Source organism: Hemicordylus capensis, chromosome 2, assembly GCF_027244095.1.
Source record: "Hemicordylus capensis ecotype Gifberg chromosome 2, rHemCap1.1.pri, whole genome shotgun sequence".
Lineage (NCBI taxonomy): Eukaryota > Metazoa > Chordata > Lepidosauria > Squamata > Cordylidae > Hemicordylus > Hemicordylus capensis.
The window spans coordinates 155512563-155656741 of NC_069658.1; the positions used below are offsets into that span (position 1 = coordinate 155512563).

Sequence of the window (144179 nt, forward strand, 5' to 3'; positions counted from 1 at the left end):
AGCTTTCTGTGTTTTGGATTCTGTATGGGACATATCTAATGATCTACACTACAAATTTAAATTGGATAAACAATCATTTCCTCATTCCTGGGAAGTGTAGTATTGTAAGCGGGCGGTAGGTATCCCTACCAGATTTCTCAACACCTTTGACCAAACCACAATTCTCAGAATTCTTTGGAGGAAGTCATGGTCATTAAGCTGCTATAAAGCCTAAGTACTCCTGTAGAGTAAATGTGTTATTGAAACTGAGCAGCAGCTCTTCTTTGTTTTCCCTGGTGCTACATAGTTTCCACCACACCCATTTCTTCCCAGATTTCTTATATTAAGACAATTGTTATGCAAACATTTCCAAATGTGCTTAGAAAGCCATAAAAACAAGACAGTCTAAAGACCTAGGCAACATATATATTCAGCCTTACTCAAACTCCTGCCTCACCAATGATTGGGTGACCTTGGAAATCTCCATTCTGGTTTTACCATTTTGTCCATCGTTTTTTTTTAACAAACAGCACCACATTGATTCAGTTAGGGACATTATGTGTGCAAGAGCACGCTTTTTCATGAGTTTCCCTTGCTGGATGGGTCAACACACATGAAACGATACACTGTGTACACTGTCTCCTTCTATAGTGCAGGAAGAGGCCAGCCTGTTTGGTGGAATAGATTCATTCCTCCTTCCTGGCTCCTTTCCCCACGAAAGAGTTGATCAGCAGGAGTCCAGCATCTAGAAAGGGCTCTGGGCACACATTTTTGGTTGTTATGCACACTATACTGGATCATGGCACAGGAGCTTTCTCTTGGATCATTTTTCATTCCTCAAAAGTCCTAGAAAAATATACAGATCAAGTGATATGGATTGAGCAATTGCCACTGCATTATTTTTTCCCCAGTGGGTGGGGCAGTGATACCACCCTAATAAAAAATAAGCTGTGCTTCTAGTTTTTGTAACCACATCCCTTCCCTCTCATCCCTAACACCACGCACTAGTGAAAGTTTTCAAAATATAGCTGGAGATTGTTGGATTCTGGCACGTTAAGGGTAGACCTGGAAGGTGGCAGCAGGAGGAACATATTGCTTAAGGCTGGAACTTTGAGATGTGAGTTGTTCGTGAGCTGTATGAAGCAATGTGTGTGTGTGTGTCTGTGTGTGTGTGACAATTTCACACTTGGAACATGAAGGAACTATGCTGAAGGGAAGAGGAGGACACTGCAAACTTTCTATACGAAAGCAATTGTTTTCTCTTTCTGAACATGTTCACAAATTGGGCTGGATTATCTCTGCAACTGGACTGAGCCTGGATTAAATCCTTCATCTTCAGATTGGTTTTGCTTCAAAAAGGGTGAGAAAAATAGTGATGGTCATCATGATATGCTGCTGGAGCAGGAGACCGGCGGCGGGTTCTTCTGAAGGGAAATTATGACACAGTTTGCCATAAACATCTCCACACAGGTGACAAGGCCTAGGGAATACCACACACACACACACACACACACACACACACACACACACACACACACACACACACACACCACAATCCTCCTCAACTGAGAAGAGATCAGAGAATATAATCCAAAGTTCCTTTAGCCCATTTGCCTCCCATGCGCTCCACCATTTGTGGTGGTAGAAGAAAGAGCCAGGGCACTCAGCCAAGGCTCTCCAACTTGCATTACCATCTGTTCGTACCACAGAGGCAGGCCACAGACCTCTCCTTGAAGCACAAGTGTAGCAGAAGCAGTTTAATGAAGGGGTGGATGGGCCCCTTCTCTATACAGTTATAGTGGCACATCATCCTCATCCTCATCCTCATCCTGGTCTGTGGAGCGCAGGTTGAGGTCCTTGAGGATGTCTGAGATGTTCTCAGCAGCTGGGCCAGAAAGCTCCATTTCCTCAAGTTCCATATCGGCAACTGATGCAGATCGTATCCCTTTCCCTTCCTCAGGAGAGGAAGATGGATGTGGGCAGCCAGAGCTGGGGGCCACTGAGTTCTCTGTCCCCAAGTCCACCGTAGTTTCCTCAGGTGCCACAACACTGTTCCGTTTGCTCCACCCCTGTGAGGCCCATTTGGCATGCTCTTTGTTGCTTGAAATCTGAGTAGTGTCACGGAAACTTGCAAGGGGAGGACGGAGGTGGACACCAGAGCTTGTGGAGCCCTCAATTGCTTTCTGGAGCTAAAGGTTTGAGAGAGAGAGAGAGAGAGAGAGAGAGAGAGTTAATAGGGGCGTTGATTGGATGCACCCCCAAATAAACAATCACAAGTCTAGAAAGATCCCAGCTCGACATTCATTCTGCTTCTAGTTACCTAAATGTTGCCTCCTCTGAGGGAAAAATCTGGCTAGAAGGGTCCCTTTGGGGCCAAAGTATCATAAGTAGCCACACAAAGAATACAAGATATCAGTTTATGGTTTCTCTCTATAGAAAACTCACTCCACAGCAGGGGTGTAGCTATAATTGAGTGGATGAGTTCAAAGAGCCCGGGACCCTCCACTCCTGAGGGCCCCCCAGCTCCACCCCTCCCTATTTGCTTCATTATCTCCCTCACACTGAGGGGCTGCCAGGGAGAGGGGTGAAAACAGGCCCACTCTCCACTAGCTACGCCCCTGCTCCACAGACTACAGAAATACTAAAATGGTTTGTGATGTCTTCATCCCAGCCAGGGACCTGGGAACTCTATGCTGTGAGTGGGTGAGGAAATCACCCTCATTACACTACACATCCCAGAATTCTTTAGATGGAGCCATATACAAGTTTGTAGTGTGGTTATGCCCCTGGTCAACAACCTACCCTATAATTGCTCTAGTATGGAAGGGAAGGTTGGGGGAAACCACTCTAATCAGGCTTTATATCTGATTATGCTGGAGATAGATAGCGGATATCCCCCCGCCCCCCAGAGGGTGAAAGGAGGCACTGAAAGAAATATCATTGCTCATGGTATATACACTCATTCTGCTTTTGCCTTTCCTTGACCAGAAATGGCAGTGGAGCAAAAGACACATGTGCATACACAATGTGCAACAATACTTCAATCATACCTCTTTCGATTCTATTATCTCATTATTGTCCATCTCCAACCCCAGTGAGTGAAAATTGTAACTTGTACCCCTTTAGGCAAGATTCAGCAGGCCATAAAACTCACTGATAAAGAATAAAGTCTTGACTATCTGAATCTGATCAAGGAAATACAGTGGCACAATCATTCATTTACCTCTTCCAGTGCAATCACACCTCTTAGCTTCCCCATACTGGTTACATAGGCATGCGTGAGTCCCAGCAGGGAGAACAAGGTATGTGTCTGTGTGGGGAAAGAGAAGACATTTTCCACCAGTGCAACAAAAGAACAGACTGATAATTTCCGATTCATGGAGAATCTGAATCCATATGTTTGGTAGAATTTGCTGCATTTGAACAAGAGGAAACCCAGAACCCCAGTGGCCTGTATAGTTAGAGGCAGGGATCCCATCTACCCAATAAACAGAGAGTCATGTTTTTCTGGTACTGAGAAAAGGTTGCAGTAAATCAACTGATATTAAGTAACACAATAAAGCAGTGTTCTTCAATGAAAGGCCTGGGAGCCACTGATGGCTCTCATCCGTCCTAAGTGTGGGTCCCTGACTAATTGTTTATTAGCCCAATACTCTGCATAGACCTACCTGGCACCACATAGTGGCAGCTGTTCTCACCACACATTGCTGTGCTTTGCCCAGAGCTGATGGGGTTCCTTTAAAGGAAATGGAGCCCTCTCGTGACCTACTGCCATCTTGGACACAGAGTGCTTGGAAGTGTAGTCCATCCCAGCACTTTCCCCATAGAATGTTATGGGGAAAGCCCTAGGAAGAACTACACTTCCCAGCACTCTGTGCACACTCTCCAAGATGGTGCTGGGGCTCTACAGGGCTCCATTTCTCTTAAAGGGCCCCCTGGCACTAGGGAAAGCACAGCACTATGCAGAGGTCCGTGTGGTGGTGGGAAATGGCTCTCACACTGAAGGTCTTTTTTGTCAAATTACCCCTGCTTGAAAAATAGTGAAGATCACTGCAACAATGCATGGTAAATAATACTATTGTAGACAATGAGTCATAGGTTACCTTTTGTTAGTGGCATACATTTTGACCAGGCCTGCAGAACCTGTGGGACACCAAGTGGACACCAGCCCATCTGCCATGTGTTGGCCTGCCAAGAGGTTGACATCCTCCTGTTTTTGCAGTTACACTACAGCCTGACAGCAAAATCAGGAGGCTGGTTAGCTGCAAATGGCTTGGCAGGGTCATGAAAAGGATTGTCACCTGATAAAATAAATCTTCAATCCTATCCATGCTTACCTAGGTGTAAGTCCTCCTGTGTTTGAGAAAGCACACATAAGACTGCACTGTTGATTATTGATATGACTGATCATATTAGTTTGATTAGGTGACTGATTACAGTTCATAATTTTGCATAGGGAAACAATTGTTTGGAAGGAAAAGGCATTTTGACTGCTTTCCCAAAAACAAGTTCACAAAGCGGTCTGCACAGCAAAAGGAATGAGAACCCTCGAAGGGACACAGCCACAGGGCTGTCCCTAGGGGGTTGCGGGGCTGGGGGTTGAATCAGCATGTACGGGGCCTCCTTAACACTTCATATGATTACAAAATCATACTGACTGATGACAGACTGTGTAAATAGTATGTGAGTGAGGTTTTTGGACATGTCCAACCAGCTTGGACATAACAGTGCACTTGTAAGGGGGGAATGTTAAAAGCACAACACATGCCCCTTGCTTCACAGTTCTCACTCAGACATTCTGGATTGCAAACCAACTTGTGCATAGAACATGTACAAAAATAAATAAATAAGGTTTATTCAGCTGTTTACAGTTAGCCCTTCTTTCACTAGTTGCGAAGTACTCTATGGAGAGAGAGAACTCTTTTTGGCAGCTTTACTGCAGTAGGGAAAAATATTAAAAATCAATGGACTGACCAACCCATTTCAGTTTCAATATTCAGAGCCCTCCCACTCTGCCCTACATCTTTGCTCAATATCAAAGCCCTATGCCCAGTCATACCAGGTGATCTAAAGGGTGGGGCAAAAGCTGGGGTGCTTTTACCCTTTTTTATGAAGGCAAAGGGCAGATTCCTCCACATAGGGGTGGAATGAGGGTCTAGGCGGTGGCGGGGGGGGGGGGTTTCAGTTCCAGAAGTTTTTGTAATTTTCTGCCATGAAAAAAGCCACGTGTAGGACTTTTTAAAATATATTTTTAGAAAAAAATCAAAAAATTATTAAAAACAAGCCATTTGTCCAATCCATTTCAATTTCAATATTCAGAGCCCTCCCACCCTGCCCTATATCTGAGCCCAATACCAAAGCCCTATAGGAAGCCATTCCATAAATATACAAGGGGGTGGGGAATTATGAAAAAAGGGAAATCCCATACCTTCCCTTGCTGGCTCTGAGAAGGAGGCGGAAGGCACAAGCTCTCAGCACAGGGCAGGGCGGGCAGAGGGTGTGCACAGTGCTCAGGTGGGCAGCCAGTGCCAGCCACTCTGCCTCCTGGCTGGAGAGTTTCAGGGACTGGGGAGAGCTTCAGGAAACTGGGAGGCCTTCAGGGAGGCCTGCTCCAGCAGAGAAACCCTTAGCAGCCCCGCTGAACAGCTGAAAGTCGTCCAGGGAAAGGGAGCTGTAGCAGCCTCTCCTCTTGTGCAGGGAGCCTTTGGACAGCAGCAGGCTAGCCTGAGTACAGCTCCTGCAGGCTACAACTCTGCTGGTTGGCTGAGCTGGGAGAGGGGAGGAAGGTCAATTTTTGCAGGGCATGCTGCTCCCCTACAGGGCCTGTCCCAGCACAGCTGGCCCTAAGGATGGGCCTGCTTAGTCACAATCTAAAAAGCAACACAAGGGGGAGACTGCAACAGCTATTGGGAGGGCTGCAATACTGCATTGATCAGGAACTAATTATACTGGAAGACACACACACACCACACCCCATTCAATATAAAGAAACCACCACCTTAAAAGGTGCCTCTGCCCAATTAGTAGGAGAATGTTTCAACAGGCACCATCTTAGAAGAGGCCTTCCCCCCTCCCCCACCCCAGTGAGACAGAAGAGGGAACTACTACTAGTATTTTTTCCCCAAAGAAGCTATTATCCCTTTCACTGGATAAATCAAAAGATGTTGAATCAATGAACCAACTAAACATTTCCACTCTTGTCCCAAATTGTGCTGAATTTGATATATCAGTAAATAGAAAAAAGCATGTCAACTGTGACCTGTATCACCTAGAATTATACTTAGACTAGCAGTAAGAATAATAACCTACTCAGCATGACCCCCCACAACAATTTCTGCATCTGTCCTCCTACAGACGTGTTCTCTGTAACCCTTTTAACAGCAGCTGTCAGGCACAAGCGGGCTGCCTCCTTCCGTGGTTAACCTCTGCACAGAAATGAGCTTGTCACAGAGTCACAAGAGCTTTTCTGAAGAGACACCACTCTATGCTAAGAGAGATTTTGTGATAATCGTTTGATTATAGAAATTCTTCCTTATAAGCTTGGAAAACAGGATTTGCACAAGGAGCCCTAATCAGAAGATATTAAGTGAATCAGTTGCAAATGGTGGAACTTACTCTCTTTTTGCATTAAAAATTATTTTTCTCCTTCACAAGTGCTTGTACTCAGTAAGGCGATAAATACATGCTCTGTGGTCACCATGAATTTTGAAGCCCCAGCTGCCATGTCTTCTCTGCAAAGCTGTGAAATACAGAGAAGAAGTGGCAGGTGGAAGGAAGATCCATGCTGATGACAGAAGGAAGAACTGGTGCTGAGGGGAGATGGAGAGACAGCCAGGGACTGGAGAAAGACCTCACACAGGGCTTAGAGGAGGCTGCAGAGCTTGGGAACACAGCCTACCAGGAGTTCAGTAAACTGTCAAGCATCTGGCAGACCCAAAATATGAGGCTGAAGTGCTGCATTCATCTTGGTGGGTCAGGAGTTATGCAGGCATCGCTAATGGTCAGGAGAGGTTGTGCACTCTGGGGAAGCAGAGAGAACGTAGACTTGGAAAACAGGAGAAATGAGGTAGCAAGAGAGTCAAAATGAGAGGTGCACAATGGGATGGGGCGGGGTGGAAATCATAAGAATGGTGGGGTTGAGAAGTCAGTCTTTGGCTGTAGGTCTCTCACAAATGTGAAAAAGAAACAAGCCAAGATGTATCTCAGCGAATCTTGATTTGGTGACTATATACCTGCATTTACCCAAATAGAAGGGAGCTCTGAATTTAAGATGACCCTGTAAAAAATCCAGATTAAATCCAGATTATATCTGTACTGGCCCCAAAGCAAGAGTACTCTGAATTTTAGGCAACCCCCTCGTTTCTAACATCAAAGAATTTGGGAACAACCTAGTCTTGGATTCAGGTAAAGCAGTGGTCATTGTCAAAGGACCATGGAGAGAATTGGAAGGGGACAGTGCAGATACTCACCTTGTGCAAGGATGTCCCCTCCACCAGCTGAAAGGGAGAGGGGTCTATACGGCAGCTGTCAAAGCACACCTCTTCCTCCAGTTGCTCCTGTTCCCAAGCTTCTATCTGACACAGGAAAGAAGGGTTTATGCACAGTTTGCACTCCAACCTTCCCAGACTTCTGCTGCCACCTTTGACTCATGGAGCATGCATGCTTCTCCTTCCAAGCATACGCATTCTAGTATCCTGTCAGTGGTGCCCCACCTGGAGCACTATCCAACAGAGATTACATGCCCCTTACTCCCTTTTCTTCCAATACAAGCGCCCCAACTCTTTCCTTTTTCTCTTGCTGCCTCTTATGCCTGGTATATCTCCCCCAAACATTTATGTGATGCCACGCCTTTCCCTTCCAATCCTCTTCAAAGCCCACCTTTTCTGTGAAGTCTTTAGCTTAACTGCTTAGTTTCCCACACTGAAAGGCTTAGTTTCAAGAATGTGTAACTGAACTGCATGCATATTCCTCCCCTCTACCTTTTTCTCCATTGACCTCCTTTCTCTCTGCATTGATAACCCCATCTTTCAATCAAATCGTCTCCAGCAGGCTTACAATGAATTGCAACAATATATCCTAGAGGTCGGATGTTAAACTGGTCCTCGCCATCTATAGCCTCTGCCCCTTAGCCTCTGGCCCTTAGCATCTGTAGCCTCCCCCTTTGCTGAATGTTAAGATTGCAAGCTCATTGCTTTGTAAAGCACCATGAACACTGATGGTGCTATGTCAACAACAACATTCCAAAGGAAAATGTGGGGAGAGTTTTCCACAGCAGTATCATCATTTCTTGTGGCACAGAAGGGATAAAACCCTTCTTTGGGAAATGGCACAAGCCATAATAAGGAAGAAACTATCATATATTAGTCAAGAATATTTGTTGTCATGGTACTATCATGAGGTAAATAGGGGCAACCCCTATCATGAGGCAGAGCAAGGGATTTGGGGTGTCATAGACGGGCAGAACTTTAACAGTTCTTATATATATTTTTGTGTTCATTGTATGGTAATGGGCAGGGGGAGTTGGATCTTCTACTTCAGTTCAAAACTGTCATGGGCCATCCTATTGCAGAAGAGTTTCTGCAATATCTGAAATGCTTCTCTGGAAACATGGACAAGTTTCCACTTAAGAAACAAAAGGAAACGGTTTCAGACACTCATGGCAAACAGCCTGAACAGCAGAGCCTAATGTAGATTAAAATATTTACCATTAAAAGGGCCCCAATATTTTATTAGCTGATAACTGACAATCTTATGAGTTTTGTCGCAAAAACAAAAGATTGAATTCTCCAGAAATCTCATAATTGATTGGGGTCGACAACCTCACCAGCTCTCTCTCCCCCTCCTGTACCCCCCAACTTCCAAACCTACCTCCTCTGCTTTCATTGGGTCTTCAATCTCTGTTGACTCCTGAGGGGAACAGAAAATGGATCTCAAGATCACAACAAAGATCAAGCCTTAATTCCACATCAGATCCTCAGGGCAGAAGAAATACTGGCTGACATGATGAGAAATATTATTCAAATACTCCAGTCAAATTAAAAGGTCATGTTATGGTCAATCACATGACCTTAAAACCCAGGGCAGGGATGGACGGGTGGTGGGGGGAGGCAAGGTCACACCTACCTTCCCCACAGATGATCCTTGTGGTGTCTTCAGCTGTGCCACTCACGTGCCCACATGAGCCACGCTGCCAGAGAAATGAAGCCCGGCCACCGGAAATACCACAATGCACTGCACATTGTGGGAGTTTCCCTGCTGCTGGATGCTCTAGCCCAGGGATTCTCAATGTTGGGTCCCCAGATGTTATTGGACTTGAACTCCCATAACCCCCAGCCCCAGCGGCCTTTGGTTGGGGATTATGGGAGTTGAAGTCCAATAACATCTGGGGACCCAATGCTGAGAATCCTTGCTCTAGCCAATTGGTTCTATGGACGCTCGGGCTGCAGGAAGCCTGTGCATTCATATGACTGGGGAATGGGATAGAATGGTGCCCTTCTACCTCGGTATAAGCCCAGGTAGAAAACTTGGGCTACCAGCAGGGGCGGGGGGGGTAGTGAGCAACTCCTACCCGTGTAGCGTGTAGGGCTGCTTGTGTTGCAGAATTTTGATATGCATTTTTAAAGGACAGAAGACACACAGTTCCACTTACATACCTGACAGTCCAGAGGTTCTAGCCACATCAAATGCTACCCTATTTTTGTGGTGACAAGACTCTAATGAAGAATGGAATAACGTTTGTGGCCTATATAACCCAGGCTGCCATGCCCATGGATCCACCCCACATCCAAAGCCACAGCCCCTGCGTCTGGTGTTAGGCACAGGGAACATGGTCATATGTGGAAACGGAAGCAGAGCAGCCCTGTTCGCGAGGTTCTTCAGTTCACACTGGGTTTCCAGCCTGGCTGGGAGTGTGTGTCTCTGCCTATTTGTCACCCTATTTCAGTTTATGGGTTTCTGCACAGTGGCCATGAGGACATGCACTCCTGGAGCACTCCGTTTTCCATTCTGAAGACTGCTCCATTCCCTTATACTCTTTTCTAGTTTCAGTTCCATAAATACTATTACTGGCATCTTAAATTATCAGCCCACTTTTTTGAAAAATTGCTGGGCCTTCCTGGTTCCTCACCTGCTCAGCAGCCTCTGGCCGAGGCGAAGAGTGGTAAAGGCACAGGAGCTGCCGCATCAATCTCCTCAAACGCCAGAATCTCCGACCTAAGGGGAAGGAAGAACAGAGGAGAAAAGAGCTGCACAGCTACTGAATGCTAAGTAGAGAGAGTTCAGCCAATCGGCTTTGATTTCTGAGGGAGCAAAAGCAGGACAGGCCATAGCGGACAATACTGGCAGATATTCCTTACGACGTGACAATATAAAAGTTGGTCCACTTATGTGTGAACTTAGCCAGATTTTTTTTAAGCCACTTGATTACTCAACACTTCGTTGCCAGGAGCTGAATGTGTGTCTCCGTTGAAACTCATTAAGGTCGTTCATATGTCCACAAGGAGATTTTCTGGGGGGTGGGGGGGAGGCAGGAGCCTACCTCTCTTCCCCCAGATGACCAAAAGCCCGGCCAGGGCTTCACTGCTTCCATGCCTACATGAGCAGCACAGCAGGGAGATGGTCAGTGATCAGCTCCCCCCCAGGGTCGGGGGTGGGGGGAGCCAGGCCACCAGATATCTCACAATGCACCACATAGGAACATAGGAAGGTGCCATATACTGAGTCAGACCATTGGTCTATCTAATTCAGTATTGTCTTCACAGACTGGCAGCGGCTTCTCCAAGGTTGCAGGCAGGAATCTCTCTCAGCCCTATCTTGGAGAAGCCAGAGAGGGAACTTGGAACCTTCTGCTCTTCCCAGAGCAGCTTCATCCCCTGACAGGGAAGATCTTGCAGTGCTCAGACCTCTAGTCTCCCATTCATATGCAACCAGGGTGGATTCTGCTTAGCTAAGGAGACAAGTCATACTTGCTACCACAAGACCAGCTCTCCTCTTATAGAACATTGAGGTGCATTGGGAAGGTTCCATGATGCTTGGCCACTCCTTCCCCTGCCTCTATGATCAAAATCACTGCTGGCAGCGCAAGCACCCACTTGACTGGGAAGCAAGGTAGGAGGCATGTGCTTGTCCTCCTACTTCACTTTAAGCCCAGGTTAAAAAGCAGGCTACCCAGGGAAGGAGAAGTGGGATCTGGAGCAATCTTCACATATCTCACGACTGGCCTTACCCAGGGTTGCCCTGTCCTACCCCTGTAGGGCTGGTCATGTGAACAACCTTACTGGTTGTGTTAACAACCTTACTACCCCTGCTGGTGGTGTGAATAACCTTACTGTGTTTGCGTTGAGAAGTTCTGACTGTGATGCTTGCTCCTTCACACATGCAGTCACGACTTGATGCTGTACTCATCAGGTGAGAACTGTTCACATGTGAACCAGTCCTGAGTGTTGAGCTGCCAGGGGTTTACTGAATGAAATGGTTTACTGCATGGCAGCGGCATAGGAATGCATCTGATGTCAGGCACAGGGGACGTAGTCCGACACAGAAACAGGGCCACTTGGCCCTGTCTGCGAGCCACTGCAGCCAGTGCTGGGCTTCTAAACTGTTTGGGGGTGCCTCTCTCTGCCTGGAAAGGCAGAAAGTGGCACTCCCAGCCAGTCTGGGAACCCAGCTCTGGTTGAAGTGCCTTGTGGACGGGGCTGAGTGGCCCCATTAGAGAGGTGTTTCAGCCAGTGCTTTGTTTCCAGCCTTGCTGGAAAGGCAGAGAGACCCGCTCTCAGGCAGGATGGAAACCCAGTGCTAGCTGAGGTGCTTCATGAACGGAACACACCCCCTGCACCTGACCACACCTGACCACACCACCTGCGCCCGACACCGGATGCAAGCGGCGTAGCTTTGGCTGTGGGGGCAGCTCCATGGGTATGGCGGCCCGGGTTCTTTGAACCTGGGTGCACCATGGTGGCTCCACCCCTGCTACATGGAAAGCATGTGAAGTGAAAGGAGATTCAGGAGACCCAGGGATGCATTAAAGGTGGGCATGAGGTTCCTGGATGAAGCTTTCATAAGATCTCCGTTAGGAAAGGAGGTAGTTGGCAACATGACTGTTGAACATTTGTGTCTGAGTAACAGGGGAAATCATGTTGGTGAGCGACCATGCTGGTAAGCTGCCACTTTCAGGGCCTTTTCACACACTGACAGAATCAAAGCATGATTTGCCACTGAACATACACACAATCTGTTCACACTCTGTTGGCAACCTTTGATTCTGGCAGCCATGATCACGCCGAGTGATATCAGTGTATAATTTATATAAAAGGCTAGGTCCCAGACCTCCAGCCTGTCTGGATGCCACCCCTTCCAAGTGCTGGTTGGGACATCACACCCCAAGACACTTCAGTCATGGTACCTTGTGTTTCCTGAGGTGTTGGTGTCTCTGGCAGTGGCTTGTGAGTAGTCACTGGGCCGTTCGGTTCTTCTGGGTGACTAGCAACTGAAGCAGGCTGCTGGGGCAGCTTCAACAAAACAAAAGAGAATTTATTTCAACACTTAGTACTTACAAACTGCTTTTCCTAATCCATGCTAGGGGTGTGCACGAAACCGGCTGCCCGGTTAGGTTCGAGTCCGAAACGTACCCGGATCAGACCAGGCCAGTTCAGTCCAGCACCCCCTTGAACCCCCCCAACCCCAGGTTTGGTTCAGTCCGGGGGGGGGATTGTGAATTTTTTGTTAAAAAATTTTTTTAGAGCTTACGCCCTCCAGGGGACTTGATATAGGTGGGGGGTGGTGTCCACAGGGGTTCCTCTCCCCCTGCTGGCGTGTGGGGGTGTGGAGGCCTTGGACTTCATCCCGAAGTTCAGGGGTAAGAGCGCCTATGTCTCTATATAGTAATCTCATGTGGAGATTACTAAATCTGCGACATGTGTGAAGCATGGGTTAGTGATGTGCAAACAGGTTCGATGTCGAACATGTTTGACATCAAACCTGTTCAATTCGACTGTTCAGGGTCAAACCAAAACACCCCCTGTTCAGTCCGACCCTGGACTGAACTCCCCCTCCCCCCAGCCATTCAGGGGGTAAGCAGATTGATTGATTGATTGATTGATTGATTGATTGATTGATTGATTGATTGATAGAACCTACCTCCACCTGGGGACTTGATTTAGGTGGTGGTGGGGATCCACGTGGGTTCCCCCTCCCCCTGCCAGCCTCCTTGCCTCCCAAACAGGCCCGTTCGGCTGGCTCTTTGGCCTTTCTGGGCCTTCCCCCTCCGGTGCACTGGCCATTTTGGAGGCCACCGTGCCTGCATAATTGGCCTCTGCATGGCCTGGGTCATGCCAGGCCACGCAGAGGTCAATTGTGCAGATGCGGAGACCTCCAAAATGGCCACCATGCCGGAGAAGGAAGGCCCGAACAGGCCGAAGAACCAGCCGAACGGGCCTGTTTGAGAGGCAAGGAGGCCAGCAGGGGGAGGGGGAACCCCCATGGACACCCCCCCCCCCAGGGACCAAAGGCCTTTAGGTCCAGGCTACAAAATTACCTAAGTGCACATCTACACAGAGATCCAGTAATGTCTACATGAACTTGGTACACTACACCAGTATTATTATTATCCACACAATGCACATGATGGAGGGTACTAAGGCCGAGGCTTAGATTAGACCACTCAGTGCGTGTGCAGCTGAGGTGAGATTTGAAGCAAGGACTCCCAGGCCTACATCTCATCTTCTTAACCACTAGGCCATACTAGCTCCTCTTTCTTTCTTTCTTTCTTTCTTTCTTTCTTTCTTTCTTTCTTTCTTTCTTTCTTTCTTTCTTTCTTTCTTCTGTTACCCATCCCACTTCAACTCCTCTCCCTCCCTACCGGGGGCTTCTCCTCTTCATCTTCATCCTCATCTACGAAAGCAAAAGATTCGTGCTTCCATTTGCTGTGCCCATCGTAAGAGGACTCAGCCAGCTTCTGCTGCATCTCCTTGGTGAGGCGCAAACGTCGCTCTGGGCTGAGGTGTCTAAGCAGAAGGGCCTGGAGCTCTGACCGTTCCACTGAGCCCAGGAGGATCATGGACTCTACAGGAAGAGAGGAAGGAAGAAAAGTAAGGCCTGTTGGGCTTCACTAACACACGGGTAGCAGCTGAGTTGTCTAAATCAGGGTTTCGTAACCTTGGCCCCCCAGATGTTGATGGACTACAACTCCTATCATCCCCAGCCACAATGGACATGACTGGGGATGATGGGAGTTGTAGTCCATCAACGTTTGGGGGCCCAAGGTTACGAAACCCTGGTCTAAACCTAGGAAAACCTCACTGATCATCACGACTGCAGTTGTGCCAGTACTGGGCCCACATCTGAACCTGGTCTGAAAGTTTGTGAGTCTACCTCAGACGATGAAGGACAGCTGTGGACTTTCACATTCATAGGAGAAATAAAGACAACCCATGGGTTCTAACATCAATTTTCTCTACGAATAGCAAGACGCAGGTTCCAGTCCCACAGAAGACAAGATGCCCTCAAGATTACCCTCTAGCTCCTCAGAATGTGTTGTCAACTGGTCAGGTCTGTGGCGACTCAGAAGTCGGCTGCTTAGCAAGAATGCTTCTTGAAGGCTGATTTTCTCAGGAGGTTCGAGAGCAGTGATTTTCATGAGAGGAGCTCCAGGGTCTCTTGGAAACATATCAGGAGCTCTTCAATTAGAAGACCAGAAAGAAAGCTTAGCTAAAAGAGTTTCCCTGCTTTGATCAGCCTTCTCTTGCAAACTCAAGGAAGTGTTGGGTACGTTCTTGAGCACACTCTCCATCGATGCAGGGTTACAGTGATGCCCAGCAGGTATGGCTCGTGCCCTGCAGAAGGACTGAGTGTCTTCCCTACAACATGCCCTAGAACAACAGGTTGCTTACCTGTAACTGGAGACCTTCTAGTGGCCTGAACGGGGAGGGGTGCCCACCCAAATGCAGTGAAGAACCCTCTGTACACTTGGGGGGTTTCATAGCAGGTAAATTGATATGGGGACTAGAGAGTGTTCTCTGAAGGTAGCACATTAAAAAAAACAATAGCACGGAATTGCCAGACTCAAGGCCTTTACCCAGCCACAATCAGGATGGACATGAAAAGCTGGAGCCTAAGGACACTGAAACCTCTTTGGCCTTGTTATACTTGTGGGTTTTTGGGGTTTTTTTTAACCCTCTCCTAGAATCCATCTCTTAGCCAGGGCTTCTTGCAACAGCACAACCTGCTTTATTCTTGGCTCTCAGTAACTCCCTACTCAGGCCACAGCACAGTGTGTCCAGCCCTGCTGCATGCCCTCTCGATTCACACTCTCCCTTGTGCCTCCTCCCTTGGATTTTCAAAAACAGCAGGAAGTGCTCATTCAGAGCAGCGGCAGCTGCTGCTGCGCCCACTCTGTACCTGACACCAGTTCTGCTCTAGCCTCCTTTACTCCCACATGAAGCACCAGTCCCTAATGCCAAGTGGATGATGACCAGCTCCCACTGCCCACTTCTGTTGCCAATCCCCCTTCTCCTGCCAACTGCTCTGATCAGTCTCCCTCCAGCAGTCTTACTCACGGAACTGTAAAGGCTATCAGCATGCCCATGGTATTTGTGCTTCATCTGATCCATGAGGCAGGCACTCTGTCTTAGATTTTTAGTAGATCTCCCCAGCAAAATGTGTGTAGGTTTCTACTGCAGCGTTAGCATTTGTCCTTTCAACAAAGCCAGGCATTTTTAACCACACACATGTCCCCCACTCCAGTCTACATAAATGGAAGGGAGGGGGGTGTTCGTGGACTGTTAGTGGTGATTTAGGGAAATTTAGGACCAGCAAACGGAGGTACTTTTTCACACAACGCATAATCCACTTGTGGAATTCTCTGCCATGAGATGTGGTGACAGCCAACAACCTGGATGGCTTTAAGAGGGGCTTGGATAACTTCATGGAGGAGAGGTCTATCAGTGGCTACTAGTTGGAGGGCTATAGGCCACCTCCAGCCTCAATGGCAGGATGCCTCTGAGTACCAGTTGCAGGGGAGCCACAGCAGGAGGGAGGGCATGCACATACCTCTTGCCTGTGGGCTTCTCAGAGGCATCTGGTGGGCCACTGTGCGAAACAGGATGCTGGACTAGATGGGCCTCCTCGGGCCTGACCCAGCAGGGCGGTTCTTATGTGCTGGCAGGACTTGCTCCCTTCCAACCTCTCCCTTGGCAAAAGGAGAGGCAGCAGGATGTGGGGAGGGGACAGCAGCTTCCTCCTCCTAACCCACACAGGGGAGGGGGAGCCGCTGCGTCCCCCAGCAATCTGCTGAAAGGGAGGGGGAGAAGCCAGCGCTGCTGAGTCTCCGGGTGGCAGCTCCTCCCTCGGGGAATGGCACTTTCTCCTGGCGTGCCCTGCCTTGCCGCAGGAGACTCTGGGAGGGAGTGTGGCGAGAAGAGAGGGAGGAGGTTGGGCACCACAAGTCTCTTGCACGGCAGTGGCAGTGGCAGTCATGGAAGGCGTGTGTCTGTCTTTGTGACTCTGTGTGTGTGTGTGTGTGTGTGTGTGTGTGTGTGTGTGTGTGTGTGTGTGGATGCCTGCCTCTCTCCGCACTGTCTCCCCCTCCACTGGTGCTCAAGAACATTTCAATCTGCCACGGTGGGCCTGCTGTGTCACAGCTCCTGACCCATGTGCCAGTCCTCTTGCTCAACCCCCAGCAAAGGCAGGCAGGCAGGCAGGCAGGCAGGCACTCCCTCCGCCATTCAGAATCTGAATTGTGTGGAAGCAGCCAACCTTTTCTGTCTCCCAAGGCTTCAGCCTCCATCTAGGAACTGATCTCCGGGTCCAATACAAAGTCTTCTACAGGACAAGAAAGTCCTGTCCAGCCCACTGGATTCACAAAGACGTACTGCAAAGGAAGGCTTTCCCCCTACATGTTGGTTTATTTCCGTTCTTTTCAAGCCTCACTTAATGACAGGCTCACATGCAGGCTCCATCGTCCTGCACGGGATTCAGAAGAAACTCACCCTTCCTTGCAATCTCCAGCGCTCCAGCCAGATGCTGAGCACCTTCCTTCATGCTATGTTTGCAGTGTTGCCTGCTGGTCAGCACTTATTTCCCCATCGCTGTTCGTGACCCCCTTCAGTGCCTGAAGGATCTGGCTGGAGCGGCAAAACTCACAAGGAGAGACGACACGTTTCTTTAGAACCCAATTTTCTTTAGAACACGTTTCTTTAGAACCCTAGGATCTGCCTAAGAACCCATTGTTAGGGAAAGTGGAGATTTTAAAAGAAATGGAATAAACCAATGTGTGGGAAAGCTGCAAAAGTGAGTATGTTCAGGTACGAATATGACAAATATTTATATAATGCTTTTCAACAGAAGTTCCCAAAGCGGTTTACATATAAATAAATAAATAAATAAATAAAAGAGCCCCCTGTCCCCAAAGCGCTCAACATAAGATAGAAACACAACATAAGACAGACACTAGCAACAGCCACTAGAGGGATGCTGTGCTGGGGGTGGAGAGGGCCAGCTGCTCTCCCACTGCTAAATAAAGAGAATCACCACTTTTAAGAGGTGCCTCTTTGCTCAGTTAGTAAAGAGAGGACAGAAAAGGCATTTCTCTCTCTCTCTCTCTCTCTCTCTCTCTCTCTCTCTCTCTCACACACACACACACACGTTGTTGCTGTTGTTATTTAAATATTTATGCTCCACCCCTCCAGTACACTACTGCTCAGGGAGGCTCACAACATTTATAAACTATTTACAATGTAAAATCAGACTAATGCAATTGACCAGATTAAGCTAAACAGGTTAAAAATCCAAGCTAAAACCACAATCAGAATTACAGATTTTAAAGTTTTGAATTAAAATTTATTTTAAAAAACTAAGAATTGTACACGCACGCGCACACACACACACACACATTGTATATGTAAATTGTATATGTAAATCACTTTTTTTAGGGACAGGTACCTGGCCACATTAGCCACCTTAAGTGGCACAGCAGGGAAATGCTTGACTAACAAGCAGAAGGTTGCCGGTTCGAATCCCCGCTGGTATGTTTCCCAGACTATGGGAAACTCCTATATTGGGCAGCAGCGATACAGGAAGATGCTGAAAGGCATCATCTCATACTGCATGGGAGGAGGCCATGGTAAACCCCTCCTGTATTCTGCTAAAGAAAACCACAGTGCTCTGTGCTACCAGGAATTGAAATTGGCTTGACGGCACACTTTACCTTACCTGGCCACATTAGAAGTCTTTTGTATGACCCGCTATAATTGACCCAAGACCCCAGAGCCCCATGCGCTTTCAGAAGTGGGCCTGCTGGTAGACATTCTGCCTAACATTGTTTTAGAAGCCCCCAGCCAAGCACCTGCCTCTGTGCTTTCCCCCTGCACCCCAGAACTGGCTTGTGGCTCATGCCATGCACACACCTAGCTTTGTACCTGGGGCTCCCAAGCATGAGCTTGTTGGAAGATGCTCTGCCCAAGACTACTTCAGGACTCTGGGCAGAGCAGGGGCAGAGCCATCATTGAGTGAAAGGGTTCAAAGGACCCAGGCAGCCCACCAATCATGAGCCGCAAGCGTGGCCCCAGACACGCCCCCCCCATGTCTGACATCAGACGTGGGAGCGTTATTTTGGTCCCAAACAGGGCCACGCGCCTGCATTGGCAGTGTGGCCGGAACGGCTCTCCCTGCCTTTAAGGGCTGCGGCCGCTGCCGCACACAGGCTACCGCTAGCCTTGCTCCACTCCTGGGGCAGAGTGCTGTAGCCCTTGCCTCCTGCATCTGGCTTGTGGCACTTGGAACCCAATGCCAGTCCTACACCCAGTCACTTGTGAAGAAGTGCCAGCCTGGCAGCCTCAGATGTGCTGCATTCCCACTGTGACATGAAAGCCAGACCTCCAGCCTGAGAACCACTCCTCCCTCTTCTTCCTTTTTTCTTTTTTTAAAAAAAATTATTTTTTTTGACATTTTGTATTTTACAATGCCTTCCCCAGTTCCCCACCCCTCACCCCGCCCCCAAGCCCAGCCCACCCTTCCCCCAACTCCTCCCTTTTCATCGCTCTCAGCAGACCATGTGAGGTATAAATTACTTGTTCTCTCTCACTACCACCACTACCAGTCCAAGCGCTTGTGGGAGGAGAGCTGGTCTTGTGGTAGCAAGCATGAATCGTCCCCTTTGCTAAGCAGGGTCTGCCCTGGTTGCATTTGAATGGGAGACTATTTGTGAGCACTAGAAGATATGCCCTTTAGGGGATGGGGCCACCCTAGGAAGAGCACCTTCCTGCTTGCATGCAGCAGGTTCCAAGTTCCCTCCCTGGCATCTCCAAGATAGGTCTGAGAGAGAGAGAGACTCCTGCCTGCAACCTTGGAGAAGCCACTGCCAGTCTGTGTAGACAATACTAAGCTAGGTGGATTGGGCCAATGGTCTGCCTCGGTATATGGCAGCTTCCTATGTTCTTATGTTTGCTTCTCATTCTTGCCCTTTTCTAACTTTACATTCCGCTCTACGACATCTGTGGCTGCTTTAAAAATACAAACAAACTAAAGACCTTTCAGTTTGTTCAGGCTTTTACCCCGTAGGGACTGCTGTGTCTCTCAGCTGACCTGCTTCTGTTTGTCTTTTTAATGGGGTATGTGTTTGTGTTCTATGACTTTTATTGTTTAACTGATTTTAAGATTTTAAATCTAATTTTTATGGAGTTTTATTGTATTTTAAATTTTGTAAACCGCCTTTGGATGCCTTATGAAAGGCGATATAAAAATTGAACCAACAATCAAACAAAACAAACAAACAAGCAAGCAAACAAACAAATAAATAAATTCCTCCCAAGTGTTGTGACTTTGGTCATCCCCCACTACCCGTTCTCGTTCTCGTTCTCTCTCTCTCTCTCTCTGATAAGCCTTCAACTCTGCTCTCATAGCCAATACTCAATTATTGTGTTGTACTCTTTAAAAAATTGTTTTCTTTTGAAAAGGCTTGGCTTCTCAACTTCTCAACACACACACACACACACACACACACACACACACAGCCCTTTATGATGCGCTCCACTGAAGTCATGCACACTTGCTGATTGGGGGCTAGTTAATCTGGGCCAACTGTACTAGACAGCTGCTTGCTTTCCTGACTGGTCAGAGTTGGCTGCAGAAGTGAAAGGGTTCCCCCTAGAATCTGAGTAATTCCCTCAGCTTTAAGCACAATTCCTCCAGAATCTATTTGGTGTCTGTGCCCTGGACATGCTAACTAGGTGTGTACGTGTGTGTAAGAGACTCGGGTCTGAGCAAGCCTGGCAACACTGGTTCTCCACACACAGCTCACCTGGTGAATCAACCAGAGGAAGGGTCTTGACAGTGGTGCTTTGGAGCATGGTCTGCAGGTCACGGTATTTGCAACTTGAGGAGATAAATTGTACATCACACACCATAATATCTTCAACAAAGATATTGTATTTGCTTGAGTAAAGAGAAAATAAACATAAAAGAGTAAGTAAACGGCATGGAGGAGGTCTTTCATTCACTGCAATTTGTATTCTACTCCAAGAGCTTTCAGAGCAGCTAACAATACATGCAATCACAATTAAATTCAATCAGTGTGAATAATTAAAAACAAGACAACTCTAAAATACGGAGATAAACAACAGAAATATCCAAAGCAGCAGCAATTACACTTAAAGAGCTCCAAATATCCACCACCACAATAAAATAGTCTTTACAGATCTGCCGAATAATAATATCAAACCAGACAGCCAAGCCTGCCTAGGAAGGGAAGATGCCACGGCTGAAAAAGCCCACTCCTTGTGACAACCAGCCTGACCTCAGACTACAGCTGGCACTTGGAGCAGGACCTCACCTGATGGCCAAAGCACCTGAACTACTACTACGAATATTTATATGCCGCTCTTCAACCAAAGTTCTCAAAGCAGTTTGAGACATAGCAAAATAAATAATACATGTCCCCTGTCCCCAAAGGGCTCACACTCTAAAAAGAAGAAACAACAGGTTACTCACCTGTAACTCTGGTTCTTCTAGTGGTCATCTGTACTTTTACACCAACGGGCTATGTGCCTGCTCAGAGACCTCAGAGATCAGAGATCTAGCAAGCTCAATTCTCCTGCTTTGGTCAGGAACCCCGCCCCCAGCCGCTATATGTGGCTGCACACTCCTCATCCCCTCAGTCACAGAGTCCAGCTTCAGTGAACCCCGCGGGCAGGATGGGAGGGCATGTAAAAGTACACATGACCACTAGAAGAGCCAAAGTTACAGGGGAATAACCTGTTGTTCTTTGACGTGGTCTCTGACTTTTACACAGATGGGTGCATAACAAGCTAGCACCTATGGAGGCGGGAAGACAGAAACAATACGTAAACCAACAGAAACAAACAAGTACACTAACCAGAAATGGACTGCAGGACACTCCTGCCAAATACAGCATTATTCCGTGCCCTGGCATCAATAGCATAATGATGGATAAACGAATGGGGCAAAGCCCAGGTAGCTGCCTGACATATAGCGTCCAACAGGACTGCACGATCCAAAGGCCGCCACCGACCTAACAGAGTGCGCCTTAACTGTCGCAGGCAACTGCTTATGAGCCAATTGATAACAAAGATCAATTGTGGAAACTATCCACCTAGATATGGATTGGGCCAAGACTTGTAGACCTTTATGTGGCCCATTGTACAGAACAAACAAGGAAGGAGCTTTCCTCCATTGAGCAGACCTCTGAACATAGAAGAACAATGCCCTTCAGACATCCAAACGGTGCAACCGTCTTTCCGCATCCGATGGAGGATTTGGAAAAAACACAGGCAAAGTGAGTGGTGACGAACGGTGAAACATGGACACTATTTTGGGGGGAAACTGAACATCTGGTCTGAGTACGATCTCATCCTTATGGAACTGAAGGTACAGTTGGTCAACCCTCAGGGCCCGTAACTCACTTACCCTCCTGGCGGAGGTAATGGCCACCAAAAAAGTGAATTTCCAGGTCAGGAGCTGGGATCAATTGAAGCCAAAGGCTCAAATGGCAGCTGTAGTAGACCGGCCAATACTACTGACAAGTCTCAAGCCGATGACATGATCGGATCGTCTGGGAACATGTGTGTCAAACCTTTCAGAAAACCTTTTACCACCGGATCTTTAAACCATGAAGCCCGGTCAGAGGGGGAACGTGCCACAATGGCAGCCAAATACACCTTAAGGGATGAAAGCTTTAAACCGGATTCCTTAAGGGTCCATAGATAGGTACATATATCTTGTACAGATGGATTAAATACATCAAACCCATGTAGGGAAGTGAAGGAAGTGAAACGAGTCCACTTGTGATCATATGACCTCCATATGGACTGCTTTCTAGCAGCAACTAAAACTTCCTTAAGTCTCAACAGGAAGTCAGCAGGACCTTCCATGTCATCAGATGGAGGGACCGAACATCTGGGTGGAGCACCCGTCCCTGTTCTTGAGACAGCAAGTCCGGCAGGACAAGTAGGCATTTCCAGTCCATCACCAAGCACCTCAGGGTCAGAAATCAAGGCCTCCTTGGCCACCACGGGGCTATCAGGATTGCACCCTGTTTGTGCAGGACCCTCGGAATGAGGGGAAACACATACAGAAGAGGGCCCGTCCAAGACAGGACGAAGGCATCACCCAGAGAACCCTTGCCCTCCCTTCCCCTGGAACAGTAGAGGGCACATTGTGTAGTGTCCCGGGAAGCAAATAGGTCCAGAGTTGGGACCACCCAAGTTACAAATATGTCCCTCAAAACACCTTGATGCAATGTCCACTCATGGGAGACCACCATCATCCTATTCAGAGTGTCCACCTGAACTTTCAGGGAACCTTGTATGTGAACTGCCTGAGGCGTTATCGCATGTGCCACGCACCAATGTCAAAGGTCCAGAGCCAGAAACAGAAGGCTCCTCGATGGCGTGCTGCCTTGTTGATTGATGTAGGCTTTCACCGTTTTATTGTCTGTTTGTATGGTCACTGTGTGACCCCCGATCATGGACAAGAAACCTTTGAGAGCATTGAAAATGGCCAACAGCTCCAAATAATTGATGTGCCGAGTCTGTTCCTTGGGGGACCAGTGTCCACTCAGACAAAGCCCATCCAGGTGTGCCCCCCAACTGAGCTCCAAGGCATCCATCGTGACCACTCAATGGGATCGAGTGGCCTGAAATGGAGTACCGACACTCAGGTGCCAAAACTCTGTCCATCACTCCGCTGTCGCCCGTACCCATCAAGGGGCTGTACGTTCAAGATGGCCCGGATCCCGAAGGGGATCGAACACGTCCAGAAACCACCTCTGAATGATGCGCATCCGAAGACGTGCCTGAGGCAGCACATATGTGATAGCCGCCATGTGACCCAACAGGCGTTGCACTGAGCGCATAGTTTGTGGTCCTCCGGCCAAGAAAACGGCCACCAGCTCCCAGAGAGTATGTATATGGTCTATCGGAAAGAAGATCTTTTCCAAGGATGTGTCAAATATCAGCCCAATGAACTGAATCTGTCGGGTCTGTTCCAACTGAGATTTTTTGAAATTTATTTGGAACCCCAGATCCTGTAGACTAGAGTATCCACCACGATCTTGAGGGCGTCCAAGACCGCACTCCTGGTACTCGCCAAGATGAGTCAATCATCTAGTTACGGTAGCACCTGCAACCCTTGCTCCTGCAGGAAAGCCATCACTGCGGCCAGACATTTTGTAAAAACCCATGGTGCTGTTGTGAGGCCAAACGGCAAGGCTTTGAATTGGTAGGGGATCCCCCCCATCTGAAACAACAGGAAACGACAATGCTGAGGGCGTATTGAGATGTGGTTATACGCATCTTGTAAGTCCAGGGAAACCATCCACATGTTTCTTTCCAGGATGGTCATAATGGTAGGCACCGACAACACTCGGAACCTTTTGTAGATCAAATGTTTGTTCAGTGCTCTGAGGTCTAGTATAGGGTGTTGAGCACCGTCCAGCTTTGGAACAAGAAAGTACTGGGAATAAAACCCAGGGCTGTCGGGATCAGTGATTCTCTTGATCGCATCCTTTGCCAGGAGCACAGTGACCTCCTGGTCCAACTCCTGGGTGTACGGAGTCACTACAATCCCGGACACCGGTCATGTATCTAAAAACTCGAGGGCATAGCCCAAACGAACGATTGTAAGGACCCACTGGTCCGTAGTCACTTTGTCCCAGCTCTCCAAGAATGGGGCCAGGCGAGTCCTGAAGCACCCCAAGTCATTGCTTCTTTTGGAAGGTACCCAAGCGCTGCTTCTGAAAGGCCTGCTTGCTGGGCTGAGTGCCCAACTTGTATTCTGACTGTGGCTTGTTGCCCCCAAAGGACCATTCTGAAGGTGACTGCTGTTGGGAAGGGGCCTTTTACTGTTGATAAGGAGACCACTTGGTGGTTTTCTGTGGTTTAGCAGCCGATAAGGCATACGACATGGAACATGCCGTGCTTCTCAGTTTTTGAACTTTCTGAAGCATGTCATCAGTCTGCTCAGAGAAAAGGCTAGAGCCCTCAAAGGGCAAATTCTCAACCCTAGCACCGGCCTCATAATGCAGTCCAGAGGAACGCAGCCACGCATGTCTTCTGAGCGCCACAGATGTGGCCCTCACTTTAGCCACACATGCCACCGAATGTCGGGCTGAATAAAGTTCTTGTTTTGTCACCTGAATGGCCTCGCAGACAAACGATTTTGCCAGATCCCTCTTGTCCTGTAGTAGGAGATCCAGAAAAGGACCCACCTTCTCCCACAAAAAAGTGGTTATATCGGGCATTATAAGCCTGGTAATTGGCAACCCTCAAGTGGAGGGCTGAGGCAGAATAAAGCCTCCTCCTGAGAGAGTCCAACTTCCTGCCTTCTTTGTCAGTCAGTGTCGACTGGCTGTGACCTCTGGTCCTTTAGGAACATAGGAAACTGTCATATACTGAGTCAGACCATTGGTCTATCTAGCGTTCAGTATTGTCTTCACAGACTGGCAGTGGCTTCTCCAAGGTTTGCTCCATGACAATCAAATTTGGGGTGAGGTGATTTTTCAAAAGGGATGTATCGTCGTTTAATTGCACCCTGTAGAAGTTCTCTAAATGCCTGTTAGGCTGGGAGAGTGTTGTCAGTTTCTTCCAGTGACCCTGGATGACTTTTAACAATGCCAAGTTCAGGGGCAAAGCAGCCGGTACCTTGGCCTCCAAATCGATGAGGCTGAACAACGGGTCCAGCTCTCCCTTCTGCTGGCTCACTCCCAGGGCCAAAGCCATTCAGGTCACATAAGCAGAGTATAGCTTGAGGTCCTCTGACATGGAAACAGGCTTTGAGTCCAACTGAACGTTGAGCGGGGATGAACCCAGAGAAATGACTTCAGAGACCTGGGAGCTAACATTGCTCTCATATTCGGGCTCCAGGGGAGCCAAAGGGTCTTTTGTCATGGGCAACAATCCCGAAAGGGAGCTTGGTTTGCTATCCCGGTTGTCTGGTACCGAAACGGAAAGTTCTACCAGTCTTACTTGGGTAGGCACGGAAGCCTGTTGAAGCGATGGAACTGAAGAGGGCAGTTCGTGATGCTCGTTACGGTCTCTCAGGGAGTGTTGTGGTGAGCAGGAATTCCCTTCCAAGTGTGAGGGGGGTTCACACCAACCCCTCATCATTACTGGTTTCCCATACATGGGATCCTTCGAGTAACGGGACCCATAGCGGGGTCGAGCATAGTCCGAATAGTTCTGATAGTCCGCATAGTCTGCATAGTCCTGATAGTCCACCTGGTATCGGTCACACAATCCAGAGTCCCAGTGCCATGCGCCGTAAGAAGGCTCAACTGCCTCAAGAGGGATCGATATTCTGCCGCCTGGTATTGATCTGAGTATGACTGGTCACGATGGTCCCAGGACCGATCTTGCCAGTAAGTCGAGGCATGATCTTCTGGCTCCCAACAGGCACCATGGTCCCTAAGGAGGATGCGCTCCTGTTGCCTTCAAGGGGATGATTGGCGCCTAGGCAGCCATGATGCATTTTCTGCTGACTTGGTTGGAGAGTGGGCCTCTGAAGACGATGAAGCAAACCCCGGTTAGTCCGTTGTCACCAAACATTCTCTACTTGACCTAGTCTGATCGTGGGCCAAGACCAATGATTCTGCAGCCACAGGCGAGCTAGGCCGCACCAACACCGCCGACTTCTGCACGGGACAATCTGAGGCCACTTGTCTTCTTGGCCACAGGGGCCTCCGACGCAAAAATCTCTTCTGCCTTCTTCTTCTTGGGTATAGGAGGGAGATGTTGACCCGCTGGCAAATCATGATATAACTCCAGTTTCTTCTTTTTTTTTTTATCTTCAGTACCAATCCCGAGGGGTTTGGAGGGGACTTCAGTACCACAGGCACTGGATGCTGAGAGAGATCTTCAGAGTGCACCAGTTCATTTGAAGTTGTCGATGGCTGGGTGGTAGAGGATGCCAAAACCGGTACTGAGGTCAGGTTTTCAGCCTCCACAGGAGCAGTCACCGCACGCTCCAACTGTGTCAATGAAGCCATTTTTACAGACTGCTTCAATGACAAGGCTTCCAAGGACTGGAGAGCCAGATCCCACAGGGCTGCGCGCAGGCGAGAAGCCCTATTTTTGCGAGCCTGCTTTGTGAATTTCTGGCAATGAAGACAGGTCTCGACAATGTGGGACTCCCCCAGGCACAAGACACTCGGTATGAGAATCGGGAAAGGGGATCTTAGATCCACAGCAGATACATTTTTAAAAGTTTGTCGTGCCCGGCATAAACACCGAAGGCTGGCCAGCCACCATGCTCTGTCCCAACTGGGATCAGAGCTCCAAGGAAGGGGGAAACCCACAAAAAAACAAACGCCAAGGAAAAAACGCTACTACGCGAAGAAATAAAGAAAGAATAAAGAAGAAAGGAGAAATTTTTAAACAGAAGCAGGGAGAAAACAATAAGGGAATCGCTAGATCCTACTCATTGCCGAGCTGCAGACTCCATGATGTTCACTGAAGCACGGACAAAGAAAGACTGAGGGGATGAGGAGTGGCGCAGCTGCATATAGTGGGGTTCCCGCCCAAAGCAGGAGAATTGAGCTTGTTAGATTCTGACAAGGTCTCTGCGCAGGTGCATAGACCATTTGTGTAAAAGACACAGACCACATCGAAGAACCCATGTGAGAAGAGGAATTCCTTGAGATACCCTAAGGCAGGGATCCTCAACGTTAGGCCCCCAGATGTTCTTGGACTTCAACTCCCATAATCCCCAGCCAAAGGCCACTGGGCCTGGGGATTATGGGAGTTGAAGTCCAAGAACATCTGGGGGCCCAACGTTGAGGATCCCTGCCCTAGGGCACAGGCCATTGAAGGCTTTGATGGTCCAGACCAGCACTTTAAATCAGAGCCAGTAAAACACTCACAACCCAGAGGGGAGATGCTTCCTATGGCTCACTCTAACTAACAAGCACATTCTGAGCCAAATGAACATTTCTGGCCATTTTTCAAAATTGAGTCAACACAGGGTGTGTAATAGTTTCTCAGTCTGGTGATCACTAAGCTGTGGTTCTAGTAACCAGGTCAACTTCTTTTTGAACAGCCATAACTAATATACCAGGGCGCTTCCCAAATTAGACTCTGCAACGGGGTCACGTTGTATCTCGGAAGTGTGCTTCCACATTTTCTGTAGAGACCACAGTCTCTACGCGGACAGCAGGGTGCCACATTTCCAATGCCTTGTTTCACATTTCCAATGCCTTGTTTTGAATTTAATCGCTACGATATAGAGCTACGATTTCGTATCCAGTGTGGAAAAGTTGCTGTTTTGGGAGGTTGTTAGTTGCTGCAAGACTGCTCCCCTTGCTGTTTCAAATTTAATCGCTGCAATATAGAGCAAGGACATTGTATATCCGGCGTAAGAAAGTTGCTGTTTTTTCGGGTTGTTCGTTTCTGTGAGACTGCTCCCCCTGCTGTTTACATTTTGAACATGACTTGCCTGAATGGAGGAATTTTGCTGCTGTTGAGCAGCTAGGCTGGAAAACGCCCAGGTGAAGGTGATGAAATCACTCCTGGCCATGGATGCTATCAGGACCTCCAAGAGCAAGGCTGTTTCTAAAAGAACTCACCAACTGAGCACTTGATTCTTTTGGGAAAGTGAAATGCCACCCAGAACAAGGGAACTGCTATTTCCCAGATCGACTGGACTGCCAAGCATTAACATCTCCATCATGTTCAGACTGACTTTCAGTTCGTACATATGTAAGGTGACTGTGCTGACATTATAGTGCAAAGCATTCGAATTAGCACCAGAGAACACATTTGTTATAAATCAGAGATAGACTGCTTCGGAGACACTTATTTGATGTAAAAAAGCATGAGAATGGTGGTCATAGTCAATTTCCCACCCCTTCATATTTGGTTTCTGCTTGGTTTCTTGGTGGTTGGAATGATCCCCATTCCCTTCCCACCACCTCAGCCTCTTCTACTCTCTTATCCAGCCCCTCACTCAGAGCCCTGTACCTTATTTGATTCCAGCCCAAGTCAGGCAGGTAGGGCAGTTTCTTCACTTGGATGATGCTGTCATAAAGGCTTGGCTGCAAACTCTGGGCCACCATGTTCGCAAGGATGACGGCCACCATCATGGGCAGGATATGGGAGATCTGACCCGTCAGCTCAAAGCAAATGACTGCTGTGGACACCGTGTGGCTCACTGCACCTGTCAGGGCTGCAGCTCCTTTCCCAAATACAGGACATGGAGAAAGAGGAGAAAGCTAATATCATTTAGACTAGAGCTGGAGTCAGATATGGAAATGAAAGCTTCCAGCCACAGAAAAAAGGATGTGGACTTACCAATTACTGCATAACCTCCAGGGAGAATTTTGTAAACAATGCCATCGAAGATGATCCCATCAGGAAAAAACCAGGCCATTATTTCACCAACCAGCCGTCCAAAGGCAGCTCCTAAAAGCCACCATGAGACCCTTGGTTAATGCCCACAAGCCCAGAAAAATAGCCATTTTCTTTCTTTATAGTGTCAGCTTTGCTAACGGGATACAGAGAAATAGTCTGTCTCAGGAGTGGTTGGTAGGCACAGTCCTTGGTCAGCAAGGATGTAGTAGATACTGAGGAGATGCCAATACAGGGTCTGAGTGGCTATCACATTGGTATTTTGTCCAGAGAGAAAGAACAGTGAGCTTCCTACTATCCCGGAGAGCTCACCCGTAGTTCAAGAAGCCTATACCTCAATTTGATGGAAGTGTCAGGTTTTAAATCCTGGCTTCCTATTCTGACCACATGTGATTTAACGAGTCGAAAGGCGTTGACACAGGAGCCATATGAAGAGGAGCAGGACGGGTCAGCATTTCTGAGTTATGGGGAGTGGCTAGTGTGAGAAGGAGCAGGGGATGAGAAGCTGGCTACTAGAAGTGTTATGGGGAGGGGAGCTAGTAGGGCCCCAGTTTTCTCACAGAAGCACTGTTCACTTTGATCTGCATCTCTGTCAGCTCTTCCCTCTGTCATAATCCCAGCCTGTGGGGAATCCCTCTCTGAGAAGCCTCAGGCAAAGATTGAAACTCACCCAGCACAAACACAGGCATGAAGCCTCCACAGGGAATCGGCATGGTAGTGGCGACGACAGACATCCAGAACTAGGACAGAGGTGACAGGCAGCACTAGTTAGTGTGTGTGGCACTGGCCTCTCTCACAGCTCCACTGAACTGAGTCAGAAGTGGTCTGAGGGGAGCCTGACAGATGCAGGGAAGGGGCAAAGGAGCGGGGGATGCTGGGGAGTGAAAAGGCAATGAGGGCAATTCATGCAAGCTATGCACACACCATAGGGTGGCCAAATACCCAGGACGGGGGAAATCACCTTCTGAGATGGATACGGGACCAGTTTGCTTTTAACCCTCACAATATGTGCCCTAGCAATGCATTCCCTGGCTCTGCCCCCTTTCAGTTCCACAGTTCCTCTCTCCATTCTGTTAACTAAGCTGCAAAACGTTTGTAAATCTGTTCTTGGAGGTTTAAGAAACATATGTTTATCATGGGCTTCTGTGCAAAACAAAAAACAAAACAAACACACACATACCCCACAATACCTCATGCTTAAGCACACAAATAATTACTGCATAAATATTGGTCTCTTTAGCTATTGTTTTGCCTCAAGTCTTGCTTGATGAGATTCGGGACCTGAGCAAAGAACTGAACACTCTCAGTGACTGTGGATTTTCTTTGAATGGACAATTCACACAGGGGTGGAGTCCAGGTCCTGGTGTGTGTGTGTGTGTGTGTGTGAGAGAGAGAGAGAGAGAGAGAGAGAGAGAGAGAAATGGCTGTATAACAGTTACAATTGAGAGAATTAGTCAGAAAAGAAGGGGGGACTTTGAGTTTCTAGCTGTGGAGTTAGCTAAAATGGGGGTGCAGTCGGGGGGGCACAAGAATGGCTCTCTAGGAATCACAGGCATTGCTAGCAGATATGCTACCCACATATGAGTACCTGTTTGCTTCCACTGTTCTGTTTGTGTAAAAAAAAAAAGCAAATGCTACCAAAACACCACAAGACTTCTGTGCTTTCTCTCTCACCCAAAGGAAACAAAACCCTGTGGACCTGTCCCTGGAACCTCTCACCACCCAGAAGTCAGAAGGGTGTAACTATATTTTGCTTGTGTGGGTCTCAGTTAAGTTCTGGAGGAGGACTTCTCAAAGTTCACGCAGTGCATAAGACACACTTAGATTAATGCTGGCATAGTGGTTACTGGTTGGTAGTGGAATAACACCGAACATTTGGAGACTATTCGTCCTCAAAATTTTCAAAGGAATAATGGACAGCAGGGAGTGGGTGGCAGGGACTGTATTTCAGCTTTACATGACGCCAGTTCCATTCAGCAAGCCTCCCTAACATATGTTCAGGTAGGAAAACATGATTAATAATGTAGGCTGCGGGCCAGGTTGTTCAGGAAACCTCTTGGTTTTGAGCTGAAGAGTTCCAGTCGGCAACTGCAAATAGGAATTAGTCTTTGAAAACCTGGCAACTGAGAACTGAACAGGGACACAAACATCTTGCTAGAAGGCTGAGCCAGCAAAAGCCTGGCTAAATTTTCCAGGCTTCCCTTAGTAACAGAAATCAAATCTGGAGCTCTCTCTCTATGAATGCTATGCATCCATATTTACTTTTAAGTTTGCACTAAGCTGTATCAGCCATACAGAGCAGGAGCCCCTGACAGTACTGTTTGTGATCTCGAGTAATACAGAAGAGGGATGTGCACGGAACCAGCTAGCCCAGTTCAGTTTGAGTGTGAGTTGCACTCAAACATGACCAGGCCAATTCGGTCCGGCCCCTTCAAACCCGCCCCCACCGGTCGGTCCAGTCTGGGGGTTCACAATTTTTTAAAAAGAAAATTAAAAATAATTTTTTTTAGTACCTGTAGCCCCTTCGGGGGGCTTCCTAAAGGCTGCAGGTGTGTGTGTGTGTGCATGCAAAGGTGTCCCCCCCCCCGCCGGCCATGTTTATCACCACCGTGGCCTGTAAAACCTCCCTTTTTTGCACAGAAATTGAAAGACAATAAAATGCCCTCAAAAGAAGACTGGCTGATAAAAATTTTGGAATATGCTGAGATGGCAAAACTTACAGCACTTATAAGAGACGAAAATTTGGAATGTTTCAAGGAAGATTGGGAACCATTTTTTACTTTACTTAAAGAACTATTTTTCTAACATGGACCTTTCAGCAGGGTTTGAAATATAGTAATAACAGCAGGTTGGGTAGGGTAAAATTGAGTAGCAATGTGGAGTATATATGTTTTGAATTATTATAGCAATGGTTTATATGTATAGTTAACATGAACCGCGCAGACTGGTAAGTGGGAAGTCAATATTTACTTAATTAAATGTAATTGGATTGTTAAGATATTGTAAAAACCAATACAATTTTAAAATGTAAAACCTTCCTTTTTGGCCCATTTGAGCCTCTGTAGATTGGCGCGGTGGCCATTTTGCCTGCCGACATGCATGCTCAAATGGCCTCTGAGAGCCCTGGTTGGCTGATACGTCAGCAACGTCCATTTCTAGAGGTGAATGACCTTAAAACAGTGGTACATATGCTGGTAACCTCCAGGCTTGTCTACTGTAATACGCTCTATGTGGGGCTGCCTTTGTATGTAGTCCAGAAACTACAATTGGTACAGAATGCGGCAGCCAGATTGGTCTCTGGGACAAAACAAAGGGACCACATAACACCGGTTCTAAAAGAACTGCACTGGCTGCCAATATGTTTCCGGGTGAAATACAAAGTGCTGGTTATTTCCTATAAAGCCCTTAATGGCTTGGGTCCAGGCTATTTAAGAGAGCACTTCCTTTGTCACGAATCCTGCTGCCTGTTACGATCTTCTGGAGAGGTACGGTTACAGTTGCCACTGGCTCATTTGCTGGTGACCCAGGGCTGGGCTTTCTCTGTGGCTGCCCCAGGGCTCTGGAATATGCTCCCTGGTGAAATAAGAGCATCTCCTTCTCTGTTTGTTTTCAGGAAGAACCTCAAGACCCTCCTGTTCTCTCAGGCTTTTAATTAGAATTCATTTTAATAATTTTAAAAAACTTGTTTTAATATTTTTATTTTATTGTTTTTATTGTTATGTATTTTAATTTGTGACTTTTAAATATTTTAAATTTTGTACACCGCCTAGAGATATACATATCAGGAGGTATGAAAATAGGATGAAATAAATAAATAAATAAATAAATAAATATATGAGTGGTGTCATCACCGTACCGTAGTGCAAGCTATTGATGTTTCTTCCTCGAACTTTAAAACCACACTCATCTTCTTCCAATCCAGGTTCTCTCAGTATATGTTCAGCATATAAGTTGAATAAATACAGAGAAAGTACCCAAAACAAACAGAGAAGGAGATACTCTTATTTCACCAGGGAGCATATTCCAGAGCCCTGGGGCAGCCACAGAGAAAGCCCGGTCCTGGGTCACCATCAAACGAGCTGGTGGCAACCGTAACCGGACCTCTCCAGAAGATCATAACGGGCGGCAGGGAATACGACAAAGATCATTCCAGATGCCTTTAGCTGGGCAGCTGGGATGACGCTACCGGGAGTATACCTCCTGGCATACTTCGCTCATCCCTCCCAGGAACACACACACACACCCCGCCACGATGAGGCAGCATAGCAGGACTAGAGCGGGGGGGGAGCATTTTGTGTATCAAGAAGAAGAAGAAGAAGAAGAAGAAGAAGAAGAAGAAGAAGAAGAAGAAGAAGAGCTGGGCTTGGGGAGGAACTGGGCTATTTGCTCTTGGGCTGGGCCTGGACTACACAACTGACAAGACATGGATATCACTAGATGACCAGGTTTGCTCGGAATGTAAAAAAATACATCATTTCCCTATCAGCTAGGGCTTAACTTTGACACTTGGAGATGTTGTAATGCAACAAAACCCTAGAAATGTTTGAAGATTTCAGATAATATCAAACAGGAAAGTCTTAATCTCTCAGACATACCAGACAGTTTACGGCAGAGCTCTGCATTTTAGTCATCCTGAAATGAGGCAACATTGCCTAAGTAAAGGTTTTCTGATGCACAACCTTTTCCTCCCTTTCCCACTTTCTGGCCTCTGAAAAGGCAGAAGGTGAGTAAATGAGAGTAGATGGAAGCAGGGGTGGAGCTACCGGTGTTTGCCCATGTCCAAGGAACACAGCCACAGGGGAGGGGGGCATCGAGGGGGGAAAGAAAATGGCTCTATATCGGTCAGAGGTTAAATGGGGGAGCGGCACTTTGCTGCACCCCAAGGCACAAATGAGGCTTGGGCAGGGCCTGCCGCTTCCTCATGTGCATGCATGTCTGAAAATGAAAGCCTCTCTCCCTCTCTCTCTCTCAGCATGCCTGGTCCACTCGGCTGTGTTGGGTGCATTAGTGAAGGAAGGAAGGAAGGAAGGAAGGAAGGAAGGAATTCATATGGCTGTAAGCTATGTAGGCAACAGGGAGATTAGGAAGACACCAAGCACATAGACTGTGCCACTAGTACTGAAACCACCATTCTGCAGCTTGCTATGTGACATACTGAGGAAACAGCATGGGCTCTGATTATATGCTGTGTGCCAAGATATAACAACCTCTCTGCTTTTCCCCAGTCGTGGGTCACATCCCACCAACTGAGGACCAACTGGCTAGCCCACCTTCTTTCCCTGCTCCTGTCACAGAGAGAAGGGAAGGGAGGCATCCGATGCAGACTGCTGCCATACCAGGACCCGTTAGCTCTACTGCGTTATTGCAGCTGGAATCATGACTAAAAGAGTGCTTCTACAAGGCACTGGATGACACGATGTGCAGTGCAACATGGGCATTAGAAATGGGCCAGCGCTGCTGCACATGTAAAAGTAAGCTCTGGCGGTGTTGTGCAACAGCATAGTCAAGCAACTATTTAAAACAAAGTGTGTGCTCTGGAAACAATAGAAGTGCCATTGCAGAAGTGCTCATGTGCTGTCTTAAGTAGTTTTGTAACTGCACTCTTGCACAAAAACCCCAGGACTGACTTTTCCATGTGCAGCACTGCTGGCCAGTCAGCTACACTGGTGTTGCACTGCGCATCATGCCAGCCATTTAAGGTAGGGTTATATTCCACACAAAACTACAGCAAGACCTACGAATTCTGGCATGTTCCCACTGTGTTTACTCAGAAGCAGGTTCCATTCAGCAAAGGTCCCATTTCTCCCTGCAATGGTCCCTTTAATTAGTAGCCTTCTGCTTGGCTGCCCTCCTTTGGTAATTGTGATAGTAAAGAATAAAATAATTAATAGAAGTTCTGGCTGCTAAGAAGAAAGCAGTTATTAAAGCACACACACCCTCCCCGAAGGGTACAGGAATTGATCAGAGTAATCTATCCTGGATACTTGTATACTGTTTTATTGTGTGTAATTATCAGCCACTATTTGTGTATATTTGTTCTGGTTTTTTATCTTTTGGCTGGCCAATGGTTGTAATAAAAACTGACTGACTGATCAAATCAATGGCAATTCAGGTAAGTCATGGATGTGAGTGTGCAGGAAGCAATAAATTAGCCACTTTAAATGAAACAGGCAAGGAGGAAGCTACTTATTAAAGGACAGTAGCCCTAAAAAGCCTCAATTGCATTTTGCCAGTCCACACTGGACAGCCTATGGATGCAATTGCATTTTAAAACAAACAAAAAATGCACAACTAAGACTAAATAAAGACAGGTGGAAAATACAGAAAATACAGGAATATAATGGCTTGGCAATGATGTTGCTTGGAATCTCAGAAAAAAATCTTGAGTGAACTTTATGTCTGTTCCAGACTAAATGGCTAGCATGGAAGTCACCATGATATCACTGCCTGCTCTCCTCCATGTCCTGGGGTGAGTAGCAGGCTCATCTGCTACTTTAAACTACCCTCCCATAAAACCAATTCAGTTGGCCTGGATCAAAAGAACGCACCTGGTCCAAGGAATGAAAATCTACCATTCATTTGCTCTAGAAAGTGATGGACCACTTCTCTAGGAACTGGAGAGTTCAGAGCTCTCTGCTCCTGTTACGGGAAAATGGCCACCAACTGTGATGGAAGTGAGGAAGGGGCAGGCATATATCCAATACAGTCAGGTAGACTGCCTACCTTCATGAGAAAGAAGAGGAGAATGATGACAAACACACTGACATTGGGATGGATCCAAACTGCAGACCTCCCCAAGATCTGGGGGTCCTCTGTGTGCTTTACCCAAGTAAAGTTATCAAACAGAGTGCTGATGGCTTCCCTGGGCATCAACTGTAAGGAGAAAAAGCATTAAGGGACTAGTCTTTCACCACAAAGAAAAGGGTACTCTGTTTTGAACTCTGTATACTCTGTGCTAAAAATAAAAGAAAATCCCACTGCATGGAGGCAATCCAAATTCAATAACAAACGAAATTCTGTGATCTGTATAAATGATGCAAATTGACCCAATTTGCTTGCTTTTTTAAATTTTGCATTCTCTGGCTTCTGAGATTTGAGGCATTGCCAACATACGTTCAAATATATCAGTGCAACCACAGAAAAAAATGTTTGTTTTTGGGCTGATCATTATCACATTCGGCAGCTTTTCTGCACTCTTGCAGAGTTGTAGCACATACAGTACTTTATGTGGTGCCTTGATTATGTTTGGCTGAGAATTACCAAGGTTCTGCCTACCCTTACAAAAACAATTACATGTTCGGTAGTCTATTCAATTCCCCCCATAATGCAAGGTGTCAAGGCTTCCTTCCTTAGGCCCTTCCTCCCTGAGAAAAGGCTTCTCCAGGAAACAGGGAGCAGTCATTCTGAAACCAAAGGGGCTGTAATGAGGAAAAACAGATTCTGCAAGCTCACTGTAAACAGAATAAAGGGCAGTTTGAAGCAAGCATTGTGTGTGCTAGGTAAGTGGAGGTGCATTTATCTGAGCAGTTTGCCACTGATTGAAAGCAGGAATTATTGCTGGATATGCTTCTACAGCTGTAGAATTCTCACTTAATCAGCAGCAATATTTTGGCATTACTGTACTGTTGTTCCTCTTATTATTTATTTATTAACTATTTTACATTTTTATATCCCGCTCTTCCTCCAAGGAGCCCACAGCGGTGTACTACACACTTGAGTTTCTCTTTCACAACAACCCTGTGAAGTAGGTTAGACTGAGAGAGAAGTGACTGGCCCAGAGTCACCCAGCTCATTTTATGGCTGAATGGGGATTTGAACTCGGGTCTCCCCAGTCCTAGTCCAGCACTCTAACCACTACACCACGCTGGCTCTCCTAGGATGCTTGAAAGAAACAATGAAAATGGTTTTGGGGACAGAGTAGCTAATTTGTCTTCCTGTGCAGTAAAAGATGGATAGGGCACCCTTTTGAAAGACAGATGGAATAGCCACTGTTTTTTCCTTACCAGAGAGCAACAGTTTAGTTTATTTTGCAAGGGATAGCACAAGCAGTAGAGAAGTGTGGAAGTAAGCTACTGCTATTTGAAGGGTTGCAAACAACCTCATGCTGAAAACATTGTACCCTTCATTCTAGGAAATAGGTCACATTTATAGACACAACAGTGTTCTCACCTCTCCAGCCATAAACTGTCCAAAGCCTGGGGGGAATGTCACTGATGCTATGAGGAAGGTAATGACCCCTGGATATACAAGGCGGCTAAAATAGAAAAAGAACAGACGTTAGGTAGACTGCAAAGCATGCTGGTCTCTGAAAGGGAACTGTGATGGTGGGGTTGAGTCAGGAAGGGACTTTCTAAAAGGTGAACAAACACAGACTGTAATGAGTGAGATGGATGTACCTTCTCCTGAGAGTCATTATGGGCTCTCTAGGCAACTCCCGCAAGGTACCCGGCGGCAGAGTATTCTGTTTTAAGTAACACTGAGTCCTTTGAGGCATCAATATGTTTTAAATGTAAGATAACTGGTCAGGCAGCACTTTATCTGTGCCAAGGTGGTTTTTTTTTTTTTTTAGTTTTTTAAAAGCTGTGCATGCAAACAGAAATGTGCTGCTTGCTCGCACACTGTTCTGTTACATTAAAGAGTACATTTTACATCAGTAAAGAGAAAAAAATAGGAAGAAAGAGAAGTGTGTGCAGCTTCTTGCAATTGTTACATCTTGTTCTTTTGCTTTAAAGACAAGCATTGTTTATGGGTTCCCTTCGACTCAGAGGACCCCATTGCTCAACCATGCAAAATGCTGGGAAGAGAAGTGGCAGGGAATTGGCATCGGGTGTAATTAAAGTCTCTCATTTCCCCCTTATGCTTGTACAAACCCTGTGCAAAACACTGAATCCCTTTGGAGTGGTTTCTAAATGTGCAATTACAGTCACCCCCTGCCAACCACGGGTTTCCCAGTCATGGTTCTGAGTATCCGCGACTGGGAAATTGTGGCAGGTCTTGCCAACAGTGACTCAAATATCCGCGGTTTGGTGAGGATTTTTGGCAATTGGTTGGTGGTTTTTTTGCAATTTCCGGGGGTCAGGGGTGATTTTCAAGGGTTGGTGATTTTCAGGGGTTCTCCTTCACTCCTTGTGCTGATTTGGGGAGATTTGGAGGGATTTTTTTCTATTCTTTACTGCATTTTGCTGTCCTTTCGTGACCGCAGTTCCCCTAACCTACTGTTTGCCATTGATTTTAATGGCTTATCAACCGCAAATTTGCCAACCGTGAGGTTTTCCTGGAACGGAACCCTCGCGTTTGGCTAGGGATGACTGTACTACTGTTTACATACTGGGGCTGAGTTAGGAGAGTGGGGAGAATGCTAAGGGCAGTGTCTCTTTCTCATAGGGACAGAAAGGAGCCCAGGGAACCACTTCAGTGTTTCCTTGCAACCAGAGATGGGTAAGCTGAGGGCAGTGGTCACAAGCCTTGTCTTGCTAGTGTAGACCAAGGGCCAGCCTTTTGTTCCCAACTGTAGCCAGACAGATTCGTTCAAAAGCAGAGCATAAAGCAGATGCCCATCCTCTGTTATTTGTCCCCAGCATCTGTTACTCAAAGGTTACTTCTAAACATGGATCCTCTATGCACTTCTCCAAGCCTCCGTTTTAAAAAAGAACCTAAGCTAGCGGGTCATGGTGGATGACTATATTTTGAATATATGAAGCTTCCTTAATACTGAACAAGAGCACTGGACCATCTGGCCCACTGTCCACTTTGACTGGCAAGGGCTCAGATTAATGGTCTTTCCCGAGCCTGTTGCATGAGAGCTATTTTAATTGGAGATGCCAGGGACTGAACTGGAGACTTTTTGCATGCAAAGTACATGCTTACCACTGAGCTATGCCCCCACAATCCCATTATGATCCTCACATCCATGTTCATCATTTGGCGATTACAATAGCAAGTGGTGACTTGCATGTGTGAATGAATCATCAGAGATGAAATGACACAGGCAAATTTTTATAATACTTCATACCAACAGTGCTTTCCAATGAATTAAATTCATACATTCTCCTACGAATTGATTGAATTCAATCATTTAGTACTGATACACAGTTAAATGTAGCAATCGACTATTGTTCATGCATAGGAGGCTAGAACCAAAGTCTGTTTCAAATCTGTCAGATATTTCACAGAAAAACTTCTCTTTCTCTGTGTCTGAGGGCCAAAGTAGGTGTGATGTGGGAGATCTGTAAAAAGGATCTCCCACAATTTAAAACAAGTTTATAGCAGCTGTTCTCAGCGGGAGAACAATTGGGATTGGGACAAGAGTGAAGGAGAGAATGGCTTAAACATTTCCAAGGTGTCATTTTCATAATTAAAATTTACACACCCACCCATCCCAAACACCTGCTATTTATTCTGCAGGGCAAAATACACAGCTATCATATGGGTATTCTGCATGTTTTGTCCTGTGGGCAAACAGCAATTTCGGAGGGGCTGATTGTAGTCAAGAGAATGGTGGGTGGGGGGAGAAGAAATAAATCCACCTTCCCTAGAACCTGTCTCCCACCCTCCATGGCTGTTATTAACACTTTTAAAATTGTAGGAGACAATGGCCAGCAATCAGACTAACAATGTGCTGGTGGAAGGGCAAGGGGAAAGAGGTGATGTTTGGTGATCCTCTCCACTTCCCCCAGTTCACCCTTTGCTTCCTAAATATATGTTCCGGAGGGTCCCATAACTCTCAAAAATATATTTTCAGGAGGCACAGGCAGCTACAAGGGGAAGGGGGGATAATAAACAATTGCCCCTCCCTTTGCATGATGAAAAATGCTCTTCCACCAGCACATTATTAGTCTGGATGTTGGCCACTATTCACAAATCACCTGCCACACATCTGGTTTGTCAGATGCCGTTTACTGGGACTCTAAACATCAGGCAGCAAAAGAGAGCTCCCCTTTCATTTACAGTCAGTGACTGACATCTTTACTAACGAAGCACACGTTAGGAGCGTCTGCTCTGCCATGACGCACTGGGAAACCACACTCAACTCCCTAGTCCTCCTTCATGGGCTAATGCTACCGAGCATTCCAGAAGCGTTTTGTGAGAGTGGAAACTTGTTGCTGGCCCTCAGTGACATGTTTCTGCTCTTACTGGGTGCTTCTGGAGCACAAGCAGCGCTGGAAACTATTAGCGGCTTGCACAACAGCACAAGTGCAGGAGTAGCGGGGCGGGGGCTGCTGTATTTGAATAATGGTCAGAGTATGTTCACCAAAACTTATTTGTTTGAGATTTTAAAACATAGACGGCAAGTATGATCTGGTCAAATCTGAGAACTGAAAATTAAGAACTGCAAAAATGTAAACAGGAAATGAACTCAATGAAATAAATGGGTCTTAAGTACATGCATTTATATTTGGCAGGATCTTGCGCAATCCAACTGGATTTAATTTAATGATATCTGTTTTCTACAAATCAAAAAAGCACCATGATATTTTAGACAGCCATCTCCCTAAAATTTATTCTAAAATAAACTGGATGTCATAAAAACCTTATGATTGACTTCCCTGTCCTCAAAATTCCCTGTCCTAAAATGAACATCTATCTGGTAAATACACCTCACACTTGTGGCTTATGAAAAAGAAATCCTACCTCCAAACTGTCCATATAAAAATCTAGAGCGATGCAATATACATTCTCTGTAGTAGTTGCTGATGCTTCTTTACTTCACATTTAATCCTATTGGCCTAAAATCAAGGTAGGGGCACTGATACAATGTGAGTGCTGCCAGCCTTGGGTTCAAAGAGAGAATAATTGTGCAAATGTATACTCACTATTTGGTTAGGAATTGACTTAGGGCTGTATGTCGTCGGACAGACAAAACCACCTGCCGATTGAAGTAAACAAAAAATGCTCCCAGGAACCCAGAGCAGATTCTAGGGTGGAAGACATTAAAAAATAATAATAATTAACCTGGGTATTGTCAACCTTTAAATTACCTTTTAAATTGATTTTACATAAGAGGAGCCTTTCTTTATCCAACCAAGGTGGGTTCACCTAGTCCAACATCCTTTTTCTTACAAAACAGGACAACTACAGTGCTGAGAAAATGTTTGTGAACCACCTAGGTTGGTCTGCATTTTAGCACAATTCTTATTCAAAGCATGGTTAGATCCCAAGCGAAACACTGATAAGAGAGAAAGGCAACCCCAATGAATAAGTAATTCAGGCAAAAAGGATATATTTTAAATATTCACTAAACAGAAAGAGACAACAACAAACAACCTTGTATGAAAAAGTATGTGAACCTTTCATTCAGTAACTGGTGGCACCTACTTGAGCAGCAATAACTGCAACTAAACATTTCCAGTAAAACCGGTGATCAGTCTCTCACATTGTCTTGGAGGAATCTTGGCCCATTCTTCCATACAAAACTGTTTCCATTCTGTGACATTTGAGGGTTTCCTTGCAGATACAGCTTGCTTCAGATCTTGCCACAACATTTCAATAGGGTTTAGGTTGGGACTTTGAATTCCTCACTCCAAAACATAAAATCTCTTCTTCTTCAGCCATTCTGTGACTTACTTGAATTGACAACGTTTAGGGGCATTGTCTTGCTGCATTACCCACTTTCGGCTCTGCTTCAGCTCATGGACAGATAGCCTGACATGGTCCTCTAGGATATTCTTGATTCCATCAGTAGGGTAAGCTGTTCAGGTCCTGACGCAGCAAGGCAGCCCTAAACCATGATGCCTCCACCACCGTGCCTGACAGTCAGAATAAGGTTCTTAATGTGGAAGGCAGTGTTTGGTTTTCGCCAAACAAAATTGTGTCCAAAAAGCTCAATTTTTGATTCTAGATGACCCATTCCAGATTATTCTGGACATCTGGATGACCCACAGGGCTTCTGGAATAATGTTCTTTGAACAGATGAAACAAGAACTGAACTTTTGTACCACTTCTGTCAGAAGATCAGGGATGTCATTTTTCAATGCTCTCCATAAAAAATAAAAATAAAAAAATACTCGCCACACGAAAAAATCCAACACATTATGGAGAAAGGTATGTTTAATTAGAACTAGCCTTTCTAATTGCTAGTATACCTCTAAGGTACTAGAAAGCACCTAGCATGTGGATTTTCTGTTTGTGGAAAAGTGAGAAGGCTTTTGTTGGTTTTACATAGGAAAGCATTCATAAGAACCTAAGAACAGCCCTGCTGGATCAGGCCCAAGGAGGCCCATCTAGTCCAGCATCCTGTTTCACACAGTGGCCCACCAGATGCCACTGGAAGCCTACAGCAGGAGTTGAGGGCATGCCCCCTCTCCTGCTGTTACTCCCCTGCATCTGGTACTCAGAGGCCTCCTGCCTTTGAGGCTGGAGGTGGCCTTTAGCCCTCCAACTAGTAGCAGATGATAGACCTCTCCTCCATGAAGTTGTCCAAACCCCTCTTAAAGCCATCCAGGTTGTTGGCTGTCACCACATCTCGTGGCAGAAAATCCCACAAGTTGATTCAAAAATGTGATCCACCTGCAATCTGTACTGTCCATTCTGCCACTTCAAGACTCATTCCCACTGTATACTACATGTATAAACTAGGCCTAATCTGTCTTTTGTTTGCTTATTCATCCTACTACCCCCACACTTCTTTTGCTCCTTCAGTGGATAAACAGTATTCAGGTTATACAGAGAGTTATACAGGTATACAAACAGGTTATACAGAGAGGTGTGCACAGAACCAGCACTTGCCAGTTCGAAGGTGGGAGGAATATCTTTAAAGACAGGGGAGGGTGCTTTTATGCCTCCCGCCGCACTCCCCCCACAAAGAGTGCCTCCTTGCCACCCTGGTCAGAAGTGCCTGATGCTCATGCGTAAGTGGTGTGCGCACACACACATCACACACACACACACACACACAAAACATCACACACACACACACACACACACAAAATGCACAGCAAACGAGAAAGCAAGGATGACTCTGGAGTACCTGAGCCACAGCCAATACCATACTAACTTGGCTGTCGCTCCATTCAACATCACACTTGTAAGCCATCTAGAGTGGATACTGGATTAGGAAGGTCATACATTTAATAAATCTAAACCTAAGCTGGTATCATTTGGTCCTGTAACACCGGAAGGGGCTTGCTACTGGCAATAATCCTGTATGTGATCGTGATCTGCATCAGGAGTCAGCATTGGTGGGCAGCTACCCAGGACCCCCAAAAGGGCCCACTGCTGATCCTTGAGACCACCTCTGTGCCCATAAAGTTTGTGTGACTCTCTGGGCCCAAGTAGGTAGAAGAGGGCCCATGGAGAGCAATTTGCCTGAAATATAGAGCCAGCCCTCTGTGCAATAAAACCATAGTAGGGAAGGGTAAGGCTATGTGGCATCCCTCCCAGCTGGGAGGGAGAAAGGCAAGAAGGAGGAAATCAGAGACTGGGTCAGGCAACAGAAAGGGCGTGGTTGGAGGGTCTTCCAGCTCAACAAGTTGCTTCTGACAATGTTTTACATGGCTTCAGAAATGATTACATTTGCCCACTTGACTGAATGGCTGCTTCCAAGGCTGATTATGGAGAAAAACAAATCTAGAGAGTGCACTTTCTGGAGCAGATGAGGTTGAACAAATGCAAAGGAGGACAACAACAGGGCATCTATCCCTCAAAAGGTTGTGCACAAGAGGGAGTTTTAGAAAGCTCCACTTTTCTTACCCCATCATCATTATACCACCTTTCAGCGAAAAACCTTTCAAAGAGGGTTACACAGAAAAAAAGAATAAGAATAACAAGATGGTTCCTCAACCAGGCTAAAAAGCAACAGCATGTAGGCACCAGCAATAGCCTCTCGAGGGATGCTGGGCTGGGGGCGGATAGGACTGGTTGCTCTCTCCCTGCTAAATAGAATAGAAGCACCACCTTGAAAGGTGCCTCTGCCCGGTGAGCAGGGGGACTTTATGACAACTTGCACTAGCTCAAAGCCCCTCTTGTATATAACATCTAAAGGCACTGGAGCCCTGCCGTCTCCTTTGCATCTGGGCACCCTGGAGCAGTCTGCAGGCACAATTTTTCCGTGACAAAAGCAGCACTGTGTTTTTGTTCTTCAGTGAATCATTATAGGACAGCTCAAAGCGCTGGGATGGGGGATGAATTGTATTTTATCTAACCTGGAACCTCCAGAGAACTCTAAGCAGGCAGTAACTCTGTTCAATAGGGAGATTTTTCAAAGGGGCCTTGCCTTTTATTGTTTCTGCGCTGCAATTAGCAACATCCCTTCAGGCTTACCCTATTACAGCAAAAGCTGGCAGTTCCTGTAGGTCAAAGGGAAAATCCATCCGAAAGTTGGTTCTGAACAGGGCTGTGATGGTGACTGTGATGGGGGGAAAAGACAGGAAGAATTACTCAGAGGAAGAAAGAGGACGTGAGAGAATTTGAAATGTGCATTGTGGAAACAGCAGCTCTGAGGGGAGGACGGAGAGGGGAAGGGGAAGCACATAAAAAAGATGAGCCGTCTATAAACAACCTCAAAGGATAGTCTGAAAGGAGTTCCAGAAGTCTTCTCTCTGGCACGGCCTGAATTCTGAGCACCTTGCTTTAAATGCTGGTGGTGCTCATTGTTTTCATTCATTTTTGAACAGGACTGACACACTTCTAGCTTCAACAACACCTCATTAAGAAAGATTCTGCTATTCTTATTAGGAAATAGTTTGTCTCATAGAGAGCCGATTTGCACATCTTGCCAGCTGCACATGTGAGACAAAGAGGCCTACCCTGGTGTCACTGGAGGATGTCCCAATGCTCTCTCAGGGTGCACCCTTTATAATATCAGGGGTTGTTCATCAGAACTGCCCTTCTACATGCACTCCAAAGACCTGTTTAAACAAGGCATAAATGAGTGGGCGGGAGTATCAGTCTAACTGTACATGCAACACAGGTGTTATAACATTTGGATTTCATATGTTAAGTCATTTTTTTCACTCTTAATTTTATAAAGGATTTTTAACTCTTTCAGAAATGCCTCATCATGCTGTTCCTTCTGTTTGAATTCTTGTGTTATCTGATAGACAGACAGACAGATAGATAGATAGATATTCCATGCTCTCTTAGAACTTCAGGGACTCAGAAAACTGGAAGCAGGTGTAATAAAGTAGATGCAACATTTTAAGAATGGAGGAGTACTATCGATACTGATAGTACTGTGGCTGCTATACAAATAAGCATACGTTTTTCTTCCCTTTCGTAAGCTCTAAAACAAATGCTTCTGCATGGTAGACAGGATAAGTCTGAGGGCATGGGCAACAATTTGCAAGCCCAGTGTTAAACTTGCTGATATGTGTAATTAACACAGATTGAAAAGCCCGGTTAGCACCCGAGGTGAAGCACTTTCTGTTTAAAGTGCTAATTCTGTCTTTGTAGGTGAGCATCCGGAGGAAAGGAGGATCATTATCACTAAGTACAGGAGAAGATACTACAAGACAAAGGCACAACCTGGGACAGGAGAACCCTGAACTAAGCATAGCAGCTGGGCCGTTTTACAAGGCAGTTCTTGAGGCTAGGGATGTGCAAATTGATTTGGGTACAAATCAATTTGTACCTGAATCTAGCTGATTCGGGTGATTTAGAGACAAAACAAATCACCCCTGTGGTTCATTGGCTAGATTTGGGTACGAATAGAATCGTGCCTGATTCAATTCGAATAGATTTGAGATTCAGATCCCTCTTATTAATTCCCCCAGATTCCCACCTTTCATTTTTTAAAAAAAAGCTAAGCTCTAGCCCTTGTAGAAGTGGAGTTATGGAGCAAAATGTGTGATCACTATTATTCAAATGTTTGGATTCTTTGGTGTATAATAACTTTCCCTCAATGAATCCCTATGAGGATTCATTACACACCTTCATTTATTCTATTCATTGTCTTTTCAACAGTGCCAATTGTCAACTGCCATGTGCCAACTACACCCCACTCCCATCCGCAAGGCAGTGGGGTACTACTCAGTTTATGTTCTAGGATTATTTTTCAAGTGTTTAGGCTCTTTGGTGTCTAATAACCTTTCGTCATAATGAATCCCTATGAGGATTCATTACACACCAAAGAGTCTAAACACCTCAAAATTCCTAAAATATAAACTAAGTACCCAGTGGCTTGTGGGTTGCAGGGTACTTGGAACATGGGATGCCACTAATTCCCCACCCTGAACTGTAAAGCCGTGGGGTCAAAATGAACAGAAGAAATGAAGGTGTGTAATGAAGACACCAAAGAATCTAAACAGTGAGGCTATTCACATGATGGGAGAAAATCGGTCTAGCGGAGGCTAGCCTAATTTTCTCCCATCATGAGAACCACCGGGTTTGGCTGCGAGCCTGGTGGTTCTTAAGCGGGTCACCTGCTTAAGTAGACCAGTGCTTAAACTGGGTTTGTGGAGCGAGCGGTTTTTGCAATCGTGAGTTGCTGCGGTGTGGCTCTGCGAGTAGATCGCCGCGGTGCAGCTCACAAGTAGATCCCCGACTGGGAGACTGAAAACCAGCCTCCCGGCTCGGGGGTCTCTCCAGCATGCCCTGCGCACTCATACAGGGCATGCTGGAGCTGTCAGGGGTTGTGCTGCCCCTGATCCTCCCAGCTCCTGCCGGCCCCGTAATGGAGCCAGCAGCCTGCTCATGTGCGGGGAGAGCAGGTTAGGCTGGTCTCCCCACTAACCCTCCTCAGGCAGCTCCCACTGATAATGGGTACCGCCTCAGTGTGTGGGGGTGGGGTGGGGGGGGCTGTAGTTGACACGTGGCAGTTGACAGTTGGCACTGTCCAACGATAGTCAAAACGAACAGAAGAAATGAAGGCATATAATGAATCTTCATAGGGATTCATTATGAGGAAAAGTTATTACATGCCAAAGAATCCAAACACTTGAAAAATAATGACCAGACATTTTGCTCCATAACTCCATTTCTACAAGGGCTAGAGCTTAGCTTTTTTAAAAAAAAGAAAGCAAGCAAGCTGGGGATCCGTTTTAGGTTTAGGACATGGCGACGTTGAATACCCATTGTTACCTATGGTGGAAATGTTCAAAATCAGTAAAAACTAAAATAAAATCATTAAAAATCAACCAAGTGTCCCACCACCTTAAAATTTGGGTGGTAGGTGGCACCCATGGGGACCTACCCACCACCTAAATTTGGTGTCCCTAGGAACTTGTTAAGTGGTCTGAATCAGTCCAAATCTGAATCGAATTCAAGAAAATACAAATCAAATCTGGGGTGATTTGGAGGGGGTAATTTTGGATACAAAACAAATCAGGGGTGATTTGTTTTGGGCACAAATTGAATCAAAAAATCAATTTGTGCACATCCCTACTTGTGGCACTCGCTTTTGTCCCAGACTTCCATGGTCTGGCCTTGCCCTGTAGCAATGTGAAGCATTTGTTTCAGGCAAGAGAGTTCAGAGCAGACACCACTTTTTTCCTGTCTCCAATATCTACCTTTGTGTGTCTAAAACAAAAGACAAACCAGCTCCAGAGAGAGGAGGAGTCATTTTAACTTTTCCTTTCAGGCAATGAAAGGTCTAGTAGTGGTTTCACATAAGGCTTAACCACTACTAGCCCTAGCAGTGGTTTCACATAAGGCCACCTTTGAATATCTCTTTCACTATTTGTATGAATTCAGGCAGGTAAAGCAGAAGGGAGGCATCTGTAATGTGAATTAACATCCTGACCAATGTCATTTTCATCATTGTAGTACAAAACAAGGTGTACTACAAGGTGTACTTGTTCAGGTGTTAATAAAATCCTGGATACTGTACCCAAGTACAGTGGCCGACATCCAGAGCAGCAGTCTGGGGGTACTGCACTGTCACAAGAGGTAGTTCTTAACTCAGCCAGTATTCCCAAGCAGCAAGGTGAGTGTGTGGGGGAGGAGGGGTGATTTTTTCTGCTCTCTCCTGCCTCCATAAGTACTCTTTGTCTTCCAAAAATATGCACCTGAGGGCTGCACAACCCTCAGGAACATATTTTAGGAAAGCAAATAGCACTTATGGAGGCAGGGGAGAGCAGTGAAATTAAACCCCTCCCCCCTGCACACACTCTGCTGCTTGGGAAGACTGGCTGAATTAAGAGCAGTCTCTATGAGCAAGGATACAGCTTCGCTGCAGCTTCAAATTGCTGCTCTGGATATCCTACAGGAGTGTGCTGGCAAGCCCTGCCACCTATGCTGATGCACTTTTTAGATGCCCTCATGTTGACTGTGAGTACTGAAATTAGGAATGCTAGGCATGGTGCTCCCTGTGATCAGGAAACTAGGCAACCAGCATGCCCAATCATGAAGAGGACCACTCCCTGAGCCAGTATATATCTTCTGACAAATGCCATACTCGTGCCTGGTGTGGGGTCTGGTTTACAAAGCAAATGGGGCGGGGCTTCCTTGGCTGTTCCTTCCCCCCCTTTGTACAGGTACCTGATGCCTGAAAAGGGTTATGGTTGAAGCAAAAATCACACGTGTGCGGAGGCACCCTGAGGCTGGCACCTATCTCCCATGCAGATGGATGAGGGAACGGAACATGGCTTAGGATAGAAAAGCTGTTTCCCAGTGACAGAATATGCTTAAAGAGTTCATTTGACTCCTTCCTCCTCTTTCATCCGCATAACCCAGCAGAACTGCTGTGCATAGGCATCCTCGGAGGCAGGGACAGCAGAGACTGGGAAGCGACTCTTCTCTTCTCATCCTACCTGCATCTTTATTCCAGACAGCAAAGACTCGGAAAACAAAGGCACTGAATGTGGCTGCAAAGAAGCCGCGCCAGTAATTGCGGACTGCGAAGTAGGTGGAAGTAACTTCAATGCTGAAAAGAACACCTAGATGGGAGAGAGAGGTTCTCATTATATGACAGCTCCCTCCTCCAACACATAATATAATAAAACATCTCGCATTCTACCCAGCCCTCATCCCACACACGTGAGTTAAAAGGGATCTGAAGAGGGGGAGAAGCCAGATAATAGTGGGGGTGCAAGGGTAGTCTGAGTTTCCCTTTCACCCCACCATAATGGTTCAATTCAGGGCAGGACTGAAGTCCCAGTGGGAATGAACTTAAACAAAGAGGCCAATTCCCACTTTACCTGAACACAGTGGTTTCCAAACTTGTTGACTTGAGGAAACCCTTTCCACACTGACCTGTCTTGCACCTCTGTCATTAAACCCCATACACTGCAGAGGTTTCGGGATTCCATTGTACAGCAATACACCGGTGTGAAGGAGCTGCCGGGGCTGCTGTGCAACATGAAAGGTAGCCCTGGCCATGTTGCACAACAGAGCAGTCGTGCAACAACTCAAAACAGTGTCCGTGCAGTTGCATAGTGCAATTTCCATTTGAAACAATGGAAGTAGCACTGTACAACGGCATAGACAGTTTTCAGTAATTGAGCTACTGTCCTGTTGTGCAATATGGTCATGGTTACCTTTAACATTGTGCAGCAGCCCCAATGGGTCCCTAACGCCACAGTACTGTTGCATGGAATGTTGGCCCCGAAGTTCTGGGCAGGCCTAGTGAACCTTGCTGTGGCATGAACTGAGAATGCACCACAGAACTAGGGGTGTGCATTTTGGAATTTTCTTGTTTCGATTTGTATCCGAATTGAAAAATCCCCGTTTTGTTTTGTACCCAAATTTTCTGAATCCAAATCAGCCCTTTTTTGTTTTGTAGCCAAATTTTTCGAATCCGAATCCGAATCGATTTGGATTTTTAAAAAGGGTCCCAGGGCAAAAAGAGTGGGGGGTGGTGGTAGTGTCCAATGGGTGGAAGCTACCACCCAGATTTCAAAGGAATTAGGCAAAGGGCTGGTTTTTTTGGTGATTTTTTTTTAAGTTTACACATCTTTAAGAATTTTCCCATAGGGAATAATGGGGATTCCAGCAAATGTATCGCTTCAAATCAAGGGGAAAGGGATGACCCAGAGCAGAGTGTGGTGGGTGGTAGTGCCCAATGGGGGCAAGGAAACTTCCAGAATTATTTCAAAGGAATTGGGCAAAGGGCTGCTCTTTTGTGATTTGTTGAAGTTTACGTGTCTTTAAGATTTCTCCCATGGGGAATAATGGAGGTTTCAGCAGCCCCATAATTCCACTTGGGGGGCACTGGGGTTGCCCAGAGCGAGGGGTTGTGTAGTGCACATAGGGTGCCAACCACCCCCACCCCCACAAGCCTGTGCGGTACTGGGTTTTGTTGTTTCTGAGGTGTTCATCGTAGATTCTCTGCTAGCATATGAGATTTTCAGTGAAAAACAAGAATCCACTCTCATATGCTACCAGAGAATCTACACTCAGAACACCACAGAAACAGCAGAACCCAGCACCCCATGGGTTAGCAACCCTTCCCCTGGCCAATGTGGGGTCAGTAAAGAGTGGGAAGAAGCAAAAGAGCCAATGGGGAACAGGGAAGGAATTGTCAGCAGGTCAGCCCATGATTTAGGTCACTGATCAGAAGGCTGGAAGGGTGGGAAATTCAAAGAGATGTCAAACACAAAATGGAGACTGACTCAGAGATCACCACAAAATGGAGGTCCGAAACAACAATACGTTTTGTAGCCGAAACAGGGACGTTTTGTTTTGTATACAAAACTTTTGGATCTGGAAGATGCGTGTTTTGTTTTGTCTACAAAACACCTGAAACAGGCTGTTTCGGGTACAAAATGTTTTGTATCTGAAACGTTTCGCACATCCCTACACAGAACACACCCAACACTCCCTGAAGCAGCATGTTGCAGAGGAAGATCCAGAATGGTGGTCCAGCAGTTTTCCAGACAAGCTTGCCCACGCTTACTGATCTTCTTATTGAGAAACATCTGATAAACCCTGATAAACCCGCAGGGTTGCCCAGAACAGTTGGAAAGCCACCGTCTTAGTGGCGTGGGAGCTGCATCCCTCTGGTTTCCTTCCACGGGACTTTAGTAACCGGTGAGGCTATTCTCACAGCCCCTCAAAAGCGGGCTACAGGAGCACAGCCCGCTTTCAAGTGGCCATGAAAACCACCAGGCTCGGTGGCAAGCCCAGTGGTTCAGTGGCAGTTAGCTCACCTAAATACCCCTCCCCTAAAACAAGGTTAGTGGAGCGAGCGCTCCGCTAGCCCCGTTTCTGTGATCGTGAGTCACCATGGCGCAGCCCCGCACTGTGGCAACTCATGAGGAGACCCCTGACCGGGAGGCTAAAACAAGCCTCCCAGCATCGGGGGTCTCCCCAGAATGCCCCACGCACTTGCACGGGGCATTCTGGGACTTCCGGGGGCCAGGCGACCCTCGATCCCCACAGCCCCAACCGGCTCCGTGATGGAGCTGGTAATCATGTGGTCCCCTGATCATCTGCGGGGAGAGCGGGCTTGACCTGTTCTCCCCGCAGAACCCTGTTGGGCGCTACATACCGATTGTGTGTAGCGCCTCAATGTGTCTCAGACACATGCTGCTCACCCTCAGACAGAGGGAAGCAACTGGGGCTGTGATTTGAATAGGAGATTTGAATAGGAGGGAGAGCAATTGGGTGCTCTGTTTCAGGCAGCAAAATATTGCGGGCTGATACTGCTGGCCCTGCTCACAGGGTTCCAAGAGAAATATGTCACCGGAGTGGCATGAGAAAAGCCACAGGGAAAGAGCTCCCATGCTGCTAAGGAGGCAGACTGAGTTTGGACACTGGCCAGTAATCTGTAAACCAATATTTAGAAAACAAAAAACCCCACGCCATGGCATTCAGAGAAGAAGAACAGACCAGGGGAAGAGGGAGGAGGATGTGATGTTTCTGGGGAAAGATAAGCCAAAGTCAGCAGCCACTTGCCTCCAAGTGGTGTCCCGAAACAGCAGCCAACCCCCACTGCACATCCCACAGTCAGGACATCTGTGTAATAATATGGCTGCTACTGGTGGAAGAGACATGAGAGAGAGAAAGAGAGAGAGAAAGACACAGACACACACAATGAGACACAGAAACAGAGGACAGGAAAGGAGGAGTGAGTGACAGAATTGGAAGCTCCTGTCACAGGGTGACTGATAGATGTTCTCAAACCACACAAGTTACATCCATTAGAAGACGTTGTAGATGCCAGAGGTTTCTCTTTCCTTTCTCCCTGAGACACCAGCTCCAGTGCACTTCGCAGAAGGTGATGCAGTAATACTGCAGCAGAGTCCTAATCTCTTACGGATGCAGGATTCTTTCATCTTTCCAATGTCAATGGTTTTCAAATGTGAAAAAAAACTATTCAGGTATTAATAGCTGGCGGTTAGGAGATGCAATGTAAGATATTTTGCAAACAACTTCTCACATTACAAAATTTCTACACAGAAGCACAGGAAATTGTATTACTCTTCCCTGTACATTAACCTGGGGTCCGTGGGGTAGATCTACGTGGCCAATGGAAACTTCTTTCTTTCTTTCTTTCTTTCTTTCTTTCTTTCTTTCTTTCTTTCTTTCTTATACAATTAAGGTTCTCTAATTTTCACTGCAATCTTATGAAAATATATGAATGGGGTGGAGGTCCAAAGTCACAGTTGAGGATTGGGGGAGAAGAGCTGATCTTATAGTAGCAAGCATGAATTTTCCTCTTTGCTAAGCAGAGTCTGCCCTGGTTTGCATTTGGATAGAGGCCTACATGTGAGCACTGTCTGCTGTAAGAGATTCCCTTTAGGGCAGGGCTGCTCAACTTTGGCTCTCCAGCTGTTTTTGGACTACAGTTCCCATAATCCCCAACCACAGCGGCCAATAGTAAGGGACTATGGGAGTTGTAGGCCAACATTTGCAGGAGGGCCAAAGTTGAGCAGCCCTGCTTTAGGGGGATGGCGCTGTAGCTCAGCAGTAGGGCATCTGCTCGCATGCAGAAGCTTCCAGGTTCAATCCCTGGCATTTCTGGGTGAGGCTGGGAGAGACTCCTGCCTGGAACCTTGGAGAGCCATTGCCAGATAGTGGAGATGCTACTAAACAAGATGAACCAATGATCTGACTCAATATAAGGCAGATTCCTTTGTTCCTATGATCTGAGGAGTCTGCAGATGAAAAAAGTAAAGAACCTCTGCTGTAGGGAGCTATGTGTGATAACCCAACATACATGTAACCTGCTGCATGTATGTGTCCTAAGAAGCCACAACTGGCAGCAGCTTGCCAGGACAGCACTTTGCACAAGTGAAAAAATGGTCACATGTGATTAACTTATATACAGGATTTCCACAATGTCCTGCAGGGAAATTATATTTGAGCAGAAATGTTGTAATGTATGAAGCAGCCCTGATACATTCAATGTCACCAAGTGACAGAGAAGATTTACAGTAGTTGTCTTGTTTTTTTGGACAAGGAAAGATCCCAACTATGTATTCAGAAATATCTCACAATTCCAGGAGCACTAATGGTATCTAATATATTATATATAATCTAAAGGTAAAGTGTGCCGTCAAGTCGATTTTGGCTCCTGGCGCCCACATTGCCCTGTGCTATTCTTTGGCAGAATACAGGAGGGGTTTACCATTGCCTCCTCCTGCACAGTATGAGATGATGCCTTTCAGCATCTTCCTATATTGCTGCTGCCTGATATACTACCAGTGGGGATTCGAACCAGCAACCTTCTGCTTGTTAGTCAAGCATTTCCCCGCTGCACCCCTTATACATAATCTACTACACGTATTTATATAGATTCTGTGATTTCAGCTCAAACTTACAAATTCTGTGCAGAACTGGTATGTCCATGCAATGGGTTTCAACAAGGGTAAACTGACTTTATTGCCCATGCATGCACCTAGGTAATTACTACATGGTGCTCACCAAGCAAGAGGGAAAGAAGCTGAGGCATGATAAGGCACTTGTCACACATTTCTCCCTTTCTGTTGTGATCTGACCTTTGGCAGCCCCTTGGAGTAAAGACTCCTGGAGTCTTGTGTCTTGTAAGTTACTAAGTGCACTTGAGGTTTGATAACTGTCCTAATGAGCTGCCAGAAAAAAAGCATGGCATCAGCCTTGAGTCAAGTGCAAAGCTTCCTCTTTCTAAAAGAAGTAGGCAGCACACCATTTACCAGAAAGCCCCCTTTTCAGCTAGATCTGAAATGAATCTGGCATATAATTCTCATGCATATCGTCCTCTTTCAAATTTATTTGAAACCTTCAATTTAAAACCTACATGTTTTCAACATTACCAGTTATGGGTACCAGTTATTATTATTACCAATTATGGGTATTATTGGATTTTGTGATGGGGTTTTTTGTGGGGGGGGCATAAACATGAATTTATTAGAAAGATGAACCTGTACAGTACATTAGTGTCTGACAAGCAAATGAAGGCAGGACCTTCTCTTCACAAACTGCTTCTCAGGAAATGCTGTTGCTGGAGTGTGTCCTGCAGAGTAGTACAGCTCTGCTGTTCACATCTGCGGAGGATTTTCACCCATCTCCCTTGCCCCTAGAAGAGATCCCTGCAACCCATATGAAGGTCCTTGAGCACGGCACAATCCCCAGAAACCTACTTCCATGTCGCAGGGAGTGCTCCCCAGAGCAAAGGAGATTGGAAACAATGCCACCCCTACTGGTGCACGCACTGCATTAGTGCACAGCACAGCACCAGCACCCAGGCAGCACCAGTGCTTCATTGGAAGCACTGGCGGTGCTTCCTTATTCTTCATGTCAGCCATTGTCTTTACATTCATCAACATGGTTTAAAAGGATGACTTTTTCAGGCTGTACCCTGCAAAAGTCAAATATGAAAAGGAAAGTTTGAAAAGGATCGATATTCTAAGTCAAATTCTGAAATGTTGCTAAATTTCAAATCTGTACAAAATTTTGCTTCCGATTTTAAGTGACACATAATCTATGTACGAAATGAGAGGAAGTTGGCAGCAAGAGTCTGTCTCATCTAGGACACTGAACCCTTGTCAGCTCTGGTTCAGGGAAAAAGAAAAGAGAAAAAGTCACAGCCACATTCTCTGCCCTTGACTGTATTACAAAGAATATGTCCATAGTTATTACTACTAAACTACTATTACTACTGCTACTGCTACTACTATATTCCTACTGTTTATTGATTCAGCTGTATTCTTTCATCACCAGTATTATAATGTTTCTGGTATCATTTTCCATGCCAACAGATACAGTAGTCCACTTACCCTCCAACACTTCACGGTTGAAAATAGGGGAACTCTTGTGTACATTTAACACCCCTATTCTCACCCCAAGGATCACTGCTTGAGTACCCCATGCCACACACACAACTAATAAACATCTTCTCTACTTGTCATACAGAGTCTTCATTTAATCTCCAATAGCTTATCCTGCACTGGCTTCTGAAGCAGGTGTTAGTAAATGGATGGTAAGAGTTTCCCTTTTAAGAAAAACTTAAGGATGTTTAACAGAAAGTTTAATCTCACAATGGAAGGGGTCTGAATTTGTTCTAGGAGAGCTGCAACGCAAATGCATTCAGCAGCACTGACTACCTGGATAGGGAGTACTGGGGCTAGGGGTAGAATGGAGGAGAATGAGAGGAGAGCTGGTCTTGTGGAGGCAAGCATGACTTGTCCCCATAGCTAAGCAGGGTCTGCCCTGGTTGCATATGAATGGGAGACTTGATGTGTGAGCACTGCAAGATATTCCCCTCAGGGGATGGAGCCGCTCTGGGAAGAGCAGAAGGTTTCAAGTTCCCTCCCTGACTTCTCCAAGATAGGGCTGAGAGAGATTCCTGCCTGCAACCTTGCAGAAGCCACTGCCAGTCTGTGAAGACAATACTGAGCTAGATAGACCCATAGTCTGACTCAGTATATGGCAGCTCCCTATGTTCCTATGTAATGCACTTTACTGTGCATATATCCATACTAAGAACAATTTTTAAAAGCTTTCCCCAGTTCTCCCCAAGCGGCAAAAACAGGGAGGAAATGATTTACCAGGAACAGATATCCGAACACAGGGACTGTCCCGGGAAAATAAGAACAGTGAGAGCACACACGCTTGTGATTAAAGTCACTTTCTGCCTATCCGTTTTGAATGTCACTTCTTTGAACCCCAGCCACTTCCTGTTTTCCACAGGATGTCCTTTGACTTGTTTTCTGCTCTCTGTCAGACTATGTGAGATAGAACAACTAGACTGCAGTGCTGTGAAGGAGGTCAGTTGTGTGGGAAACACAGCTTTCATGCTAGAAATGCCCTAAGCCAGGAGGGGTGAACATGTTATATAAATACGGGAACAAAGCACTTGCCTCCAAGAGGAGCCCCGAAGCAACATCCAACTCCAACTGCGCAAGCCGCCACCAGGAGGTCGAGCTGCCTGTGCACATTCTGGAACAGAGAGCCCAGCCAGAGAGAGGCATGCTGGGGTTAGAGGGAGCACACAGCCACAAAGTTAGTCCCCTCCTCCTCCTCCTCCTCCTCCTCTTCCTCCAGAAAAAAGCAACAGCCAGCAGCAAAATCGGCCTCATCTTACAGCACACTGGGCCAGCCTTTAGTACAGTGAACTGGACTAGTAAGGAGAGAGCTGGCCACTACACAGAGCCAGCATCCACGATGGCTCAGTTTCTATGTACCACTAAAGCTCTGTGCAAGTCTCCGTTGGAACAATATTGCACAGGCAGTCATTAAGCCAGCCGCTGCCACAGAGCACCCGTCTCTTTAGTATTACAGCCAGCATCGCTCATGTGCAATTAGCTTCTAGAGACACAACCAGCCTCAAGACACAGCTGCTTACAACAACCACATTTTCCTTGTGAGCAACATTTGTTTGTTCTTTTGGTTTTTTTAAGCCCCCCTTTGCCTGACATCTGTTGTCAGTGCAGTAGCCGTGATGAAACTATTCATGCTTAGCTATTGCTGCTCAGCCAGACATTATATGGCGCGGGGGAGGGGACTCCAGTGAGGACTATGGGAGAGGGATAGGAAGCAATTGTGCAGAATATTAGACCCATCCCTGGTTGCCAAAAGCCCCACCCAAACCTTTTTCTATATTCTGATCCTGTACCAAAATTCCTTTGAAATTTTCCAACATTTTCTTATAACCATAAGGTCAAGAAACCCAACTTTTGTTTATATGGAAGTTGAGACTCTCAGTGTCATGACCCACCCCTCACCCCTGCCACTGAGCGATAGCTCAAAACCCACCCACGACCCACACATTGGGGTACTCAGTTTATTTTTAAGGATTTTGTGAAGTGTTTAGATTCTTTCATGTCTTCATTACACACCTTCATTTCTTCTGTACATTTTGATCCCACTGCTTTGCAGGTGGAGGTGGGGAATTAGTGGCATCCCATGTGCCAAGTACCCTGCAACCCACAAGCCACTGGGCACTCAGTTTATATTTTAGGAATTTTTGAGGTGTTTAGACTCTTTGGTGTGTAATGAATCCTCATAGGGATTCATTATGACAAAAGGTTATTAGACACCAAAGAGCCTAAACACTTGAAAAAATTCCTAGAACATAAACTGAGTAGTACCCCACTGCCTTACGGGTGGGAGTGGTGTGTAGCTGGAACATGGCAGTTGACAGTTGGCACTGTCAAAAGGACAGTCAAAATGAATAGAAGAAATGAAGGTGTGTAACCTCATAGGCATTCATTGAGGGAAAGTTATTATACACCAAAGAATCCAAACACTTGCTCCATAACTCCACTTCTACAAGGGCTAGAGCTTAGCTTTTTAAAAAAATGAAAGTTGGGAATCTGAGGAAATTAATAGGAGGGATCGAATCCCGGACTGATTCAAACTAAATCACGTGTGATTTGATTTGGATCCGAAACTAGCCAATGGACCACAGGGGTGATTTGTTTTGTCTCCAAATCACCCGAATCTATTTGCACATCCCTAACAGCTCAGTATCCAACCCTGAGGAGGGAGGAGCAATCAGGCTAGAAGATCCAGCTCTAGCCCCAGTCCCTACCTTAGATACCGTAGGGATGATCACCTAATGGACAGGTGACCCCAGAGCCAGAAACCGCAGAACTGGGGTCCCTGGAGACAGTGCTCACTGAGCCCAAGCTTCCTCATGAACTGACTCCTTTCACCCCAGGGACCCTGAGCTCCTCCCAGCCTACAACCAGCACTGACAATGGGCCCAGAAGGATGTGATAGAGCAGAGGAGTGCAGGGCTGCAGGCCAGAGGGCTGCCCCTTTCAAGCTCTCCGCTCTCCAGAGAGGTGGAGCCCTGAAAAGATCCCGACTGCCTCGCCATGCCTCCTGTTGGACCTTGTAGGTTCCTCCATGCAGGATGAGATACAACATTCAGCATGCCGAATTTTGCATCCAATATTTTAAATTGGCCTTTTATAAAAATGGTATCCCTGACTCTACTTACAATAAGGACCTAACTAGATATGGTGATTAAGAAGCATGAATATATCTCCATCTGCTTAGAATGTTTGCAAATAGCAAAGGCACTGGAGGGAGGGGGAACTGCATTGGGACTGCAGTTGTGGGGAGAGGGTTTAGCTCTCACCTCTGCACGGTTTTCCCACTGAAAATTTCCTCCTGTGTAGACTTTTGTTCATATATGGCTGAATTGTTCCAAAACAAAAACAAAAAAAAGGCAGGGGGAGTTAAAAAATATTAATGGAGAGGATATTAGGATACCGAATTGGTCCAAACCCATTATTGAACTTTCTGATATATAAGAATACTTCAGTAGTGGAAAGAGAAACGGAGCTGGTTTGTAGCAGCTAGGATTCTGTATGCAAAATATTGAGATAAATGTCATGTCACCTAATACGAAGCAATAGATGCACAAAGTATGGAAACTTCCCAGAATGCAAAATTAATAAAAATTTACAGTTGGAAGAAAAAAGACAAAATAAATTTATTAATAAATGAAACTACTTTATTGAGTTTTACCATGTACCCACTGGAATATCAATATATTAACATATAATGTGGGCGTGTGTCTGTGTGTAAAATAGCAACTCCTGTGGCTGCTATTTGCAAACTTTTAAAGAGACAGAGAGGCATTCACACACATCACCGTTCATCTAATTTGGCCCTAAGGTGTGTAGTGGTTTTAGCTTCCTTTAGATTCCAAAGTTTCTTGGTTCATAATTATTGCAAGTTTCTTCTGCATCCCACTGGCTACTTCTTTTACTTTACCAGAAAGCTAACCTGCCCACTTGCTGTCACTTCCCATACTGTCTACCTGCCTGCACTGTAATTTACTGATTTATTCTAATTTGAGGAGTGTTGGTCATGCCATCGCTACCCTAGACCGCTGGTGTCTCTCCCACCCGACAATCCCTCTCACAAGCCAGATGGAGCATGCAGAACACTTACCTCATATACACCACAAAAGATGGACATGAACTTGCTGAGCACAGCAGCACAGATGCTGGCAATGTGCACAAAGGGACCCTGCAAAAACAAGAGGTCGGAGTGAGATGAGGAGTGTGTGGAATCAGTCTCATGCCACAGTACAAGCCAAGAAAGGACCCTGCCTCTAACCACATCGCCTTCTCTCCTTTTGTCTCCATATTGTCTTGGAAGGATCTCACCATTCTCTCAAAGAAAGAATAAGTGTCCTACCCAGCTTCAGGAGCTGTGTACACTCCTGAGATTCTATTGTGTGCTAGCAAACAACTAGGTGAGTGGAGTGGGGAGTGATCACCTGTGAGATAGGAGCTGGGTAGGACAGCTTTTCCTCCTACCTCTGGGTGGTGGGTATGAGTGCTTTCAGGTGCTGGGTACAAGAGCTGGGTAGGACAGCACATCCTCCCCAACTCCAATTGTACAATCCCGATCACATCCTATAGCAGGGGCGTAGCTAGCCCGCCGGTGGCCCGTGTGCGGCCGCGGCGGGCGCCCCGATAGCCCCGCCCCCTGCGTCTGACATCAGACGCAGGGGGTAGCCATGCCCCCGCGTCTGACATCAGACGCGGTAGGGTGTGGTCTGGCTCCCGAACGGAGCCTTGAGGTTCCGTTCGGAAGAAGCAGCTTAACTGCTGAAGGGGCCACGCGGCCCCTTTGGCAGTTAGACAAAGGCTGGTGCTGCGTTCGCAGAGCAGCCCAGGAGCAGCTCTTCCCTTTGCAGGGAAGAGCCGCTCCTGGCTGGCGCTGCGAACACAGCACCAGCCTTTGTTTAGCTCCCGAAGGAGGAGCTCGGGAGCTAAACTACCGCCCCCGCGTCAGACGTCAGATGCGGGTGTGTGTGTGTCAGGGCCGCGAATGGCGGCTCCTGATTGGGCACGGCACGGGTTCTTTTAACCCATTCGCCCAATTATAGCTCCGCCCCTGTCCTATGGTTAACAGGGTAGGAAGCTTGTCTTACCCTCTTAATGGTAATGTGAACTGCCTTTTTGTCTTCCAACCTTCCTCTCCTAGGCGCTTTCCAGTCTAGACCCTACAACGGCGTCAGGACGAATCTCGGAAGTGTGCTTCCACACTTCCTGTGTCGTGACACCACAGTCCCTACGCATCCAGCAGGGTGCCGTTCACATTTCCAATGCCTTGCTGCGAATTTAATCACTGCAATATAGAGCAAGGACGTTGCATATCCGGTGTGAAAAAGTTGCTTTTTTTCCAGGTTGTTAGTTGCTGCGAGACTACTCCCCCTGCTGTTTACGGCCCAAATGTGACTTGCCCAAACGGAGGCATTTTGCCGCTAATGAGTAGCTAGTCTGGACAGAGCCCTAGACCCTGCTTCCCTTGGCTTGCTGCAATCATAGTGGAGTCAATGAGTCAGAAGCGTCATCACCACCACCAAATCCCAAAGACATTTATAGTATCAATGGACCATGTCACATTTTAGCCTTTTAGATGGTGAGACCCTTTGGAACAGCAAACCATTTTCTTGTTTTTTGCTATGTGAACCACTTTGTGAACTATGTGGTTCACTATGTGAACCACTTTGATGTAAAATAAAATAAAATAAGACAAGATAAAATCTGCTTCCTAAGCGCCAACCATAGTTTTGTCTTCCGTCACTTGCCTCCACACTTCTTACACACTTCTTACACACAGTCATGCTCGCTCACCTCTTTCCCAACAGGAATCCCACTTCCTAAACCAGCTGTCAGGCTTACAACTTTGGCCACAAAAGCTTTTGGCGTGAGGTATTCCTTGAGGACGACTCCCCGCATAATAGTTTTCAGCTCAGGGATTCCAGAGCCTGAACAAACAAGAAAGGAGCAATGAAGAAGGGAGCCACAGAATCAGAACACAACCCATGCAGAAAGACTTGTGCTTTAAACACACACACACACACACACACACACACACACACACACCACCCTTAAGAGGTTGTTTTTTCAGGCTTTCAGGCTTTTCTCAAACTGTTTTTCTCAAACTGTTTTGCTCCTTTATCGTGCCATTGTTATTTTTGCTTTATTTTTTAAACAATGAACACTGCCTAGATATATAGATATTAGGTGGTCTACAAATATGGTAAACAAACAAGCGAAAAAGGATGGTGGCAGGCCTACTTATTTAAAACTTAGGTCAGCCCCAATCACATATAAAGCAAGGATGATCCACCTGCCTCCCCTCTTTTTTCACACAAAAAGGGAATGTGGGTGAGCTCCCACCTGCCTCCCCTCTGCCTGTAGCTTGGCAAAGACACCATGCAGACTTCCTTAGGTCCAAGGAAGGAAGGAAGGAAGGAAGGAAGGAAGACCATCATCATGTGCACAGACAGACAAAAGAAGCAGATATCCCCATCCCTTGCTCTCTCACCCACGGCCTGTGGAGAGACGAGTTGGCAGAAGAGGGCAGCAAAGAGGATAAGGACAAGGGGGTAGGTGACCCAAGCCAGGTACTGCATAGGGATACTTGGGTGCATCTCTTTGTACATCCACTTGTAAGCTGTGAATAGAGTGACAGTATGTCAGTGACAGCAGAACCTGCTCACAACACAATACATAAACCATAGCAAGGAGCAGTTATCGGCCAAACCCAGATTAACACACACAGAGTCACCAAACCCAGTAATTTAACTAAACCTAAGTAGATGCAGTCAACAAACCTAAACTAGAAAATAAGTGTGTGTGTTAGAGGTGTACAAATCGATTCAGATCTGAATCGATTTGACTCTAATCTGGCCAATTCAAGCGATTCAGATTTGAATCGAGTCACCCCTTAAATTCTAACTACAGTGACGTTTTTAATTTTTAATTTAAAATATTTCTATACTGCCCAAAACTTGCATCTCTGGGCAGTTTACAATTAAAATCATTTAAAACATTAAATCAATTAACAATTAAAATCATTTAAAACATTTAAAACATTAAAAACCCAATATTAAAAATATTAAAACTATAAATCTAATTAAAAACCTGGGTGAATAAATGTGTCTTCAATGCCTTTTAAAAAGTTGCCAGAGATGGGGGAGACAAGTTGGGGGCAACTGGAGACAAACCTCTCCAGATGATCTTAACAGGTGGGGGAGGGGGGCTCATGGAGAAGAAGTTCTCTTAAATACCCAGGACCTAAGCTGTTTAGGGCTTTATAGGTAATAACCAGCACCTTGTATTTTGCCCAGAAACATATCAACAGCCAGTGTAGTTCCTTCAACACAGGAGTAATATGGTCCCTCCGACATGACCCGGAGACCAACCTGGCTGCTGCATTCTGAACCAACTGCAGTTTCCGGACTACATACAAAGGCAACCCCACATAGAGCACATTGCAGTAATCCAGCCTAGAGGTTACCAGCATATGTACCACCGTTTTGAGGACTCAAGAAAAGGACGCAGCTGGCACATCAGCTGAAGTTGATAAAAAGCACCTCTGGCCACCACCTCAAACTTGGACACCAGGGATACATTTGGATCCAGAAGCACCCCCAGACTGCATACCTGTACCTTCCAGGGGAGTGTGACCCCATCCAGAACTGGCAGATCAAAATCATCTCCCGAGTTCCAATCCTGCACAATAAGTACCTCCGTCTTATCTGGATTCAGCTTCAGTTTGTTATGCCTCATCCAGCCCATTACTGCCTCCAGGCAGACATTTAGGGAGGTTATGCCTTCTCCCCATGATGTTGACATGGAGAAATAGATTTGGGTGTCATCAGCATATTGATAACACCCTGCACCAAATCTCCTGATGATCTCTCCCAGCGGTTTCATGTAGATGTTAAGCAACACTGGAGACAATATGGAGCCCTGGGGGACAGCATAGGAAAGTTCAGATTTTGAAGAACAGTCTCCAAGAGACACCATCTGGAATCTGCCCGTGAGGTAGGAGTGGAACCACTGCAAAGCAGTGCCTCCCACCCCCAAACCCCTCAGATGCTCCAGAAGGGATACTATGGTCAATAGTATTGAAAGCTGCCGAGAGATCCAAAAGGATGAACAGAGTCACACCCCTTCTGTCAATTCCCAGTTAGAGATCATCCATGACACCGACCAAGGCAGTCTCCACTCCATAGACTGCCCGAAAGCCAGTTTGAAATGGAACTAGATTATCGGTTTCCTCCAAGACTGTCTGGAGCTGGGAAGCCACCACTTTCTCAATCACCTTGCCCAGCCATGGAAGGTTGGAGACAGGCCTGTAATTGCTCAACTCTGAGGGATCCAAGGCAGGCTTCTTCAGAAGCGGTCTAATGATTGCCTCCTTTAGACATCCTGCCCTCCCTCAGAGAAACTTTTATAATCTTTATCAGGCCCTCTACAAGAGCCTCCCTACCAGATATTATAAGCCATGTCGGGCAAGGATCAAGAGGACAGGTGGTAGGCCGCACCATTCCAAGCAACATGTCCACATCCTCAGGAGTCACAAACTGAAACTGATCCAGGATCATCACATAAGAGGAGCTGCTGGACACCTTGGCATCAGACTCTGTAACTATCGTAGAGTTTGAATCTAAGTTGGCCCAAATACGAGAGATTTTGTCCACAAAAAACTCATTAAAAATGTCACCGCGAGTAATTGTTGGTTCCAAGTACTGATTCAAGGGGGAAGTGGCACACATTAGCCCCTTCATGGCCCTGAACAACTCCGCCGGACGTGAACATGTGGACACAATACGGGAGGAAAAGAATAGCTTCAGGCAGGTAGCAGCAGAACGAGCCAACAGCACCCACCTGGTCTCTCACCCCAGGCAGCACTGGATGGGAAGCAGATGGACTCTTCTTCTCCTCTGCTGGGCTTCTTCTTATTCTATATAATAAGGTCATTCTCATGACTGGCTCTGCCCAGGGTAGGGCAGCCCTATCTGTGTAGAGCCACTTGTGGGAAGTGCCAGGATCGGTCATGATCCTGATGCTCTGCGACAGGGTAGTCCAGGTTTTTTACCCAGGCTAATTGTGGGGTAGAAGGGTTGTGAGTGCGCCCTTCTACCCCACTCCCCATCGTGTGAATGCTCGTGCTGCCTGCAGCCTGAGAGTTCACAAAGCCAGGCAGCAAGAGTGCCCTGGAGCAGGGGACTCCGACTCCCCCAATGTACCACGCTGCTGGTATGATGCATTGTGGGATGCCAGAAAGGACTCTCTCCTCCAGCTCCTGGCTCTGCCACTCAGCATGGCTTAACTTGTGTGCCACGTCGAGTGGCAGAGCTCTCAGAGAAGGGCAATCATGTGCAGGGAGGCAGGGAGGAGCCGGACTCCCCGCCCACCATCTCCAGGGAGGTCGTGTAAATGAGCTTATTGTGTGCACAATATGGGGGAAGTTGTTTATCCTTAAAAAAATGTGTACACCTGGTGTGAACTGTTCAGAAATGTTAGCAAAAATATGGTGGATTAACATTGTCCTGGTAGATAATGTTCTACCAAGTCTTTATCAAAAACCTTTTTCTCTGATGGAATTAAAAACTTGTCAGTTGCTGGAATAAATGTGTTGAGACAGAAGGTCATATAAGTTCATGTTTCTGGAATAAATAGTTTTGATACTATACTTAAAGTCACCTTATTTATTGACTCCCCCTGACATAAACTGTCCCTCCCCGCTCATTCCTCCACTGAAACTGACAGTCTGTAAAAAAAAAAAAAAGACAACTCAGAGCCGCTCTGGGAAGAGCATCTAGGTTCCAAGTTCCCTCCCTGGCTTCTCCAAGATAGGGCTGAGAAAGATTCCTGCCTGCAACCTTGGAGAAGCTGCTGCCAGTCTGTGAAGACAATACTGAGCTAGATAGACCAATGGTCTGACTCAGTATATGGCAGCTTCCTATGTTCCTATATTCATGCATCTCCTGAGTAAAAAAAATTTCATCTGACTCTGTTGTTCGCTAATGTATTTTAATTGTAAGCTGTTTTGGATTTGTGACAAAGAAGAAGAATTTTTTCAAGCAGAAATAAACATGTACATTTGGTTTCATCTGTTCTCATTAGAATATAAGCCTACCTACCTTGTAGGCTCTTGGCGCTGGCATAATCCACCCCCCAGCTCACCAGCGCCATGACAAGACCCAAGAGAACCAAGAATATCCAGTCTTCTCCCAACTTCTTGGTAAAATATTTCTGGATGCTTTTGGCACAGGCTGCAGAGCAGAAAGATCTTTGAGACAACAAAATGAACTACGATAAACTGGGCATGATCCAGCTAAAATTCAGCACTTTTATAGTCCTATTTATTTCACTGGGAGAGTTAACGTGTTTAAATCAAGCGCTTGAGAAGAAAAGGCTCAGACCAGGGGAGGCAGCAAACCTTTGTTTTCCTTCCTACAGAAGAAAGCAAGCAAGAAAACAAACAAATCAATCAACAAGAAAACAAGGGGGAAAGGACAAGAAGAAAGCAAGCAAGCAAGCAAGCACAAAAATCAATCAATCAATCAACACGGAAACAAGAGGGAAAGGACAAGGCTAGTTTGTTAGCGCTAGTCTTTTCTGGGGTTTGATTTCTAGCTGGCAAGGGGTTTGTTTTTGACAGGGCAGTTTCAGTTTCAGTTGTGCCTAGAGCAGGGCTGCTCAACTTTGGCCATCTTACAGATGTTGGCCTACAACTCCCATAATCCCTGACTATTGGCTATTGTGGCTGAGGGTTATAGGAGTTGTGGTCCAAAAACAGCTGGGGGGCCTAAGTTGAGAATGCCTGGCCTAGAGAGACAGTGGGTAAATATTAGTTGCAGGTGAGTCACACAGTTTGTTGGAGGGGCTACATCCCTGAGGTGGCTCTGTTTGGAAGCAGCTCTTGAGAAGACAAGGCTCACACCAGCGGAATCTTGCTAACTGGAGCTTTGTGAACAGGAGCTTGCTAGCAGATAGTGATATACCCATGCAAACCATCCACATTGGGAGGGCAGTCTAACCTAAAACTAAGGCCTAGGGAACCACAGCACAGCCATCTTAATATGAAGTCCCATAACTCTCTATGCCTCTTCCACACTGGAAACTAAGGGGTTAATTCCCCCAGCCCTCTTTGCCCAGGGAGGTAGCCTTTACCTCTTAAGGAGTAAATCTGCTGCAGCTGTTGAGAGAAACATAGACAAGGGGCCCATATAACTCGCTGACACCTCTAGGAAGATAAGGGAAGGGGCAACAAACAGGGAAATGGAATAGGCTATAAAGGGCGGATGTTGGGAAACTGATACAAGTTAAGGGATGGTCAATTTTTTCATTCTGATGTAAACAAAGGTGGATCTGCACTGATGATAGGCTTTGCATTCCTTCTAAGATTTTTGTTACACCATGATAGATGACTAAGCTACCCTCTGTATATAAATACTTACCTGTAACTTGGGGTCTTCGCTCTCGATTTGGGTGCGCCCCGAAAGCCTTACTTGCTAGCAGAAAACATCCCATAAGCTTTTCCCTGTGTGTGTGTATTATTTGGCGTCGTACACCACCCAGACAACAACCGGCTTTCATGGATATATCAATACCAAAGAGGTTTTGCATGGAGTTTATCAGGGAAGGTGTGCAGGGAGGCACACAAGCGGTCTCCCTTTATCACAAAGGAGAGACCCAGCACAAGGAGAAGGTGTATACTACCCCACTTTTGTAATTCTCTTGGAGGACAGAGCTTAAAGTCTTTAATTAACTGACAACTGCAGCTAGCTTTCAAGTAAACAAGCTCTATATATTCTGGCCAGCTCTGGTCAGCTTGGCCCAGCCTCCCTCCCTCCCAGGCAGTCCTGATCCCAGGAGGAGGATGTGGGGCTGGGGGGAAGCGATGGTGCTGCTGCAGGAGTGGTGTGGCGGCAGCAGAGGAGTGGGGCTGAGGCAGAATGCTTTTCATCCCCAGCCCCACACCCTCATAGGGACAGCCCTGAATGCTCCCTTAGAATGGACCCCTTCCTTGAATGATACACCCATATCCTCTCACACAGATGATGCTCATCTGGGAGCTGGGGGCCTCCTAGTAATAGGTGATTTGATAATTAGGGGCATTAAGAAATGGGTTTGTGACCCGCATGTTGACCGAACGGTGACTTGCCTGTCTGGTACAAAGGTTGCAGATGTCACACAGTGTCTATATAGGCTGTTAGGCAGTGCTGGGGAGGAGTCAGCTGTCATGGTGAACGTCGGAACCAACGATTTGGGAAATGCAGTCAGGAGGTCCAGGAAGCCAAATGTAGGCTGCTGGGTAGCATACTGAAGTCCAGGAACCCCAGAGTCGCGCAAGTGCTACCTGTTCCACGCGCAGGGCCAGCGAGACAGGCAGAACTGAGGGGTCTCAATGTGTGGATGAGACGTTGGTGCCGGGAGGAGGGGCTTAGATTTGTTAGGCACTGGAATACATTTTGGAATACATTTTGGGGCAAGCAAAGCCTGTACAAAAGGGATGGACTGAACTGAACCAAGATAGAACCAGACCGCTGGCGCTTAAAATCAAAAAGGTCACAGAGCAGCTTTTAAAATGACTCCTGGGGGGTTGCTGACAAGAACTGGGTGGTATCTCATTCAGCAAGCCAAATCCCCTAAGGTGTGAGGGTGCAAACATTTCAGATAAACCAGAAGGGAACAGAGTAGAATCAGGAGTAGAGCAGATGGAAGCACATGACAGCTGATCAAAAAGGTCAAATGGCAGTAAAGGAGACAGCACATGCCAACACCAGGTAAGAGGCTTGATGTATAGGTGTTTATAAACCATGCTAGAAACCTGCAAGCCAAGATGGGCAATTTGGAGTGCTTGGTTGCTAATGAAAACATAGATAAAGTGGGCATACTGGAAACCTGGTGGAACAGTGAGAACCAGTGAGATACTGTTATTCCTGGATCAAAACACTGAGCGTGACCTGGAGATGCAGAAGCAAATCAGAGATCTGTCAAACAGAGACAGAGCTGTAATAATGGTTGGCTTCAATTAGCCTCACATAGACTGGGCAAATTCCTGTGCAATGATTGACAGAGAGGCCAGATTTCTAGACATGCTAAATGTGGTGCCTTAGAACAGTTGGTTGTGGAACCAACCAGAGAGAAGGCAGCCTTGGACTTAATCCTGAGTGGTGTCCAGGACCTGGAGCATGATGTTAGTGTCATTGACCCTTTAGGGAACAGTGACCATAGTGTGATCCAATTCAGTTTATATGCGAGTAAAGCACTGCCAAGGAAGTCCAACACAGATGTGTTGGACTTCAGAAGAGGAAACTTCTCAAAAATGAGGAGACTAGTAATAAAGAAGCTGAAAGAGAAAGTCAGGAAAGCAAAATCACTCCAGAAAGCATGGAACTTATTTAAAACCAGAATAATAGAAGCTCAGTTGGAATGTATACCAAGAGGGAAGAAAGGTACCAGCAAGTTCAGGAGGATGCCAGCATGGCGAACAAGTAGAGTCAGGGAAGATATAAAAGGGAAGGAAACTTCCTTCAGATAATGGAAGTCCTGCCCAAATGAAGAGATCAGGAAGGAACATACTTTGGCAAAAGAAATGCAAGAAGGGATGCAAAAAAAGAGTTTGAGGAGCAAATAGCTAGAAGTGTCAAGTGGAATAACAAAAACTTCTTTAAATATATCGAAAGCAGAAAACCTGTCAGGGAGGCAGTTGGACCCTTAGATGATGAGGGTGTGAAAGGGATTATTAAGGAGGATAAGGAGATTTCAGAGAAGCGGAATGAGTTCTTTGCATCTCTCTTCATGGCAGAGGATACTGACCATATACCCACTCTGGAAATGAGCTTCTCAAGCTTGGAGGCTGAAAAACTGGGCCAATAGCTAGTGACAAGAGGGGATATTCTAAATTGTCTTGAAAAACTTAAAATCAACAAATCACCAGGGCCAGAGGGCACCCACCCAAGAGTTCTGAAGAAACTTTAATGTTAAATTGCTGATCTCCTAGCAAAAATATGTATCTTGTCCCTACAATCAGGCTCTGTACCAGAGGACCAGAAAGTAACTAAAGTAACTCCAGTTTTCAAAAAGGGATCCAGGGGTGTCCGGGAAACTATAAGCTGGTCAGCTTAACTTCTGTGCCAGGTAAATTGATGGGAAGCATATTTAAGGACAAAATTGTTAAATATATAGAACAGGCCTTGCCGAAGGAGAACCAGCAAGTCTTGCCTCACTAACCTTTTGGAGTTCTTTGAGAGTGTCAACAAGCATGTAGATAAAGGTGATCTGGTTGACACAGTATACTTGGACTTCCAAAAAACATTTGATAAAGTTCCCCAATCCCCCACCAAAGGCTTGAGTAAACTTAGCAGTCTTTTGACTGCTAAGTAAACTTAGCAGTAAACTTATAAGGGGACAGGTTCATGTGTGGATTGGTAACTGCTTGAAGGACAGGAAACAGAGGGTAGGAAAATGGACAGTTTTCACAATGGGGGGAAGTAAGAAGTGGGGTCCCCCACGGATCTGTACTGGGACCAGTGCTCTTTAACTTGTTCATAAATGTTCTAGAGGTTGAGGTAAGCAGCAAAGTGGCCAGATTTGCAGATGACACTAAACCGTAGTGAAACCCACAACAGATTGTGAGGAGCTCCAAAAGGACAAATATACACTAATGAGATCTGAGTTGTCAGTGACTGGCCAAGAGAGAGATCTTGGGGTTGTGGTGGACAGCACGGTGAAAATGTTAACTCAGTGCACGGCAGCTGGGAAAAAGTTAAATTCAATGCTAGGGGTCATTAAGAAGGGGATTGAAAATAAAAATGCTAATATTATAATGCCCTTATACAAATCTATGGTGTGGCCACATTTGGAGTACTGCATGCAGTTCTGGTCACCGTATCCTAAGAAGGCCATTGTAGAACTGGAAAAGGTGCAGAAGAGGGCAACCAAGATGATCAGGGGCTTGGAGCACCTTCCTTATGAGGCAAGGCTACAGCATCTGGGGCTTTTTAGTTTGAAAAGAGGCGACTATGGGGAGACATTACAGAGGTGTATAAAATTATGCATGGAGTAGAGAGAGCGGACAGAGAGAAACCTTTCTCCCTCTCTCACAACACTAGAACCAAGGGTCATCCCATGAAACTCATGGCCAGGAAATTGAGGACCAACAAATTGAAGTACTTTTTCACACAGCACATAATTAATCTATGGAATTCTCTGCCATGGGATGTGGCGATGGCCCCTAGCTTGAATGGCTTTAAAAGGGACTTAGACAAATTCATGGAGGACAGGTCTATCAATGGCTACTAGTCTGGTGGCTATGGGCCACCTCCAGCCTCAGAGGCACAATGACTCTCAATACCAGTTGCAGGGGAGCAACAGCAGCATAGAGGGCCCTCAGCTGCTCTTACCTGTGTGTTTCCCAGAGGCACCTGATGGGCTACTGTTTGAAACAGGATGCTGGACTAGATAGGCCTTGGACCTGATCCAGCAGGGCTGTTATTATGTTATGTTCTTATGTTACGTTACTGAAATCAAATCTCTCACTGAAATCAATGGAATTTTAAAATACTTATCTTCAACTGAATTACATATTTTCCTTCTCATGCATGTGAGATTTATATCTAGAACTGGTAGACAATTCACATAGAGAAGCCAAAGTATAAAGTCTTGTGGGTCTTTTCCAAAAGACCCACAATTAACTTGTGAATGTTTTAATAACGACTAACCTGAATTTTAAAAACAACCCATGGAGTCCATTGTGTTTTGTGCATTCAGGAACATTTGAGGGATCTTCCAGACTGCAACCAATGTCATGCTTGACAGACAAGTACAGTGGTCCCTCTACTTACGAAATTAATCCGTTCTGAATGCACATTTGTAAGTCGAAAAATTCGTAAGTCGAAAAGCGGTTTCCCATAGGAATGCATTGGGAACGGATTAATGCGTTCCGGAGCCTAGAAAAAAGACCCAGACCCCCAGTAAGGCTTGCAAACTGCACAGGAACATTTCTTTTCAAGAATAAACAGGCAGTAAACAGGCAGGCAAGTCAAGGAAACCGCATGTAAAATTCGTAAGTCGAGGAAACCCCATCTAAAAATTTGTAAGTCGAGGAAACCCCATCTAAAAATTTGTAAGTCGAAAAAACCGCATCTAAAACCAGATCTAAAACTGCCGTTTGTAACTCGAAAAATACTTATGTTGAGTAGTTTGTAAGTCGAGGGACCACTGTAATTGTTTTACTATAAGTTACTGCTTTACTATGTGTTATTATCAGTTACCATTTGTGTTTATTAGCTATATTTGTTATTCTGATTTTTATCTCTTTGCTGGCCAACGGCTGTAATAAAACTGACTGACTGACAAGTAATTGCGCCCCCCCCCCCCATTTCTGTTTCAGAAATTTAATATGTGGGACACACCTTGCCCACCTATAAATTCACTTTGCCCCTTCTGTGCCCTCTTCAGTTTGTTTTGGTGCCATGACTGGTCCAGTGGCAGTGATTCACCCCCCTCTAAAAATCCCCCAAAGAGCCCCACAACTTTTGTAGCCTGAAAAACAGGAAGCAAAAGTGGCAGGCGGGAAGAGACGTTTTGGGGCAGCTCTAGTTAATATGATGGTTTCCAGACTGTTCTGGGGGACCCTAGGGCTCCTCAGAAGCTTATCAGAGGTTCCTCAATGAGAAAGTCACTAAAATCAAACACGCTTCCTTCTAAGACAGCTTGCCTATGCCTATTGATCTTTCCCTACACAACATGCAGCCTCAGGGGAATGCTGAGTGTTTGTTGGGGGAAATCTTCGTTTGTAGGGGGCAATAGAGAGGCACAAGCTGTATGATCACCCCATGGGAACTTAGTGCGAGACTACATGTTACATGCAAACATGTGGAATGGTAGCCTGATGATCCTGATTTTCTATGGAAATCCACTTCAGGAGGTGGACAGAGTGAAGGGGAAGGGGCACTTAACCCTTTCCCACCCACTGTTTCTTCACTCCAAGTCACACAACCTCAGCAACCTTTTCCCAGCAAGAATCCAAACATGAGAAAGCAACAAAGCCTCCATGCTGCGATCTTTCCATTTGTCTCTGTGATTCCTTTCAAACACACTCCACCTTTGTCCAAAATCAAGGCTCAAACACGCACAAATGCATGCATGCATGCACGTGCACACACACCCCTACCACAATGAACCACATCTCTCTGCTCTCACACTGAACAGTGAGCGTACCCCTACCAATAAGAGGAGCTTGTCAGAAATGCCGACTTCACTGTGGCTTACCATGGCACTTGGAGTAGCGTTCCTCTTTGAGTTCAGCCTGACTGACTCGCTTCAGGGGGCTCTGGCCGCTTTCTTGGGGCTTCTTCTCACTCAGGAGTTCAGCAGCTTCCTTTGGGGAAAGACTGGGGAGCTGGTCTGTGTACTGGCCATAGAGCTGGAAATAGAGCAAAGCAGTGAAAGAGCAACAGATCCAGATACAGAAGGATGTTTGCACTGGAAGCCTTCCAAAACCGGAGCCAGTTCCAGTCATCTGTCATTCACGTTTCCATTAATAATATGCAGGTGGAGTGCAGATATGGGTCCAAGATATGGGTCCAAGTCCCGTACAAAAAATGTATTCACAGAATCCTAGTCGGATCAACTTTGGCCACCCACAATCCTCATGGCACTCAGGACCAGTTCATACATGCATGCACCCAGCTTGATTTTAGCATACTTGACAATATTGCACTCAATGGCTGGCAAACAAATTTGTAAACTATGTCTACTGAAAGGCATGTATGTGAAATTATATTTTGCCTGGGAACGTGATATAAGATCTATGATGGCCTATACACACATGCAAGTCATTTTATTATTTTTGGTTACAATAATGAATTGTTGAACCTGCCATTAACCAACAAACCCTGGAGAGGTTTTAGGGACAAATTAGATATTACATGGCAGGTGTATACAATTGCAATATATAGAACAGCTCTTATCTGGCGGGGCGGGGGGTCGAATGAGAGCAGTGGACCTGACCTGGAAATAACCCAAATTCATGAAATTAGTTCTGGGCATCTAACTGATGTTGAAACCACAGCAGTCCCAAAGGCTCCAAAGGTGGAGTAACGCTTTTATGGGAAGCAACTATTCTGTGCTGACAAGTCACACTGTGGTCATTTATACACCTTGCCATGGGATTCCAACCACATGGAAGCCCCCACCCGCCACCCCCAGGGGCTGTCACATCCCATTAAGATTCCAATTATCTTTGATGTCTTCATAATTTGCACTTTGAGGTTCACAAACAGCAGATCCGACAGACACAATGAACAGATTAAACAAGCTCCTCAAAAAGCAATGTGAAGGAAATAAAATCTATTGGTTCACAAGCAAAGCACCAGTGCTCACAACCAAGTGCCGGTGCTGCACGGGCACTGCCACTGTTTTCCACACAAACGCAGCACCTGTGGAAGACCATTCCCACCCATCTCCTCTGCTACCAGAAGTGTGACCATCAGAGATCTTGTTCCAGGTTACATGGAGCACTTCTGGGGGCAGGGGAGATTGGCAAATTTCACCCTTGTCCTGCATGAACAGCATGTGAGCCAATATCTTCAAATGTAAATGATCAACTTTAAATTAAAGATACAACTATAAACTAAAGAATAAAGATATTTTGCTCTACATCAGGGAAAAAGGCAAAAAGCTACCTCTTAAGAACATCACAAAAACGTCCCTTCTCCTAACCATAAATATCAACCTATATCGGCAGAATTCCCCGATCAGTAGATCTTAGGCTTCAGGGTTTGACCGGAAGAATCTGTACTGAAACAGTAACCTTGTCTCAGTACAAGGTCTTCAGGGGAAGGAGCAAAATCTCTAGGTGAGGAACCAGGAGCAAGGGGGCAAGCTATTTTCTGCTTGGCTTGAGAGCTTTCCCCGCTCATGAAGCACTCCCGCCCTCCAACGTCCATCAGGCTCCATGGTGTGAGGCATCAGGCACAGCCTAACTCTTCTCCAGTCAGCAGGTGCCAGGCCGTGCCTTCTCTGAGGGAAGTCCCCAAGACAGAAACGAAAGAAAAGAGGGAGGGCATCAAATGCAGAAACTAAAGGACAGGAAAGTGCAAAGGTGCACTATAAATGTTTGTCATGATTAGGGCCAACATGTTTCAAGTGGATATTCTTCTCTATCTATTCAGTGCATTTCTCTGAGTGGTTCACAATCTACATTCTGCATTGGTAATCATACTTTGCTAATATCAGTGCTCCAAGTGAAAAGCATCCACTTAAAACACTCGGGCCTAACAGAAACACTTCTATGCCCTTCTCCTGTTTCCTCTCCTGTTCTTTCTGTCCTATCCCACCACGTTTGATCCCCTGATCTGCTAGGCACCAGACTTTGCCTCTGAGTACCACTTGCAGGAGAGTAACAGCAGGAGAGAGGGCATGCCCTCAACTCCTGCCTGTAGGCTTCCAGCGGCATCTGGTGTGAAACAGGATGCTGGGCTAGATGGGCCTTGGGCCTGATCCAGCAGGGCTGTTCTCAGCTCTCCAGCTGTTGTTGGATTGTAACTCCCATTGCCCCCTGCACCTTTTAAAAGTGGTGGTTCTCTTTATTTAGCAAGTGGGGAGCAACTGGCCCTATCCATCCCCAGGCACAGCATCCCTCCAGTGGCTGTGGATGGTGTCTATCTTATTTTTCTTTTTTAGATTGTGGGTCCTTTGGAAATGGGGCCATTTTATTTATTTATTTATACCTATTTAAACCACTTTGGGAATTTCTGTTGAAAAGTGGTATATAAATATTTGTCGTATTTCTATGGTTTTGACCTTTAAAGCCCTTAACGGTTTGGGCCCTGGATACCTGAGCGACCGCCTGCTTCCCGGGGTTACTGCCTGCTTGACAAGGTCATCAGAGGGGGCTCTGCTTCGGGTGCCGACAATGAGGGAGGCATGGCTGTCATGCATGCAGGACAGGGCCTTCTCTGTTGCTGCCCCCAGACTCTGGAATGCTCTCCCAGTGGCTATTCGCTGCTCCGTCTCCATCACAGCTTTTAGAAAGCATGTGAAAACTTGGCTTTTTACCCAGTCTTTTAAGTGATTGTCTCTACTGCTGCTTCTTTGTAGTTTGTATGGTTATTTTATGTGTGTGTTGTTTTTTTTAAAAAAATTAGTTAGATCTCTGTTTTTATATTTTATCTTAATAATTTAATTGTGTAATTTTTATAGTCTTGTTTTAATGAAAGGCGGTATACAAATGTAATCAATCAATCAATCCCCCCGCCATAGTGGCCAATAGTAACTGATTATGGGAGTTGTAGTCCAATTTATGCAGGAGGGCCAAAGTTGTGCAACACAGCTTTAGATGCACCCTGTTGCATCTCTCAGGGTCTGAATCAGAAGACCTGGCCACTCTAACATCTGACATCCTAGCATCCTTCCTCTTTCCATTCTAGGGTTTAAGTCCGCCTAAACATGTCAAAATGTGTGCCAAGGCCCATAGGCTACTATCTAGGCAATCTACTTAACTTAAATTGAAGTCTCACAGAGATTCTAAGCACTTAGTCCAACCAAAGCTTTATCAGATGTCAAATCTAGCAAAGTGTAAGTGGTTAAAGTGGGTTCTGCATGCATCCTACACACGCTTTTCCAGTAGCCACTTTTACTCCCTTCAGCAGGAGTTCTTTTCCTCTGAAGCAACAGCAGCATCCTCATGTGAACTCACAGTCAAACTAGACATTATTTTAAGCATGCACCATGCAGTATGCTCTTGGTTTTTTGCATTCAGAGCAGGACTGTGATGAGGACTCTAACCTTTTGCCCTTCCCACCGAACAGATTCAGAGAGCACTCCCCAGGCCTACTATCTGGCCAGGAATTAAAAAACACTTTGGCACCAATGGGATCTCTTCTCCCTGATCCAATAGCTGCCATTGGTGTGTGTCTGTGGTGGTGGTGGTGGGGGGGCGCTGATCTGGGTCAAAGCAAAGCATTAAAGCACACCTCCTTCTGCCACAGCCCCAAACTGTATTGGCTTGGCCCCCTTGCACATGCTATTTAACAAAGGGGGGGAAAGTACACAGAGCACAGTGACATGTTTAACTTTAGTTTAAGCACACTAACATGTGCTTAAACTAAAGTACAGACTTGTACCGTGCTTCCAGCACAGCTGGTGCCTCATATGGAGTTGTGTCTCAGATTCTAGGATTGCCTCCCAGGGGCATGTCAAGAAAGGCTTCTCTTTAGGCCTAGGCCGGAATCTCTGTTTTGTCTGACAGGTTTAGAACTCAATTTCACTACTAGAGTGTGCACCTCACAGTACGCTGGTTTCTTGTGATTGTCACAGCCAGGGGCGCTCTTCCCTCTGCACTTCAGGGCCAAAGTCCAAGACCTCCACACCCCCTGGGGGCCCCCAGATCCTCTTTAATCCGTCCTGGGTGGTGTGGTCACTGTGCCACACCACCAGCCTGCGCTGCACCGGGCAGCCAAGTGTGATTGTGACCTGCGCAGGGTGCTTTAGAGAGAGAGGGGGGAGTGGGGAAAGAAATGTGTGGGATGGGAATACATTAAGCTGTGTGTTGAAATGTTTCTGATAATGCATATTTGCGTAAATATACCTATTTTATAGTCTTACATTCTTGTGAATTCAGTTGCTGTTTGTGCCCTCAAGAACCCACGCGTTAAAAATACTGCATGTGTCACGATGTGCATGTAGGGGCATGATGCTTAACTTGCATGGTGGGATGGGGACTCCAAATGCCTTTAGGTCCGGGCTCCAAAATTACCTAGGTGCACCTTATGGAAAACACCTATATCAGGCCGCAGCGATATAGGAAGATGCTGAAAGGCATCATCTCATACTGTGAGGGAGGAGGCAATGGTAAACCCATCCTGTATTCCACCAAAGAAAACCACAGGGCTCTGTGGGTGCCAGTGGCCACAACACCAGGAGTCGACATCAACTGGAGGCACACTTTACTTTACTTTTCCCTCTGGTCACAGCTAGGCTTTTGGTAATAATTGTGGTCATTCTGAGAGACTTAATGTAAATGAAAAAGATATCTCCTGCCTTTGTTCTATTAATTGTTGTAAGGTTAAGAAGAATGGCAGAGCCATTGCCCTTAAGCACCCAGTACTTCACATCAAATAAAGGTAACCTTTCTAGGGTTACCTTTGAGGACGATTGGGAAGCTGCAGTGGGTCCAGTATGCAGCGGCTCACCTACTCATGGGTGCCAGAAAATATGACAAGGCAACACCTCTCCTGCAGTCATTGCACTGGTTGCCTATTCGCTTCCGAGCTCAATTTAAGGTCCTGGTTCTGACCTTCAAAGCCTTGCGGGGCCTAGCGCCTGTCTACCTTTAGACCCTCCTCTCCCATCCAGTTACATTCTGTCCGGTTAGATCATCTCAGATGGCCCTTCTGACGGTCCCTGATTTCCGAGTTGTTCGGGGCTCTAGGACCCGTGAAAGGGCCTTTTTGGGTTGCAGCCCCGCTCCTTTGGAACTCTCTCCCCCTACAGATCAGGCTAGCCCCTTCCTTACCGATCTTCAAATCGCTATTGAAGTCTTTTCTTTTTCGCCAGGCTTTTGCCCTGTAGTTCATTTTTCTGTTCTTTGGTAGTTACTTTAGTTTTTTTTAAACAAACAAACAAACAAACAATTTTTAATTATTAATGTAATATAATTTTAAATGTTGCCTGTTTGCATGTTGTTGTGCACCGTTTCAGAGTGGGCAATATATTAAATGTCTCTAATAAATAAACAAACAAACAAACAAATAAAATCATGACATAATCTTGTTAGCCAGCAGATTTCCCTTTATACCTTTGTATTTGAGGTGCCAGACAAGGCACTGTTTGAAGGTGACCTTTTGAGAGTGCTCCTAACTCTTTGTGCGGAGTTCCATGTTCAGCCCAGGGCTGGAAAGGAAAGAGAACTCCTGAGACTCAGCAGAGTTTCTTTGCTCCAGCTGGGACAAAGGACTGCTACAAGACTTAGAGGCTTGAGAGTTAAAATCCATATTTTTTGCAACTAAGATTTTTAATCTCCTGGTTTACTACCATCTAAGCTAGGACATAAGTAAAATGCTTATGCTTTTGGTATTATTTTTTTTGCCTGTAAACTCTGTCCCTTGATCTAAATAAACTAAAACCTTTTACATTTTTACTTTAATCCTGGGCTGTGCTGAGTTTTTACCACATTCATCCAACCTGCAGCTGCTTTGTCCATTTTGCTACACAAAGACTCCAGGAATTTGGGGGGTTTCCCTTAGGCTTTAGGGAATATCTATAAAGGCAAACCTGAATATTCCCCTAAGTGTTTTAAAATTCAGGGTTTCTCAGGCATCCAGCAACCTGCCTATAAACAGTTCGCGGTGGCAGCAAAAATCCTTTTGGAGTAATAATAATAAAGGCTTGAAAACTAAGGCCCTGCACGTGGAGATTTCCATCACAGTCCACACTAGATGGCATCACAGGTGGTGAGGGTGGGGGGTTAATCCTTTGTCCCCATTCCAAGCCCCTGATGCAAATCTCCCTCGGCTGTTAATGCAGGCTGCTGAAAACAGACAGGCAGACACAGCAGGGTGTCTATCTGTTTTACCTTCCAGGGCAAAGAGCCCCTTGGAAGGCGGGGTATAATTTGCTTCAGGGAATCAGTGAAAGGGTAAGGGAAAGAGTTAAATTTTCTCCTGCCTGATTCTCCTGTTCCAAATCAGAGAAGCTCATGGCTGCTTTCATTCACAGAATTCACTCACACATGATGTCTAACTGTCTGGTCCCTATGTTCTTGAAATGAACACCAGAGACTGGATGTGTGCACTATTTCAGGTATGGTGGGCGGTCCTCTTGAATTGTGTTGCCTGCCTAGTGCCAGTGGTGACTGCTCAGTAAGGGCAGGAGGGGCTATGCCGCCTCCCCCACCCCAACAAAAACAAACAAGTTAGTAAAAGATCAGATTTACTGGCAGCCAGGAAGTCCTCCAGAAAAGAGACCTTCCTCCAGCCCTTACACCCCGCTGCCTGTAACTTCCTTTTTTGGTCTCACGGGCTGCTATTCAAGCTGCTCCAGCCAGTCTGACACCTAGGGGGCTCCTCCTAGCACTACCCCCAGGAAGAAGTAAAATAATGGGTTAAAATTAAAATACACTTCCGGGTTGCTTCAGGGATAGAGGTACAGCTAGGTAATTTTGTAGCCTGAACCTAATGAGCTTATGGGCACCTCCTTGCAAAATAAGCATCCTCCACATAAACAGGCACATGCACCAAGCCACTGGAATATATTAGTGCATCTTTGCATGTGGGATAGAGAGATTCCCATTGGTGTGGGCAGGTGAGAACAGGAAGGTAGGCACAGACTCAGGTAGCAGCGCACGGTGCTCTGCCTCTACCAGGCCCTCCCATCCACTCACACACCTTGATAATTCACCAATGATCTGAGAGTGCATTTGGGAAAGAAAGGAAAATACTACACAACCTCCAAAGAATCCACATACCTTGATGATCATTCACCCAAACACACAGGTCAGGGACAGAGTGCATTTGCAAAAAAATGACAACACAACCCCCAATGAATTTACGCACCTTCTTGGTGATTCACAAACCAACTGGGACACAACAAGTATCCCTTGCTCCACAGTTCAAACACACACCTGGATCACAAACCAGCTCAGACATATAGTGCATCTGCAAGAACAAATCTATATATTTAATTCTCTAAGGCATACCCGTGGCTAATCCCATGCATGGCAACTCTCGTGAGAGTTCGGACAGCTGCCAGATAGGCTAGCCACGGAAAGAGTGGGAGGGAAGAAAATGGCGGTTGCAGCAGTGGCCAGCTAATGAAGAAAATGGCGGCTGGATGGCCAGAAAGCAGCGGGGGGCAGGTGATGGGGGGGAGAAGAAGCGGGCCAGCCTGCCAGCCAGCCAAAAAGCGGCAGGGGGGGATAAGTGGGCGGGGGGAGAAGAAGCGGGCCGGCTGGCCAGAAAGCAGTAGCGGGGGGAGAAGAAGCAGGCTGGCCAGCTGGCCGGACAGAAAACCGTGGGTGGGGGAGGGAAGAGAGAAAGGCGGCGGGTGGGTGGGTCGGCCAGAGGCGCAGACGCTCTGCGCCTGGCCCAGCTAGTTGATTATTATTATTTGCAACTGCATTACAATTATACTAGTTATCTGGGCTTGCATGCTGTGCAGCATAACACAGGTGGTTCAGAACCACTTGTATTACTACGAGTGTCAAACACAATTGTAGTGCTGAACAACAGGGCTCTTCAATGGCTACTTACCCCTGCACAATAACATGTCACAACACTACCTGCATTATTCCCAGTGCAAAAAGCATCATGACATGAGATTGCACAAGGGTAAGTAGTAGTTCTTTTAATTTAAAAAAGTGAAAATAAATTATTAAAAATCAGTTAATTGATTGACTTCTGCCTGACTTCTGTGCCTGACATCAAAGGCCTATGCCCAGGGTCGTATCTAGGGTAGGGCAGGCAGGGCACGTGCCCTGGGTGCCACTTGAAGGGGGGCGCAAATTCCTGAAATTAATTTTTTTTAAAATGGCCACCAAAAACAAAATGGCCACTGCACATGCTCAAATGGCCTCTGTGAGGCCCTAGGCCATGCCAGGCCTCACAGAGGCCATTTGAGCATGCACGGTGGCCATTTTGTTTTCAGTGGCCATTTAAAAAATATTTTTAAAAATGGCCACTGCACATGCTCAAATGGTCTCTGTGAGGCCCTAGAGGCCAGCGGTGGGAGGGGTAACCTTTGCAGACGCCCCCTCCAACGGCCTATAGGAAGCACCCTGAAGGGGCTACAGGTTTAAAAAAATTTAATTTAATATAATATAAGTCACTGTACACATATTCAGTTTAGCACTATGTACAGAGAATCAGGACTTGTGAATACTGAGCTGAAGCTTATGAGCTAGGATTGTATTCATTTGCTCTTACTTTGCTTCTTATGATAAGTAGGTTAAATGTGGTATCTTAATAATATGGCTATTAATGGTGAGTTTGTCTTTGAATCAGTGTGAAATCCTTATTATTAAGGCCCACTGGGAGTTTCTTGCTCTCTTTCTCTCATTCTAACTATCTTTCTGAAATACTAGAATATATTCCAAGCAGTGACACAGTTTACTCTGCATATCCTTTAATTATTTTCAGAGTATCTGGGGAAAGCCAAATTCTCCATTTATTTTTAAAACTTATATAATAGTGATGCTACAATACATAGTAAAGAATTAGACAGGCACTTCTGTTTAGTTTTCCAAGTACACCTCCACATAGTATTTGGGTATTTCATAAGCCCCAGCATCCTGAAATTTGTAGTTTTCCAGCATTTTTTGGTCTGGCTACATCCACTGCTAACTAACTAGTTAAAAAAACTAGTAACTAGTTTTTGAAATTTTAAAAGATTAACGAGCTTGACTTATATTTTTCAGCTGATAGTATAGTAAAGTTATCTGAAAGATGGGTGTCAGATGTTTGGACAGGGGGCGCAATTTCAGTGCTTGCCCTAGGCGCTATTTTCCCTAGATACGCCTCTGCCTATGCCAAGCCATTCCCAGAGATCTAAAAGGTGGGCCAATCTGTTATGCACCAAGAGGCTCTGCTTTCTGCTCTCAGACCAACAGCTGGCCACTCCCTGTGGGGTTGCCCTAATTGGACTGTAGTCCGAGTCCTCCCTCAATGGTTCACGGGGTTATAGCTGCGGACCTCACCAATTAACCTATTTGACTATAGCTGAGCCTCTCCAATTATCCCTATTGCATTATAGGCGTGGTCATCACCAAGATGCCATTGGACTTTAGCTGGGCTTCACCAGTCAGGCACTGAGTTACAGTCTGGAGCTTCACTAGTTCCAATTGGACTGTAGCCATGGACCTCACCAGTGCACCATTGAACTATAGCTGAACTCCACCAATTACTCCTATTGGATGGTAGCTACGGACCTCACCAATGCACCAGCAGTCTATAGCCAGGCTTCACCAACTGGGTGTTGGACTGTAGCCTAGATTTCACGAATTGCCTCTATTGGATTGTAGTCTGAGGCCTCACCAAAACCTGCAGGGACTAAGCAGCCTATCCGGGAGCCCAAGCCTAGCAGATGGACTATGTGGGCCTCAATTAATGAACCAATGCTCTAGGTACCAGTTTGTACCAATGGGCTAACTTAACACCCCTGCACACCAGTCTATACCTGTGAACTAAATCTGGCCAGCGCTCCAGATACCATTTTATACCAGCGAGCCGACTTAACAACCCTGAGTGCTAGTCTACATCTGCAATCTTCCAATGCTACCCTAATTTTACCTTCTTTATGAAGGCAAAAGTGGAGATTCCTCCAAATGGGGGTGGAATGATGGTCTGAGGTGGGGCTTCAGTTCCAGATGTTTTTGTCATTTTCTGCCATGAAACAATCCACTTTTAGGACTTTTTTAATTTTTAAAAAACAAAAACAAAACCATTAAAAATCATTACATTGACCTATCCACTTCAAATTAAGTATGCAGAGCCCTCCCACCCTACCTTACACATGTGTGTTTGATATCAAAGCCCTGGGCCAAACCATCTCAGAGATATATAAGCGGGGCGGGGGGGAGGGAATAACCCATACAAGTCCCATATAGTCCCATCCACGTACCTTCTGGATGGCTCCAAGGGTGAGTCAGGTACAGCACACAAGGAGACAGTGGTGGGGGGGAGGCAAGGTAGAGGGCTCGCACAGGTCTAGGGCAGCTACTTCTGGCCTATTACTAGCTGAGCTTATTCTACCCAGCTCCCAGAAGCCTCCCTGTTTACAGCTGCTTCCCCAGGCTTGGAGACTGCACTTTGTCTATGCTCAAGAGCTGCGCCGCAATGTGAGCTCCCAGTTCATGTTATACATGGGGACAATGTGTAGCTTAGGCTTTGCTTAAGCCCAGCTTCTGCTGCTGGGCAGACTGCCAGTACATGCTGCTGGAGAGCCAGGGAGGCAGGCAGAGGCCTCCATGCAAGCCCCGCCCACCTGCCAAACATCTGATTGTTGGGCGGGGTAGCAGAAGCAGGAGCAGCTTGTCTGCCAGCAAGCAGAGAGAGTGTCTCCCAATAGTCAGTCAGGCTGCGAGGGGGCAGAAGAGGCACTGCGGAGCCCATGCTAGCCGCTGTTGGAACCCTCCAGGAGAGTGGGGTGGCCGGGGCCTTGGACTTGCACCCTGACGTCTGGGCCTAACAGATATCCTCCACTGTTCAGGGAGTATATTTTGTACATGTCCCCCACTTCTTCCTGAGGGCAGAAAGCTGGGCGGGGAGGCTCCTGCCTTGGTGACTGGGCTCTCTCCTGCCCCGCTTGCCTCAGTGCCCACCAGCTGCTGCTGCCTAGTGCTGAGCTGAGAGTTCTTACTGAAGAATCTGCAACACGACTGTAGGGGTGTGCAAGGAATGTTGGGAGGGGGCAGACCAAATTGGTACAATTTCATGGGAGCCTGAGCAGCTTACTGCTGGTTCATGGCAGCTGTCCTTTCGTTCTCCCCTGTTAACCTTATCCCCAGCCCCCACTGCCTCTTTGGTGGCGATAGCAATAGCAGTAGCCGTTGCGGTAGTAGCGAAGTGCTATTCACTATGATATTTATTTCCAGAATGCTCTGAAAACATGGCATAGTGCCAAGGGGCTTCTAGAAAAAACATGGCCCCCACACTGGCCATAACTTTCAAATAATTTCTCAACCCCCCTCAGTTTGCTAAAATTCCTCCCCATTATTGCCACTTGTCAACAAGGCAGACAACATGGGAGCCCAGTTTGGATCTTCACTAGTCCCATTCCAGGTGGCTGCTTGGGCTTACAATATGCCAGTGAAGGAATGAGACACACGCCTCTTCAGTATTGTAAATAATATGTGTTAGAATGCGGGCTGGACTCTCTGTTGCTAGCAGGGACAAAGGTTCATGCCTGATTTGTTTTGTTTTTGGTTTCACATTTAGAATATCAGTTGCCAGTTTGGTGTTGGAGGGAGGTGTTTGGAAAAACGGAGGGAACTTTGAGTTGTTCTAATTGGATTGCTTGAAAAAACTGTGGGGGCAAGAATATCGATTTATAGAGAGAGAGAGTTTAGGAGAGTCTGGAAGTCAGTCTGCAAGAGAGTCCTGCAAGCAGTTAGAGTCCTGGAGATAGCCAGTGTGCAGTTTGGAAAAGAGGGAGGAGAGTCTCTCTGAAGACACAGTTGGAGAACCAGAGCTGAGGGATTGCTAGCACAGGCTGAGAGAGACTGCACAACACAAGGCAGTTGCTGAGAAGGTAACTGCATAGGACTCTGTGTAGGGACCAGTTGACGTAGCTTAGTTTATGCATTTTTCCAACCATTTCTTTTCTCCTGTCTGCTCTTTTGGTACTTGTTTTCTGTTCTAACTCTCAACAAAAAGGCCCGTTATTACACAAAGAGAAAAATGAAAAGTTGGTATAAAACGTTTTGGTGTAACACACCATCCTCAGTTAAACAAGCAACAGAGGGCAGATAAAAACCTCCATCCTTCCCCAGCTGTTAAATTCCTTAGACTCTGTTCCATGACTGGCAGTGAGATAATAAGCAGGAGTGGGGCAGGGGAGAAGGGGAATCTCCTGATTCTTCTCACTCAGAGGCTAATACACTTTATGGCATCAGCCAGTGCTTCTTGAGCATTAATGTCAGATCTCTGTTTCTATATAAATAATGCTTCTTTTATTTTCCTGCTTTGTAGGTTCCTTTCAAGCCCCAAAATAGGTATTTTTGTAGGCACTATTTTTGCCTTCATGCTTTTTTCTTATATGTAATGACCAGGGTTTCATTCTCTGTGCACAATGCCTCATATCTGCTAGATGTTCTTTATATCAGTCTTTCAATGGTATACTGGATTCCCCAATATAGAATGAAGTACAACCTAAACATTGAATTTTATATATTGCACTTTTCTTTCCACAATTTCCTTCCCCGTTCATAAATTTCACAATCTTGTACATCACATCTCCTATCATACAGTCTAGAGTTGACTAACAGTTCTGCCAGTCATCTGTGCTCATGTGTTTGCTTAACTGAGGATGGTGTGTTACACCGAAAAGTTTTATACCAACTTTTAGTTTAGGTGGGGTTTTTTTGCACAATGAAGAGTCTTTTTGTTGAGAGTTAGGAGTTATTATGCTCCTTACATCACCGACATAAGCTATATTTGTGTTCTAAAATTTGCTGTGTAAATAAATTAAAAAGTTAAGGTTTTAATTGAACAATGTTTTTCCAGAGTAAACTTACTTATTATATAAAGATTAGAAGCTTGTTTAAATTATCTCCACCTGACACCTATAAGCCTTTCCACTCTTCTAAGTTTTTGGTAATTTTTGCAAAGATGTAAGGGCTGTTGTACTAGACCCAGCCATACAAGTCTAATTAGTATCACTTCCTCAGAGATAGGGCTGAGCCGCCTAGTCTTAGCGGACTCATACCAGTCGACTTGGAAGCGTTCACTGAACCAAAAGATGACTTCTTTGGGCCTTGATCAGTCCGCCCTGCTCACGCAAAGTTTGGAGACAGCTAGGAAGTCCATCAAACAGAGAATTGAGGATATTGAGAGACAGACAGACATGGCAAGGGTACCTGATTTTCAGTGCCAGGAATCAGTTAGGTATTGCTTGGCCCCAGCTCCCTATCTTACTGCCCTGGAGGTGCCCCCTCTTAGAAAAGCTTTCACCTTGGCAAGATGTAATGCCTTGCCTTCAGCCCTTTTAGAGGGACGATATAGAGGGATCCCCTATGGAGAGAGGCTTTGCCCATGCGGCGAGGGTCAAGTTGAAACAGTTACCCATGTACTATTGGAATGCCTGCTCTACAGAGACCTGCGCCGGGATTTCATTCACCCTCTGACAGTCAAATTCCCAGGTCTCGATCTACCTCAGATGACTGCCAGGCTCCTGGAAGGAAGTAATTCCTCTTCCACTAGACAGGTAGCCAAATTTTGCAGTGCAGCCCTTCACTTTCGGAAGAGCCTGAAAATGGACAAATAAACGACACAATGCCAAAGCAATTTGTACTCATATCTCGGCTAGTTGTATCTGGGCATGTGGGGATAGGTATTGCCAGCTTAAAAGTAGCTAATTCAATGCTAACACTTTATAGAGCCCCTGAATTGTATATCTCCTCCCAGATTGGGAGCTGAGCTGTGTTTGGAGTTGTAATTGTTCAATAAGCAGGAATAAGCTGCCCTTTTATTTTAATCTATTTCACTAGTATTTTACTAGCATTTTCAGTGACTCTGTGCTGAGCAGGACCCCATAGAATGCTGATTATCCCCTCTTTTAAATTTGTTCTGATTTTATACTGCTTTTTGACTGAAACAAAGTGTTTGGCTGAGTCCTTTTTAACTTACATGCATTTTATCTATTCTGTTTGTGTTTTATGTCATGTTTTAAAATTTTGTATTTTTAGATTCCCTCCCCCTCAGTCTTAATGCTACATCAATTTTAATCTCCGTAATACTGCAACATTCTCTTTATATTGCATTTACTGTATAGTATTACTGTTTTACAACTTGTGCTGGTCAACGACCGTAATAAAGATTATTATTATTAATTAGTATCAGCAGTACAAATATGGGTGGGATAGGCAGCTATCCCTCCACAATGGCTGAGCCCTTTCTGGGCACAGTCCTGAAAAGCCTCTGTCATACTTAAGGATATCATGATGTCAAGGTAAGTTGGAAAGGAATTTGTTGGTAGGAAACAACAACTGGAAGTTTTATTATTCCTCCACTGACTCAGTCTGAAGCTCATTTGTTTTGCTGTTAACTTGCAAAAAGACTCCTTTGCAGGGCAATAGCATCTGACCAATTAATACTGGGGTGTCCTTTCTTGCTAACATTTCACAGACAAAAACAGGAAAATTTGTGTCCTCTTAACATCTTTGTTTTCACTTCAAGGACCACTGATTGAGATGCCCACCCTACTACACTGCTAACACACAACAATGAAGGCTCTTCTCTACCTGATTTATTTTGCATTCATTCATTCCACAATAGCTGTTTAAAAAACAAACAAAAACACCTGATTCCCACCAGTCATAAATATAAATTTTATACGTCTATTTTATGTTTGTAGGCAACAATGTGAAACTGAGGTGAAGGAGCACTTCAGAATAGTGTTGTGTTCCTGAAGAAGCAGTGTCCTGTGTCAAGAGAACTTCAGATGCCTTTGCTCTCCTTCCGTCTCTGACCAAGTGACTCTCTGCACCCAGTTCCTTTCCCTTTCCATGTCCTGGGAGGAGGCATTTGTTTGAGAACGCACAGCTCTTTGTCACATGCCCTTCAATAACCCGCCTTTGGCCTGAACACACACTAGGAGCTCATGTTCCCCCACTAGTTCATGTCCTGAGATCTTGGCAATTCACACCTCACAGAACATCACCCCTCCTCCCCATCTTCTACACACACGTGCTCCTTTAAGACACTCTCTGAGCACTGGGAGGAGGATGGGCACTGCTTGGATCAGCAGAACAAGACACGACTGCAGGGGAATCACAAGCAACACTGGCTGCCTTGAGCCAAATAAAACTCAGCTCCTCTGCTCTGTGTCTGCTGTGAAAGATCTGGAGACAGAGGCATAGCTATAATTGAGTGAAAGGGTTCAAAGAACACGGGCCCCCAGCTCCTGAGGGCCCTCCAGCTCCACCAATCTCTATTTTCTTCATTATCTCCCTCACTCTGGGGGGCCGCCAGAGAGAGGGATGAACATGGGCCTCCTCTCCCCTAGCTACGCCCCTGTCTGGAGAAAGATCTTTCCTACGCAGTTTTTGTTCATTGGAACCTGCCTACTATGTCACACTCTGCAACATTTTACTGGCAAAAAACCAGACACTCCTATGCTAGAGAACACTCTAGGAGAACAGATTGGAGTGCCTTCCAATCTAGATAACCCTCAATGTTCATTATCATTAGGAGAGGTACACCTACAGCTGCCACCAGCTTGGTTGACAGCGACTCAGAGTAGGGCCTTCTTAACAGACACTCCTAAGCTCTGGAACACACTCCCCCTGAGATGTGAGGTCTGACCTTTTCAATAGCCTTAAAGGTAAAGTTGTGCCATCGAGTCGGTGTTGACTCCTGGAAGTTATTCACACATGCCTTCATGCCCCGGGGCAGCTGAAGAGCGAATCTGCTTCACAGAAGATTCGCAAGATAATTTGGGGATTTAAATGGACAGTTCACATAGGCTCAGCTCCTCTCTGCAATCCCTGGCAGATCTTTTTCCTGTGCGTTCCCACTGGCTTAGTCCGGGTTTTCCCTCCAACCCATCACAAATCACATCAGAGACAAGGAGAGCAGGAGAGCTTTTTTGTTGCTGTTTGACAGCTATGGAGGAGGAGGAGCAGCAGCGGAAGACCTGCGTTGGAGGCTTCCCTGCTGCTGCCGCTGCCGCTGGACCATGGTCCACAGAAGACCACCCGTCCCAACAACACAATCAGTCCCTCCCTCCCTACACAGGCACGGTCGGGGGCATGGGGAGCTCCGGCCATTTTAGGGCTGCTTGCTTTTCCATTTTGTGCTGGCCGCCCTGGGCGGGGTGGGGGGAGAGGGAGAACCCTTGAGGGAGCTGAGATATGGCAGCACATGGTGGGGGTGGGGGTGGGGGCAGAAGACAGGGATCCAAGCCTGGCACCCAGTGTGTTGTTGTTGACTTTGTGTTTGCAAGATGCAGTTATATGATGGGCTGCAGTGTGTATTTGCTTCTATTGCATGTTTGTGAAGACTATTGCCACATATTTAGTAGGGGGGTCTTTTTTGAGAGCTGCTGCTGTATAGGGCTACACCCCCACCCCCCAGAAGATTTAAGAGGCAGGGAAGATTAAAGCAGAATCAGCGCTTTCTCTGCGTCCTGAAGAAAACTGCAGGCTAATGAAATCAGCTCCGTCAAAAAGGCTGAGGTTACATCCATTCTGCATATCTAAAGCCTATATAAACAATGAAGGGGAGTCAACATTGTAAACTACCCTGAGCCATTTTGGAAGGGCGGTATAAAAATCAAATAAATAAATAAATAATGAAACATTCTAAAAACACTGAATTACTGGCATGGCCACTACACACATCAAAGGAGAAGCAGCGGTGGTGGTGGTGGTGGGGGACACAAGATAGACCTCAGGGGGTTTTTTCCCAAAAGCTGCTGCAAACGAGATGATTTTTTAAAACTGGACATACTTCGAGCTAAGCCAGAATGCGCAGGCTTGATTGAGGGGAGTGGGGGAGGGAGAGGGTCATGTCTGTATTAGTCCCTGAGAGCTCACAGAGACATTGGGGTAAATGCAGCTAATATGTGGACTGGCACATTCCAATCAGGTGTGGATTCAAAATAAAAGTCCTGTGTGTACAGCCTCCTGGTGATCACAGAGCCATGTGATTTAATTTGGTAGAATACAGGAGGGGTTTATCATTGCAGTCTCCTGCACAGTATGAGATGGCCTTAAGAGGACCTTAAAAATACATCTCTTTACTCATTTGTTGGCTGCATATAATTGTATTAACTGTTTTTAATTTGTTGTTATTACTAATTCTATTGTTGTTTTAACCATTTGTAAACCACCCACAGTTTGGGGCAGTACAGACACACACACTTTCACATATTTCTGAAGGCTCCTTACTGCCTGCCATACATTGTAATTTACTCTGTAATAGCCTGTCTTGCATTGGCTTTTGAGGCGGGCTTATTAGTAAATTGGCCATTACAGTTTCCTTTTTTAACTACCTAAGAATGCCTAATCATACAATGGATCTTATTATAGAATACATGGAAATCAACTTATGTATTAGGTTCAGAATAGCTGCAACTCAGAAATAAACAGCAACATCTGCTATCTGGATAGTCACACTAAGAAACATTTTGAAAAGTATCCTTAAATCTTCCTAAAAGATTTAGGAAGAACAGTGGTTTATCAGGAACAGGTACCAGGAAAAAGCAAACAAACAAACAAGTACAGTTGTAGCATATGTCATGTGTTAAAACTTCCTGAGACTATAACACTTCAGAATGTAGGAACTGGGAATAGCATGTTTGAATTCTCCTCCATTGAAGAACTTCCATTCAGCTCCTGTTGAAATAAACGGCAAATCTCCCAATGATTTTAACCATTTTGCATTCTACATTTAATGTGGTTTTGAACGTTGTTATAAAACCTCCTTTTGATCCTCTGTGTCTGCTGATGAAGTTAGGTTTCTAAAAGGCAATTCAAATGTTGAGAAGAACTAAGGCTGTACCACTTCAAAATGCAGAGGAGGAATCACATGCTAGAACATAGTCCTCTAGCAAAATCTTCCTGTGCATGGAAAGTTCATATGTCTAAGGGTTCTGGGCTACCATTCTCCATGTACTAGTTTCCATTGTGTAGGAAGTTTTTTCTTCTTCTTTAGTTGAGGAAGTATTCAATCTTGCCTCCTCCACCAGCATTCTGAATCTGAAGTGGTACAGTCAGTCGCAAGAGGGCTCTACAGTATCCGTTTACATCCAAGAAGGCTTTTTGAATTCTTTCTGGATGTATTTATTTTATCTATTGTTAAATTTGTATACCGCCTTTCATGAAAACAATCTCAAGGTGGTTCACACAGAACAATTAAAACAAGACTATAAAAATTACACAATTAAAATATTAAGCTGGAATATAAAAACTTAGATCTGACTAAAAAGATTTAAAATACAAGCACAATATAACCATACAATGGTTACATGTGTATATTGACCCTTAGAACAGTCTTCCAAGTATCGAACTTAAAACTCATGTATGCTGAATGGTGCATTGATTCAATCAATTTCTCACACACCCTCTTTTAAAAATGCTGCACAGACCTTATAGTCAGCACACAGGCCATCTTGCCACTTCTACTGGATAAAAATGCTTCTCATTTTATCCATTAACCTGTGTAAACTGCCTTGAGATGCTCGTTTTGGCGGGATATAAATGCATTATAAAATAAACAAATAAATATCACCTCTCCAGATCCTCCTAGATAAGCATACTTATTATAAACCTTTCATCTAGTACAGAATAATGAGGGGTAAGGGCAAGAAGGGGAACAACAAGCATAGAACAAGATGATCATAGATTGAGACACGTACAGCTGTGAACTACTTGAGAAGGGGGAAGTTTTAGCAGGAAGTTCTCCTGTACAAAACTGAGTAGAATTAGGGCTGAAATTAATTTGCTTAAAGAAATTCTCCTTTAAAAATAGTTGACAAATATTCTCTAGATTGTCGTTGTTGTTGTTGTCTAGATAGGGGAATATTTTCTATTTGACATCCAGCTACTTTTGAGATGTGTATAACCCCACTTTCTCCTCCACCATGCTGCAGGATGAGGGTAGATGGAAAGAATGTCAGTGATCCTAAATGTAGAGAGCATCTCAAAGTTGTAAATAGACATGTTTGGGGTGGTATATAAATATGTTAAACAAACAAATAAATAAACCCACACAACACTTTGGAGTAGATTTCATTATATGAAAACAGTGGCTCATAGAGACTTACCCAAGGATATCCAAAACAAGCCTGAGGTGGACTTTGCATCCAGATAATTCCTCAGTGGATACAGTGAACAATTGTTCTCTCTCTTCTTTCTTCTATCCATTTGAATACTTAAAATTCTCAGCCTGTCCCCCTTAATCTACATCCTCCAGGCAAAACCAGGAGTGGCAACACTTTTACCAAAAAAAGTGTCACATATGTGTGCCAAGTTTCTTATTTGGCCTCTTAGAGGACTTATATATTTTTAATTATGAGTTTACTGAGTTTTAACATTTTATAGTGTCACAAATAACCCTCTTCCCCATTCCTCTATGTCTCATTCCTTCTCCTGTTACCACTGAGAACTATAATATACTACTTTGGGAGGAAAGGGTTGTCCAAGAACTTATTCAAGCAAGGTTGGCGTGTAGAAAAGGAACAACCCCCTTTAGCCTCTACTAGAAAGTTCTGCCAAATGCCATAAAATGTTTCATTCACTGCTTATCTCTCACCCAATGTCCAGTTCTAGGAGTAGCAGTCTCCTTCCAGTGTTTAAACGTTATTCATTTTGTAACAAATGTAGCCTTCAAGAAAGGTTTCCGATTTCATCACATAGCCCATATCTTGGGAACATTCAGCTCCCTCCCTCAAGTGACACCACAGAATAACCTGAAACTATCTTGCTGGGAAGGGAGGAGAGAGAAGAGACAGACAGACTTAGGAACTGCCACCATCCATCTCCCATGTTCTAGTAGAGGTGGCCTCTCCCTCCCGCAAGGGCCACCACAGAGCAACCAGAGACCATGACTTGCACTGAGGGGAGCAGAAAAGAAAGAAGTGAGCCTATAGAGCTCACCACGTAAAGATCTAAACGTTTTGCTTCATGTATTATGCTTTGTTTACAGTTTTATGTAAACTGCTTTGGGAGGCTTGCCTGAAAAGCAATATGTAAATGCCAGAAATAAATAAATATCCTAGAATTATATGCATTCGTTTAAAAAAGGGCAAAGTGTGTTTAACACATTATTCTTTATTATTATTATTATTATTATTATTTTATTTCCTTCCAGAAAGAAAATATTATTATTGGACACAGGAAACAGGAGAGTCCAGTTAGCCCCTGATGCTTTGCAGTCCCAGAACCTGAAGTATTGCCCACTTATATAAACAAACAAACAAACTAGAGTTCTCATTTCATTTTAAGTGAAAATGTCAGTTTCATTCAGGGCCTTCAAAAAACACATTTATTTAAGGTTTCTAATGTGTAAATATTATCATAATTAATTCACTAGAAGCCCAGAGAATTAAAACTACCAGCTATCTAAAGAAACTTGAAATTTAGTTCCTGAATGGACATGCTGTTATCCAGTTACAGTCCTGCATTTCCCCATTATGGGCAGCTTTCACTTTTGCCCCGGGGAGGGGGGGGAATAGGGTCTAAGGGACCTCACAAGTACTGGTATTTACTATCTCTGTGGTTCTAGAGGAGGACAACACCCTGTTTAGAATGTTAATCTGTTCTAACACTGCTTCTGATTTTCATCATCTGCAAATTGGGCAGCAAACATGAGGAAGTACTTTTGGACCAGCAATAACTTTCTACCCTCCTTTATGGGCCTGGGTCTACACACACAGAAGGATGAGGTGGTTGAATCCTGACATGATAGATGGGATCATATCACTTCACACTGTAAGTGGAGGATGTCAGTTCTGATTGCTATCTCATCATATATATATATATATATATATATATATATATATATATATATATATATATATATTGTCTCCACTGCTGCTTCTTGTATTTTGTACTGTTTTTATGCTTTTGTTTTAATTTTTTAAAAAATCAGATTTGTTTTTATATTTTTAGCCCAATATTTTAATGTGTCTTTTTTATAATCTTGTTTTTAAATTTTATTGTGAGCAGCCTTGGAATTTTCTTAATGAAAAGGCCGAGTATAAATCTAACAATAAAATAAATAAATAAATAAATATAAAATTCCCTGCAAATCCAAGGAAACACACCACAATCTATTATATTAATTCTCCTGGGTGTGCCTTGAAATGTGTGTTCCAGCACCCAGCTGATTGGCTGGGTGGCAGAGGCGCCTGATTGGCTGAGGCACACCCAGGAGGATTGGCCTGCCGGGCGACTGCAGAGGTGAAACGGCAGCTGCGGTGGTTGCGGTGGGCCCGGCTGCAGAGGCAAGGTGGCGGTGGGCCACGGAGGCGAGGCGAGGCGAGGCGGCGGTGGGCCCGGCCACTGAGGCAAGGCGGTGGCGGGCCTGGCCGCAACAGCGGCACCTTGGCCATCATGGCGGCACTCTTATCCGGCAGCCTGGGCCCAGCCGGAAACTGGGGCAGGTTGGGGTGGGGAGAGGTAGCCAGCCCCAAAGAGCACACAGATGCTCTGTGTGGGGGTCGGCTAGTAGGGAGAAAGATCCTAGTGTTGCCCACTCTCTGCATGCTTGCAGGGATGGATTTTTCTCTTTTCTACTTGCAGGGATGGATTTTTTTAAAAAAGGTTTAAGTTGGCCAACAGTAAAAATGTGATCTGCTAACTGCTGTCTGATGTGGTTCAGTCCCTTCTACCACCTAATGACTGTACCACCTCATTCTGCTGCATGTGAAAATAGGCCAATGGAGACAAGCCAACAGCTTTCTGGAAAATATAGATTCTGAGGAGGGATCTGAAGGAAGAGAAAGAGGTTGCACCGCATAAATATTGTGACGGTTCCTGGTTTTTCAGAAATTAAAAAGATCTACCTTGTGGATAGATCTCCTTGCTTTCTAAAAACTCAGGGCCCATTATAAATATTCTGCTTGACATGGGAAGATAAAAAAGTGGTAGGAAGCGCATTCTATAAATGAGGCACTACAACCAAGAAGGTTATTATCTACCTCACTTCAGATGACAGTGGCATCCAGAGGAGGACCAGTGCCACCACCAAAGATTACCTATGTCAAAGATGGCCTAGGCTCATATTGGAGAAGGTGGTCCTTCCAGGTCCGAAACCATGTATAGCTCTAAAGGTAAGCACCAGCATTTTGAATTGTGCCTAGAAATGGACCAGGAGCCAGTGGAACTCTTTAACCACCGGAAAGATGTGATCCTATCAACTGATCCCAATCAGCCTAGCAACTGTGTTTTGTAATGAACTGCTGTTTCCAAATAATCGGGCAAACCCATATGCAGCACATTGCAGTAGTCTAGAATTACTTACCATGGCCAAATTATCACTCTTCAGGAGCAGGGCCAGACCTAGGGTTTTTGGCACCCTAGGCGAAGTATGACTTTGGCACACACACACACACCCATTCAATATAGGGAGAAATGAGCATCAATGGCAGGGTGTGCCTGTGGAAGCAATTCCAAGGCACTGGAGTTCCCCTACTCTGACCAGCTGGGCTCTGCTAGTGGGAGCTTCCATTATTGGGATTGCATGCCTTCCCCACTGCCCTCTTTAGGTGCTTATTTGGGGAGCTACAACCTGCCCATCCTTAAGCCAGAGTCCCAGTGCCTGCATAGAGTCCAGCTTCTTATTGCCATCTCATCTGGAGGAAATTGATACTTGCTCTGTATCCTATGGCTCTGAGAACCTCTGCGCCAGGGCCCCTGCTGGCAGCCACAGCAATAGAAGCAGCAGGCCCAGTAATGGCATTGGACATTTCTTCTGTCCTGCCCTTTTGACCGCTTACGCCTGCACACCCCTCCAGGATCCCATGTTTCTCATCCAGTCCTCCATTGCTGATCCCAAACATCAACTCAGCATGTCCGCCAGCCATATTCAGACATGAGGTTGATCTCATGACCAGCCCTATCTGGGTAGGGCAGTACTAGCCCAGTTGTGAGAACCCTTATAGGGATGAGCAAACAGGCTCGGGGTTGAACCAAACCATCCCCTGTTCGGTCCGACCCCATGCAGATGCCAATTGCGCAGCACGGCGGCCTCCAAAATGGCTGCTGCACTGGAGAGGGAGGCATGAAGGGAGGCCGGCGGGGGGAGGGGGAACCTCAGCGGACGGACACATACACACACAAACCTGCCGCCTCCAACAACTCCACTGAAGCGGGTAAGTTAATAATAATAATAATAATAATAATAATAATAATAATAATAATAATAATTATTATTATTATTATTATTGTTATTATTTTAAATGTTTGAACCCCCCACAGACTGAACCAGACTGGGGGGCGGGTTCGAGGAGGTACCAGACCAAACTGGCCCAGTCTGGTTCGAGTCCAGTCTGGACTCGAACCGAACCAGTCGGTTCCGTGCACACCCCTAAACCACTGTATAAACTGAGTTTGAAACTGAGGTAAAAGTGAAGTAGCTGTTCAGTCGTGTGCATAGTTGGTGCTCTAAAAATAGGAGTGGAAGTCATAGAGCCCGACCTGCAGTGCGGCTGCCTCTCTGCAGCCCACATGGGCATAATGGGATGTGAGAGGACTTCCTCCTCCCAATCCCACCTCGGGCGACCATTGCAGCACAACTTGTGTGGCTCACCAAAGGGACTACGTTGATGTGGCGGGTGGTAGGTAGGATCCTGTCTTCCCCCTCAGCCCTCCCCAGCCCAAGCCCTGTGGGTCATGTGAACAACCCTAACATGTTGTACTTGCATTCAGATGCCAGTTCACACGTGTATGTTTTTGTGTGAATGACTATACCTGCATTTTAAAAGTGAAAGGCCCCCTGAAATTCAGGATACAGATAGGAAGTGTACTGCTCCACCTGCAGTGTGAATAACTGTACACTATACAGAGTACACAATCTGTACACTGTACACAGATTGAGGCTGTTCAAACATGCAGCCTCGCCCAGGCTAGGGAGGCCCAGCCTGGGCTAGGGTATTCTGGCGCTGCCCCCGCGCCTAGCCCCGTCTGGGCGATCACCCCCGGGTTAAGAGGCTTCCCCCGAGCCCACCACCATTTCCAGCTGTGAGCCAGGGAGAAGGAGTGGCTGCACTCCTAGCGTAGGGCACCCTGGAATGCGAGAGGGGAGAAGGCCTCCTGGTCTCAGCTCCTGCCATCACTGCACCACCGTTCGTGTTGGTGCGCGGGGCAGCGGAGGGGAGGGTGGCCGCTGCTTGTCTGCTGGGGAATGCAGGCAAGCTCCTGCCTTCCCCGCGGCACAGCCAGCCGTAGCCCTTGACCATGCGGTCATGTGAAAGACCTCCGTGTATGAATACTGAACCCAACACGTCAGTAGGGCTCCTGTCTCACCTAAATCGGATCATAGAGAGGGTATCATCAGCGTACTGATGATACCTCTCTTCAGTCCCCAGATGACCTCACTCAGTGGCTTTCGCATTGCTTCTGAGCCATGAAGCACAAGATGCAACCTTGTGGGGCCTCTTAGCCGAAATGCCAAAGGGCTGAGCAGAAGCCTTCCAGCACCACCTTCTGCAATCAGCACTGCAGGTAGGAACAGATCCATGGAAGCACAGTGACCCAGATCCTCAACCCAGATTGCAATGGATCTAGACAGATGACCAGTCTCATCCAAGAGTCCTGGAGTTGCATTGTCACCACTCACTCAAGCACTTTGCCCAGGCTGTGTGGCGGGTGGGGTGGGGGGAGAATGTTGGAGAGCTCCATGCTCTCCAAGCACTAGATGCTACTCAATTTGGGTTTTACTGACTCTTTGCCTAGTGCAACACTTAAAATGAATTTCCAGCTTTTTATATTAACAAGTTTTAATTAGAACAAATATTTTCTATTATTTGGCTTGAGAACACACTTCTCTTTACTTCTGCTCTCTTTGCAGGGAACTTATTTTCTGCTTAGTGCTGGAGACAGATTCAAGTAACTACTGGGATTTTTATTTTTAAGTGAAGGGACACAGTGAACTTAAATCTGTTTTGCACCTGGCTGATGCTACTTTAATCAAATCTGCATATTGCCTCTCACGCTCCATCTGAAAGCTGTTACAAATGGCCATCATGCTGACTGAGTTCTGGATTACAGTCATCCCACGCCAATCGCTAGGGTTCCATTGATTCCGGCAAAACCTTGCTGTTGGCAAATTCGTGGATGGTGAGGCATTACAGTCTATGGGAAACATACTCTATGGAGGGTCAGGGGAACCACAACTGGAAAAAGACCTAAAAATAAAGGAAGAAATATCCCAAAAAATGCTTTAAAATCACAAAAAATCCTGTAATATCGCCAAGAGTCACCTAGAAGAATGAGCAGATCGAACCTCTGGACATTTTTTGAACATCCCCCCCCCAAACAGCTTGGGCCCTGGATATCTTAGAGAATGTCTTCTTCGTTATGAACTCCACCGCCCACTGAGATCATCAGGAGAGGTCCGTCTGCATTTGCCACCAGCTTGTCTGGGGGCTACTCAGGGACGGGCCTTCTCCGTTGCTGCCCCGAGGCTTTGGAATGCGCTCCCTGGTGAAATAAGAGCCTCTCCATCCCTGACAGCTTTTTAAAAGTCTCTAAAGACGCACCTGTTCACCCAGGCTTTTAACTGATACTGTTTTGATTGTTTTTAATGTTGTTATAGAGCATTGTTTTAAAATTTTAATTTGTTGTGTTTTAAATTTCTTGTTTTTGTTTTTAACTAATGATTTAATGTTGTAAACCGCCCAGAGACACAAGTTTTGGGCGGTATAAAAATATGTCAAATAAATAAATAGATAGATAGATAGATAGATAGATAGATAGCTCAAAGGCATTTTAAATTGGCAAGAGACAGCAAGGTCAGCAAGAGGAATGAGCAGATCAAACCTCTGAACCCGCCCCCCCCCCAATAGCTGGAACCCCCCCATCACTAAAAAAAACCTCACCAACCGCAGATACACGGGTCCCAGTTGGCAAGACCTGTCACAATTTCCGATTCGCATATACTCAGTACCATGGTTGGTAAAACCGTGGTTGGCAAGGGATGACTGTACTCCAGGGCTGTAGCTATAATTGAGTGGATGGGTTCAAAGAACCTGGGGCCCCAGCTCCTGAGGGCCCCCTAAGCTCCACCCCCTCCTATTTTCTTCATTATCTCCCTCACTCTGAGGGGCCGCTGGGGAGAAGAGCAAACATGGGCCCCCTCTCCCCTAGCTACACCCCTGGAATACTCAAACACTTGCTGACTACTTAGTGACATTTCAATTGGTCCTAATAAAGTTATTGTGCTCCTTTGGCATTTGGACCTAATCCATTGTCTTTCTATTTGGGCCATAATTTGTCCGGGTTGCCTCAGGCCTTCAAACACTTCATCCCCTCAGGAATAATTCAGACACCTTCTCTGAATTTTTACTTATTTTTGTAAGGTACAGTCAGTCTGAAACCCTTAAAATTCACTTGGAGTAAGTCTAGACAATGAGACTTGCTTCCAGTTAGGAAGGAAGCACATGATTGGGTTGTACACCACTAGCCCTTATCTTTGCAGATAGGTATAAGGTAAACTTGCTAGCAGTGTTCTACCCAGTTATCCAATAAGAAATAGTTTCCTCCTTCCCAGTTTCTATCCAACAAGTGCAAAGGCACTGGGATTACCAACAAGCACTCGTACATTTAATTATTATAATATTTGTAAAATGCTATGTTGCTCATTTACATTTTTAAAAGCATCATAAATAACATTTTTGCAGACTTATTTTAAATAGACAAATAATATTTAACTCTCTAACCATAACTTGTATTTAGGTTTTCAATTGTTCTATATTAATTTACAGCCCACAGATTAGTCTGCCACCATTATGCCTTTATGTTTATCTCCCCTCAAAAAAAAATTCTGGCTATGTTCTGGAAGGCACATGACTCAAAATACCCCTTTCAGTCAAAATGGAAAATTAGACTGACTATTTCTCTAACACATGCACCCTGAATGGTACAAGCTAGTTCTAAAGAGAATTTCTGCAGCATGTTGCTATGCCATGAGTTGGGAGCGGTGCCAGGAAGGCCCTGAAAAATTGCAGGAGATCCTGGAGAGCAGCTGGAGAGACTGACCTGAGAAGAAAGATTAAAAGAGCTGGCTAAACGATGACTAAGAAGCAACATGATAACAGCCCACAAATATCTGAAGGGTGTAAACACCAAGCAAGGAGAAGCTGAAACGCTGAGTAAAAGAAATGAAATGGGATAAAGACAACGTTTCACAGTCTGTGTAAATAACTAATACTCAGGATTGAATGCATTTCTGAACCTGAACTTTAGAATACAGTCACAAAGGAAGTCTGTGGAAGGCCTGGCATGAGTTAACTCAGTGCATTCTGAAGATGTTTACTGTGGTGGATGGTGATGAGAGGAGAGGTGGACGGTTAGAGAGGAGAGCTGGTCTTGTGGCAGCAAGCATGACTTGTCCCCTTAGCTAAGCAGGGTCTGCCCAGGTTGCACTTGAATGGGAGACTAGAAGTGTGAGCACTGTAAGATATTCCCCTCAGGGGATGGAGCCGCTCTGGAAAGAGCAGAAGGTTCCAGGTTCCCTCCCTGGCTTCTCCAAGATAGGGCTAAAAGAGATTCCTGCCTGCAACCTTGGAGAAGCCGCTGCCTGTCTGTGAAGACAATACTGAGCTAGATAGACCAGTGGTCTGACTCAGTATATGGCAGCTTCCTATGTCCCTATGTGATGATTTCACAGGTTTCCCATTTACTATTCTTGTCCCGGACTCCACATAAAGTAGCTGGTGGTGCACAAAGTTCAGTCTCCTTTCCATTTTCCTCAATCTCATCAGGAATTCCCTTGTCCGTCCAAATCCTGAACTCCTCACCTCCTGCAATAGTTCCAGCAAAGCATAGCAGTCCTGGCTTGCACTACACAATCTTGCCCCTTGCTATTTCTGTCCAAGGCTCCCTCTCATACCTCTGCCAATGCTCTTGGCCTTTATTGCTTAACCCTTCATTAGCATTGCATAGCAGTGGGAATACTTCCTTTTGGACTTCCCAAGTGAGAGTCATAACAGATCCAAATTCAACTGGCAATCTTTGCAATTGAAGAATGGTAACGCTTTCTCCATTTATCAAACTGCAGTTTCCTTGCAATTATACGTCCCTTCAGCTCCGTTCCTGTAGCCTCTCTCCTAACTCATACCAGTATGATGCAAAGAAACCAGCATGCCAGTATGCTGCAGAGAATCTCCATTTTTCACCTCTGGAGTCAGTATTATAGTTATGCCAAATATCCTCCAGTTTCAGTTTTCAGGCAGAAACAAGCAATTTCAGTGAACAATGTATTTCCTCTCAAACATGTATTATATTGCGTGAATATTCACTTAAAAAAAACACACCACCCTTGTTCAATGTTATTGTTTCCCTTGGCTGTTGATCTTTGGTGCAGATTGTTTATCCCTTCCCCTCACTGCTGAGGTTTCTGAATTAGGCACATGAGTGATCTCATCCAATCAGGGGTCATACACACCTATGGGATGATGCCATAACAATGCATAGCAAATAATGTTTGGCTATCTATGACATCACTGAGGGCAAGTTAGGGCACTGTTAATAAATGAACATCTTTACAAAGAGTGCAGGAAAATAACTGAAGAATGCGAGGTGTGCTGGTCCTGTTGTAGCAAGCCAGATTTGTCCCCTTAGCTAAGCAGGGTCTGCCTTGGTTGCATATGAGTGGGAGACTTGATGTGTGAGCACTGTAAGATATTCCCCTCAGGGGATGGAGCCGCTCTGGGAAGAGCAGAAGGTTCCAAGTCCCCTCCCTGGCAACATCCCCAAGATAAGGCTGAGAGCAGAGGCGTATCTAGGGAAAATAGCGCCTAGGGCAAGCACTGAAATTGCACCCTTTGTCCAAACATCTGACACTCATCTTTCAGATAACCTTACCATAATATCAGCTCAAAAATACAAGTCAAGCTCATTAATCTTTTAATATTTCAAAAACTATTCAGCAGTGGACATAGCCAGACCAAAAAATGCTGGAAAACTACAAATTTCAGTAGGCTGGGGCTCATGAAATACCCAAATACTATGTGGAGGTGTACTTGGAAAACTAAACAGAAGTGCCTGTCTAATTCTCTACTATGCATTGTAGCATCACTATTACATAAGTTTTAAAAATAAATGGAGAATTTGACTTTTCCCAGATAATCTGAAAATAATTAAAGGATATGCAGAGTAAATTGTGTCACTGCTTGGAATATATTCTAGTATTTCAGAAAGGCAGTTAAAATGAGAGAAAGAGAGCAAGAAACTCCCAGTGGGCCTTAATACTAAGGATTGCACACTGATTCAAAGACAAACTCACCATTAATAGCCATATTATTAAGACAGCACATTTAACTCACTTATCACAAGAAGCAAAGTAAGAGCAAATGAATACAATCCTAGCTCATAAGCTTCTGCTCAGTATTCACAAGCCCTGATTCTCTGTACATAGTGTCAATCTGAATATGTGTACAGTGACTTATATTTTTTTAAAAATATTTTTTTTTACCCTGTAGCCCCTTCTGGGAGCTTCCTAAAGGCCGTGGGTGGGGTCTGCAAAGTTCCCCCTCCCCCCGCTGGCCTCTAGGGTCTTGCAGGGACCATTTGAGCATGTGCGGTGGCCATTTAAAAAAAAATTTTTTTTAATGGTGGCTGAAAAGAAAATGGCCACCGCGCATGCTCAAATGGCCTCTGTGAGGCCTGGCATGGCCTAGGGCCTCACAGAGGTCATTTGAGCATTCACGGTGGCCATTTTGTTTTCGGCGGCCATTTAAAAAAATTATTTTAAAAAATGGCGCCCCCCTTCAAGTGGTGCCCAGGGCACGTGCCCTGCCTGCCCTACTCTAGATACACCCCTGGCTGAGAGCAATTCCTGCCTGCAGCCTTGGAGAAGCTGCTGCCAGTCTGTGTAGACAATACTGAGCTAGATAGATCAATGTTCTGACCCAGTATATGGTAGCTTCCTATGTTCCTAACTTAAAAGTGGAGCTGGTTTTTGGCTTTTCTGAAATCTTTAACAAAAAAAATCTCTGAATAGTTTCGGGTCAGCTGTAGTCTACTATTCCAGACTGCCAAGGAATATTTCCCATTAATGAAGTATGTCTGTCTGTATTATGACACTGAAGGATATATAATAGGCGACATGTGTTAAAAATTATCTTTCTGCAACACATATGGTTTCTACAAGGCACATTTCTGAATGTTTTATATGCATACACATGTCTAATTAAGAAAATAAAAGAGTGTGTACACATGGGAAAATGTGTACTTTTTGTGTCATTACAGTATGTTTGCTACATGGGTGACCAGCTTTTGTTAAAGCTGTTATGTACATGACACATGTTTGATATTATTTCTTTAGATACTGTTGGGTTTAATTTGAGTTAAGCTGGAAAAGTATTGGTCTCCCTCGTCACATGCCAATAATCCTTGGATCCCAGTGAGATGACTGCCATATTTATGTCAATGAAGGAAGTAAGACTTCTGTTCTCAATAAACTGTTGCCAAGAATCTTTGCACAGGCACTCAGTATTTGCAGTAATGGCCATATTTTGTAATAACTATCTCCACATCTTATCAAAAAAGAATGAATTAAGACATGAACCCATGAAGAATGATCAGCTCCTCAATTCATACAAAATCCTCTCAAGAAGCATGCCCAAGCATCTTAAAAGGAGTTATTCGAAGCAATGTTTGCACATTTTGCTTTCACACGATACACCCATTTAATTCTCTTTACTTGTACCAAAGCCTCATACTATATGAACTCTGATAGCTAACTCTCCCTATCTCCAAAATGCAGCCAAGTCTAGAAATGTACAATGGATTCCATGTGCTTGGCCAAGCCTTTCTGCCTCAGCCTTCCAAATCTTTCCTCCTCAGCTGCTTTCCTCTTTTATCATCTGCACCCACACAAAAATGATTATAGAAAACAAACCATCTTCATGGACCAGTGTAAGTAAGGGTTTGTCTGTGGGTTCCCCCCCTTACTTGCTGTGCCTTTGGGAAAGCCACTATATTTCAGCCTAATTCTTATTTCAATCCTTATTTCATAGGATTGCTGTGAAACTAAAACCTCACTCTGAGCTTCCTGGAAGATGGAGGCGTGAGCACATATGCAACAATCTGTTTACAGGGGTCTCAGAAGCAAAACTGATTCCTACAAGGGTTATAGAAAGTAGGTAAAAAGATTTTACCCGTGATGTAGTCACAAAATCAGAAATGCAAGTGCTCTCCATGAGAGCCCCTATAGTCACACGCACCCTGACAGCCACATCCATCCCAATGGCAACACTGCTCACTTAGATAGATGCAATAATTTTATTTTATTTTTAATTTATTTTTTGGGCGGGGTGGGTGGGGGCGTTCTGTTACAAGCAGTCAAGGATCATGTAGACTCTAGGGAATGAACAAGAATTAAACAGTGCATTTCAGTGGGCATTCTGACATTCATTTTAGGATATCCTGACACTAGTCCACCATAGGCCTTGTATGCAGACAGTCCCAGGTTCAATCCCTGGCAGAATCTCCAGGAAGGGCTGGGAAGGACATCTACCTGAAACCATGGAGAGCCGCTGCCAGTCAGTGTAGGCCAGGGTTTCTCAACGTGTGGGTCCCCAGATGTTATTGGACTTCAACTCCCATAATCCCCATCCCCAGTGGCCTTTGGTTGGGAATTATGGGAGTTGAAGTCCAATTACATCTGGGGACCCACATGTTGAGAAACCCTGGTGGGCAATACTAAGCGAGATGGACCAAAGGTTTGACTCAGTATAAGGCAGCATCCTATGTTCCTAAGAGGCAGAATGGTAATAAATGGGTAGAAAGCTAATGGCCTGGCGTCCCTGCTGAGACCCTGGAGGGGGAAAAGAAAGTACCAGGAGTGGACTGCGTCCTTGCCCATCCCTGCAGTACTACACCACTGCCTAAGACCTATAAATCCCCACAAGGAGTATCCCAGCACAGGACACCTTCCTACCATTCTCTCTTCTAGCACAGCCATATTTTACCTGCCATATACAGGAGAACCCTGGCATGGTCTGAGAAGGGAGGAGGGGCAGAACCAGTGATCACGGTTTTGATGCCCAGCTCCTAAAACCACAACTATGGCCATTCCAACAACACCGCAAGTTAAAGCACTCCCCAGAGTATACCCAATGAGGCCCTTAAAAAGGGCAAACCACCTTTCCAACGTTCTAGAGCGGAGTCTTGGGATCTGAAGGCAGAAATAACCTTCTTGTGATCCCTATGCCAGACAGGTTGAACTGAGGCTTAGATGTACAGGTTGAACGGAGGCCTAGACCTTTCCTTCATCCCCACAGCATCCATTTGATCACTGTGGGTGTCATCATTATTACCACTTTAATTATGGTTAAGTTGATTTAGTATTATCATCACATTAATTCAACTGATTACACTGGGAGGCAGTTCCTTTCCCTGCATCAACCTTTTGCCCACTGGTTGACTTTGTGTCAGGCCCATTTCCCAGCCACCTGAGGCCTGTCCCGGGGATCGGCAAGTGGGCAGTGAGCAGGGCCCAGAAGTCCATGCCGACATGACGGCCCATTCCATGCCCCCACTGTCCACCCTACCTGCATGTGGTTGAGGGCCTTCTCCTGGTAATGCACGTTGTCTTCGGTCCCCCCGGCTTCGTGCCCTGCCTCCAATGGGATCCCATAACTGGTGCAGGATTCAAAGTTGATATAGTCATACTGAGGGGCACCTCCCCACAATGCTGTGTCCTTCTTGGCACCAGCAGTCTTGCTCTCTGGATGCTCCATAGCACTACATTCACCCTTTGCTGAGCTGGGGCAAGGTTGCTGCAAGACAAACACCGGACCCCCACAGCTGACCGGTCCAAGGCATGGCCTCTGCCTGCCTCTCTCTCTCTCCTTCCCTATTCCTTATGTCTTTCTCACTTTCTTTTTTTCCTGCCCCCAAAGGCGTCTGGGGCAGTGATTGCAGGGTTTAACTATATTTATAGCAACCTTCTTCTGTCACATGACTCCCCCAAAGCCACATCTGATCTGAGCAAGAGGCATTAACACAGCCAGGATTGAATATCAGGTGTGTGATAGGAGGGATCCCTGAAGGAGGAGGGAGGGGGAAGAGGGAGAGACAGCAGGCAGCAAGGAGGGAGGAGATAGAAACATTCAGGCACTTTGAAGCCTGAAGGATGGAACTCAAACATCCGGAGTTCTCTGTTCATATATTTGTGGGCTTCCCTCTGCCAGTTCATTTATGGTATATTTGAATTGGTTTAAGAATGCATTGGCAATTAATTAAATCAGTGTTGTCCAAAGGCAGTATACAAAAGTCTAAGCAGCAGCACAACTGAAGGGCACACTTTTGCCCCGTCATACCTATCCAGAATTCTGCTGCTGTCCCTACATTGGCTTTCTGTCCACCAAATCCAGCAGAAGGTAAATCTTGACCTTCTTCGAAGCCTCCCATGGCCTTGCCTCTACCCCCTTCTCTCTCCTTTTTTATATCCCCAAATATCCCTGCCCAGAGGCACTCTTACCCCTGGACTTTGGGGCCAAAGTCCAGGGCCTCCACAGCCCCTGGGGCCTCCCAAATCCTTTTTAGTCTGTCCCAGGTGGTGTGGTTGCCTGGCAGAGCATAATGATGCTTAATTTGAAGGGGAGGGGGGGCCTCCAAAGGCCTTTAGGTCCAGGCTCCAAAATTACCTAGGTGCACCTCTGTCCCTGCCCGTTAACTTTGTATCTCCACCTCCCTCAGCCGCCCAAACGTCTTCTGCTCCATCCTTCCTCCCTTGCTGCCTCTTATGTTCAGAATTGCCTCCAACGATACCTGTGTGGTACCATCTCTCTTCCTTACTTCAGATCCCCTCTCAAAAGGCACCTCTTCTGTGAAATCTTCAGTGCAGCGCCTTGGTCCCCATACCCAACTGTGACTAAGTCTAAGTGCTTATCCCTGCCTCTATTTCCCCCCTCCACTGTCTCCCTTGTGTCCAAGGTTAGACTGTGAGCTGTTTGGGGTAGGGACCTGTGTTCATGTCTAAGAGTTTTAAAAGTGTCATAAACCTTTATGGTGCTATATAAATAACAACACCAATAAGAACAAAAATGTATTCCTAGATCAGACCAAGGTACATGTCATCCACCACCCAGATGCCTCTGGAAAGATTGCAAGCAGGGCATAGGCAAAAGCCCTCCCATCCTGTTTGTCCTTAGTACCTGGCATTGAGAGGTATACTTTTAGATTGTGAGCCCTTTGGGGACAGGGATCCATCTTATTTATTTATTATTTCTCTGTGTAAACTGCCCTGAGTCATTTTTGGAAGGGCGGTATAGAAATCGAATATAAATAAATAAATACATAAATAAATACTACTCCTGCACCTGGAGGTTCCATGGAACTATTATAACTAATAGTTGTTGATTGACCTCTCTGCTATGAATTTATCTAACCCATCGGAGCAAATATTCATCATCTCATTGTGGCAGTGAATTCTGCAATTGTTCACTGCATGAAGAAATATCATGGGTCGGTTTTTTTGGTCTGTGTGGAGGGGTCCTGTTCTGAATCTACTGACATTCAAATACTTTAGGTGACTCTAAGGTTTAGTATAAGGAGAAAAATGGGGTTTCCCCCCTCCATATATGCGACAATCCCTGCTAACTTGGTAAAGAGGCACCTTTTAACATGGTGATTCTCTTTATTTAGCAGAGGGAGAGTAATTGGCCCTATCCACCCCCAGCACAGTACTTCCAGTGACTGTTGCTGGTGTCTATCTTATGTTTCTTTTTAGATAGTGAGCCCTTTGGGGACAGGGATCCATCTTATTTATTTGTTATTTCTCTGTGTAAACTGCCCTGAGCCATTTTTGGAAGGGCAGTATAGAAATCTAAATAATAATAATAATCCCCCAGAGAGGAACTACCTTGGCTTGGTTGGGAGGCTTGCGTGCTCTGAGGAAGGTGAGAACTATGCCAGAGGTTCAACCATACAGGACAGATCTCACCAGAGGAGCCAGACGAAGAGTGCCTCTCCCATCAACAATATGCTGAGATGTAACTTTAATAAATCTATACCGGATCGGTGGTCGCCCAGCTCAACAAGGACCACACCAGGTGCTGGAGTCCCTGGACATCTGGTGGCAAGTGGGCAACAGGACTCAGGATCTTCAGTTGAGCAACCAGGGCTGGAGACTGCAAAGTTACTGGAAGAAACATCGCTTAACCAGAAAAAATATACGAAAAATGCCAACAAGGAAATAATGATCTGCTATTACAAGTCTAGTCCAACTAGAAGAGGTTATTTAAAAAGAATGTACCAAATTTGGAAAGAGAAGCATCCAGATACAGAAATAACAGAACAAAGGCTAGCAGACCAGAGAAGACTCATAATAAGAAATAAAATATTCACAGGAGTTGAGCTGGAAGAACTGCAAAGAGCAACACAGGCTCAAGATATGGAAGAAGAATTACCACCAACTGAAGAAGTTGCTCAGGCGCAGGTGGAGGAGGTGGAGGAAATAGAGGATGCCACTGTTGCTGAACTGTTTCAAAATCAAAACCAGGCAACCTCCCCTTTTCCTTCACCTCATAAACCTGAATGCCGTTTAACAGAAAAGCAACAAGAATTAAGCAAAAAATAACTGAGCACATGAACCAAACAACCACCAGGGTTCGACTTCCAGCTCTAAAAACAGTTGCCAAAAAACAACTTGCTCAGGCATTAAAAGATGTCAATGCTGCACTTGCAGAAATAACAACAAATAATTTGCAAGAAACAAACCAACTAATGTACAGTGCAGCAACAATAACAACACAAGAACTCAGATATAAGATCAGTGGATCTGTCAAAAAAGAAAGTAGTACATCACCTAAATGGAAGATTAGATTAGAAAATAAAATCACCAGGCTTAGATCAGATGCTAGTAAATTGAAAGATATGAAAGACAAGAAGCTGAAGAATGAAAACACCAAACAGTATCTGATCCAAAAATACCACCTAGATTCAAGGAAAATTAGAGAAGTCCTGGAAATAATAAAGCAGCAAATAACAGCAGTGTCAAAGAAGATTAGCAGATACGAAGCCAGAATTACACAACACAGGCAGAATCTCCAATTCCAGTCGAATCAGAGATGTTTCTACCAAAGCATAGAAGCAGAAACGGCAAGAAACATAGAAACACCAAATAAAGAAGAAACAGTGCAATTCTGGGGAAAATTATGAGACAATCCAACAGATTATAATAAAAAAGCAGGCTGGGTGAAAGAGGTCGAAAAATGTAACCAACAAATGCAAGATCTAATAATAACAGCAGCATTAATAAGTGAAAGAGCAAAGAAAATTAAAAATTGGACTGTACCAGGTGACGATGAACTGCATGGCTTTTGACTTAAACACCTAACAAGTCTTCATAAACAACTATCAAAACAGTTCAATCACCTTTTGCAAGGAGGTGATATTGAACAATGGCTAACAATTGGGAAAACTCATCTCATCATGAAAGACCCAGCAAAAGGTGCAGTTCCAAGAAATTATAGACTGATAACCTGCCTGCCAACCATGTTCAAATTATTAACTGGAATAAGAGCAGATGAAGTAATGCAACATTTATTAACTAACAAACAGCTTCCAGTTGAACAGAAAGGAAATTGCCTGAAAACCAGAGACACAAAAGACCAGCTGCTGATTGACAAAATGATTTTAGAAAATTGCAAGAGAAGAAAAACAAATCTAAGTGTTGCATGGATTGACTACAAGAAAGCCTTCAACTCATTGCCTCACACATGGATACTAAAATGTTTAGAAACAACTGGTGTCAGCAAAAACATTCAGATATTTATTTTTGAAAAAAGCAATGAGCATGTGGAGTACACAGTTAACTATCAATGACGAGACACTTGGACAAGTTAGCATTAGAAGAAGTATTTTCAAAGGGGACTCACTATCCCCTCTGTTGTTTGTAATTGCCAATACTCCACTTTAACAAATACTAAACAAAACAGGCCTCGGATACCAAACATCTAAAACATCAAGTCAAATCAACCATCTGCTGTACATGGACGATCTGAAGTTGTATGGAAAGTCCCAGTCAGAAATCTTATCACTGCTAAACACTGTCCATATATTCAGTAGCGATGTAGCAATGGAGTTTGGACTAGACAAGTGTGCTGCATTAATAATGAACAGAGGGAAAATAAGAAAAACAGAAGGAATAGAACTGCCCAATGGAAGCAACATCAAGAACCTGGAAGAGAAAGAACATTACAAATACTTGGGCATACTCCAGGCTGATAACATTGCACACACTGAAGTTAAAAGAAAAATTGGAAGTGAATACATCAGGAGAGTTAGAAAAATCCTCAAGTCCAAACTCAATGGCGGGAACACCATACAAGCCATAAACACCTGGGCTATACCTGTTATCAGATACACCGCAGGAATAATAGACTGCAGGAATAATAGGACCCAGGCAGAGCTAGAGACGCTGGATCGTAAGACCAGGAAAATAATGACCATCAATCATGCTCTGCACCCACGCAGTGATGTAGATAGGCTATACCTCCCTCGCAGCTCAGGTGGAAGAGAAATGCTGCAAGTCCATCAAACAGTAGAGGAGGAGAAAAGAGGCCTTGAAGAATATATCAAGGACAGTGAAGAAGATGCACTTAAAATGGTCAATAAGGTCAATTTAAGATGCACTTAAAATGGTCAATAACTATTCAACACCAATGAAAGAAAGCAGGCCTACAAGAAAGAACAAGTCAAGAACCGAGAAGAAAAATTGAGAAATAAGCCCCTGCATGGTCAATATTTGCACAATATAAGTGGAAAATCAGACATCACCAAGACCTGGCAATGGCTTAAGAATGGCAACTTGAAGAAAGAAACAGAGGGTTTAATACTGGCTGCACAAGAACAGGCACTAAGAACAAATGCAATGAGAGCAAAAGTCGAAAAATCCACAGACAAACAGCAAGTGCCGCCTTTGTAAAGAAGCAGATGAAACAGGGGACCACCTAATCAGCTGTTGTAAAAAGATCGCACAGACTGACTACAAACAAAGGCATGACAAGGTAGCAGGGATGATACACTGGAACATCTGCAAAAAATACAAGCTACCTGTAGCCGAAAATTGGTGGGACCATAAAACTGAAAAAGTGGTAGAAAATGAAGATGCAAAAATATTATTAGACTTCCAACTACAAACAAATAAACATCTGCCACACAATACACCAGATATAACTGTAGTCGAGAAGAAAGAAAAACAAGTCAAAATAACTGACATAGCAATACCAGGGGATAGCAGAACAGAAGAAAAAGAAATAGAAAAAAATCACAAAATACAAAGATCTACAAACTGAAATTGAAAGGCTGTGGCAGAAGAAGATCAAAATAATCCCAGTGGTAATTGGCATCCTAGGTGCAATTCCAAAAGACCTTGAAGAGCACCTCAACACCATAAGGGGCCACAGAAATCACCATCAGCCAGTTACAAACAGTAGCTTTACTGGGAACAGCCTATATTCTGCGACGATATCTATAATAACAGCAACAACACTGATAATAAAATTCAGCCGTCCTAGGTCCTTGGGAAGGACTCGATGTCTGGATATAACAAACCAGTCAATAACACCTGTCTGACTGTGTAAATAAGAAATAATAATACAAGACGTGGTGATGTTTTAGTAGGCTTTAGAAAAGGATTGGACAGATTCATGGCAGGCAGGTCTATGTCTAGAGCCAGTATGCCTCTGAGTACCTGAAGCCTGAGACGAACAATGGGTGGCCATCATTTTCACTCCCTGCTTGTAGATTGCCCAAAGGATTCTGAGTGGGTGCAGTTGGAGAGTACTGGACCAGAAGGACCATTGCCCCTGCTAACTGGGCAAAGAGGCACCTTTTTAAAGTGGTGATTCTTTGTATTGAGCAGGGTGAGAGCAACTGGCCCTATCCACCCCCAGCACAGCATCCCTCCAGTGGCTGTTGCTGGTGTCTTTCTTATGTTTCTTTTTAGATTGTGATTCCTTTGGGGACAGGGAACCATCTTTATTTATTATATCTCTATGTAAACTGCTTTGGAAACTTTTGTTGAAAAGCAGTATATAAATTGTTGTTGTTGTTCTGATCCAGCTATGGGAGTTCATTTGTTCTCCTGCTCTTAGTCTCTTATGTACTTTAAAAGAGGAGAGCTGGTCTTGTGGTAGCAAGCATGACTTGTCCCCATAGCTAAGCAGGGTCTGCCCTGGTTGCATCTGAATGGGAGTCTTGATGTGTGAGCACTGTAAGATAGTCCCCTCAGGGGATGGAGCCGCTCTGGGAAGAGCAGAAGGTTTCAAGTTCCCTCCCTGGCTTCTCCAAGATAGGGCTGAGAGCGATTCCTGCCTGCAACCTTGGAGAAGCCGCTGCCAGTCTGTGAAGACAATACTGAGCTAGATAGACCAATGGTCTGACTCAGTATATGGCAGTTTCCTATGTTCCTATGTTCCTAAATTAAGTGTGCATTGGCAGCAGGGGTGGCACTGCTTCCAAAGTACTAGATCTTATAGACCTCTTTAGACATTATGTTTAACACTTGTATTACAAGTGTACAGCATACACAGTTACAGATCTGTACCCAGGTACAAGTTATTCACACATTACGTTGAACACAGGTACAGCAGCACACTTACTATTTGTTCCATGAATCTGAGAAGTCTGTAGCCAGGTTCACTTTTAAAATGAATGCAGGTACAGTCACTCTGGCTTTCCATTTAAAGCAGTAATGCATGCCAATTGAACTTTTCCTTGCTGCCTCCTTTAGGTCTAACAGTATGGGTGTAACTGGCCCCACTGGCACCACCTGCGGTTAGCTTTCCCAACAGGGACTCTCCCCCTTTCTCATTTTATCTTACGCCGCTCACCGCTCTACCAGCAGCAGCCAGGCAGGGACTGACTCACTGTTCTGTTGAGTCGCAAAAAGAATGCAAAGCACATTTTTCCCACACTGATGGCCCACTGACAGTTCTTAAACCTGCTCATGACTTGGCTTCCCTGCAACCATACAGCTCTTAGAATAGCAATTAATAGGAAGAAAAGAGGAAGTGAGTGCGAGACCCCAGATCATCTTGCAAGCAGGAAGCGTGACAGGAGAAAAGAGATACATCTGCCAATGACCTATTATCAACACTTCTTTTTCCTCTCTAGATGGGGGTGGGGGGTGGGGGAGAGAACACGGTGAGCAAGATAAGAGAAGCCTCTTACTTTACCAATTGCTCCTTAAAATGTTGTAAGTGAGCTTTTCAGCTGCACATTAATTAGGCTTAAGTATTCCAAACTAACTAAATAAATAAAGACATACATACACACAGGACCCTGGTGATTTGGGTAACAGTTGCTAGCTGTATATAACTACATCTGCTTCCCATCCAATCCCATCTTCCATACTTTTCCCACTTTTTTGGTACATGTTTGTACTGCTTTTATTGCTTCCTTGATCACCCACTACTTTTGTTTACCCTTTGGGGGGGGGTTGTTTACTTTGCAGCATGATCCCAGCCAACCAGAGATTACATGAATGACGTCAGGGCACCATGCCATTAATCAGATATAAATCCATAATGATGTGACTAAGAGCAAACTAACTCCTTTCATTACCTTCATTCTAAATTGGTGCTCCCAATGCTGGCAGTTTTATTGCCCAGCAGGGCTGTGTCACATTTATTTCTTTATTTATTAAATTTGTATACTACCCTATACAAAAAAAAGTCCCTGGGCACTTTCCAGATTAGCGGTTTATCAGCAACAAAATGCCTCCATTTGGGCAAGTCGCATTCAAAACATAAACAGCAGGGGGAGCAGTCTCACGGAAACTAACAACCCGAAAAAACAGCAATCTTTTTACGCCGGATATATGACGTCCTAGCTCTATACTGCAGTTATTAAATTCAAAACAAGGCATTGGAAATGTGAACAGTACCCTGCTGTCACGACGCAGAAAGTGTGGAAGCACACTTCCGAGATACATCCTGACCCCATTGTAGGGTCTAGTCTGGAAAGCGCCCTGGGCGGTTCATATGCCTGGACATGACTTTTGTCTCAGTCCAGCTCTAATCACATGTGAATAGCTGGGGCAAAATGGGGATGGATATGTGCATTTAGAGCTGAATGTGCATCTCATTAAAAGTAACACATTGTGGATGGACAACAGCTTCAGTTGGATGTACACCACTGCATTACTTTCAATGGTATATGTGCATGTGGATGTGGTGCATTCCTGGCTGCTACTGCAAATCCTCCTTTCCCAGTCTCATTCAAGGCTGGGAAGCATCAACAGAACTTCCACAAAATATTACATTCCCTGTGTGTGGTTTTGTTTGCTCTGTGTTGGAGCACAGGCCTCCATACCCTGGGGTTTTTGACTGTTCTATATAAATATGTTCCATTTTTCAGAGTTTAGTCAAGATGCCTTGGGCTGTGTGTGTACTGAACTTATTTTGGGGGTATTTTGGAAGTACACTTCATATTTCCCAATTTCCCAAGTAGGCAAATGCTAAATTTTCACATTTTTCTGGCAATCACGGTTTCTTGGGCTATGTAATAAGAACCTGTTTTCAGTGCTTCATGGAAGTATCTTAACCATTTTTGAATATTTTGAGTTAAGATACTTAAGATGGGTTCAGGTGCCATTCTGAGTCAAAGTACTTCTATATAACCTAGAAGGCTGAAATTGTTTATACATATAGTCATGGTGTCTTGATTGCTAGAAAAATCTGAAAATGTGCATCTCTTCTTTGATACATTCTGAAATGTGTCAAAGGAGTATAGGAAGCTACCTTATACCACTGATCCATCTAGCTCAGTATTGTCACAGACTGGCAGTGGCTTCTCCAAGGTTGCAGGCAGGAATCTCTCTCTCAGCCCTATCTTGGGGATGCCAGGGAGGGAACTTGGAACCTTCTGCTCTTCCCAGAGCAGCTTCATCCCCTGAGGGGAATATCTTGCAGTGCTCACACATCAAGTCTCCCATTCATATGCAACCAGGGTGGACCCTGCTTAGCTAAGGGGACAAGTCATGCTTGCTACCACAAGACCAGCTTTTGTGATAGCAAGACTGGGATACACTATCCCAAATGGGATAGTATTAGTATTCATGTTATTAGTATTAGTATTCCACTTTTCAAACGCACATACACACACTCACACACATTTCAAAGTGGTTTACATAGCAGAAAGAATGACAAGGTGCTTCCCTGTCCCAAGGGAGACCCCAGCAATAGACCATGGGAGTAACACTATTCTGGGCTTAATAGGGACCTTTGCTTCCCCTCTGCTAAATATATGAGAGCCACCACTTTAAAAGATGCATTTTTGCCCGGTTTAGCAAGGGTTATATTCCTAGCCCGTCTTTCTTCCATCATGATGGAACTCAAGGCGCCATACCTGGCCTTCCCAGTGCCCAGGCACTGACCAGGCTCAGGCCTGCTTAGCTTCAGCACAGTTGTTGTATCATGTGCTGAAAATGTCCTTACCACTCAGAAAGCTGGAATTTGGCCCACACAAACACCCTGCGTGCATAGATTTCAAGATTTGGGAAAGCCCTAAGAGAGGGGAAAGAAAGATGGGCAAGAAGGCAGAACTCACCGCAGATGGAAGTCTTTTCCAGTTGGCCATATCTCGCCCAAGTCTTCTCTCTACCTATCACTCCTGTCCAAGTTCACTGCTGCACAAGATGATAGTCAGCCATTCAAACCTTCTGCTCTAGAATGGAGCCTATATAAGCCTTTTTCTCCCCTCCCCCCTCATCAGCATTGTGACTTCCTTTCACAAACCCTGGCATAGTAGAGAGGAGGAAAATACACAGATTGACCTTGGATGCCAGTGCCTCTGGAAGCTCTGCCAAAGGACAGATCTATCACCTCATAGCCTACAACTATCTATCACTGAGGAAAGCATTAATTCTATGTTCCCCAGCCCCACCCACATGCACACATTTCTCTGTTTTCCTACTCATTCATAATAAATGTCTCCTATTCCCATCTAGAGCCTGCAACAATAAAAATCTTCATTTCTCATTTATTCCTCTCCCTGAAGAATCATGGTCACTTTACAAAATGCCACATCTACCATTAGAAAATGGCTACGCTCCTCCTCAAGGGCTTGGTGGATATTATATACACAGGAAGAGTTTAGCATGGGGAAGATGACAGTGAGATTTTAGAGACCCCTGGCACTGACGTTGTTGTTGTTGTTGTTGTTATATTGTGGTTAGGTAAGGCGCATGGCCTTTTCTGTGGAGGCCCCAACTCACTCAAACTCCATTCTCAGGGAGGTCCACTTGATATCCTCCCAGTAAAGTTTCCATAATAGAAGACATAGATATATTTTTGTATGAAGAGGCCTTCTCTGGTTATTGTCTGACTATTATGGATATTTTATGACAGAGCAGCCATTTAGATTAACAGCCCACCTGCAAGTCATAAAGAGATGTGCCAGGATGTCTGCAGAAGGTGTGATGAATGGATATCTTCTTGGTGCACTCCTTTTTCTAATAACATGGGCCAATAAGATATTGTCCAAACCAGTCTACTGTGTCCCAATTATGGAGATTCCATTGTAGGCTCAACCGGAAAAACTTGGTAAACTATACTTGTATGCCAACATTTGGTTGACTTTTGAGTTCTTATAATTTATCCTGTCTTTAGCCTATAGATCCCCCCTATGCTGAAACTGACACTTGAAGTGAATCATGGATCCCTTCACCAGTGTAATGATAAGCAGTCCATTTCCAGACTCCTTTACCAATGTAAGTAACTGATATGTGACTTGATTCCAATTGTGTGTTCATTTCATTGCTTAATTGAGCTTGGCTTGTGAAATGGGCATTTGGAACATGTACTGTAGCTTGTGTATGTTGTCTTGTTCCCCATGGAAATCTTCTGCACCAGTAGCAACACCAATGCTAGTAGCAAAGTTAGCAGTAGGGGTGTGCAAACAGGTTCAAATTTGAACCGGTTCGGTTTGAAGGTTCAAATTTGGACCAAACAGGGCATTGCATTGGCAATGCCAGTCCGAGTTCGAACCAATCGAGCCTGGTACAGTTCGAACCGGTTGGAACAGGTTCGAAGGCTCGAGCCTCCATTTTAGGTGCTAGTGACCATATTGTGTCATTTGTCTCCCTTGATTTCATTTGCCAAGCTCCTGCTTCACTGATTGGTCAGATGTCTCTGGCTCTCTGGTAGATTTTCCAGTGGTGACAGTCCTGGAGAACTGGCACCCTATTGGCCAGTGCGGGAGAGCAAAGCAATATAGCACTTCCATTTATATACCGCTCTATAGCCGGAGCTCTCTAAGCGGTTTACAATGATTTAGCATATTACCCCCAACATTCTGGGTACTCATTTTACCGACCTCGGAAGGATGGAAGGCTGAGTCAACCTTGAGCCCCTGGTCAGGATCGAACTTGCAACCTTCTGGTTACAGGGCGGCAGTTTTTACCACTGTACCACCAGGGGCTCCTGGTGGCGGCTCCAAAAGGAGGGATCAAATTCTATTTAAAGGCAAGCCCTGGGATTGCAAAAATCACTCCTGCTGTTTGCTGTTGCTTGCTGCTGGTGCTGGTGAGAGACTCTGACTCTGGCTGCAGACCTCTTGTGGTGCCTGCCTGCCTGCCTGCTGGGTGGTGGTGAGGTCTCCCCCGCCCCCCAGTCGACTCTGCCTGTGTTTTTGCCTCCCCACTCCGCACTCCTCCTTCTCCAAAGTTATTTCCCCTGGCTGAGTGTGTGTGTGTGTGTGTGCGTGCATGCCACTGATGGATTTTTTTGAGTGAGTGAGTGAGTGAGTGACTGTCTCTCTCCTCTCCTCTCCTCTCCATGACCACTGCCAGGCCAGGGGCGGGCACAGGCCCTTTGGCCTGAGTGGCCTCTGGCCCATTTCTCACTGGTTCACCCCCCTAGCCCACTTCCTTCTTGCTTTTTTACTGACTGGCTGCTGCTCCTCTGGGCTGAGTTGAAGAGTCCTCAGCTCAGCAGTCTTGTTTGCTTTATTTCATTTTGGGTTGGGGTGGGGGGTGGGGGGTTCCTTGTTTTCTCTGGAGCAGGTGCTTTTATTTTTTAACCCCTTTCCTGCTGTGCTTAACACACCCTGCCTGCTCCAGTCTCCAGTGCAGTGCGTGCTTCCCCTCTGTCCTCTTTCCCTCTCTCCCTTTTTCCCCTCACCTATTCCCCCAGCACATTTTCCCCCACTAGCTTTTCATTTTATTTCATTCAGTGTTTCTAATTTGTTTGAGTGGGTGTGTAGCTGGAAGGATGTTCATTCTGTCCTCCCCCCACCTCCCCGCTGTGCCCACCTGCTGCCAGCCTGCCACCAGTCAGGGAGGGGTTTTCCCCTGACCAGTGTGTGGGGCAGAAGACTTCAGGACAATGAGGGGTAAGTGCTTCCTTTTTGGTGCCCTCTTTGTCTTTAGCTTTCGTTAAATAGGGCCTCCTTTCTGGTTTGGCTTGGGGGAGGCATTTTTTCTGTGTCTCCCCCCCCCCACACCTTTTTACAAGTTGTCTCTTGCTTAGCTCATGAAGTAAAGAAATCTTAAATGAGGCTGAATAGTGCTAACAAAAAAGCTGTGTGTGTGTGTGTGTGTGTGTGTGTAAAAAATAAAAAATAATTTAGGATGTTGTTCTATTGTGGTGCCACAATAGAACATCATCCTAAATTTTTTTTTAAGGTTTTGTAAATTGTGGACAATGCAAGTCATTTAATGGTACTAGAGAAAGACAGGCTGTTCTGGTAGCTCCAGGTCTTAACACTCACATCAGTTTTGGAGGATGAATACAACTGAAGGAAGCCCGGGAAGGTGCACAGCTGGGGGAGTCAGTCATGTGACTTGCCTCTGGGGGCCCCCCAAGGCAGTGGGCCCCCAGACAACTGTCTCCCCTTGCCCTGTTATAGTTATGCCCCTGCTTCTCCCATGTGTTTCCTTCCGAAAGATATTCATTATGCCACTACCAGTATCTGTTTCTTAGTTCCTCTCTCCTGCAGAAAAAGAGAGAAGAACATGGTGAGGGAAAGACTCTGAAAACATTTAGAGCAGAGAGCTGGTCTTGTGGTAGCAAGCACGACTTGTCCCCTTAGCTAAGCAGGGTCCACCTTGGTTGCATTTGAATGGGAGACTAGAAGTGTGAGTACTCTAAGAGATTCCCCTCAGGGGATGAAGCTACTCTGGGAAGAGCAGAAGGTTCCAAGTTCCCTCCCTGGCTGCTCCAAGATAGGGCTGAGAGAGATTCCTGCCTGCAACCTTGGAGAAGCCACTGCCAGTCTGTGAAGATGATACTGAGCTAGATAGACCAAGGGTCTGACTCAGCATATGGCAGCTTCCTATGTTCCTATGGTGGGAAAAGGAATGAACATGTGAACCCTAGAAGGAGTGTGAGAGGAGGCTGGAGATGGGGCCTGTGGGAAATAGCTTGTCCCTGCTTCCAGCAACTTGCACTGAGATTTAACTACTTCCCCTGGAGATGCCAAGAAGACCAAACACCCTGGGTCAAGCCCAGAGCCCTAGCAACCTTAATTACATCTGTATTTCTATGCAAATATTTTCAGCACCTTGAATAGCTGATATTAAGGCTGTTAACACAAGCAGACCTACCCAGGCTTCCCTGGGTAGGGGAAGAAGTAAAAAATAATAATTACTGCAGTTGTTAATTGAAAGAGAAATAGGAGGTCAAGGGAATATGAGGTTTTATATTTTGATGAGGCAGCCTGAGACACCAGCAAAACGTGTGTGAAATTATCTGAGAGGTAATATGCTGAGCTGTGGGGGGAGTCTGCAAAATGCAGGTCTGCAACATGATCTTTTTACATTGGGAGTTAGAATGGATAAGATCAGGGGGAAATAACATTTAGGGAGGCGAACAAAACTCTAAGGAGGGGATGTCCACAGGGAATGTATGAGCTACAAAGCGGAGAACCACTGGAAGGGCTGGTTGCAGTGGAGAAAGAAATCTGATGGGAATCAATAAACAAGACCACTGGAGGCTCTAGAGACCTGTTAGAGAAAGAGGCCTATGGAAAGAGTACACCTTAAGATACTGAGTAAGCGATACAAAGCTAGCTACTGTTAACAAAAGCCTTAACCACTTAATGGGACATGATTGCTTTGCTACATTTTGAACTTTTTCTCACGAGCAGTGAGAAAGGGCTACAGGGTTTGTGGGCAGGAAGCCCTAAAAAGCTTATCTCACCACAGATGATCATTCAGCCATCCCTGGGCAGGCAGATCGCCCGCCCAGACAAGCAGCCACCGGCATCTCCGAGGGTTGGGGTCAAGGACGTGTCGCCCTGCCCGCCAGAGCTCCAATAATGCACCACATAAGTTATGGGGGTTATGGGGATCCCCCCTCCCCTCCCCAAGTCTGCTAGCCACGGCTGCAAGCAACCGCAGCTGACAGACAATCGTAAAATGGTGGACGCTTGCTCTGTTAACCCTTTTTAAAAAGAGAGGCTTCATAGGTGGGTTTGCTGCCATGGTGCTGCCAGGATCAGGCCTGATCTAGGAGGTACACACAAACATGCAGAACTGGGCTGGGCTCCCTTAGCCTGGTTTTGCATGCGTGTGTGAATAATCTCTTTGTGAATGTGAATGGTTCTAAACATGAAGAGGGAGTTCTTGAAACATCTTTCTGGCCCAATAAGCAAAGCATTCCATTCTAATTGCAGAATTCAGCACCCTGAGAATATCAATATTCATTTTAAAAAACAACACCACTAAAAGCAAAATTCAGGGGTGTAACTATAATAGGGCAAGGGGAGACAGTTGTCTGGGGGCCCACTGCCTTGGGGGGCCCCCAGAGGCAAGTCACATGACTGACTCCCACAGCTGCACACCATCCCGGGCTTCCTTCAGTGGTATTCATCCTCCGAAACTGATGTGAGTATTAAGACCTGGAGCTACCAGAACAGCATGTCTTTCTCTAGTACCAGTAAATGACTTGCATCGTCCACAATTAACCAAACCTTTAAAAAAATAATTTAGGATGATGTTCTATTGTGAGATATAGATATAGATATAGATATAGATATAGATATAGATATAGATATAGATATAGATATAGATATAGATATAGATATAGATATAGATTTCACTATGCTTTTTGTTACCACTATTCAGCCTCATTTAAGATTTCTTTACTTCATGAGCTGAGCTTCAGTGGGTGGGGGGCTAGCCTGATTTTTGTTGACCATAAGAACCACCGGGCTCGCAGCCAAGCCCAGTGGTTCTCGAGCGGGTAACCCGCTCGAGAACCCCTGGCAAAAAGCAGGTTTGTGGAGTGAGCGCTCCAGCAAACCTGCTTTTTGTGATCGTGAGTAGCTGCGGCGTGCCTTTGTGCTGCACCTACTCATGAGTAGACCCCTGGCTGGGAGGCGAAAAGCCGCCTCCCGGCTCGGGGGTCTCCTCAGTATGCCCTGCGAACTCGTGCAGGGCATACTGGAGCTTGCCGGGGCCACGCAGCCCCTGATCCCCCCACCCCTGCCGGCTCTGTCACGGGACCAGCCATCATGTGGGCGGCCAATCCAGCCACCCAGGCAGGGACATAATGATAGGGGGGCAGGCAGGGCACGTGCCCTGGGCGCCACTTGGTAAGGGGCGCCAAAAAGTGCCCCTGCCGATCCCCTTCCTTTCCCGCCGCACTCGAGTCTCCCTACGGAGACAACTGGAGTGTTCAGGGCTCGCCGTCTCCCTATGGGGGTTGTCCATGCCGCCGCAACCAGGGGCCAGGGGTCCTCCTTCCACCCCGGCAGGCGCAGGGGGGCGGTGGCTACGACTGGAGTGACGCCGAGGCCTGCCGTCCGGCCCAGCATCGCTTCTCAACTGCGCGCGCCCCTGGCCGCAGCGGCATGGGCGACCCCCATAGGGAGACGGCAAGCCCTGAACTCTCCAGTCGTAGCCGCCGCCCGCTGCTGCAGGGTGGAAGGAGGACGGTAGGACCCCTGGCCCCTGCTCACTCACCCCACCCGCGGATCACCCACCCCACCAGCGAAGGGCAGCAGGGGGAACGGGGCGGGGGGAGGCCGGCTGCGGTGGCAGCTGGAGTGTTCAGGGCTCGCCGCCGGGGGGGGGGGCGCAATTTCGGGGGGGTGCAATTTATTTCAGTGCTTGCCCTGGGCGCTGTTTTCCCTAGTTACGCCTCTGCGCCCAGGGCTCCCTTCCTGCTCACCGGTTAAAACCAGGTCTCACTGATCGTGAGACCCGGTCCAATATCTTTTTATGTCTGTGAAGACAGGTTTGAAAGTGCGGGGGCAATGAATGGTGAACTCTCAGAAGCCGAAGGGATGTCTGGTGACAGAGGTGGTGGCAGTGTCCTTTTGGTATGTAGATATAAACAGCTGACCACTTAAATCCATGGGCTTCTTTGTGAATGGCTTCATTCGCTAGAATATTAAGCAGAGAATAATTGATGCAAATCAAGCATATATGCAAAAGGCTGATTTGCATAATTTATACAGGCCCCAGATTCCAGCTTTCCTTGGTGTGGAATTTTGATTAATACTTTTCTGTAGCAGAGTACGCACATCCCTGCTCCCTCCTTCAGGTGCCATGTTAAAGTGCAGGGGAAGGGGGTGGAGTCCAGTTTCTCTCTCTTTTCCCCCCAAATCTCAATTTACTTGTTCTGCTTTGACATTTGGGTTTGCTTGCAGTTTTAGCTATAATTGCGGATTCCACTTTAATTTCAGTTTTAACTTTGAATTTATGAATTGTACTGTAACTTCAGATAAGTGATGCTTCAACTTTTTGAGTTTCAATTGGTGCTTTGTGCATTTTGAATATAGTGAGGGGTTTCTATGTTTTTGCATTTTACAATCCTACAGCTGAAACTTTTTAAAGCATGCAATGTTCATATAGCATTTTTTAAATATAGGCTAAAAGTTCAGGATAATACCGTGCATGCTGTAACAACATCCATGCAACTGATTTTAGAACTAGAAAGATTAGTATATTCAAGCCATTAGTCAATTAGTTCATTAAACCAGTCTTCAAGAAACAAAGCGGTGCAATGCTATGGTATATGTTACTTCATATTAAACATCATAAAAGATCATGCACAACTAAGTGTGCAAGATGCAGAAGAACTGGATATACACCAAGAAACCCAGAATTATTACATTTGATCAATTATAATTTTGGCTCATGACCTTATAGGAACCTAGGAAGCTGGTGGCTTTTTACCAAGTCAGACCATTGGTCCATCTAGCTCAGTCAGTTTTGTCTACACTGAATGGAGGTGGCTTTCCAGGATTTCAGGCAGGAGTCTCTCCCAGCCTAACAGAGCTATGAGCAAAAGGTTTGCTCTAATTTCTTCTACTGCCTTGTATCTGAAAGTAGAGAAAAACGTAAGAGTCAGATACATAGCAATCAATGGGTTGATTAACCTGATTAGTATATTAAGACTTCCAATCTTAGTGCCACATCACAGGTCTACACAGGGGGAGAAATCTATACTTATATGCACTGTTCTGTATTAAAATCATGCCAGGGTATACTGCGACTACACCTGGATGTAGCAGACAGCCCACTAGCCCTCCTCAACTGAAGCATGGAGGCCACCTTCCCTCAGGAAAACAGGTTGCTGACATGGTTCTTCATACAAGAAACAAGAACTGTGATATATGAAGTAGCATCTGTTCTCATCAAGATAGGGCCATTTGGCCAAGATCTTCAGTGGAGTGCTCTGAAGGCAGCAGGCATTCTGTCTGTTTTGCCGGTGACCGAACACAGCGGTTCCAGACAAGTGTGTCGCCCCCTAGTGCTCACTCAGGGATGCTCAGTAACAGAGTGCCTCTTAAAGCCATGCCAAGTCACTGAGGTTCCACAACCTTAAAATAACAGCTGCCTCCTGGATCAGTTTCAGCAGCTCTCCAGTTAAAAGGAGAGGCCATTCAGGAACAATCTCTGTCTTGCTTATAATCTGTAGCACACATTACAGCTGCAGTGCTGTAGACCTTTTCTCGGTTTCCACCACTGTGTGAAGAGGACTCAAAGCTGCTCCCTCTGTCTTTTTCTAGCAGAGGAGATTTGCCTGTGGGCAGGCACAGGAAACACCAAGGAACACGAGGGGGCATTCTTGAAATCTGGAGGGTGGATAAGCTGTTGGTCAGAGTTTGCAGCTGACATTCTTTGCCAGTTTTGCTGGTTTCATTTATTCTTAATATAAGGGCTTCTAGAATATCCTGGAATCATAGAGATCCAACATCATGTAGTTGAACTGGCTCCTGGAGAAAAAACTTTGCTTCGGGGGTCCCAATAGGTGCAGGCACTACCATTGGCTATGCTTTGTGCCCAGCAGCACCAAATTAGACGTTCCAGCTGTGGCTGGCCTCCTGCGGCCCCCAATCAGGTATCACCTGAAAAAGCACAAAAGGCACCCAACTGGCATACAGGTGTCCCAATGTGAATTGTGAAAATGGAAGCAGGTGGAGACATTAAACATAGGGGAATCAGCCTGCAAGTGTTCAGAGGACTGGGCAGAGTGGCAGGGCAAACCTGCTGGAGGAGCCATTCCTCCATTGTGAACAATGCTTAATTTAAGGTAATTCAAGTTATTTAAACTTCTGGGGTACTTGCCAAATCTCAATTTTGCAAAGACGTCAGTGTCCCATTAGGTATGGGGACGTAGGGGTTTTGAAGCATGAGTGACCAACACTCATTCACACTTTGAAATTATATGATAGCTATCCTAGGGGATCTGGATTGCGACCACAGCATGTGTGGATCTGAGCTTTCCCACCTGCACATCATTTTCTTCTTGAAAGTTGCCCCCTAAGCTACTATGTGCCCACGTAGATGGCATCTACTACAATGATACCTTCAGGGGTAAATCACAATTGCGGGAGATTTTTGGCAAGAAAATGACGGGTGTGTGTGTTCAGCATGTAAGGCAGGGTACAGGCAAGTGTTGCTCACAATATTCAGATTTATTTGAATGAAATTTGGTACACATGTTCAGAGCGCAGTTTTGTGTTTCAAGTTTGAATACCTGCTTAACCCACTGATCTAATTATTAGCTCAGCTAAAAACTTTCTGGCAACTGGGTAACTTGCTGGTCTTTACATTAAAAAGAGCCAGCGTGGTGTAGTGGTTAGAGTGCTGGACTAGGACGGGGGAGACCCGAGTTCAGCCATGAAACTAGCTGGGTGACTCTGGGCCAGTCACTTCTCTCTCAGCCTAACCTACTTCACAGGGTTGTTGTGAGCAGAAACCTAAGTCTATAGTACACTGCTCTGGGCTCCTTGGAGGAAGAGCGGGATATAAAATGTAAAAATAAAATAAATAAATAATAGAAAAGTCCTGGCAATTGGCCCAAAGATAAAAACAACATCAAAAAATCCTAGCTCCCTGCCTTTTTTTAGTCAATTGGCAATCTCACCTTCCTCCTGCAATCCTGGTATGAGAATTGTGATCAAAACCCCAATAATATGAGACGGAGACCAAGATGGTTCCAAACCAATCATCTGGTGACATTGTTTGTAAATGCAGAGATGCAGCTGTGGCAGGCAGCAGCAGGCCCAAAAAAGGAGGACAGCAACTTGCTGAGTTTGTGAGGCATGACAGCCTGAAATGCAGAACGCACTGCTTTCTTGATCAGAAAGGGGCAAAAGATCTGGCTTCTCCCCTGACCAGAGATTATTAAAATCAGGCTTGCCATAAAAACATAAGATCAGCCCTGCTGGATCAGGCCCATGGCCCATCTAGTCCAGCATCCGGATTCACACAGTGGTCCACCAGATGCTGCAGGAAGCCTACGGTCAGGAGTTGAGGGCATGCCCTCTCTCCTGCTGTTACTCCCCTGCAACAGGTATTCAATTTCAGAGTCATCGTGCTTCTGAGGCTGGAGGTGGCCTATAGCCCTCCAACTAGTAGTCGTTGATAGACCTCTCCATGAAGTTATCCAAACCCCTCTTAAAGCCATTCAGGTTGTTCACTGTCACCATATTCCACAAGTTGATTATGCGTTGTGTGAAAAAATACTTCCGTTTGTTGGTCCTAAAGTTCGTGGCAATCAATTTCATGGGGTGACCCCTTGTCTACTGTTATGTGAGAAGGAGAAAATTTTCTCTCTATCCACTTTCTAAACTCCATGCATGATCTTATAGACCTCTATCATGTCTCCCCGCAGGTGTCTTTTTTCTAAACTAAAAAGCCCCAGGTGTTGTAGTCTTGCCTCATAAGAAAAGTGCTCTAGGCCCCTGAGCCTCTTGGTTGCCCTCTTCTGTACCTTTTCCAGTTCTACAATGGCGTTTTTAGATGTGGTGACCAGAATTGTATGCAGTACTCCAAGTGTGGTCGCACCATAGTTTTGTATAAGGGCATTATAATATTAGCCATTTTATTTTCAACCCCCTTTCTAAAGCTCCCTAGCATGGAATTGGCCTTTTTCACAGCTGCCACACATTGAGCCAACACTTTCAATGAGCTGTCCACCATGACCCCAAGATCCCTCTCCTGGTCAGTCACCAACAGCTCAGATCTCAACAGCGTATACTTGAAGTTGGGGTTTTTCGTCCCAATGTTCATCACTTTACACTTGCCAACATTGAACCACATTTGCCATTTTGTCATCCGCTCACCCAGTTCGAAGAGATCCTTTTGGAGCTCCTCACAATCTGCTTTGGATTTCACTACCCGAAAGAGTTTGGTATCATCTGCAAATTTGGCCACCTCACTGCTCAACATGGAAACCCATTATACGAAGGCATTTTTTATCTGATTACAAAGCTTTCCACCAAGCCAGTCTCATCTATTTCACTGTATGTAGAAAAGTTACTATAATACTTGCCTTTAAAGGCAATATGTTGTAAGGACCCTGTCCTTAAAAAAAAATAAATAACAATCAGAATTCTAGGCCAAGGAAAGCTGAATTGTGCCTCCTGAATAAATTATGCGTGTGATGCAAGTCTCAATATGCATTTTATTCTATTTCTGCTAGCCATAGGAATGGTTAAGCTATTCCACAGAACACTGAATCCTGCCCCACCGGCCTCTGGAAATCCTGTTCAACCCTCCACTGCCCCACCTCCTGCCTCTTGAAAAATGTCCAGGCATTCCCTACACATCCTCACAGCCCTAATGGCAAGAAACATGTGACTGAAAGAATGACAGTGATGCAAAAGGAAAGCAGCTAAGTGTATTCTCCTTAGCAGAGAGTTTTGCCTTTGGTTTTGTGCAAGATTCTTCTTCCATCCCGACCCATAGTAGCCCCCTATATTCCAGGTTAGGACAGACCCAGGCTGCCAAGTACATCTCTGCCCTTCCCACCTGTCCCTTGAGAAAGAAAACAGCCTCTGTGCAAAGCAGGTGGTTCCCTTTGGCCCTTGCCTGCTCTTCCCCACCCCTGCTCACTGCAGCAGCCGCAGTTTCCCAGCCACTTAATCTTCAGTGGCTTCAGTTTTACGAGCTCTGCAGAGGACACGTCTTCTGACTGCGCCAGCAATGCATGTGGCATCAGAGCCGGAGCTCTTTGCCTCGCCTGTCTCATCCCTGCCTCGCTTCCCACCTCCTAACAGCCCCCTGAAGTTCAACATACTTGCTGAAGGAGAAATGACCCCCTCCCACACCCACCGGGTCCCACAAGCGTCACACTGGGTTTTGCTGTCATCCCCTTATCAGTGGCTGATGACAGTTCATTTACAGGACGAGTAGATTGCTTTGGCCTTGCCTCTGATAGATTTATTACATCTGGCACTCTCGGGAGCTGCTTTCTCCTCTCTGCTTCTCTCATTCCTCACTTGATGTCACATTCCCGGTGCTTTTATCGTGGGAAGAGGCACTGATATTTTAGCCTGGTGGTGACCAACCATTTTTTGGCAAGTGTGCCACCAGTCATTTCTCCACACTATGAGGGCAAACTAGACATGAGGGCAAACTAGACACGAGGGCAGCAGATCTGTGTGTTTAAACATAGAACTGCCCCAGTCATGTAGAAAGAGGGTGGTGGGGGTCCATTTTTAACAGCAAAGGGGGCTTTCTTCCTGGATTCTGCATCCCTCCACCCCACAACCTCAGTCTCTCTCCAAGAGCTTCTCCTCCAGCTGAGTACACTTCTGGTGTCGGAGATCAGTTGAGGAGAAAAGCACCTTGGAGGACAGACTTCAGGAAGGTAAGTTGCTGGCAAAACAAAGCTATTGCCCTTTGATCTTAACACACACACCCCATACATACATACATACATACATACACACATACACACACACACACACACTGCTCTGAGGCAAACCCGTGTTTAAAAATTCAGAACAGCAACTGTCACATTTAATTTGGCCCCAATAATGCCATTCTAGTGCACGCTGCAGTACATCTGTAGTCCCCTCCCATGGCTTAGTGTGGTTTTGTCTTTGTCTGCTGAGCCGAGGATAATGCAGCAGTGTACAGATGGAGGTCCAAGCAGGAGTATAGGCCTGAGTCTGTGTCATAGCCACTCCCACAAGCCCTGATAGAAGGGTGCCACAAATGCCTGCCATCTGTGCCATGAGTGAAATGCTTGCTGCAAGCTTGTTACCCATAGGGACCACCAAATCTTGCTTTTCAGCCAGATCTTGTAACTTACAAGATCCTTACAAGTTGTAAGGAAGGAATTTAGAAATATCCTAAGAATGGAGTCTACCAAGGATCATCTAGACTAACCCCGCCATCCTATGAGATAAAATATCTTGAAATAGATATGAGGCAGAGTAGGGGAGAGCTAAGGACCAACACACTGCACCACTGGTATAGATTCTGGTATAGATGAGATTTATGGCTAAACTCAAACTAGAGATCTTAATGAGCAAGTAAATTCACATGGGAGCAGGCAGCTCTTAAGATATCCCAGGCCCGAGCCAATCAATTACCTTCAAAACGTAAGCCCCCGAATTGCACTTGGAAACAAAGGAGGAGCTGCTGATCCAGGCAGAACAAGTTGGAAGCAATACACTCCATGCTAGAAGCCCCGACACAAACCTAGCTGCTGCATGTTGTGCCAGTTGCAGTTCCTGGGTGCTCTTCAAGAACCGTCCCATGCAGAGAGTATCTTGTAGTAGTCAAGACATGATGTGTGACAGTGGCTAGATCTGTTTTCTCCAGGGAGCCTGCAGATGGCAAGCCAGCCAAAGTTGTCATAAGGCCTTCAGAAGTGCAGCTGGGTCCAGGAGTACCCCCAGGGGTGTAGCTATCATTGAGCAGATGGGTTCAAAGAACCCGGGCCCCCAGCTCCTGAGGGCCACTGCAGCTCCACCCCTCCCTATTTTCTTTATTTCCCCCCTCACTCCAAGGGGCTGCCAGGGAGAGGGGTGAACACGGGCCCCCTCTCCCCTAGCTACGCCCCTGAGTACCACCCCCCCAACTGCGCACTGGCTCCTTCAGAGGAAGGGCTAACCCTGCCAGAAGAGGCTGGCCACCACTTCCCCCTTCAGCTTTCCTGCTGACTGAAAGCACCTCTGTGTCTTGCCTGCTGGCTCCTCAGCCTGAGCCATTCATAGCCTGCTGTATTATCCACCTTCATCAGTACAGGTTACCACTGGTGTTGCCTCTAAGGCGTGTGCATGTGCGCGCACTCACAAGTTTTTTGACAACTGCTCCGTTAATTTTGGATCCCGTTTAGGTTGAATCAGGAAGGCCCCACTCTGACTGCACGTGCGCACACACTGCCTTGAGACTGATGCCCAGAACAAAACTCATTCCACACAGGGATGGGAAACATTAGAAGGAACACTGGTTACCACCCCTGACAGAGCTCTGTAGTGTTGTGCAGTAAAGTGCCGTATAAAATGATGGTGCCATATAAAAATACCAGTAACAAGAGTAAAAATAAACCACAGCATTCTAGATGTAATCGTATATGCTGACTGACATACTGCGCAAGGGAATGCAGGTGGCTGGAGCACGCCCCACCACCACCACCACTACGTGCCCCAAATGTGATCAGCGCCGATGGGGCTGCACTTCAGTGGAGCAGCACTCCTTCGTAAGTGCTCTGTGAATGTAGTTGCACGATGTGACGCCCCTTGGTTTACACCAAGCCTGCTCAACTTCGGCCCTCCTGCAGATGTTGGCCTACAATCCCCATAATCCCTGACTATTGGCTGCTGTGACTGAGAATTATGGGAGTTGTAGTCCAAAAACACCTGGGGGGCCTAAGTTGAGCAACACACACACACACACACACACACACAGAGAGAGAGACTGCTCCAGCCACCTGCAAGAGCTAACAGTACATCCTTGATAGCTGAATGGAACCTCTAGATTCAGGGGCAGTATGCAATGCATCTGAATACCAGTTGGTGGGGAAGCAACCATGAGAGAGGCCTATTTGCCTCAGTGTCCTGCTTGTGGGACACATTGTTGGTCAATGCTGGTTGACCATTGTGGGAAACTGGCCGTTGGACTTGATAGCCTTTTGGTCAGATCCAGCAAGGCTGCTCTTATATTTTTATGGTTCATTACGGAGTGGTGACTGATTAGTTACCACTGATCAGTTAGACAGATTGCCGGCTAATAATCCAGGATTGCTGAGTTAGTAGAAAGAAAGCACCCAGCTGGCACTTTGTTTGCCGGTTGGGGAGGAGCAAGAGTGGGGCCGTGTCTCGCGCTCCCAGTGGACGGGGGATGCCCTGGGGGAAGGGGTGCCCCCCAACTCAAGCAGCCCAAGGACATTCATCCCCTTGTCCAATAGTGGCTATGCCACTGGGGTACAGAGATTATTCTGGAAGGACTGGAGTATGGGAAATGGCCAGAACTTGGAAGAGGTGACTTCCATAGCTAAGAGGAGAGGCTGATGTAAAGTGTGAGTGTTTGTGTGTGTGCATACGCATGTGCATGTGCATGCATTTGTGTTTGTGTGTGAGAGAAAGAAGGAACACAAGAAACAGCTTAGAACAGAAAGACTGTTTTGGAGGGCCAACTGAAACAGAGAGGGAGAAATGAGAGTGAGTTGAAGACACATTTGTAAATAGGGCCATTATAAACAAATAAACAAACAAATAAATGTATTCACATGCACAGCCTAACCCAAGCTAGGGTAGCTCAGCCTGAGTTAGGCTGCACTTGTGAAGTTCCGGGAACGAGGTCTCTCCTGGTGCTGCCCCTGTGCCAAGCCCCACTTAAAAACCCGGCGTTTAGTGGTTTTGTGGTTCACTTAACCTCAGCCGGCAATCATCTGGGTGATCACTGCTGGGTTAAATGGCTCCCCCCACCAGCCAGCAGCCATTTATGGGAGCGAGTCAGGTGGGGTGGGGTGGGGAAGGAGCAGCCAGGCTCAGCACGGTGGCTGCTTCTCTAATTATTATTATTATTATTATTATTATTATTATTATTATTATTTTTATCATTGTATATCCCGCTCTTCCTCCAAGGAGCCCAGAGCGGTGTACTACATACTTGAGTTTCGCTTTCACAACAACCCTGTGAAGTAGGTTAGGCTGAGAGAGACGTGACTGGCCCAGAGTCACCCAGCTGCTGCACTCGTGCCCCAGACACCCTGGGATGTGGAAGGGGGGAAGTTCTCCTGCTCCCAGCATCTCCCTCCACTGTCTGCGCCACTGCTCATGTGGGCACGTGGTTTGGAAGAGGGGCGGGCGGTGCCTGCTTTGATAAGCGGGCTCCTGCCTTCCTCACAGCCCGCCCTCCCCGCCACGAGGTCATGTGAAAGACCTCAATAACACCAGAAGCCTCCAGTGATCTCACCGCCAAAGGAAGCCACACCCAGGCAACACTGCCCTAGAACATCTCACTGCCCGGGGGAGTACATAAAAATACACAAAACCCCATGGCCTCTTCAGACAGAGTCTCCTCTCTTATCAATGGCTTTGACTCAGCCTGCCAAAACCTCTGGCTCTGGAGAAGAGTCTGACCTTCCAAGGGGGCAGGATGCCTAGTACAAACAGGAAGCTGATTTAAAGGGCGCTTAAGCACCTCTGGGACAGAACAAGGCCTCTTGATAAATAGCCCCCTGGGGGAATGAGGAGATTATGCAATTTCCCATGCTGGAGGTGGGAAGGAGTGCCCTGTTTTATCACTCAAGGTTGACCTTGCTTTTCCCAGGAGGGCTGTCTCCATTTGGGTGGAGATAGTACCGTGAAGTCTGAACGTGTCCTTTGTTCCCTCACTACTTGCTGAGTTTTCCATTGACATGCGGTCAAAGCAGACCCATCATTGCACCATTGTGTTCGGTGTTTCCCCACCCCCTGCTCCACTTCATTGGGTACTGCTTGTGGGCGGAGGGAGAGTTGAACATGACGGCCTATCATGAGTCTGCTTCAAGTAGATATTGCCAGGAGATGTGTGAAGTGGACATATATGGGGGGGGTGGCCACATGTTTACTGTAAGATGTCGTTTGCCCATATGCAGAGATGGCAGTCCTCTTCTGCATCAACAGCTGTGCTTTCCCCAGAAAACTCATGTTAACGCTTACAAACTGGACTACTCTTATATGTCCTCCTTTTCTGGCTAATTTTGACATTGTATATGCTTGTGAAATCAAGATCCAAGATGTTAGTTATTCTGGAGCTGTGAAGAAAGAGGAATAAAGAGCCCTTCTCCAGTTTGATATTCAGGGATGCACCAAGAGAAATGCATAAGATGAGCGGATGCATGAGACATGCCCACCACTGCATGAGGCAAACTGTCTCACTAACAGCTCTTTTAATTAGGAAATTCTTCTTTATGTCTAGCCTAAATCGGCTTCCTTGTCATTTCAACTCATTGGTTCTTGTCCTGCCCTCAGCAACAGAAAGCAAGTCTGTACCTTCTTTTGAATAACAACCCTTCAGAGATTTGAAGACAGCTATCATATCCCCCTTATTCTTCTCTTTTCCAGGCTAGAGATATCCAGCTCCTTTAATTGTTCTTCATAGGACTTGATTTCTACACCTTGCACCATCTTTGTTGCCCTCCTCTGAATCTGCTTCAGTTTATCAATGTCCTTAAAATATGGGTCCAGAACTGGGCACAGTGGCTCACTTTGTGGCTCAAAGCTCAACTTGTGCTCAGCTGCACAAATGCTCTGTTGCCGTTGGCCTTGGCCCAATATTTGACCTAGTCCAGATCAGATTGAGTCTTGACTCTGTCTTCTAAGGTGTTCTCTGTTCTTCCCAGCTCTGTGTGATCTGCAGTTTGATAAGCATCTCCTCTACTCTGTGGCATTCCACAAAGCTTGGTCCTGGAATCACTTCATTGATTCACATGAGCAGTGTGAAGAGGCTGAATGGGGTTAAGCAGGAAGAGTGGGTTTGACCCACTCTCCCCACAGACGATCGGCCACCCAGATGATTACAGGCTCCGTCATGGAGCCGATTGGACCAGTGGGGTTTGGGGCCCTCCTGGCCCCTGGAGGTCCCAGAATGCCCAGCGCAAGTATGCAGGGCGTTCTGGGGAGCTTCCCGATGCCCAGAGGTGCACTAACCCCTGGACCTTGGGGACTCGGTCCGGTCCTCCAAGGTCTGGGGGGGCCTCCAAATGGCCAGGGCCAGGGGCTTCTGGTAGCCACCCCGCGCCTGCCCCGCCAAACCTCTGTTGTTTTGTTTTATTCTTACCACTGCCAAGGGGTGGCTGTGCGGGGGGAGTGGAGCAGTCCTTCTCCCTTCTCTCCTGCACCCCTGATGGAGCGACGCTGGTCCTGTCCGTTTGGGACAGCATCTTTATCACACTGGGCGCGCCTGTGCAGTTTAGAGATCATTGTCACTCTGGTCCCTGCTGCCACTGGTGGTGGGGGGGGGAGAAGGGAGAAGGACTGCTCCGCTCCTCCCCCCCAACAGCCACCCTCGGCTGTGGTAAGAATTAAAAAAACCAAAAATAACACAGTGGAGGTTTGGCAGGGCAGGACCCCAAAGGTGGTTTTGGAGGTCCTTGTGCGTGGGGGTGTGTGTGTGGCTGGGTGGTCCGGTTGCTCAAATTACCTTGGTGCGCCCCTGCCAATGCCAGTCGGGAGGCTACTTGTGAGTCAGTGCCGCATGAAGCCGCATGAAGCCACATGGCACTGACACACAGTCAGTTAACCTGCTTTTCGGGCACTCTCGCACCCGAAACCTGGGTTAAGAGGCAGGCTACCCAAGAGAGTTTGCTGCCACGCCGCTGCCGGAAGCCACATGGCTCCCAGCAGTTCTCACACGCAGTGGAAACTGGACTGAGCTCCCTTAGCCCGGTTTCTACTGCACATGAGAATAGCCTCAAGGTTATAAGTGACTTGGAGGAGGGAACAAAGAGGATGCTTATCAGATTTGCAGATGACACAACGATTCAAAACATTCCATAGAACACACAGCCCAACAAATAGCAGAAGCAGCAAGCAAGCAGCTAGTGGTGGGTCAAAGGCAGGGTTTACCTCTGGTGGCAGATGAAGAGTAAAGATGCTTCTTGGCAGATTTTCCTGGGCAGAGTGTTCCATAAAATGGATGCCACCACAGAAAATGCCTTCTCTGTGTTCCTGTTAACCTCACTTCAGTGAAACAAGGAAGGGCCATGGAGCAATTCAATATCTCCAGATTCCAGAGAACAGAGGAGAACATGGGGAAAGGTACACAGAAACTATTTTACCAAAACTACAGGCAAGAAGGTAAGTATTTTAATATTGAAATTCATTCCCAGTGCCTCTAATCTGAATGTGTGCTAAGAGAAAGATGCTTAAAATTGCCAAGCCTGAAGACTTATATATATATTTCTCTATCTGTAAAGCCAGAATCATCTTGGCATCTCCAGTTTAGCTTGTTGACAAAGAAAGGAATTAATTAATAGTCTGATGCTATGGAGTGTTGGAATCAATAGGCTTAAGTGCACCTAAATTCACACAAATTCTTCTAAACCTGAGCAGCTGGAGAGCTCAGAGTGAAAGTTCTACACATGCATACACGATATACCAAATGACACAAAGGAACCACAAACATTCAGCGCTTCTGGCAATCTATCAGTCCTCCCACTCCCAAGAATCTTCTCTCAGATCACACAAGCATAATCTTCCCAAAAGTACTAGACAATTTCTCCAAATATTGCTTCTGAACAGTATTTCATAATTCGTAATGAATAACAGTTGAATTTAATTAATACTTTCTCTCTCTCTGCCTGAACAATGTATGTCCCTCTCTCATCAGAATTATTTTCCCACACTATTAACTGAGTTTGAAGAAGCCCCCTGTCTGTAGCTACCAGAGCTCCCCTAGTGGGTGCTTGCTACTATTGTTGAATTTTGGCAAGAGAGTCCAGAACTTCAGAGAATGCACCGGGAAGATTTTCACACGGGGCTTTTGAAGCCCTTTAACTCACATCTCATCTGGAATTGAGGGGGTGCATTCACATATCAGCTAGCGATTTACCCCGAAGTCCCTGGGAGTTATCTGAGAGCAGTTCACACACAATTTGGTTTTTTCACTGTGCATTAGAGTGTAACCCAATTTATATCCAGGGTTAAAAAATCCACTATTTGTGTTGATTTTTTTTGACAGCTTCAAGTTCACAGTAAAGCCTCCCAGTAAACCCGTGGTAGAACCTGCTGTGCATAAAAGCCCCAGGAGGTTTTTCACACCCGGCTTTTAGTTTGCATCTCCTCTGGAATGGAGGTGCACATTCACATAGAAACTGAATAAATAAATAAATAAATAAAATATCTGTCAAATTTACTCCGAAGTCCCTGAGAGCTATCGGGGAGCACTTCACACACAATTTGGGTTTTTCATCACACAGCAGAGTGTAGCCCGATTTATATCTGATTTATAATCCATTTTTTGTGTTGGTTTGGGGGCAATTTCAAACTTGCCATAAAGCCTCGCAGCAAGCCCGTGGTAAAGCCTGTTGTCTGGGAAAGTTCCAGGCCTGAACAATCCTAACCTACCAAGTCAAATGCAGCCCACATACTATCAAGCAAGCATTTGGTTAAATAGGGTATTAAGAAAGGCAAACACGAAGCACAAGCACTCAAAACAACAAGATTTTCTTGATAATTATGCTTTTTAGTTTTTCATATCACCATACACATTATTTTTGTGGAAGACATAGCCATCACTGCCGGATGAGAGCTGGTCTTGTGGTAGCAAGCATGAATTTGTCTCCTTTCTTAAGCAGAGTCTGCCCTGGTTTGCACTTGAATGTGAGACTACATGTGAACACTGTAAGACATTCCCCCTCAGGGGATGGGGCCACTCTGGGAAGAGCATGCTTGTATGCAGAAGGTTCCAAGTTCCTTCCCAGGCATCTCCAAGATAGGACTGAGAGAGACTCCTTCCTGCAACCTTGGAGAAGCCGCTGCCAGTCTGTGTAGACAATACTGAGCAAGATGGACCAATGGTCTGACTCAGTATACGGCAGCTGCCTATGTTCCTAATAATACAAAGCAGAATGGGGAAAATACCTCTTGTGAAGAGATACCTTTGTATAAAGAGAACTCTTGGGATCTCTTTATACAGAAGTAAGAAGTGCAGGTCACTATAAAGGATTGGACCACCTCGATACACGTTTCCACCTCCCTCCTCCAGTCAAGAGTGTCGCAGGATCATTTGATACAAAAACAGGAACACAGGAAAGCTTCCTATAGAGAATGATGCTGTAGATTATAGCTCTCCATCTCAACCCTGATGTGAGTGTAGTAACAGATCTCATATTCTAAATCAGTCTTCTGTCATGGCACCTGCTTATCTTTTTATCTGCAACTCATCCAAGGCTATAACTTACGTAGAAAGCAGATTTAGGAATGGATGTAAAACTGATAATGTTTGAACTTTGCCCATCTTTTGCACTTCTCGTCTGAGGATGGGCCTATTGCTCAGATGACATTGGAGCACTCAGCTGGGATACCGGAAGTTCCCCAGAGAAAAGTGAGTACCTGTTGCCCTGGGACACCTATGTGCTCAGTATGGGAAGCCAGTCATGCCGGAAGCTATAGCTCACACTGAAACAGCCCTGGGCAAGCCCTGTCCAGGGCGATAAGGTGGCTGCACCTTTAGAAAGGGGCCAGGACCTAAAGGTAGGGCATATATTTTGGATAGAAGGGGCCCCAGGTTCAATCTTTGGCCATCAGCTACGTCCATTTCTAGAGGTGAATGACCTTAAAACAGTGGTACATATGCTGGTAACCTCCAGACTTGACTGCTGTAATGCGATCTATGTGGGGCTACCTTTGTATGTAGTCCGGAAACTACAATTGGTACAGAATGCGGCAGCCAGACTGGTCTCTGGGACAACACGAAGGGACCACATAACACTGGTTTTAAAAGAACTGCACTGGCTGCCAATATGTTTCCGGGTGAAATGCAAAGTGCTGGTTATTACCTATAAAGCTCTTAACGGCTTGGGTCCAGGCTATCTGAGAGAGCGCGTCTTTTGTCATGAACTCTGCCAACTGATAATTTTTTAAGTCCTTAAAGATGCATCTGTTCACCCGGGCTTTTAACTGATACTGTTTTGATTGTTTTTAATGTTGTTTTAGAGCATTGTTTTAAAAAATTTTAATTGTGTTTTAAATTTCTTGGTTTTTGTTTTTAACTAATGTTTTTATGTTGTTTTTATCAGTTGTAAACTGCCCAGAGACATAAGTTTTGGGCGGTATAAAAATATGTAAATAAATACAAAATAAATAAAAACTTTTACCATCTTCTGGAGAGGTCCAGTTACGGTTGCCACCAGCTCGTTTGGCGTCAACCCAGGACCGGGCCTTCTCTGTGGCTGCCCCAGGGCTTTGGAATATGCTCCCTGCTGAAATAAGAGCACCTCCTTCTCTTTTGTTTTCAGGAAGACCCTCAAGACTCTCCTGTTTTCTCAGGCTTTTAATTAGAATTAATTTTAATAATTTTAAAAACTTGTTTTAATAACTGTTTTATTCTATTGTTCTTCTTGTGTCATGCATTGTAATCTGTGATTTTAAAATATTTTAAATTTTGTACACCACCTAGAGATGTACATATCAGGTGGTATAAACATAAGATACGTAAATAAATAATAAATAAATATCTGAAGAAATCACCTCTTCAGAGACAAATGCCCACTTCAGTTCAGAGAGGTGGTTTTCAGCAAGAGAATGACACACGGGAGAAAGAGTGACCCACTCCCTGCCGATCAAGGGCCCTGATCCTGATCAAGGTTGCCCTTCCATGTGAAAAGGAGACACTTCCAGTTGAGTGTGCCACTCTCATCCCAGATTTGCATGCCTGTCTAGTCTGGCCCTGATAATAGTGTCTTCCATACCGCGTAAGGGTGTGTGGGTGGCCTGAGCACTGCCAGCGGCCCTGCTGTGCTAGAGCACAGTGGCACTTGGCAGAAAGGGCTCCATACGCCCATGGAGTTGTGCGCCATACTATCCATTATTTCCGAGCTCTTTCTAAAATGCGTCAGGGAGGTTGATTGGTGACGCTCCCCTGGGAGGGCATTCCAAAGACTCTGGCCCTGGTGTGCACCAGCCAGATTTGTGTCAGTGTGGGGCCAGGATCAGGGCCTGTGGAGAAAAGTGAAGTCCCTTGGCAGATTCATAGGCAGACTACAGGAGGAAAGAGTTAGACCCCCTTCTCCCTAAACTACAGCCCTTATCCAGATATTCCCCCACTATACCTCTCATGTCATGTCGAGTTTGGCCCTTAGCCTCCAATTGGTTTACACATTCAACGTCTGAATCAGAATCTGGTGTATTAGCCCTGAAATGAGAATGATCTAGTTAAAATTGCAACAAGAGGCAGGTTCATGGCCCCATCACAAGACTGGAGAACCAACTTCTGCCATTTTTGGATAAGTGGCCTCAGAGCGAACAAGAGGTTGCCGATTCGAATCCCCGCTGGTATGTTTCCCAGACTATGGGAAGCACCTATATCAGGCAGCAGCGATATAGGAAGATGCTGAAAGGCATCCTCTCATACTACACGGGAGATGGTAATGGTAAACCACTCCTGTATTCTACTAAAGACAACCACGGGGCTCTGTGGGCGCCAGGAGTCAACACTGACTCCACGGCACAACTTTATAAGCAATCCTAAAGTTGATGGGAGTAGTTCACAGCTCTGTAAAGACACTCAGAGCTTTTTCTCTTGCTACAGAATTTCTTCAGGGAAGCCACTTTTGCCCAGGAATCTGCTCACTGGTTACATGTATTCTCCATGTGTTTGGCCATCCTGATTGCTGTAAATGAGTGTCCAGGGAATTTAGCAAAAACAATCATCATAACCCTTATAATGAATGAGGGATATTTAATGATATTTAATATATAATGAATGAGGGAGGCCTGGAATCCAGCCTCCAGAAAGTGATCAAAACTAGTGGGGCAGAGCAGAGAAACAATTTCATCACTTGAATTGAGAGGCAGAGAGAATGTCTTCCAAAAAAAGCAGAAGCATAATTTGAGTCCAGTTGCTCTCTTTGGGAATCTGTGGCTGGGCTGCCTGCTGAGGGTGTCTCCTTGACTCCAATATAGTCTGCTTACATACTGTGTCTTCTATATATTTAATTCTCCTAGACGTACCCGTCGCTAATCCCATGTATGGCAGCTCTCTCGAGAGTTTGCGAGCAGCTGTGGATAGGATAGCGACGGGGACAGGGGCGGGGGAGAGAATGGGGATGTTGGCCGGCAGCCACAGGAGGAGGCAGTGGGGTTAGCAAATACGAAATCGCTCTCAGTGCCCAGTGAATCATAAAGATGTCCAGCAAAGGGTGGGAGGGGGCTGGAACACTCTGGACACTCTTATTTAGTCTGGACAGCATTTATCTTGGGCTAACAAGCCCAAAGCTTCATGGTTCAACAAAAGCATCAGAATCTTGGTGCTGATAACAAACCACTTCTTGTTCTTCTCAGGTTGTAGCATATTGTGGTTTTAATACCACAGGATGATACATCATGGTGCATAAGGGAAGGTCATCAGTCTCCCATTTGTTTCAGATGTTACCTGCCTTTTCCTTAGAAGTAGTACTTGTATCTTTGGCCATTTCAGGGTTCTGCACGGTGGGCTGACATCCTAACAAAGCATCAGTGCAATGGGAGAAGCATCAGTTCTTCTGAAGAGTTCCAGAACAATGCTGCACAATGCTATGTGTGTTTGGGGAGGGATTTCAACAACTCCCCTCCCACAGAAGACTTCTGTGTCATCTGAGAATTTGTCCCTGAGGGCTGTGTGACCCTCTGGGACATATTGTCAGGTGGCACAGAGCGCTTCCTGGGGAGCAGCTGGTCATCAAAATTTGCCCCTACTGCTGAGCAGTGGAGCTGAGTTAGTTTATTGTTTCAGAAACACTAGTAGTTCTCCCATTAGGAAAATAGAAAGCTGCCTTATACTGAGTCAGACACTTGTTCTATCTAGCTCAGTATTGTCTATACAGACTGGCAGTAGTGGCTTCTCCTAGGTTGCCAGCAGGAGTCTCTCTCAGCCCTATCTTGGAAATGCCAGAGAGGGAACTTGGAACCTTCTGCATGTAAGCAAGCCGGGGCTCTTTCCAGAGTGGCACCCATCCCCTGAGGGGAATATCTTACAGTGCCCACACACGTAGTCTCCCGTTCAAATACAAACCAGGGCAGACCCTGCTCAGCCAAGGGGACAATTCAAGACCAGCTCCTCTTCACTTCTCCACTGCACCAGGATGTCAGCCACTGACTTTTGTTATAATAAAAGGCTCATTAAGTTTCCTGGGCAGCGGGGAGTTGGAAAATGTTCCTCAACTCCATTGCACACTCACACGGAATGCCTTACAAAATGGACCACAGCCTTTGCTACCCTTAACTAGGCACAGCTCTGAGTGCATTGACCATGCAAGGGAGTGGGGCCCCAAGGATATACTTCCATGTCTGGACCTGGAAGTATATCCTTGAGAGCAGTTCATAGAACTCTAGTAACTCCTGGGCTGATTTTTCCTAACTGCAGTGGGGGTTGGAGGGCAATCCAGAGTTCCTTCTCCATGTTGCTTGCATGGCCATGAGCGGACACCTGGCGTTTGTTTGCATCTCTATTTGCATAGTTTGGCCCTGTGTTCATCCGGCATGCTATTCTGTCTCCTCCAAGGCTAGAATTAGCAGTGGGATCCCCTGTCAGTGCTCTCCCTTGGCCTCCCTCCCTCCAAGGTTATTCTGTGGGGTTCAGCAAGACACAGCTAAGTGCTGGAGAACACCCCCTCCACACCACTTTGGCACAGATCAGAAGCAGAGCTGGGTGAGTGAAATATTTTTAGAACCAACTCTTGCAGCAGTGACGTAAGGAAGGAGAAATACAGCAGTGAAATCTAATGCTCATATATTTTGACCGTTGAGGTGTGGGGTGCAGATCTGGAAAATTCCTTAGAGAGAAGGGAAAGAGACTGAAGAATGAAAAAGAGGCAGAGAACCCAGCGAGAAAGAGAAAAGAAAGGCGGTTTGACTGGCAGAGATGACAATGGATGGAATGGAACTGGCTGCTGACAGTGTGTAAATGCTCTGTATCTCTTTAAGGGGAGAGGGGAGGTATCAGGGCAAGAGAAAAGCCAGTTGGCTCAGCCACCAGACTTCCCATTTGGATTATCTGGCAGAGGCACCTGGAGAGGGTGTCCTCAGCACAACTCTCTCTCTCTCTCCCCTACTGTCCTGTCTTAATCACAATATGATTGGTGGCCACTCCTGACAGGCTTCTTTTGTAAACGCTGAAGAGCACTAGGGAAATATATGCTGTGTGCAGACAGCACATTTTAAGAGTAGCCATTTGAAAGCAACCTCACTGTCTGTTATACATACCGTACATGCATTTCTTCCTCACCCTGTCCCCCACCCACCACCACAAAAAGGAAGGAAGGAAGGTTCTATAGGATTTTGGAATCATTTCAACTACTGAGCCTAGGTAACACCAGATTCTCCTCTGAGAAACAAGACACAGGGGCTATTCCCACGATCAGGCAAAATCGGGCTAGGGGAGCCTAGCCCGATTTTGCCTTATCGTGGGAACCACTGGGCTCGCAGGCGAGCCTGGTGGCTCACAGGCAGGTAACCCACCTAAATACCCCTCCCCTAAAACTGGGTTTGCGGAGTGAGCGTTCTACAAACCCAGATTTTTTTATCGTGAGTAGCCACGGCATGGTTCTGCGCCACAGCTACTCATGAGGAGACTCCCGGAGGGGAGGCGAAAAGCCGCCTCCCGGCTCTGGGGGTCTTGCGAGCATGGTCTGCGTGCTCGTGCAGGGTATGCTGGAGCTTCTGGGGGCCAATCAGCCCCTGCTCCCCCCAGCCCCTGCCAGCTCCATCACGGAGCCGGCAATCATGTGGGCGGCCGATCCGGCTGCCCAGGGCTCCCACCCTGCTCATGTGCAGGGAGAGTGGGCTTTGCCCGCTCTCCCCGCTCACTCTCCAAAACCGCTTACAGGCTAACTCAAGAGCTGATTTTAAAGCTACTGCAGACTCTTATTGACATGTACCTGGGTCATTGCTGTGGCCAAGAGGCTTTACAGGCAGGCTTCCTACCTTGAATCTCCTCCGAAGAGAGTGTGTGCGTTCACACTCCAGCCAAACTTACCCTGGAGTCCCTTCAAGATCCTTGGATCCACCGCACACACAAATCGGGCTTTGTCTTGCAAATTCTAGCTTATCTCGGTGTATTTACAGTTTTTTTAAATGCTGGTTTTACGCTACTTTTCCTGAAAACGGTAAATAGGGAGAGGCACTGACCTAGAATCATTAGCATGATAAAAGAGATACTCTCTTTAGAAATGCAGATTTAGCTCTTTAGGAATATCTCCCCACTACCCCGCATTGGCTAGAAGGAAAACACGGAGGCATGCCATGTAAACTTGCATCAAAAGCAAACCTGAGAGCAGAGGGGAGGGTCTGCTTTTCTCAATGCCACGAGTGCGATTCGGTGGCTTTGCTCAACATTTACCCCGCAGCATGAAGCCATGTGTGAATACCTCCCAAGTAACGCATTTCCTGCATTTCCTGAAGCAGTTTTGCAACAGCCCTTGATGTTTGTTTTTTGATGTTTGTTTTTTAGCAGAGTAAAGAGTAAATACATAGGCACACAAATGCTTGCACTTCTTCAAGCATTTGTGCAAGGCTACCCACTTGCCCCCATAGCATTGTCCCACAATTTAAAATGGTTTTATTGCTTCTTTGTTTTAAATTATCATTGGACAGAGTGTGCTCTCCTCTACAGCATCAGAGTTAACGGCTGTCGTTAACTCTGCCTAACTTGTTCTTTTCATTTCAAGAGGACTGCTCTGGGTAATTTTCCTCATCATGTCAGCCAGTGATGCTATTCTCACGATGGGGGGAAACCGGGTTAAAGAAGCCCAGTTCGGTTTCCCCCCAGCGTGAGAACCAGTGGGTGAGCCTGGTGGTTCTCTGGCAGCTAGCCCGCTAAATTAGCCCTCCCCCTTAGTCCAGGTTAGCGGAGTAAGCGCTCCACTTATTCGGGTTTTCTGATCGTGTGCCACCATGGCACGGCTCTGTGCCATGGTGGCACACGAGGAGACTCCCGCCAGGAGGAGACCCCCCTGCCGGAAGCAGCCTCCTAGGCTCAGGGGTCTCTCCAGGAAGCCCCATGCACTTGCACGGGCATCCTGGAACTTCCGGGGGCCGCGCAGCTCCTGATCACCGCAGCCCCGCTGGTTCCATGATGGAGCTGGCAGTTTTGTGGACGGCCGATCAATCGTCTGCGGGGAGAGCGGGCTAAGCGGAGAGAACTTGGGACCTTCTGCTCTTCCCAGAGTGGCTCCAACCCCTGAGGGGAATCTCTTACAGTGCTCACATGTGGTTTCCCATTCAAATGCAACCAGGGTGGACCCTGCTTAGCTAGGGGGACAAGTCATGCTTGCTACCAAAAGACCAGCTCTCCTCTCTCGTAATAAAGATTCTGAAAGTAGCATTAATCTAACCAATTTTTCTTCAGTGTTTTGTACAATATAGGAATAATTATTCAGACACTTGTGGGGAAGCAAAACCTCCCTCGCGTGACAAGTTGGACCTCTATTACCAACAGCACCGAGTTCAAGGGTGTGAAGGGTTTAAATTTAAAATATTACTTAAACTCCCCTGGGAGTCGAGTTCTCCCCCGCAGAGCAGCTGTAAAGAAGTTTCAAGGAGCTCCTCTAGAAGCCTCAGACACTTGGAGTGAGTGACAGTTTGCAAGTACAATTTTGCCTAACTAACCTTGGCATGACCCCTTGTGACAATCTGTGGTAGCAACTGTTAAAAAAAGGTTCCATACCAAATCAGTCCTTGGGATGTCAAGGCAGAGAACTCTGCCAAGGCGGGAAGAATATATTTCAGAAATATATTTCTGGTATCTCATTTACCAACAGTAGCAGTGCATTCAGGTCATGAGTTAAGACAAGACTCCTATTTGGGCTTTGTGGCTTGGATCTTAAAAGTCCCCCCTCCCCTTTGAAAAACAGAAGAGGCAGGAGTGGTACAGATTAGAGGTGTGCAGATTTAAATTATGCTTCCAACTTTATCCACATAAGCACAAAGCAGCTTACAAACATTAAAGGGCGCTGCCTTCTGTTTGATCCCCATCGCACGTTGAGGTCATCTGGAGAGGTCTGTCGCCAGTTACCACCAGTATGTCTAGTGGCAACTTGGAACCGGGCCTTTTCTGTAGCTGCTCCTGGCCTACAAAATGCACTCACAGCAGATATCCGCAGTTTAGGCTTGCTGTCAGCCTTTAAGAAAGCCCTAAAAACTTACTTGTTTGGTCTGGCCTTCCAAGGTTTTAACATTGTTTTTAAAAGTATTTTAATTGGTTTTAAATGGTTTTGAATTATTTTTAAATTGTTTTTATATTGTTTTGAGCACTGTGTTTTAAATGGTGAGTGTTTTTGTGTGTTTTTAAACTTGTTGTACACCACCCAGAGCCTTCGGATGGGGAGGTTTTTAAATGTAATAAATAAAATATAATAAAATAATAATTAAAAACACCCAGCATAAAATCAAAAGCCATGATGAATGCTGTGGCAACCTCTTGATTGGATTGCTGTGATGCACTCAGCACCAGAATGCCCATGAGGAGTTGTCAACAACTTTTGCTGTATGTATGAAAAT

At 45.9% G+C, this 144179-nt stretch overlaps 1 protein-coding gene across 6 annotated transcripts; it reads right to left on the bottom strand.

Annotated features, from left to right (window-relative positions):
* Positions 1-301: 301 nt before the first annotated feature.
* Positions 302-114927, bottom strand: CLCN1 (chloride voltage-gated channel 1). 6 transcript variants are annotated; one of them, XM_053300582.1, is made up of 23 exons: positions 114852-114927; positions 72176-72329; positions 65035-65166; positions 61425-61553; positions 60728-60861; positions 59031-59108; positions 55982-56093; positions 48512-48637; positions 44085-44169; positions 40640-40741; positions 36996-37080; positions 35550-35699; positions 29497-29566; positions 28770-28880; positions 28440-28653; positions 20270-20403; positions 13835-14037; positions 12380-12485; positions 10106-10191; positions 8848-8886; positions 7449-7553; positions 3203-3289; positions 302-2168 (listed from the first exon to the last, which is right to left on the bottom strand). In XM_053300582.1, exons 1-23 carry the CDS (start codon positions 114879-114881, stop codon positions 1773-1775), a joined length of 2868 nt encoding a protein of 955 aa, XP_053156557.1. In that variant the 5' UTR covers positions 114882-114927; the 3' UTR covers positions 302-1772. The 6 variants fall into 6 exon arrangements, with proteins under 6 accessions (XP_053156557.1, XP_053156554.1, XP_053156555.1 ...); XM_053300579.1 differs by lacking the exons at positions 55982-56093; positions 114852-114927 and adding exons at positions 51597-51675; positions 104843-105187; XM_053300580.1 differs by lacking the exon at positions 114852-114927 and adding an exon at positions 104843-105187 and having other exon boundaries at positions 55982-56060.
* Positions 114928-144179: the final 29252 nt, after the last annotated feature.

Bases quoted from the DNA above. Each gene is read 5' to 3' on its own strand.
- CLCN1 (XM_053300578.1), bottom strand. From the start codon at position 105,031: ATGGAGCATCCAGAGAGCAAGACTGCTGGTGCCAAGAAGGACACAGCA. The intron at 44,170-48,511 runs GTAGGATGAGAA...CCCCCATCACAG, and splicing joins TGTCTGGAATAAAGATGCAG to TCACCATCACAGCCCTGTTC. The intron at 14,038-20,269 runs GTGAGCTGTGTG...CTCTTCCTGTAG, and splicing joins TCCTCTGGTTGATTCACCAG to AGTCCATGATCCTCCTGGGC.